Source organism: Fringilla coelebs, assembly GCF_963513975.1.
Source record: "Fringilla coelebs genome assembly, chromosome: 18".
NCBI classification, from domain to species: domain Eukaryota; kingdom Metazoa; phylum Chordata; class Aves; order Passeriformes; family Fringillidae; genus Fringilla; species Fringilla coelebs.
Genome location: NC_140044.1, coordinates 1,924,928 through 2,067,202, shown reverse-complemented (window position 1 = coordinate 2,067,202; position 142,275 = coordinate 1,924,928). Strand labels below are relative to the sequence as shown.

General features: G+C 47.3%; 4 protein-coding genes across 4 annotated transcripts in view; 2 read left to right on the top strand and 2 right to left on the bottom strand.

Moving 5' to 3' along the window:
- DOK5 (docking protein 5) overlaps positions 1 to 479 on the bottom strand; it is a gene marked incomplete at its 5' end in the record, with an annotated part of 20,878 nt that extends 20,399 nt beyond the window's left edge. The window contains one exon of the mRNA XM_084217864.1: positions 414 to 479. Within this exon, the coding sequence (XP_084073990.1) occupies positions 414 to 479 (66 nt within the window). The remainder of the gene's footprint in view (positions 1 to 413) is intronic.
- Positions 480 to 25,308: 24,829 nt separating this feature from the next.
- On the bottom strand, positions 25,309 to 27,814 carry PFDN4 (prefoldin subunit 4). The gene is made up of 4 exons (XM_084218021.1): positions 27,752 to 27,814; positions 26,552 to 26,659; positions 25,976 to 26,119; positions 25,309 to 25,727 (listed from the first exon to the last, which is right to left on the bottom strand). The coding sequence occupies exons 1-4, from the start codon at positions 27,773 to 27,775 to the stop codon at positions 25,596 to 25,598; spliced, it is 408 nt and encodes a 135-aa protein (XP_084074147.1). The 5' UTR covers positions 27,776 to 27,814; the 3' UTR covers positions 25,309 to 25,595.
- A 7,157-nt stretch (positions 27,815 to 34,971) lies between these two features.
- CYP24A1 (cytochrome P450 family 24 subfamily A member 1) lies at positions 34,972 to 65,379 on the top strand (the record flags this gene model as incomplete). The annotated part of the gene is made up of 13 exons (XM_084217810.1): positions 34,972 to 35,031; positions 35,155 to 35,345; positions 35,633 to 35,726; positions 36,380 to 36,476; positions 37,588 to 37,679; positions 38,732 to 38,843; positions 40,132 to 40,277; positions 41,362 to 41,528; positions 41,703 to 41,781; positions 42,831 to 43,025; positions 43,648 to 43,794; positions 64,950 to 64,991; positions 65,248 to 65,379. 13 exons carry the CDS (start codon positions 34,972 to 34,974, stop codon positions 65,377 to 65,379), a joined length of 1,554 nt encoding a protein of 517 aa, XP_084073936.1.
- A 147-nt stretch (positions 65,380 to 65,526) lies between these two features.
- Positions 65,527 to 97,866, top strand: BCAS1 (brain enriched myelin associated protein 1; the record flags this gene model as incomplete). The annotated part of the gene is made up of 15 exons (XM_084217809.1): positions 65,527 to 65,595; positions 65,688 to 65,769; positions 72,498 to 73,051; positions 73,650 to 73,723; positions 74,928 to 75,084; positions 77,924 to 77,969; positions 78,042 to 78,076; positions 78,573 to 78,617; positions 81,279 to 81,419; positions 83,651 to 83,686; positions 83,925 to 84,125; positions 87,639 to 87,806; positions 90,152 to 90,217; positions 93,619 to 93,867; positions 97,792 to 97,866. The coding sequence occupies 15 exons, from the start codon at positions 65,527 to 65,529 to the stop codon at positions 97,864 to 97,866; spliced, it is 1,998 nt and encodes a 665-aa protein (XP_084073935.1).
- Between the last annotated feature and the right edge of the window lie 44,409 nt (positions 97,867 to 142,275).

Sequence of the window (142,275 nt, the reverse complement as noted above, 5' to 3'; positions counted from 1 at the left end):
ACCGCAAAGCTCCACCTGTCCCACGCAGGAGCCCAAATCCGAGTGGCAGCAGGGACAGGAGCGGCTCCAGGGCGCTCAGCCCAGCCCTGCCCGAGCTCCCGCAGCCCAGCCCGGGGCACGGCCCCAGCCCCGGGTCCCTCCCGGAGCAGCGCTCGGAACCAAGGGCAGGGACGGCGGCGGAGGCAGCGCAGCATCCCCGGCTCCCGACGGGAGAGAGAGGAGAAAATAAATATATCCATCCACACCTATATAGAATACATCCTCAGGTGCCTTCATTGTTCTCACCTCATCTTTTTGTTTCCTGCGGAAAAACCCACCCAGCTCAGTTTGCAAAAAGAGGACAAAGGAGTGGCAGGGGAGAAGAAATAAACAGCAAAATGCCCAGCCCTGGGCAGGCTCCCCCGGGCACTCACCCCCAGCCGCCGGCTCCGGATGCGCACGTAGCCCTGCTTGACGATGTCGTTGAAATTGGAGGCCATCCTCGCCCGGGACAGGCGGCGGCGGCGCCGCTCAGCCCGCCCGCATGGCCGAGCAGCGCCGGCCGCACCCGGGAGAGCAGCACCGCCCCGGTAAGGACAGCACCGCCCCGGGAGGGACAGCAGCACCGCCCCGGGAGGGACCGCACCGCCCCGGGAGGGACAGCACCGCCCCGGGAGGGACCGCACCTCCCACCGCACCGCCCCTTCCAACAACCCGCACCGCCCCTGGATCGCCGCCTGAGCGATCCGCACCGCCCCGCACCGCCCTGTGGAACGATCCGCAGCACGCCTGGAGCGATCCGCACCGCCCCCGAGTGTCCCGCATCTCTCCTCCGCACGGCCCCTGGGTGACACGCATCTCTCTGCACCGCCCCTCTGAGCGCTCTGCACCGCCCCGGAGCGATCCGCACCGCCCCTCCGAACACCCCGCACAGCCCCGCACCGCCCCGGAGCGATCCGAACCGCCCCCTCTGAACACCCCGCACAGCTCCGCACGGCGCCGTGGAGCGACCCGCAGCACTCCTGGAGCGATCCGCACCGCCCCCGAGTGTCCCGCATCCCTCCGCAACGCCCCGCACCGCCCCGAGTGTCCCGCATCCCTCCGCACCGCTCCCGAGTGTCCCGCATCCCTCCGCACCGCCCCGCACCGCCCCGTGTCCCGCACCGCCCTCTGAACGAGCCCGGAGCGCTCTGCAGAGCCCCGCGCCGCCCCGGAGCGCTCCGCTCCGTCCCGCACCTTCCCGCAGCAGACGCAGAGCGCCCCGGGCCGGGGACAGAGCTGTCACAGCTGCCGTCCGCACTCCCTGTGCGACCCCCGCCGCTCCATCCCGCATCCTCGCCCCCATCCCGCACCGCCCCGCAGCTGCAGGCGGCCCGGCCGAGGCTGCCCTGAGCCGCCCCTCCGTGCTGAGCCACCCCTGGCTGTCCCAGAAAGTCTCTCGGGTGCCTGAAATTCAGGCGGGATTCTCCGGAATCCCCTCGCAAGGACGAGGGACGGGTAACCCGAGCTGCTGCCCCGTGCCTCACGCCGGGGAAATGTCCCCGGAGCCTGAGCTGCGTTCTCACGGGCAGCGTGTGGCTGCAGTAAGGACAGACCCTGCCTGGCACCGGGCCCTGGGGGTGCCTTCTGTGCCTCCGAGTTCTCCTTTTCCAAGAACGTGCCAACAGTGCCAAGCACTCCGGGGATGCAGGGGAGAGGGGCTCCGGTGGCTCCTCCGGGTTACCTGCCAGGCTATAAATACCAAGGGCTGGAACAGGGACCGCTCAGCTCTGCATAACTGCTTTTAATAGAGCCACAAACACAGCTCAAGGAGGTCAGCCAGACTCCGGGCTTTGACTTTGGGAATTATCCTGGAAATCACAAATGGGACAGCAAAGACGGCAGAGCGGGGACACAGCACACGGCACACCAGGGGGAGCAGCCCCAGCTGGGCTGAGCTCAGGGCTGCGGGGAAGTGCTGCCCGTATTTATTCAGGTCCCAGAATCAAAGAATCACTTCGTTTGGAAAAGATTATCGAGGGTAAATCCAGCTCTGATGGGAGCGGCCCCTGCCTGGTTTGGATGTGTGGCTCCTTCATTTGGGGCAGCCAGGAGCGATGTGGGGCAGCGTGGTGCTCACAGCCCTTGCTTGAAGAGCTGATTGTGCTTTGAGAGGCTTTGTGGAGTATTAATTGATGGAGTGGATTTCAGAGGGCTCTCCAGCTGAAGGACTGATTCACTGGGGATGGAGGAGGCAAGTCTGAACTCCTCACTTTAGGATTTTACACTTCCCGCTCCTTTTCACTGGGCTTTTTTTACAGAATGCATTAAATAAAACAGCTCCACCCAGAAACAGCAGCACCTTCCACCCCCATGCACCAAAACACACCAGAATGAGAGGAATATTCTGAGATAAATCTGGAATATGACCTTGAGGCCACCAGACTGATCAGAGGGATGGAGAATCTCTCCTGTAAGGAAAGGCTGGCACAGCTGGCATTGCTCACCTGCCCAGGAGAGGCTCTGGGGTGAGCTCAGCGTGGCCTTGCAGGGCCTGGAGGAGCTGCAGGAAGGATGGAGAGAGGATTTACAGGGGATGGAGGGACAGCACACAGGGAATGGCTTCAGACTGCCAGAGGGCAGGATGGATGGGATATTGGAGAGGAATATTCTTGGCCAGAGCAGCTGGATCCCTGGCAGTGCCCAAGGCCAGGCTGGAGCCCCCTGGGACAGTGGAAGGGATGGAACAGGACAAGCTTTAGGATCCCTCCAGCCTAAACCATCCCATGAAATCCCCACACATGGCAAAGCCCAGGCTGCAGAACGACCAAGAAATGCACTTTTGTTCAGTACTGACGCTGGAAGCACCAAGGGACTTCTAAGGCCAGGATTAAAAAATTACAATAATAAACAAGCCCAGAGAGGCTTGGCTGGGTTTCAAAGACATTTGGAGCAGGGAAGAAATGACAGAGCCACTTTAGGTGGCTTTTCAACAAGTTTAGACATTCCTTCTAATCCCTGGCAGGACCTGTAAACACTCACTGCTGGTTTCATCAGTCACTGGCAAATTCCTGCAGGTAAACACATTCCTGAGAGCTTGGCTAAGTCAAGGTGGATTTAAGCCTGTGCTTATTCTTTGATGAATGAGGATATTAGAGGCCACTTACATCTCCCTTTGAAGAGCATAAATCCCTTACACACGCCACGGTTCAAAGAGAAAATGCACTTTCATTCCCATGTGGGCAATGCATTCCTAGAATGTGCCAGAAAATCTCATTCTTCAGGTTTTCCACTATCTCCAGAAAAAAAAACAAACCTCGTTTCCCACTTTTCAATATGTAAGTGTGGGCCCTGGTTGGTTTGACAGGAATCCTTCCCTTTGCCTGGGCCCTTCTGACCATTAGCCCTCACCACAAGGAAATGCAGCACTGAATTTATCTTCATCCACATTCCAAACTGTCAAAAACCTCTTTAATGAGCTGTCACTGAAATTATTTTCCTTTTAATGCCAATATTTTTGCTATTATTTCTGGGGAAGATAAGACCCAAGGGTCACTTTGAAGCACCAGCCTGTTGTTAATGATTTAAGTGGATTATTGTTATATTTTAATCTCATCAAAGCTCTCAATGTGCTGCCCTACAAAAAGCTTGTTGCTTTTAGCCCCCTGCAAACACAAATCACAATTTTTAACTCAGTTTTCCCCAAGATGCCATCCTGACATTTGAAAAGGAAGTTACATTTATCTTATTTATCTGCAGCAAGAGACTCTTGGCTCTTCCTAAGAAATAATAGCAATAATATTGGCAATAAAAGGAAAATAATTTCAGGATATTATTTCATTACAGCTAAAATCTGCCAAACATCTCTGGGACTTCCCAAATAAAAGGATAAAAAACAACTTAATTTCAGGAAGCAATATTTACCATGGAAGTTATTTCCTAGGACTAGCCAAGCATCTCCTGATTTAAAAAAAAAAAAAGAGAGGGAAAAAAAAAAAAAAAAGTTTCTCACTTGATCACCCTGAAATGATTTTCTGGAAATCTATAACACACGTCAATATTTTTTTATGAAATGCTCCCCTACCATTTTGCCTCTATAAGGTGAAGATGCCAACATTTTTCTGCTTCTGTTTTGATTTTCCAGAGCAGTCTGGAGCTGATAACATCACAGTGAGGTGTGCTGACTTCTCCAAGGGCTCAGAGGTTTCTGGAACGCAATATTTCAACCACAGGATGCCCATGAAAAGCTTTTGGGCATTCCAGTGCCTCATTCTGGTGTGGTGTGGGGTACATTTCTGACATTTCCTCCTGGTTTTTGCAGTGGGAATTGTGAATTTGGATGAGTTCTAGCCATGAGGAGATCCAGCAGGTAATGAGTGAAATAAGAGACTCTAATCTTTATAAAAGTGGATGGGTTTTCTCATGCTACTGCAGACTTAGAAATCCCTTATTCTCCTTCTGCAAACTGCTGCCTTGAATCATTTCATTCTGGAGAAAGACAAAAAAAGAGGAGTTCATCCCAAATTTATTTCTTTCAGGATGCAGAGATCTGATTAATTTTGCCTCATGACTGTGGCTTGATCTCCTCTGGTGCAAACTCTGGATCCTCAGCACAAAACTGCTCAGAAATTCCTTCCCCACTTACGTGTCATGGTGCTAATTAATTTGGAGTGAATGAATTCTGCTGCAGTGAAGATTTCTCAGGTACCTTTCCCTGCTGTCCCACCTCCTCCCGTACATTTTTCTCTGCACCTCATCCACAATCTGTTCCTAACGCTCAGGCAGTGTCCAGCTCTGTCAGGCTGAGGAGTTGTGCTGGGTCACAGAATTTAGGAAACACCCACAAAATGGGGCATAAATCTGAGCATTCCCTGGGGGAGCGAGGGCAGGACCTTGGTTAAAACATCTTCATTCACTCTGGGGATTTTTAAATACACCAGGGAGAAAACTGCATTAGTGGGATGCACACAGAATTACTGTGCAGATATCAGGCAGTGCCAAAACATGAAAATTCATGAGACTGAGCATTTAACTGATTTAAAAAACCCATCCTAGCAGCAGCAAGGCACAGAGCTCGTTGTGCAGCAAGAGCCTGCCAGCAGGAACCACTGATAATCAATATTTAATGACAATAAATAATCAATTAACAGGGCTGCCATGTCGCTGTGCACAGAGCAGGATTCATCCCAAGAATCCTGCAAGGCAAATCCTTCTCCTGCCCCAGTGCAGCTCTTAGCATTTATTGCTACAGAAAATTTACACTTGGAATTTTGTTTTTTGATCTTTTTATCGCTCTTCAGTGAGTTTTGAAAGAGGAGATGTTCTAACTATAGTCCTTGCAGATGGCATTTGGAAAAGACACCCAGCAGTGCCACTTTACCAGACAGTTTGTTATTTTGTGCTGCCTTAGGAGCAGTAGATTTGGGGGCTGGATTTTGCCACTTCCTTGGGCAGGGTTAAATTTGCACGAGCATTTGGGCTAAATAGAATAAATAAATCAAAGGAATGGAGAGCAAAGAGCATTCCCCAGGACTGCAGGCAGGAAAAGCCAAAGCTGGGGCTTGGGAAGGTGGGGAGGGTGCATTTTGTCTTCCTCCCTTTGCTGGAAACAGAATTTTGCCAGAGTGGATTTCAATTCTGTGCCAGGTCTCCCAAGAGCAATGCACAAACTCAGGGGATGTCCATCCCTTGGAAATCCTCTCTCTCCATCCTCCCTGCAGCTCCTCCAGAGCTTCTCCTGGGCAGGTGAGCAATGCCAGCTGTGCCAGCAGAGCTGCTCCATCCCTCTGCCCATCCTGGAGCCTCCCCAGCAGCTCCAGCTCCTCCCAGGTGCCAGGGCTGGGTGCAGGATTCCAGCTGGGCTCCCACCACATGAAGTTCTCCTGCCCTGTCCATCTGTCCCTGCAGGAATTCACACACACAGGATGGAAAACGTTCCTGCCAAAGCTGGGGACACCAGTAATGACATCCAGGCTGTCAGGGCCACTCCTGGTCAGCAGTCCCCTGCACCTGGAGAGATGTCACCCACTCATCACTTTTCTGGCAGCTTGTTCCCTCTTTCCTGGGCATCCTGGAACAGCACAGGAGCCAACAGTGCCGTGATCCCTGGATGAAAACGGGGGGGACATCTCATGGCACACAGGGAGCTGAGTGTGGCCCCTGTCTGGGGACACTGGGGTCACCCATGGCACAGCCAGGCTGCTGGGAGAGGATCAAACAGCTCCTGGGGGAATGGGGAGAGGGAATGGGGAGGGGGAATGGGGAGGGGGAATGGGGAGAGGGAATTGGGAATGGGGAGGGGGAATGGGGAGGGGGAATGGGGAATGGGGAGGGGGAATGGGGAGGGGGAATTGGGAATGGGGAGGGGGAATGGGGAGGGGGAATTGGGAGAGTGAATGGGGAGGGGGAATTGGGAGGGAGAATGGGGAGGGGGAATTGGGAGGGAGAATGGGGAGGGGGAATTGGGAGCGGGAATGGGGATGGGGAATGGGGAGGGGGAATGGGGATGGGGAATGGGGAGGGGGAATTGGGAATGGGGAGGGGGAATTGGGAGGGGGAATGGGGAGGGTGAACTGGGAGGGTGAACTGGGAGGGTGAACTGGGAGGGTGAACTGGGAGGGGGAATTGGGAGGGTGAACTGGGAGGGTGAACTGGGAGGGTGAACTGGGAGGTTAACTGGGAGGGTGAACTGGGAGGGTGAACTGGGAGGGTGAACTGGGAGGTTAACTGGGAGGGTGAACTGGGAGGGTGAACTGGGAGGGTGAACTGGGAGGGTGAACTGGGAGGTTAACTGGGAGGGTGAACTGGGAGGGTGAACTGGGAGGGGGAATTGGGAGGGTGAACTGGGAGGGTGAACTGGGAGGGTGAACTGGGAGGTTAACTGGGAGGGTGAACTGGGAGGGTGAACTGGGAGGGTGAACTGGGAGGTGAACCCCACCTGCCTGTTGGGATGGCTGCCCCATGGGATGGATCAGATCAGATCAGATCAGATCAGATCAGATCAGATCAGCCAGGATCCCATTCCCAGCTGTGGCTCAGCTCAGGACAGCACAGAGATGCCTGGATGGAGCCATCAGTGGGTGAGGGTTTGTTTCCATGGCACTTGTCACCCTCCTCCCTCGCTGGGACACTTCATTTCCCTGACACCAAACCTGAACAAATGTTATTTCCTCTGATGAGAACCAGCCCTTTCTGTCAGCCCTCCTTTGGGCAGCTTGGCTAAAAAGCATTTCTGGGGAATATTTAATGTTGCCATCACATTTCCTGCTTTGTTTCAAACTGTTTGCCACTGAACAAAATGTATAATTGCAAATCTAATTACACAGATTGTCTTTATAAATGCACTTAGCAACTCGGTGTTTTAATGAGCAAAACACAGACCTATTATTGCTATTATTCAAGGTTTTGTGACATTTCTTACTTTAAAAGTGTAAACAATTGGTGATTTGGATGGGTAAAGTTCTTTAGTGGCTTTTCTGCTAGAGCTTTTTTCCCTGTATCCAACTTAAATTAAGGAATTTGACTCGACTGCATTGTGACAAACCCTTGAAACCACTGACAAGAAAGAATAAAATTTATATCCAGTGGAATCTCTAAGTGCATTTTAGATACATCCAGGTGTTGTTGCCACCTCTCAAAATTGGATTGAAAAGGTGAGAATCTGATTTTTTTAAAAACCCCAGCCCATTTAACATCACCAGTTGTATTTTATTCATTTTATAGATTACATTTCAAGGCATTTTAATTCCAGAATAACAACAGGACCCTGAAGAACAGCTTGGTTTGAAGCATCTCTTAACTACCAGAATCAGAATATGTGAGGGAGTTTTGATTTAGTCCTGCCCCTTCCTTAAAGGACATCTCAGCCCAGACCACCTCAGCAATCCCAGAAAACATTTTGGATTTGCTGCCATTTTTTGCTTGTACCTTCATTTCTAGAAGAAAGGCAGAAAATCTGGTTTTATATAATTCTATATATTTTTTTCCTATATAATTCTGTTGATTTTCTGACTCCTGTTGTGGTTAATGCTGGCAGCTGAGCAGGATGAAAACCTGATCTGGGCTCAGTCACTTCCCTCAACTTCAGCAGAAGCACCACAATAAACTCCTCTCACATGGGCACTTTTTGCTCTAAAATTCCCAGCCTAATCCAAAAGGAAGATTATCCTTCCACTCCACGAGTGGCAGTGCAGAAGATAAGCAATGGTGCCAGCAGATTAGAAAGGCTCCAAAATCTCCTTGTTAAATAAACTATTAAAGGCTTTGATGTGTCCTTATCTGGCAGGGAGAGATTTCCCAAACATTCCAGAACAGAAACAATTGCACTGGAAGGCAGAGCAATAAACTCTGGGTGCACTTTTGGAGTTGAGGCAGTTAAAAAAAAAACAGCTCAGTCTTTAAGGAAACACAAACCACACATTTTTAAAAAAAAATCAATATTAGATAAAATATACCTTGCATATATGGGAACTAAATAGCTCCTTGTAGCTTAATGCAAGGGATTCATTCATTGAGTTGGGAAATATTTTTACTGATAAATTTAAGAAAGGGGGGAAAAGACCTCCCAACAGCTCAATAATATAATATAACAGAAATAATTTAACATATATATGTTATATTTATATAAATAATGTAATTTATACAAAAAGTACAAATGAAATCAGCCTATGTGAACTTTGCAGTATTTTCAAGGATATTTGGGCAAAATGGTTGCTCAAAACTCATGAAGCAGAAGCCAAAATCCAGTGTGGTGAAGCCAAAAGGCAGGCCCTGAAAATATAAAAAAGATCAAAAGATTTATTTTAAAATCTGCTCAACTGAAAGTGAGTAACTGCAAACAGCCACTCTGGCAGAGCATTTCATCCAGAGAAGGTTTCAGATGGTTACTGGTAATTATAAAACATGTGACAAATTAATTCAAAGCAAGTGAAGATATACATGACAGATAAAAGCAAATATTACAGCTCTGCTGACGGCTCCTCAGTCTCTCAGTGACAAGAATTTTAGAACAGGTCAGAAAGTGCTTGAAAAAAGAAAAATAAGAAGACAAAAGCAGTCATTTGGAAGGTGAAACCACTGCAATGGGACCGTGCAGTTTGATGTCCCCAGGCACTGAGGGGCTGACCAATCTTCACAGCTTTGGGGAAAATTAAGAACTCTTAAAAAACCAACCCAACAGCCCTGTCAAAAAAACCTATTTAATTTGCTTGGTTTGTTTAATTTGCTTGGTTTGTTTAATTTGGTTGGTTGGTTTAATTTGGTTGCTTGGTTTGTTTAATTTGGTCGCTTGGTTTAATTTGGTTGGTTGGTTTAATTTGGTTGGTTTGTTTAATTTGCTTGGTTTGTTTAATTTGCTTGGTTTGTTTAATTTGGTTGGTTGGTTAGTTTAATTTGGTTGCTTGGTTTGTTTAATTTGGTTGCTTGGTTTAATTTGGTTGGTTGGTTTAATTTGGTTGATTGGTTTAATTTGGTTGCTTGGTTTAGTTTGGTTGGTTTGTTTAATTTGGTTGGTTGGTTGGTTTAATTTGGTTGGTTTAATTTGGTTGCTTGGTTTAGTTTGGTTGGTTTGTTTAATTTGGTTGATTGGTTTAATTTGGTTGCTTGGTTTGTTTAATTTGGTTGCTTGGTTTAATTTGGTTGGTTTGTTTAATTTGGTTGCTTGGTTTAATTTGGTTGGTTGGTTAGTTTAATTTGGTTGCTTGGTTTGTTTAATTTGGTTGGTTGGTTTAATTTGGTTGGTTTGTTTAATTTGGTTGGTTGGTTTAATTTGGTTGGTTTATTTTATTTGGTTGGTTAGTTTAATTTGATTGCTTGGTTTGTTTAATTTGGTTGCTTGGTTTAATTTGGTTGCTTGGTTTAATTTGCTTGGTTTGGTTTAATTTGCTTGGTTTGGTTTAATTTGGTTGTTTTTTTGGTCGTTTTGAATTTACAGGTACTGAAACACAGGCAAAATGTGAAACCACCTCCTCTTTTTGCAGCCCAATTTCCCTCTCCTGGCGCTGTCCCAGCTCTGCCAGCGATGCTGGCGAGCGGACAAGGAGCACTGGGAGCACGACACCCAGCCCTGGTGGAGGCTCTCACCTCTCCCAGCAGGGAACAGAAGGAAAAGCAGCTCTGCAAGAGGAAGGAAAACCATCCAAAACACACCAGGAGCTTTGCATCAAACCTGCAGCTCGTTGGAGAAAAGAGGAAAAAAACAAAGACAAAGATCTTCATTTGTCTGCTGGAAGGGAGGAAAAGAAGATCCCACCAAACAAGGAACCTCAGTCCTCACAGCCACACCAGAGCAGCCCTTTAATGTGACATCTGCATGGCCACAAGAGTCACCTGCTCCCACCAGGGCGCCTGGATGCTGTTTTGATGGGGAAATCAGTCCTGAGGATTGTTGTGATTCCTTCAGAATAATCAAAAGCATCCGTGACGTGGGGGTGGAAGAGGAATTCATTTAAAATGAACAATTATTGGTGTGGCAGGATGGCACGAGGTTAAAGAGATGTCTCAGTGCAGACAGCTCATGTTTGAAAAATTTCTCATTACATTTTGCCCTGGAGTAATGATTTATGCAATTAGGATGTTTCCTTCAGCTAACCTCTCTCCCTCTCTCCAGGTTTTCCAACCATCTTCATTATCCTGGAGCACCCTCAATGCAAAATTTATAGCAATGATCAGATCTCCAGGAAGCTCACGTTCAGGGTTTTTTTTCAAGTGCCTCAAACTGAGAACTGAAGACAAGAAAATCATTTCACTGCTCAGTCTTAAAAATGTTGGAAGGGCTAATCTGAAATCAATCCATGGATCCCTGTGGCCATCACAGAGACCACTGACAACCATGCAGGAATGCTGAATTTCTGTGATGCTGCAGCTCAGCCTGGGTTCCTCAAGGATCATTCATTTCTGTTTTCCAGGACATTTAAGGAAATTCTTCTCAAGCCAAATGTATTTGTTCTCCTCCCACTGTTTGATTCTCAGTCCAGTGCATGTCACACAGTAAATCACAGTCAATGTGAAGTGAATCACAACAATCTGAAGCCACAGCGTGCTGCCACCTCCTTTTGATGGATTTGTCCATGAATATGCACCAGAAGCCCAGAATTTGCCTTTTGGGCCCGAGCTGATCCTGCTGTGGCTGTCACACAGCAGCATCCCAGCCCAGGATCTCACTGAGGACGGGTCCAGCAGCACCTGCAGCACCTTCCCAGAGAGCAGAGAGGATGCAGAATGAAGGAGTCAGCACCCTGCAACCAGCCCGAGGCCATGGGGGAGCTAAAAATGACTGGAGAAACGCAGGGAGGGGCAGAAGGACTCGTTCTGCTCCTTCAAATAATGAATTGGCTTCAAAGAACCGAGTGGAGCTGTTGTCTTAGTAACCCAGTCCGAGAGAGGAAATCTTCTGGGGAGTTGGCAGGCAGAGCCTGGAACATCTGCACACCCAGGCAGGCTGGCACATCCAGCTTCTCTGGCAGCACCTGGCAGGAATTGTGTTGGAATTTAGCAAGTGCTGAATTCTTCAACAGAACAAAAGAATATGGTTTTGCTGTCCCTGTGGCACCCATTTCCCAAAAAACCCCAAAAAAAACCAAAAAACAAAAAAACCAGAAAAAATAAACAAATAAACCTGGCAGGTGAGCTCAGGACACACCTCGTTGGGATGGATTTGGGGTTTTCAATGAATGCAAACCCCAATGCCACTCAGTCAATAAATCTCACCAGTGACCACAGTTGTGGGGGTGGGGGGAGATTTTTTCCTGTCACCCTGTTTGAAAGGATTTTCAGTGCTGTGCATTTGGAGCTGCAAGAGAGAGTTATCAAAATAGGAGCTAAAATCAGAGAGTGTGTTCAGGCACTGAGCTGTGCATGAGCTCTGCCATGGAAATGCTGCAATCAGTTTGTTAAAAATACATCATTCCCCGGGGCTGAGCCATCTGCAGGGACTCACTCACCTTTGTGGACGAGCCAGGGTGCATCAACCTAAAAAACCAGAAAAATTGTGTCCAAAACAGTGTGGCCAGCAGGAGCAGGGCAGGGATTGTCCCTCTGTCCTTCTGTGGCACTGGGGAGGTGACAGTGTCCAGTTACAGGAGGGACACTGAGGGGCTGGAGTGTGTCCAGGGCAGGGAATGGAGCTGGGAAGGGAATGGAGAATCCCTGAGGAGCTGGGAAGGGAATGGAGAATCCCTGAGGAGCTGGGAAGAGGATGGAGAATGCCTGAGGAGCTGGGAAGGGGCTCAGCCTGGAGCAAAGGAGGATCCCCAGGGATCTTTTCCCTCTCTGGAATTTAGGGTGGGCACAGCAGGAATTTCCCCATGGAAAGGGCTCAGGGATTGGAACTGCCCTGGGAGGTTTGCAGTGCCAATCCCTGGAGGTGTCCCAGGAACTCCTGGAGGTGGCACTCAGAGCTCTGCACTGGGGACAGGGTGGGGATCAAGCAAAAGTCACAAGATTCTGTGATCTACCTCCAATCCAAAATTCGATCTTCAGAAACCAAACTGTTCTTTTCCAACCCCCACTGTTACTGCAAAATGACAATTCCTGTGGCAAATAGAAAGATTGGAGTGCCTGCAATGGGCAATATTTGGTAAACACATCTGTATTTCATGGGTTTGCCCTGCAAACAGCAGAGAACTCTGCAAGTCACACAACCATCAATCTTCTGCAGCATCACTTGGATTTTTGAGTGGTCTGAAGTGAGGGTCTAAGAGCCAATAAAGCATTGCAGATCATCTGGGATCTCTTGCTGGAATTTTAAGTGTGTTCCTCAAAGAGGAGAGTGGTGCTCGTGAGCCTGGAGTTCAATTGGCTTTAGTGGTATAAATGGAAAAGAAAGTTAATTAGTCTTGAAAAAAAATGCTCCATGGTAAACATGGCAGCCCAATTTATATTCAAATATGACTTTTCTGGTCTGAAATAGAAAGCAAAGCAATTAGCCTGCAAAGGCATTAACTGCTGGGGTTATTCAGTGGATAATGAGCAAATGCAGCCACTTCCCTCTGCAAGGCTGTTTGTCACTGCCTTTAGTGCATTCCCAACACCAGGGTTTGTGTGCCACGATGGTGATTAACAGCAGGATCAAATCCCACTCTCAGCTGCCTTACAAGACCAGGAAATCCATGGCAGGAGCAGCACTTGGCCCTCTGCAATCCCTGAATTTCCAGCAGAGAAGAGGTTTGAGCACGGAAAGCCTTCTCAAGTGTGCAGGAAGTGCTGTGAGCTTGACTTGGTGCCTTTTAAAATGTAAATAAGAAATTATCAGAGATCTCCAGCTCGAGGAATGAATGGAAATCAACAGTGTTTCACTGAGGGAAATGCAGAAGTGATGGAAGCAGCAGTGAATGACCCAGGAGAGGAGCACTGGGCAGGACAAGGACACCCAAATAAACCCTGAACCTCCTCCTGGAGGCACAAAGAGGCAGAGTTCCACTGCAGCTGCACATCCCACGTGCAGGATGACACCCTCAGGAGGCACCCCAGGGATTGAGAGGGAGGAGCCCCAAATCTGCAGTGATCTGACCTGATTTGAATTGCATTAATTCAGATTTTCTAATTTTCTTCTCCCTCTCGGAATATTAATTGGGATTTTTGACAGATCAGTTTGCTGCCAGTGAGATGAAAGATATGCCTGTCAGGCAATGTTTACGAGGCAGTCTTCAAGCTGAGAGAGAAAATTAAAACCATTACCATGCCACCAGTCTGAAGCCAAACTGACTTTCACACCAAATATTTCCCAGTTCAGCTGAATTAGAAGAAATGAAGGGAAGACTCCTTCACCTTGGCTGGAGTTGGAGTTTCTACCTCAGCACATTGTCCAGTCACACTTAAATCACAGATCTGAGGAGAGGGGAGAGGGAGCTCACCAAGACATTCTGAACTGTAAAACCATCTTTTCAGAGTGCTCTTATTCCAAACCCTCCAGGAAGCTCTGCTGGGATCAGCTGGGGATGGGGCAGGCAGTGCAGTCCTCATCCTCTGGGAGCTCTGGGCTGCTCCACTCAATAACCCCAGCAGTTAATTTTGCAGGTTAATTGCTTTGCTTTCTCTTTTAGATCCTATTTGAATCCAAACTGGGGTGTCAGAGCATCCTTGGGAAGTTCTGGATTGCTCTGGGCATGTGCTGCCAACAGGAATTGTTCTCTCTGCTGCTTTTGCCCAAATTCTCACCCAGTTCTGCCAGAAGCACAACTTGAGTCTTAAAAAGAATCTCCAGAGAGAAACAAGAGAGCCACAGACATCCCCCAGCTTCCTCCCCTCTGCCTCTTCCTCACCCAGGGGAGGCAGAGTGGGATCAGGGACAGCAGGAAGGGACCTGTTAAAAACACCCCACCAAAATTCCCCATGGCTGGAGCATCCCAGCAGTGAGATAAGGAGATAAATTCCTCTGAGCTGCCAGCTGAAAGGACACGTAATTAGATAAAAACAAATTGGGATTCTATTGAATTCTTTAATTGAAACACTCATTTCAGCAGCAGAGGTGCATTAAGGTGTCAGAAATGGAAATGGCTGGAAGCACAAGGGGGCATTTGGGGAAAATCACATTTTCCTGGTGCTACATTATCCTGGTGAAGTGCCAACAACTCCAAGAGGAAAATAGATCCCTTCACCAAATTTACATTGGAACTGTCAGAATGAAGGAGATCTCTGAAGGATAATGTACAACATCACCATTTTCTTAGTCAATATTTGACAAAAAGCCTTTTCCCAGCTGCTGAGTGCAGTCAGACTGCTTTCCCTGCCCTGCTGCTCCCCGAGGCACCCAGGATGTGACAGTGGGTGATAAATGCCCAGCCCTCCCTGCCTTCCCTGGGCTCTCACCTTGTGCAGACAGCTTTGATTATTGTCAGAAAACCAGGAAAGCAGGGCCAGCCCCACCTCACACAATAAATCTGTTTCCTCTCTGTTTCTGATCCCTCCACTCGGGATCTTGCTGCAGAAATGAATGTTTCCTTCAGCACTTGCAGGGCTGGGATTTCTCAGCAATGAGCAAAGTCTGACAGGAGCCACAGGAGCAATCCTGGGGCCCAGACAACCTGCCCTGCTGAAATTAAAAACTGCCTCTGCCTCCCAAGGATCACAAGCAGCAAGAAAGAGCCTGAAAGAAGAATTTAGCTGACAATCCAACTGCATGAGCCTTTTTTCTGCCCCCAACAGCTCCTCTTTGGATCCCAGCTGTGTTTACTGCCACGGCAGAAAGCATTCTTTGGCTTGTAAGCTGATTAAGTTTGATCCAGAAGTTAGAGAAAAATGAATGTAGCATTCTGATAATCCAATTTATTATTTTTTTTGCTAACCATCCAGCATCTCATCCACAGCAAGCTGGAGAAGTGGGGACAGTTTAATGAGATCTTACAGCTTGCATTTAGTCCCTGCTAAATGGAGAGGAATGCTCTCAGAGCTGCAGCTCCAGAGGCACAGAGGGACCAAACCCAGCCCAGGGCAGAGCTGCCTCCCAGGACTCACAGACAGCTCCAGAGGGAAAGAGACTGAGCTGAAAATTGACCTGTTTGGGGGTGGAAGGGCTGCTGATGCTCACTGAGAGGCCTTTCCCCCTCCTTTATTGGGGCATTTCATTCAGGGTTTATTCTGCCCTGCTGGTTTTTCATTTTCAGCAAAACTCAGGAGGGTTTGTGGGGCTGCAAAGGAGTTTTTCAAACCAAGGGGACACTCAGGCTGGAAATGGCATTTTTGACAGCAATGCCTTTAGTGACCCCTCTGGATCTGGAGGGGTGGAGAAGGCCAGGTGTCCTGTATTCATTAATAATCTGTTTAACCAACAACTGGATTTTCAATGCACAAGGAAATGGGAAGAAGGGAGTCTGTGGGAACAGCAGGCTCCAGGGTGTGACTTTTGGGAACACATCTGAGCCTCAAGGTCCTGCTGCAAAACCAAGTTCCCAACACCTAAACTCTGTCTTTTCATTGCTTCCTTCACCTAATTTTGGAGACCAAACTTCACAACATCCCATCCCCTGAGGCTGTGAGCACTCCAGCCTGAAGAAGCTGGAAGGAAAATCCCTTTTTTGAGGCTGGAATTGCTGCATGCCCTGAAGCCCTGAGGGATGTTGAAGGGTGTCCAACACCTATTCCAATCCCCACCTCTGATTTTGCATTTATTGATCAGCAGCTGGCTCAGGGAATTAAACCAGCTGTTCTTTGGGAAATGAGGGCTGCTGAAAAGTCATTTACCATGGCAGTAAATTCATCCAGACTGCAACTTGTCCTTCCTCTGCTGCTTCTCCTCAACTCAAAATATTCCATGTGTCAAGAGCCTTCCTAAAGGCTTTAAAAGTGAGGGATAGCCCAGATCCAAACTGTTAGCCAGCTGAGTAATTCCTGTGCTGGCTTTGCAGGGGTCTGGAAGTGATTTCCTTGTCAGACCAGCAGTGGGCAGGGAGGTTCATTAGTGTAATTATGGGGTTTGAGGATAAATGCAGGAAAATGGGAAATAGCAGGGCAGAATTTGGAATACAGCGATCCTCAGCATCACCTGTGATTTATGTTCAGCACTGAACATTATCCTCAGTCCCTCTGAGAACCCTTCAGGGCATTTCTCACATTTAAATCAGTGTCATTGTCCCGTGCATGTGCAGACTGTCACTGGCTCTTTGCCTCTCAGGGCTCTACCTGGAGAATTTTACCTGCTTCTGGTTTTAAATACTTCAATTGCACACCTGATTTTCAAGAGCCCAGCAGAGATATAAAGCTGGAAAATCACTTACAGGACCTGGTTCACTGCCTGTTTATTCCCTTTGGTTGAAATAGCTGAAATACTGTCAGGATAATTTAAAAATATCCCATATAAAAATACTTAAGATGATGATTAACTGTTAGAAATGAGATTGATACCACTTGATTGCTGTGTAACTTCAGATATTTAAAATTCCCCAGATTTGTGCATGCAAATGCTCAGCCCTGTAGCTCTATTAGGAGCAAACAGGATTTATTATGTGAGCTGTCAGCTCCTTTGATCTGTGCATTCACTCAAATGCTCTTTGCAGGCAAGTGCAATTACACATGTAAAGTGCAGAGGAAAATGGATGAAACAGGTTTGGAACCTCTCAGAAAAAATTACCCCATGTACATTTTAAGCCACCCTTTTCACAGCAGCTGAAATAAATTCTATTTATTTTAGAAGTGTAAAATTCTATTTATTTTAGAAGCGTATTAAAGTTGCCAAAATCCACTCCAAAATTATCAGGGGTAGGGATTATGATACATTGGTTTACACGTGATTTTGGGAACTGAGGCACCTCTGAGTTCAAGGACAACACAACCAGGATCAGCCTCTAGAAACTGTCACTTTATGAAAAATTAAAGGAGCAACTCCTTTATCAAAAATTTAATTTTTGTTGCTTATTTTTTTTATTTTGCAAGGCCCTACAAAGATGTCCTGTCCAGCTGAGCAAGGTGCATGGAACGTCAGGCTGGGGAATTGTAAAGACAAAATGCAGCAGCAGGAGGGGTGAAGGCAGGCAGGCAGAGAGGGCTCAGTCTCTGAGCCAGCCCTGAACCCTTCATGGGAAGGATTTCAGCATTCCCCAACACAAAGAGCCCCAAATTCAGCCGTGCCAGGGAGGGCACAGGTGGCTGTGCAGCTAATGACCTGGGGACAGGGCAATTAAAGCTTCACTCAGCATTTCACCGACTCTGATCCACTCCCCTGCTCTTCAGTGATGCTCTGCTCATTAAACCTGCACCATCGTTAGCTCATTAACAGCTCAGAATGCAAATGAGAGCAACCAGAGGCAAGTTAATGTCCCTGTGGTTGTTCAGAGCTGGGCTGATAATTTTTTACAACTGCTGTTGTTAGAGTGGTCCTGTCAATGAAAGCAAAAAAATGAAAATGAAAGCTAACAGGAATTAATATTGCCCTGTTAAATAGCCAGCAAATTGCTGTTCTGAAAGGTGCAACTCACCATGCTGGTGGATCTAATTTCCTGAACCAAAAGGTGCCTTTTTCCTGTTTTAATACAGAGAAAACCCCTGTGTCTCTTCACCAAGGCTGCACCACTCTGAAACACACGGACAGAGCTTGGGCAGGAAAACCTGGCATGATTTGTGCCCAATAATGAAAGAAAAATCAGTTACACAAATCAAATCAAAACAGCTACACACAAGGATGAGTGTCAGGGGCATTTGTGCCCAGCTCTGCAGCCTGCTTGGGCCAGAGGAGGAGCAGCAAAGAGGAATCCTGATGGTATCAATCTCATTTCTAACAGGTAACCATCATCTTAAGTATCTTTATATGGGATATTTTAAAATTATCCTGACAGTATTTCAGCTATTTCAACCAAAGGGAATAAACAGGCAGTGAACCAGGTCCTGTAAGTGATTTTCCAGCTTTATATCTCTGCTGGGCTCTTGGAAATCAGGTGTGCAATTGAAGTGAAGTATTTAAAATCCCAAGCAGGTAAAATTCTCCAGGCAAAGCCCCCACATCCCCCAGATCTGAGCAGTGCCCTTTCCTAGGCAGTTCAGCTACCTCTAAAAAATGACTCCACTTTTACGAGTACCAGAGCAAAGGAGTTAATTAACAGGGCACTTAATCACATTTCCTGGCACCAATACATCAGCTACAGGTGTCATTTCCATTAACATCCTCCAATATTTATATTTTTCAGGACTCTGTAAAAGTGCTGTTAATGGAGTTGAGAAGAAGAGATCATTTTCCTTGCTGCAGCGAGTCTGTGTGATTAAGTGCTCAGGCCCTGGTAACAAATGAATGCAACAACCTTTAAATCCTTTCCATAGAGACAAATTAATGCATTTCTCATAATAATATTGCTGGAAATCCAGACAGGCCAGTGCATCTTTGTGACTTTCTCTGCATGAGTCAGATTTACACCGCTGCACTGGGGGGGAGAATAAGAAAAGGGCTGGGATGACAAGTGGATAAACAAGTTAAAATAACACCATTTGCACTGTGCCATTTGCACGTTGGCAGCACACACATAATTCCAGAAATTACTGAGGATAAATCCACTCCAGGCTGCTGCTGGCTCCAGGGGTCCTGATGCTGCCTCCTCATTTTTTTTGGAATTTGCACAGCAGAACCACCCAGCCCTTCCCTGCTAAAGTCCCACTGCTGCTCCAGCCCTGCTGCCAGTTCAGTTTGATGGCAGGGTTACAGTCTCACCCTCATTTCCAAATCCCTCGTGCTAATAGTGCTTAAGCCTTAATTGCAGAGTTAATCATCAGAATTACAGCGTGGCTGGGGAAGCTGGATGGGGAAATGCAGTGGGCAAAGACAGCAGAGCAAATCCAACAGCACAGGGAGGGAAAAGAAGGCATTTTCTGGTTTGCAGAAAATGTTAAATGTGTTTTTCAGCCAATGGTGGAATGAGATCCCTGGAAATATCAACTTTGTGCTGCTGGATGCTCTGTGCTTACTGGAACTAATTATCTACAAATTTATCTGTTTGCCTACAATCTAAAGGGCACACAGCCATCAACTAAACTCAAGCACTAAAAATGAAAAAAAAATTGAGCTCTGGACTCAGATTTTTCTGTAGCTGGCAGAGTTCTTTTAAGGCTCTGCATAGCAAATCTTCACCCCACTCAAGAAATGTTCTGTGTTTGAGGGAAAAGACAGATTTTTAACTTGATAATTACAATACTTGACTGCAAACAGAAAATCCATCCTATCTACAGCTTCTCAGAACCCAGCACTTCAAGAGTCTCAAAGAACTTGCTAAATCACTTCAGTCACCAAGGAAATAAAGGTGACACAGTTGGGGAAATAATGAACTGAAACTGGGAGCTGGGATGTTGATGCTGAGATGTCAGAACTGCAATTCCTGTCTCAGTGCCTGATCTCCTGCAGCATAATTATTTTGAGAAAAGTCAAAATCAGATTTGAAAACAGTCCACAGACAATAGAATGATTCTTACTGCAGGTTTGTTACTGACACTTCCTCCTCCAGTCTTTTGGTGGCCGTGTAACTTCTGAAAAATGAAACTCTGACTTCATAACTGAGCTGCCAGCTCCAATCACTTTGTTAGAACTGGGTAAAAATACATCTCCCTTCTTCAGATAAAGTTGTCTTTTTCTCACTGGAAAGCAATTTGTTCAGCAAAACTTTCAAAGCTTTTTCTAAATAATCCAAAGGTATGAAGCTGGTCTGGAGGCTGCCCAAAAAGAGGATGAAGGACACAATCCAGCCCCGTGTCTGACAGTGGCAATGGGTTTGCTTTTGTATCCAGCTAAATTCTGCACTCCACCCCCAGAAAATCAATTCCTCCTCTGGTTTAACTGCCACCAAGCCCAAATTGATACTGCAGGGGAAAACTGGAGTGATAAATGAAGGTGGGTTTGACCTTTTCTCTGTGATCTGGCAGAGAAAGGAGCCCTCTGAATGCCCCACAAGGCTGGCTGTGCTGCATCTCCCAAACCCAGCTGGGAGCAGCATTCCTGCCTTTCCTGGAACCCTGGAACCCCTGTCCTGTGGGGTCTCAGAGCTTTGCTTTGCTGTCAGCCCAGCCCCAGTAGAAATTCCTGGTGGGAATTCCCAGCTCTGCTGACCCCAGCCTGCTTGAGGCTGTGCTTCTCCTTCCCCTTGAGGATTTTCCTGCCCCTGCCCTGCTGACATTTCCCTCTTCCAGTTCACCATCAGATTTGGAAATCTGGACTTGTCCTGTGCTGCACACACACCAGCCCAGAGAAGTGCTGGAATGATCCTTGTGGCTCCAGCTCCCTGGAATCCTGATGTGCCTCACAATGACTGGAAGGAAAACTTCTTCCCCTCCAATGCACTGGGTGTGAGCAGATGAAATCCCTCCTGAGCCCTATGAATTATCAGTAGCAAATCTGTGCCTTCTTGATAAATCAGATAAAGCATCTACTTTGCAACCTGTAATTTAATCTACAGACTGATACCATATTGCTCCAAGCTTTATATCTTTAAAAAAACCCCATGAAAGACGGACAGGCTGTGCTAATGATATTTGACAGCTCTTTGTCCAAGGAAGCAGCCTCCAATAATGCATTTCCCAAGAGCAGAGATTTCCCTGGCTAACATTTGCTGGGAGTTCAGATGACTAATGACAGGCTGGGCTCCAGAATGACAGGGATGGAGGTTTCCTATCCCAGGTTTATCATAGCCCCAGCCTCTCAAATCGAGCTCATGGGCAGCTTTGTGGTTTTTTGTGTGTCTATGTTCTTCTTTTGGTGGGGCACTTCTCAGCAAATCAATGGAACAGACTGACAGAGAGGAGGTTTAGGTGGGATTTTGGGAAGAAATTCCTCCCTCTCAGGGTGAGGAGGTTGCCCAGAGGAGCCTGTGGTGGTTTTTCTTCATTCACAAATATTTTATAGCTTTAACTGCTTGCTTGGCTCAGATTAGGGATGGAGCAGGTTTGCTCTGGGTGTGCCAGCTGCTCAGAGGTGCAGCAGAGCCCTGATCCAGCCCAGCCCTTTTCTCTCCCTCTATTGACATTTCCTCAATTGATCTGGGCTCAGCTGGGCTCTGACACTCAGAGCTGGAGATAAATCAGGCAGCCAGGGCTCCGTGTGCGTTCCTGTTCATGCAGCCCTGGTGTGAGAGAAAAGCCCAGATAAAAACACGGCCTGAGCTCCCACCCCTGGTGTGTCATCTTTGGGGCTTGCAGTCAGTAGATGGAAATGCAAATTTGCATTTAGATATTTAGAAATATATCTTCAACTGTAGATCTGTCAAATTAACAAATAAATTGAGGAGTAAAATTAATTCTGCAGTTGGTTTTCCTACCACTTGTCTAAAACCAAGTATTGTGACTGCAATAAAATGTGTCATTGGGACCAAAATGCTTCCACAGCAAAGTCCATTTTGTTCCTTCAGTAAAAATAGTGATTTTTAATATTTAGCTTTTAAAATAGTAATTTTAAATATTTATATTTAACTGCACATGTGTGGCAGCAGCATTTTCTGCAATAGAAAAGTCAGCTCTTACAAATGCCATCCTGAACATCTCCAGCTGACCCACGACTCCTCAGGAGCTGAAATGAGCACAATGATTTGGTCTAGGCAGCACACACACAACAAACACCTGAACACATCACAGACCCCTACAAACAGAGACAAGCTTTCTTTTTAAACCTTTCCCAGGGGCTGTTTGATCCCTGATAAGTTCAACATCCGTGCTGGCAGACATTTTCAGAAGCTAACCAAAGCTCTTCTGGCTGAACTTTTAACAGCAGGACTAAAAACTGGAGGGGAAAGTGCTCTCACAGCAGCAATGGAACTGAATGTTTTATCATTTTCCCCCCAAGTGTTAATAAAAAGCAGTGTTGGAGTTACCAGCAGCACTTGGCCACGTGTGTTGGGATTAATGATTTTTCTCTGAGTTGATTGTACCCAAAGGCAGCCAGTTTTATCTCACAAATAAATAAATAAATAAATATTTGTGTACTGCAGGTTGTTGGTCAAAGGCCAGGCCTTACACAGGAGCTTGGTTAAATTCAGACAAATCCCAGATACCCAAGAGACAGCAGATATTTAAACTCTAAACAGAATTTTCAAACCCCAAAGCTGTGTGTTGTGAGTCTGGTGTGCACAACCCTGTTTGTTACAGGAAAGGCAGGAGAAGCACCCAAATTTGATGATTTGATGGAAATCTGGACTGTTCTTGGCAGACTCTAAAACTCCACTGAACGAGGTTTTTCGTCCCTTTGCTGGGCTGTGTTGAGAAATCCCCCAGGAATTTTTCCTTAAGGAATGGCTGGGAGCAGTCCTGGCCCAGCCTGGGGTCCAACACTGAGCACATCTTGATGTTCTCATGTTTATAATTTTTTATTCCATTTTTTATTTCACCTTTTACCAGCTGGATGAAAATCCCCTTAATGCAAACCTGTTCCATCTCCTGGCTGGGGAATCCTCCCTGGCCTGTGTCTGGGGTTCTGTGCAGCCCCACCAGCAGCCAGACTTTAATTACAAAATAATTTGGTTTTCTGCGTGACTCACACAATCTAAATAAAGACAAAGTTGGTTGTAAATAATTTCTGTCAGGCCTTATTATGCCTATATATATTCATGTTTTTTTCTCTCTCATGAATCAGGCTATTAGAATAACATTAGAGAAATTATCTGAACCACTGACTCATGCAAACCAAACTGCTCAGTTCTGTTGTTCCTACAGAAATGTGGCTTCAGTATTCAGAATTCAGTCTCTTTTTGCCCTTGGATGTGATTTTATTACCACAAAATTATCAGTGCTTCAGATACACATCATTTCCTGTGATTACTGAATAATTATCCACCACATTTGTATGGTGGAGTGTAAAGGGAGCCCAGATCTGCTCTACAAAATGCAGATTAATAAAGGTTCCTCTGGAGATCATCCTGTGGGAAACATTTTTGTATCAGAGGTACAGAATCACAAACCAGCCTTGCAATTCCCTTCAGTGCAGGAATTGATCCCACGGTGCTTGACAGAGGTTTTATCCAGCTCTAAAAATCTGGGAGCTCCTTGACAGCAGGCACCAAAATGAGCTGAATTTCACCTGTATTTTACTGCTTTAATTGCTGCAGCCAAGTGAAAACCCAGCCATGAGTGACTCTGGGACTTCCAAACCAAAACCTGTACTGAAATTGTATTTTAAGATAAAATAAAGCTGAAAATGTGATTCCATGAGCAAGGGATCCTCAGCCCAGGCTCCAGAAGCCCTGAGATGAAAGAACAGCACTTTGTGACACATTTCATCCCCCAGGTGCCTACAAATGCCCCTCCCTTGCCAACACAGAGAAGGACAATAAACTCTTGGCATTCTGACCAGGACATTTACACACTTACACTGCCAAGAGCACCTGAATGATTCACGAGGTGTTTGGGGTGAGCAGAGCACCAGGGTTTGGTTCATGGCCTTCTCTTACAGCTCTCTTGTTCAGGCAAAGGAAACATTATTATTAGAGATAACAGATTCCAATCTGCCAAAAATAAAAAGTCCTTAGAACAAGGGGTGCTGAGCAGAGTAAGTGCCAACTCAGAAACAATTGCAAATCTTCATGACAGAAAGGTTATTAAAAGGCAAAACCAGGATGCTGTCAAATACTTCCAAGCAGCTGATGCACCATCTGCAAAGTCCCTTCCACAATGACAACTCCAGAATAAAAAAAGTGTTTCCTGCATGTTCTGCTTTACACATACAAAAATACCACACGATAGCTTGGCACAGGAGCTCTGCAAACAACAAAAATTCAGGGGCTGAGCTGAAAAGTGTTGAGATGCAATGATTTGCAAACACAACTGGCCAGAGCACACGAGGAAATTGTACATTCCAGGTGCAAAAATGCCCTCCCATTTCTGTAGCAAGGACTAAGCCAACAGGAAAAATACATCACAGCCATAAAACCCTAAAGGGAGAGAAAATAAGGGGAAAATCAGATCTGTGGCACTGAACAATCTTCCCTGAACACCAGCACTGTGTCTATGGCCAATCCCAATTTTAGGATCCAAGAGCAGCAAGCTCTCCACACCCTGCCATGGCAGGAGGGTTGGAAATAAAATATCATAAAATCATCTCTAAGGTCCCTTCCAACCCAAAGCATTCAAACCCCTTTTTTTTTCCCCACAACAAAGCCACATCCATGCTGTGGCCTAGCTGGAAGTGGCAATCATCTGAAATGCCTGCAGAGCTGTGAAATGCTCAGCACAGCAGCGCCTCTGGAACTGTCACCATCCAATTACAGCCCTGCAGCCAAAGCTTCTCCACTTCTCCAAGTGGCACTGCCAGCCTGCCACGGGCTGGCCCCAAACAGATTCCCAGATCTGTGATGCCATCTGCTGGGTGCTCCTCCTTATGGGTCAAACTCCAGCAGGTTTCACCTGGGAAAAATTCCTGTAGTTTAAACACCCACCCCTCTTCTGTGTTTGCTTTGGATATAAAGACAAATTAAGCCAATTAAGACATTTAAAAATTGAGTTCAGCTCCTCCTAGTGATGGGGGCACAGATTAGGGATGATGCTGGCACTGCAATAACACCCATGAACAACTGTGACATCAATTTGCTACATAAGTATGGATTTAGGAACTGTTCAGGAAAATTAGAAATTAGGACTCAGAACTGTGACTCGCAGCAGTTTTTGGGATTCCCAAATACAAAGCAGTAAATGGGTGAATATGGGGCCTCCAAAAGCTTTTCCTCACTACCAAAGTGAGCTTTAAAGAGCCCTTGTTTGTCCTCTGGAAAATTCCTGACACCTGAGCTGAGGGTCAAACACAGATGAATTTAGGAGCTCAAGGAAGGCTGTCAAAAACACCTGAACAGCATCCCTCCCTCATCATGTCCCCTGTATCACACAGCTTTTATCCAACAGCCACTCCAAAATTCCCTCCTTCCATTTGTTTAAAACCTTTTCATGAGTGAAACACAAAACCCAGGAAACTCCAATACATGCCTGGCTTTATTGCCTTAATAAACAATGCAGATATTCCAATCTTGATGCTTTACCAGCAATGTGAAGTCAGTGCTTTCCTGAATAAATAAATAACTGCAATAACCAAAATAAGAAAGTTCTTATTAAATATACAGAACTTTACAGAAAGTAAAAAAAAAAGAAACAAACCAACAAAAAGAAAGGGATGGATTTTCTGTTCTCAAATATAATTGCAGCAACGTTATCAAAACATTTAATAACCTAAGGGAAAGTTGTGTGCTGTGTTTAGAAAAGCTTTAACTGTCCTCAGCCTCCAGATTGATGTTATTTCCAAACTTTGCATAGAGCTGAACTTTGAGGTCAGACAACACGCTCTGGATGGACTCCACTCGGGATTCCAGCGCTTCAATTTCCTCCTGTAAACTCCTCTGAAAAAGAAAAAATAAACAAAAATCAGTTCTGTACCACAAACTGAGCCAGGTTGGTCAGCAGCACAGAACCAACAGAGAGGTGCCTCTTTTCCAACTTATCCCAGGTCTGGCTGCAGGATTGATTGCTGGAGTGCCTTTGGGGGCAGTCAGATCCTAAATCCAACATGGATTTCAGCCAGTGAAAGCTCCAGAGGATGCAGAGATCCCCCCCAGAGCCCAGCACAGCCCAGCAGCTCCACACAAACCTTGGCCTCCTCCAGCATCTCCTGAGTCTCCTCCAGGGAGTGGCTGATGAAGACATCCCCAATCTGGTAGGGAATCAGGTGGGAGTCAGCATCATCCAGCAGCATGATGTCATCACAGGCATCCTCCAGGTTCTGCAGCTGCTTCTGTTGGCCAGGACACAGACAGAGGCTCCTGGGTAAAGCTTTCAGTGGGCACACTGCCCCAGCTGGATGAGGAACCCAGAGAGGCTGGATTTTGGGAACAAATCCCACCCCCCACCAGGACAGCACTTTCAGAGCTGGAATTCAGCAACTCAGTCCAGCAGAAAATCCTAGTCAGCACTTATTATCTGTCATTAACAGAATAATTAACTGTCCAGGCAAGGGCAATACAGCAGATTTAAACGTCACTAATATCTGATATTAGTGACATTTATGAATTAATCTGATATTTTACCATTCTCTATTTCCAAAGTATCAGAAACCTCCTATCAGAACCCAAGCATTACTTCAACTCACAGTAACTCACTGCTGCTAATTTTTTATGTTCCAGCTGAAAACCCAATGAAAAGTTCATGAGATCTGAAGCAAATATACCTTTTTCACTTCTATTTCTTCTTTCAGCTCTGTGATCCTGCTGGTGTTTCTTGCAAACTTGTTAATTTTCTGTTGATCTTCAAAGGTGACATTGACATCTTCTGCAGCCTGCAAGGAGGAGGAGAAGTCAAAATGATGATTTCAGCTCTTACATTAACTTGAGTCTCCCTGCAAGGATACTCCTACAAAGTGACGGAAAATAATCTGACAGCCACCACACTGTTTATACACCTGGCTGCTCAAAGTGCTTCTTCAAGGACACCAGAAATACCCACATTTAACTGGGTACATCCAATTAAAACACTGGCGAGCCACAGCATCCTAAAGGCAAAGGTGATGGCTGAACTGGACACCCTGCTCTGAGGTTTCTCTGCAGAGACACCATGAACAGGAGCAGTGACATGCAAAACAGAACGGCTTCAGACTGACAGAGGAGGGTTGGATCTTGGGAATTGTTCCCTGGCAGGGTGGGCAGGCCCTGGCCCAGGGTGCCCAGAGCAGCTGTGGCTGCCCCTGGATCCCTGGAGGTGTCCAAGGCCAGGCTGGACAGGGCTGGGAGCACCTGGGACAGTGGGAGGTGTCCCTGCCAGGGGTGGGATGATGGAATGAGATGAATTTTAAGCTCCTTTCCAACCCAATCCATGATGATGACGGCTCCATAACTAACCACCCTCGCGGAGAATAAATTTCTCCTCACATCCACCCTGACCCTGCCCTTGTTGTTTACACCGAGCCGCGCCAGCCGCGGCTCCGCAACGCCACCGACCCCGGGGGACAACTCTGTGCTAGAGCCCGATCCCAGCGCCCCATCCCAGAGCCCGATCCCACAGCCCGGTCCCACAGCCCGGTCCCACAGCCCGATCCCACAGCCCGATCCCAGCGCCCCATCCCACAGCCCGGTCCCACAGCCCGGTCCCAGCGCCCCATCCCACAGCCCGGTCCCACAGCCCGATCCCAGCCCCATCCCAGCGCCCGGTCCCACAGCCCGGTCCCAGCGCCCTCAGCTCCAGAGCGGCGGCCGCGCCGTTCCCGGCAGGTTTTGACCCGGCCGCGTCCCGAGGCTGCGGGAGGCTCCGGGGCACAGCGGCCCGGGGGACAGCGGAGGAGATAAAACTTCCTCGGGAGGGATGGAACCCCGCCGGGAAGGGACCAAATGCTGTTGAAAAAGACCGAATGGCCCCGGGCCCGCTCCCCGCTCACCGCCTTCTTCATGGTGGCGGCCATGTTGGCGCTGAACCATCCATGCGGGGCTGAACCATCCGCCCTCCGCGCAGAGGAGGGGCAGCGGGCATGGAAAAAGAAGAAAGAGCAGGGAAAACTCCAGGAAGCGGCCGGAGCTCTGTGGAAATCGGGAATTATCTCTGCTCGCAGCGCTCGCAGCGCGGCGGCATGCCCCAAGCGGCCTCGGGGCATGGAAGGAATGTGAAGGCACCCCCGCGGCCCTTGGTACGGCCCGGTGGGAGGGGCGGGAGGCGGCTTCGGGGCGCTGGTCCGCCAGGGGGCGCCATGAGACGGGAATGGATGGGATCCGTGGGGTGGGATATCGGGATATCGGGATAATGGGATATCGGGATATCGGGACATCGGGATATCGGGACATTGGGATACAGGGACATTGGGATATCGGGATATCGGGATAATGGGATATCGGGATATCGGGACATTGGGATATCGGGACATTGGGATATTGGGATATCGGGATATCGGGATATCGGGATATCGGGACATCGGGATATCGGGACATCGGGCCATTGGGATATCGGGATATCAGGACATTGGGATATCGGGATATCGGGACATCGGGATATCGGGATATCGGGATAATGGGATATCGGGATAATGGGATACAGGGATATCGGGATATCGGGACATCGGGATATCGGGATATCGGGATATCGGGATAATGGGATATCGGGATAATGGGATACAGGGATATCGGGATATCGGGACATCGGGCCATTGGGATATCGGGATATCGGGATAATGGGATACAGGGATATCGGGATATCGGGATAATGGGATATCGGGATATCGGGATATCGGGACATTGGGATATTGGGATATTGGGACATTGGGATATCGGGATATCGGGACATTGGGATATCGGGACATTGAGATATTGGGATACTGGGATAATAGGACATTGGGATAGTGGGATATCGGGATAGTGGGATATTGGAATGGGATATTGGGATAATGGGATGGGATCCATGGGGTGGGATATTGGGATATTTATTGGGATATTGGGATATTGGAATGGGATAATGGGATACTGAAATAATGGAATAGTAATAATGGAATGGGATGGGATGGGATATTGGGATGGGATCCATAGGATGGGATTGATGGGATAATGGGATGTGATAACAGGATGGGATGGGACAAGGGGATGTAATAACAGGATGGGATAATGGGATGGGATAAAGGGATGGGATACTTATTTCTATAATATTGCCTGAAATAAAATTATTTTTGGGTTTTGGGTTTTTTTTTTTTTGTTTTTATTTTTTCAGTTCCCAATAGCTGCTCATTTCAAAACTCCCGTTCCAAACCAGTAGGAAAGACAGAATAATAAAAGATATTTTGGGTGGCCCTCAGGCTGATGTTACATTTTATTTTGGTGCATCATCATCATCATCACAGTGCCTTGTTTCCCGCTGAGGGAAGAAGTTCATCCCCACATTTCTCCCCAGAGAACCACGTTATTATTAACTTCTATAAAAACATAATCCCAGCTCTAAACCTCTCTTTTCCTCAGAAAACAGACTCTCATCCCTCTGGCCATGCTGCTGCCTTTCCCAAAGCATCCTGCTAGGAAAGGACACAGCCTGAGCCGTGGTTATTTCCCTGGCTGCATTACTGCACAGTACCCAGAGCCAGTGCAATTCCCCTCAAGAGGAAAGGAGTGGATTTCACAAGAATTCCATGACTCCAAGCCTTTGAAAAGCAATCTTTTTTTTCTCCCACATGCTCGGGCAAGCTCTGTGGGGTGAGCCTTGCCAAGAGTAACTCGCTGCGGAGCGCTCTTGTGTAAATAAAAGTGAAAACAGCTCAGGAGCGCGGCCAGCCAGCGTGGAGCGAGAGGAACCCGCTGAACCCAGTGCCCTCGCTCCTCTCCCGCTTGCATAAACGACTTGCTCCTTCTTGCTCTGCTCCTGGCTCTTGTTTGGCTTCCCCCTGCTGGGATCCCTCCACGCCCTGCCCTCATCTCACGGCTCCTCTGGGCCTCTTGGCGATTTTCTCTTTCCCTGCCGCAGCCTCCTGCAGCCCGGCGCAGTGGGGAAGAGCATTGCCATGCTTTGCTGCCAGGGTGACCTCTGGAGTTCCCAAACTCCCCATTCCCTGCAGCCCCACACACCTCTGGAGTTCCCAAACTCCCCATTCCCTAAAGCTCCACAGACCTCTGGAGTTCCCAAACCCTTCTCCCCTTTCCCTAAAGCTCCACAGACCTTTCTCTCACCTTGGTGATTGTGGAACCCCCCCACCAACACAGATTTGAATCCCAGGTGAACTGGGAATGGGGATGAAGTGGTGTTTTTCCAGGTTTAGCCCGGATGAAGGGGATCACTCTGAGCCAAAGCCACACGGATTTGTCCTGTTTCATTTGTGCCAGTGTGGTAAAGAAAGTGGCAGTGCTGTGCCATCCCAAATATTTGGGATTTATTGTGGGATGCAGTCCCTGTGTCTGTCCTTCTTGTACCAGCATTGCAGGGGGAATGGTGGTTGAAGAAAAAAAGATCCTTTCCTAAGGGTGTACGTCTTTTCCAAAAAAGACCTTAATGAGACAGCTCCTAATTATTCTCCAGTGAGGATTTTTTCATTATTTTGTAATCTGAGGGAAGGAAGGCAGACTTTCTCACCTCTTTACCCCCATTCTTTCAAAATACCTCGTGTTAGTCAAAAGCAACCTCACCATTCACCATTCATCATTCCAGCCTCCTCTCTATTCACACCTATTCAACATCAGTTATTAAATTTCATTAGGTTCAGAGACAATTTCCACTGGCCTGGAACACTTCCAGGGGTCCCTAAATGCTGCTGCTTTTAAAAATAAATAAATACAAAAACTTCCAGCCTCTTGTTCAAAGAGAAATATTCAGCCTGGGACAGGAACTATTGCACAAACCCTTCACCTCCCCTCCCTGCTCAGGCAGGGCAATGTTGCTAAAAGAGACAAGAAACTGTAACATCCCAGAGAGTGACTCTAATTTCCAGAAAAAAATGCAGAACCTGCCAAATCCTGAGTAATTCCAAGCTGACTGTCAGAGCATCTGTCCTGGACCTCAATTTCTTGCTCTGCTCTCACCATTTTCTCCCTGATTATCCCCTGCAAGCTCCTCTCTAGAGGATGCAGTGCATGAAGCATTGCTTGCTCATCTAAAGCAGATAACAAATGTTTCTTCACCAAAAACATGGTCCAGTTTTTATTTCTTTAAGCAATCTTTGCTTGATTTAAGTAAAGAAGCCTCTTCATTTTCTTGAAGTGCTGATTTAGAGGCTCCCTCAGCAGTGGAGTGTGGCAATGTTTATGGCTCAGGTGGATATCTCCACACAGGGCATGGCCAGCTGAGGAATTTGAGTTTTCATCCACTGCTACTGTCATCTTGGAGAGGAATAATCATCCAGAATGTGAGATAAGAAGAGGAGTTTGCTGTTAAAAACCAGTATTTGAGTGGAAACAGAATAAAGGTTCTTTTTGCTTTCATTTCACGTCGAGCGTGGATAACTTGGAGATCTCAGATTTCAAAGCCATTTCAGTTTCTCTTCTGAAGAATGGGAATTACTGTACTTTCCCATCAATATTTACAAAACTCAAGGATCCTTAGCTGGAAAGAGAATTAAAAGAATTACCACGTAATTGAAAGTGAATAAACAAACACAAACAAACCCTGCAATAACAACCAGAGTTTGTGAGCTGCAATCCATTTCCCTTCCCCACATTGTGAAATACCTTCCTGTGACACTCTCCCTGTTAATCTCCTCCTGTGGCACTTCAGCACTATGTATTAATTTAGAAAACTCAGAGATTTCACAAAAATTTTAAGGCCAAATTAGCAAAAAGCTTTTCCCAGCCAGGAGAAAGAGTAGAGGGACAGGGATTGTGTGATATGTCACAGAGCAAAGCTCCTGGAGTTACGGCATTAAGAGAGAAAATCTACTCCCAGCATAAAGCTGTTCCCACTGAGGAGTTATTTTGGTGATATTTGATGTGTTTGAAGTGAACTACATGAAAATCACTCGGGTCACTTTCCATGAGCTCCAAGGTTTTGATCTGGAAGTTCAGGAGTTGTTTTTAATGAGCTTCCCAAGCACACCTCAGCCCCTTAAATCCAGGGCAGGAGCTCTGAGTTTGATGGGATTTCCAACCTGTAGTCAAATATGTTACAATTATTTCCCAAAAAGCATGACTAGAAATTGAATCAGCTCAGAAAGCGCCTCTAAAACGTGGACTAATTAAATATTTAGTGGTGACAAAATCTGAGCCAGCTGTGTGCACCTGCACAGCAGATCTCCCACAGAAGCATCCCACTGGCACATGGTTTTTCAAAGAATATTCTCTCCTGAATCCAAGAGAGCAGAAATGAAACCAGGAGCAAGAGAGAAGCACAGAAAAATCAGCTCTTCAATTTTGATCTTCTGCTATTTCCTGGTCTTTGACCCAAAAACCCTCCTTGCCATAGTGGAGAAGTGAAGAGGGATTTTCATTTCCCACTCCCAGCCATCATTTGCTGTTATATTGGAAAATATTGGGAAGTCCTGTGGATGGACACCTGGGATCAGTTCTGCTCCATTTGCACCTTGCAGTTCATTGTCCCATCCCAGCTTCAGCCCCTGCAGTCCCACCCTGCTTGTTTTTCTCTCTCCAGCCCACAGGGTTTGTGCTCCTGGGCTGAGATTTGGCTCATTTGTCCTTGGTGCCCAGCTGGAGCAGGAATTGTTTTGTCTCCCTGCTCTGTGCACAGAGCTCAGCATCCCCTGACGTGAGCCCAGCCCCACACACTAAAGCAGCACAGAACCTGAAAAATACAAAATCCAAACCTGAGGCATCAAGGTATGTTGGCATCAAGGTATGTTGGTATGTTCTAAAGGTCACAACTAAAAATTTAAGCTTGAGTTTGAGATCTCTTAAAAAGGAGGGAAGAAGAGGAGGCTGCAAACACCCTTGGACTTGCACTTGAGCAGGAACTGAGGAATCATTTTCTGTCCCAGCTCCCAGCACACCAACTTCCCTGCCAGGGACTTACATCTCAGCCACGGGAGTGAAACACAACCCTTTCCATTCTGTCATTCAAAAACAGCTTCAGAGAGAGAGAGGATTTCACATTAACAGGGTGGTTTCCTCCCCGTAGCTGTGAAGAACACGGAAAAATTGACCTGTGCCCAGTTAAGTCTTGACTTGCCTGTTGCAGACTCTTCAAAGACATCGTTTCACAGGCACGAAGCTGTGACCCTTCAAATGAGTTCATTCTCATTCCTTAACCAGGCAGAGTGCACAAATTGTCTCTTCTTGTCTGGTTTCTCAGAACTCATCACTGAAGGGAGCCTGAGCTGCCTACAAGGACAGGGAGATGTGTTTCAGTAGCACTTCTTTAAAGCAAACAAATCACAGAATGTTATTGTGGTGTCCCCCCCCCAAAAAAAAATTACAAACCTTTGAACCAACTTTAACTTCAAAGCCTGCCTGGGAAGTGCTCTGACCTTGTGGCCCACAGAGGATGATCCCATTGCAGAAAATCACTTGGGAAGGATGTACAGAACTCCCAGAAAAATTCTGCAGAGCATTTTCTTTTCTTTCGGACATTTTCTCTCTGCTGATCACTGCTGTCTTGGTCTTTGCATTGTTATTAATTTGACTTTGAGACATGTTTATTTATGTGTGAAATCCATCTTCTGATCATGCTCTGTCCAACACACCCAGGGTGTCTGCCCACTCTGCTTCTGCCAAACCTCACATGAAGGGGATTAGAGCTGAGTCACAAAAGGCACTTGGGAAAGAAGGGAAAAGGTAGCGTGGGGTGCAAGAAAATCAAATCCCCATTGTAGCCAAGCTGTCTTTCCTGGAAATCCTCTGGATTACAGGTAGCTCTGTCTTGCAGCAGGATCCAACTTTTCTCTTCTCTTCTCTTCTCTTCTCTTCTCTTCTCTTCTCTTCTCTTCTCTTCTCTTCTCTTCTCTTCTCTTCTCTTCTCTTCTCTTCTCTTCTCTTCTCTTCTCTTCTCTTCTCTTCTCTTCTCTTCTCTTCTCTTCTCTTCTCTTCTTTCCTTTACCTGTTCTTGCTCCTCTCAGCCTCAACACTTCGAGCTTTTCTGTGCAGTTTCTGATTAAAAGACTGGGATTCATTCATTTTGTCAGGATTTAATAGCTAACAACACAGTGAAGGGAGTTTTGCCTTCCCCGATGATGCCCACATGACCTTTTCTGGTTACTCAACCAGAGAGGGTAAGGGCAGTTCACACCCCACAACTTCTCGTTCCTCAGCTCCCTGCGCTTTCTTATTTTGTCTTTTTAAACTGCAAATGCTGCGGGAAAACTGAGCTACTCTGCGCTCTGCAGGATGAACACCACAGCCCTCCCTTCTCACGCGGGTGCTCGGACAAAAATACAAATTTAAAAAAAAAAAAAAAAAAGGAAAGGAAAAAAAAAAAGAAAAAAACAGAGAGAGCGCTACGAGACCGCTCGCACGAACGCCAGGCAATGAGCGGAGCCGCTGCCTGCGGCGTGGCCACCGCTGCGTCCCCTCCTCCCGGGGACCGACCCGCGCATCTCCGCATCCCGGCGGGACCGACCCGCTCATCCCCGCATCCCGGCGGGTCCGCCCCGCGCATCCCCGCATCCCGGCGGGTCCGCCCCGTGCATTCCCGCATCCCGGCGGGTCCGCCCCGCGCATCCCCGCATCCCGGCCGGTCCGCCCCGCGCATCCCCGCATCTCGGCGGGTCCCATCTGCTCATCCCCGCATCCTGGCGGATCCCATCCGCGCATCCCCGCATCTCGGCGGGATCGCCCCGCGCATCCCCGCATCTCGGCGGGTCCCATCCGCGCATCCCCGCATCCCAGCGGGTCCCATCCGCGCATCCCCGCATCCCGGCGGGCGGAGGCGCTGGCGCGGTGCCTTCCCTGCCCCGCCTGAACCCTTTCATGACCCGCCTGCCCCGCGGGCTCCGCGGGCAGGGCCGGGGCAGCCGCCCCACCTCACCCCACCCAGGGCTCCCATTGGCGCGGATGAAAGTCCAGCACCTCGGGCTGCTATAAATGCACCTATGCGCGCCCGGGGGCCGGCACCGCGGCCATGGGCGGCTGTAGCATCCTCCTCCTCCTCGTCCGCCGGCGGCTCCCCTCCCGCACCTGCGGCCGCGCCGCGTCCTCGCTGAGCGCGCTGCGGCCGGCGGAGACGCTGCCCGGGCCGCCCAGCTGGCCGCTGATGGGCAGCCTGCCCGACGTGCTCTGGAAGGGGGGGCTCAAGAGGCAGCACGAGACCCTGGTGAGGCGGCGGGGATGGGAGGAAGATGAGGATGAGGATGGGGATGGGATGAGGATGGGGATGGGATGAGGATGCCGCGCCGGGGAGCGCCCCGCGCTCACGGCGGGGTTCCGCTCTCCGCAGGCTCAGTACCACCGCAGGTTCGGGAAGATTTTCCGCATGAAGCTGGGCGCCTTCGACTCGGTGCACATCGCGGCGCCCTGCCTGCTGGAGGCTCTGTACCGCCGCGAGAGCGCCTGCCCCCAGCGCCTCGAGATCAAGCCCTGGAAAGCATATCGCGACTATCGCGACGAGGCCTACGGGCTGCTCATCCTGTGAGTGGTGCCCGCGGCATCCCAGAGGTGCTCGGGGGGGTACGGGGGTTCCGGTGCCCGGGGGATGCTCGGGGCGCCGCCGCCCCCAGCGCGGCTCCGCGGGGACCGGGGGTCCCGGGGGTCCCGGGCTGAGCCCCGAGCGTGGCTGGGGCTCGTCCCCATCCCGAGGATCCCCCGGTTGTGCCGTCGGTGCGGTGGAGCATCAGCAGTGCGGGTTTGGGGTTTTTCTGTTTTCATTGTTCTCGGAGCTTTTCGCTCTCCAACCCCGCTGTGGTTGTTGCACGCAGGGAGGGAAAGGACTGGCAGAGGGTAAGAAGTGCCATTCAGAAGAAATTGATGAAGCCCCAGGAAGTTGTGAAACTGGACACGACGATCAATGAGGTACCGTGCCCTGAGAAATCCTTTCTCTCTCTGCTCCCCTGCCAGCCTGGGGAGTTGGAGCAGAGCCGGTTTATCTGGGCAGCTTTATTTGCTCCACGGTGATAAACCACGAGCTCAGACTCAGAACATTCAGGGAATAACGAGTACAAACTGACTGCCAGGGTCTGAGACCACACAGAAACCTGGAGCTGAGGTGTCTCCACAGAAAAAACAGGATTATTCCATAAGGATCCAGGCTCCTGCAAACAGCTTTTCCCTGCTTTTCCTGCACGCAGTAGTTCTTGCCTTTACCCCTTCGTTCTTCTGCTCCTCCCCTCAGGGCACACCTCTGTCCTTAACCTCTGTGCTCCCGAGGGAGGCTGAGGAGCATCTGTGACAAACACCTTAATCCCAGTTGCGAAACCCCAGAGTGAGGGATTGCATCCCTGGGAGGGCAGCGCGGTTCATGGAAGCACCAGAGCTGTGTCAAATCCCGACACTTGTTCACACAGGGGGAGGTTGAATCTTGTTCAAAGAACAGGGAACAAAAGGATTCCTCTCATGCAAGATTGTTATCTGCTCAAAAGGCAGTTGAAATGCTGAATTACACCGGATTTTTATTAGTTGATGTAATTTTATTCCTTTCTTTTCTCTCTCTTCTCCCCACCATTTAGGTCCTGGAGGACTTTATGTACAGAATAGATGAAATTTGTGACCACAATGGCCAGATGGAAGATGTCTATTCAGAATTCAACAAATGGTCTTTTGAAAGTGAGTTGGGTTTTGCCTGAGTGTGGTGCACCTGCCAGGGCATTGCAGTTAAAATATGATCAGGGATGAATGTGTTGGCTGATTTTTTCCAAACTCTCAGCTGTAACATCATGCAAAGGGAGTTGCAGAACAGCCAGGGACTGTCAGTGCAAAATTCATTAGCACAAGTATCAATTTCTGCCCAGCTTACCTGCATGGCTTACAAAAATTTAAACATTCCAATGATTTATAAATCAAAAAATTGGGGGAGTTACGGTTCATTTATCTAGAGTGGGATCAGATGACACACAGCCTTTTTTGTCCATCTGATATTTGTTAATTATCAGCAGGATCAATGAAATATTCCAATAACAGAATGCTGGCTGTGGGCAAAGACTGGAAAATCCCATTTCCAATGTTTGCACTGGGACTGAGAAGGGCTGGAATGAGTTACCAGGACAGAGCCTCATCCTCAGGAACCTTTCAGAGCTCACTGAGGAATGTGCCAGGGATGAGACAGGGCAGAAAGTGGCTCCCAAAAAAAGGGATGGTTGGGTGGAGTGACTGAACCAGCCCTGCCAGACCCAACTGCCCTGGGCTGGCTCATCTCAGCAGCCTCTGGGCTGAGCTCCTCTAAGAGTTTGGTTTTTTTTTTCCACTGTCAGAGGTGATGGCTGCTTTTGGAAAGGGAGCAATAGGGAGTGACAGTTTGAAAAGAAATGGGAAAAAAAACCAAGTGGGAAAGGTGCAGAGTGGGATGCTGCCAGTGCTTGCAGTGCTCTGGGGCTGTGGGAAGCACTGGGGAATGCTGTGGGAGATGCCTCCCCAAGCCCTGTTCTCCTGCCACTCCGTTTTCTTCAGCAAAGTCCCCAAATATGAGCCAAAATTGCAGTTCTGCTCTCAGAGGGGACCAGTGGCACCCCTCATTTGTGCAGAAATGTTGCTGTGAGGGCCCCAAGCTGGAAACCCTGGCTGGGTAGAGGAGCAGGAGGTGTTTCACAAGAGCTGCTCTGCCAGGTCTGCTTCAAGGAACACTTTCAGAAGGCTCACCCAAGCCATTCCTTGATGATAAATGATGGATCCCACACGGCCTTTTGTTTATAAATTTAATTAGAATATTGCCTAACAACAGGTATCTGTCTGGTGCTCTATGGAAAGAGGTTTGGCCTCCTGCAGCAGGACGTAGAAGAAGAAAGTCTGAACTTCATCAAGGCTGTAAAAACGGTATGGAAGGGTCTCTCCTGGGGCTGTGGAGGTTTTTTACCCCTGCTGTTAATGAGAGGCAGCAATTTAAAGGAGTCAGCTGGAAAAAACATCTCAGGCTTCTGTAGCCAACTGGTGCCCAGCTAATCCTGAACTTCTGCCTCCTTTGTGCAATGCCTCAGTCTGTTGTAATAAAGCAGACAGGACTCAGTTTCTCCATGCAGGAAAAGCCTCTTTTTATTCCCATTTTTATACAGTTTTCACAGACCTAATGTGCAATTTCAGTAGATTGGTAGCTTTCTTGCCAATTTCCCTATTGGTGAGTAAAAGGTATTTTACTTGTCCATCGAATCTCTCTCTTCTTGAATTGTTTATTTATTTTCTTCACTGATTCTCATGAGACAGATCCCTGGTTATTACAGGTGCACTTGTTTTTCTCCCCAGGAATAGTTAATTGTTGTGTTAATGAACCCTCCTTTCTCAAGCTGTTTTTTGCAAGCTGTTGTTAGCTGAACTAGCTCAGCTAATCCATGTTTAATAAGATTTTTTTTATAACACCTTTACCTGTCTGCACCATCAGAGTGACAGGGAAATGCTGAGTGGCCATCAGGGCAACCAGGCAGGAGATTTGCCAGCTTGGCTGGTGCCTCTGCTCCTCTGTGGGCACCCTGCAGGGTGGGAAGGTGCCTGGCTGTGCAGACCCTGGCTCTGGGGTCAGAGCTGCTGTGCCTCTGGGCTCTGGGCTCCAGACCTGCCTCACTTCAGTCAGCACACACAGGCAGCCAGCCCTGCCCGAGCTTTTAGCTCATCTCTTGTCAAGGGAGAGGGAGGCACTGCCAAAAAATGCCTTGTCCCACTCCCAACAGGTGCCTAAAATCAAGGATGCTCCTGGCTGCCCCTAATCTTTACCTTGATGTGCCCTCACCAGACTGAGACCCATCCTCCCTGTCCAGGAGGGAAAATCCACCAGAACTTTGCCTTCCTGAGAATCTCCCTCTGCTTCCCAGCCTCGTGGGGTTCAGGGGTTGCAGGAGAAGGATGAAAAGAGATTAAAGAGAGATTTGTCCCCACAGATGATGGCCACCTTCGGGATGATGATGGTGACCCCTGTGGAGCTGCACAAGGGGCTCAACACCAAAGTCTGGCAAGCTCACACCAAAGCATGGGATGATATATTTAAAACAGGTCATTATTTAACCCCAATTTATCTCCTTTCCCTTCATCTCTGTCTTCTCCTTGCTGGAACTGATTTTTTCATACTTGCTGCTGTTAATCCCCACCTTCAGCACAGATTAAAACACATTTGCTGCACCTAAACAGGGATTATTCCCATGTGGGAGCAGTTTTTAGTGACTAACACCCAAGCTGTGGGGCAATACCCAACTCCCAGGGAAATCCCAGGATTCTGGGAGCCAGCAGAGTCATGGCACCACGTTAATCTGTCCTAAAAGGAAATTAAAAGTGTATAATCTCTTTAAAGGCAAGGGGATAAATGAAAAGGGACTTCCCTCAAAGACTCGTTTTCTTGGGAAACAAGAATTGTGCATGCAGCAAAAACCTGTTTGCTAAAAAAAAAGGAGAAATTATAGCTTTTCTGAACAACCTGTAACAAATCTTAAACCAGAAGTCATTTAAATAATAAGGTGCAGTTTGGCTTTTTGACAACATTTTTTGACTATTTAAAATGAGTTGGCCTTCCGAGCTTAAAGATTACTCAAACTCCAGATATGAAGTTTGTATTTTTAATGTTTTAAAATTTAATTGATTTAAACAGTGAGAGGCACAGCTAAAAGTTGAGAAAGCTTTGAGAAGGTTCTAACACTGAGATATTTCCCTTGGGTCTTTGAGTCCCAAGGCTTTTTATCCTGCCAGCCACACACTCACTCATTTTATTGCTTCTTGCTTTATGGGCTTTAGGGGAGACACTTTAAACCAGTTTTGCTCAGAAAAACCAGTTTGACACCTTCACTTAAAGTGAATAATTCCTTACAGGAACTGTTTTTAACAGCTGGGATAGACATGAGCAAAACCTGTTTCTTTTTATTTAAAATCCCCCAGCGTGTCAAAATTTGGCATCTCTTTGTGCCTTCCCCTGGTAAATCCAAGGTTTACATTTCCCCTCGGGGGCTCTGGGTGCTAAATCCCTTTGATTTTTTAACACCTTGATCCCCTTTGAAAACCCCAGGTAATAAATTTTACACACTCGTGTTTCTGTTTGCTGAACATTTCCCCCAACGTGCCGCGGATTCCCTCCCCTAATTTAAGAGAGTGGAATTCCTAAGAGCTCCTCCTCTGCTGAATTTTGGGGCTGATTTTGTTTGAAAAGTGACACCACCATTCTTTATTCCCTCTGAACACCCTCATTATTCACCCACTGCTCGCACACAGAGCGCAGTTTGGCGCTGCTGGTGAGAAGCTGTGCCGGTGTTCCTATGGGACCCTGAGTGATTTTCCACCCCCCTGCCCTCCCCAGCCAAGCACTCCATCGACAGCCGGCTGCAGAGGCACTCTGCCGACCCGCAGGGGGATTTTCTGTGTGACATCCACTCGGGGGGACAGCTGTCCAGGAAGGAGCTGTACGCTGCCATCGCCGAGCTGCAGATCGCCGGCGTCGAGACGGTACCGGGATGGGCTCGGGCCCCCAGCGCCTCCTCAGGGCTCAGATTACCCCAATTCCCTCCTTAGCTGCAGGTCCTGGCATGGGGATGGGAACCAGGATGTGCTCAGGGTTCAAAACCCCCCAGTTCTCTCCTTAGCTGCAGGTCCCCAGGATGGGGATGGTAACCAGGATGTGCTCAGGGTCCAAACCCCCCCAGTTCCCTCCTTAGGGTTTAAATTTTCCCCAGTGTCTTCCTTAGCTGCAGGTCCCCAGCATGGAGATGGTAAAGCTGATTTTCCAAGGGTTCAGATCCCCCCAGTTCCCTCCTTAGGGTTCAGATCATCCCAGTTCTCTCCTTAGGGTTTAAATTCCCCCCAGTTCCCTCCTTAGGGTTCAAACCCCCCCAGTTCCCTCCTTAGGGTTTAAATCCCTCCAGTTCCCTCCTTAACTGCAGATGACTGAGGTGGAGATGGTAAAGCTGATTTTCCATGGGTTCAGATCCCCCCAGTTCCCTCCTTAGGGTTTAAATTCCCCCAGTTCCTTCCTCAGGGTTCAAAACCCCCCAATTCCCTCCTTAGCTGCAGGTCCCCAGCATGGAGATGGTAACCAGGATGTGCTCAGGGTTCAGATCCCCTCAGTTCCCTCCTTAGAGTTTAAATTCCCTCCAGTTCCCTCCTTAGGGTTTAAATTCCCCCAATTCCCTTCTTAACTGCAGATCACTGAGGTGGAGATGGTAAAGCTGATTTTCCAAGGGTTTAAATTCCCCCAGTTCCCTCTTTAGCTGGAGATCACCAAGGAGGAGATAGTAAAACTGCTTTTCCAAGAGTTTCAAACCATCCCAGTTCCCCCTTCCTTCCACAACCTGACCACCAGCACACTTCAGTTCATCCTGAAGTGGCCTCAGTGGCCCAAGTGCAAATGGATTTTGACCCGAAATCCCCAGATTTTTAATTCTGCAGGACAACTGTGACTGCTCATAATCCCTCATGCTGTCAAAATTCCATAAAGCTCTGCCCAGCCAGAAACGTTGCTTTGAATTTTGGGCAAATTCTTCCTTCTGTGCCTGCAAAAAGAGAGCTTCACCTTTCTTTCTGTTTGTTCCAGACAGCCAACAGTTTGCTGTGGGCTCTGTACAACCTCTCCCGCAATCCCCACGCCCAGCAGAAGCTTTTCCAGGAAATCCAGAGAGTTTTGGCTGCTCAGAAGAGCCCGAGTGCTGAGAGCCTGAGGAACATGCCCTACCTGAAAGCCTGTCTGAAAGAATCCATGAGGTAAAATCCCCAAATCCTTCAAAACAATCACCAAGGGTTGCAGCTTCCTTGTACAAGGGAGAAAAAATTTTCCAGCACACAGAATTTTGTTCTTCTTGCTGTTTGAGGGAGAATATGAGAGATGAAAGAAGGGGAATTGCTGGGAATTAAAGCCATTCTTCTGTTTCCCTGCAGATTAACCCCATCAGTGCCTTTCACCACCCGCACCATCGACACAGAAATGGTCCTGGGAAATTACGTGCTGCCCAAAGGGGTAAGGCAATTAATTCCGTTTATTGGGATGGTTTTTAATTCATTAATTGCCCTTTAAACCACAGAAGTTGCTCATATGTCACTTTCAAACTGGCTTTGCCAAAGTACCAGCCCCAGGACAAGGAATGAGGGATTCACCCCAAGGATTCCCATAAAGACAAACCCACACCTGCCTGCACTGCAGTTGGACTTAGACAGAAATATTTGCCTGAAATAATTTTGATGAGTTATTCCAACTTATTTTTTTCAAATTCTTCCATGATTCTCTGAGGAAACCACAACCTTTTCTATGTTCCAATTGATTTTGTGGGAATTCCTTGACTTCTCCTGAGGAAGCTGCTGTGCTGTGCAAAACACATTCACTTTCTTGGGAAAATTTAAAAAGTTTATTAAAGGACAATAGGGTGACAGGGACTATAGAGCAAAGGTTATTATGGTTGGGTGTATCTTGGTCCTTAGCTAAGAGCACACTTGTTATTTTGGAAACACTTTTTATCTACTATTTCTATTACATTCATTTGTTACATATTCATAAACAATCATGCATAGTAAACTTTAAACCAGTTTAAAGTTTTCTTTAAACTAGTTTACGTATTTTAAGAACTGTTTGGTATGGCTCTTGTTTGGTTTTACTCTTTTAGAGCACATGTATTCTTTGGCCGTGGTTTTTAGCCTATTTTTATTACTTTTACTTCATTCCTTTTAGTTTTTGGGCTTTGCTCTACACTTTTCAGATGTGAGAGTTGATAGCTGGTATATCTGTAGCAGGTGTCTTCTTCACATGCTCATTGGATGTTATTTTATTTAAGCAGGTACTTGGACCGAGCATACCTATTTCACCACTATGTCTAAGCTTCATTAACAACATAAATAAAAACTTCTGTATAAAAAAGTCACTTTAAGCTCCCACATATAGAATCCACTTCCATATTTCCCAAAAGCAAATAAGATATGTATCCATGACACGTGCCATGATTCTCCTCCCTGGTGCTGCTTCCCCGGTGAGCTGGGGGTGGCTCTGTGACCTGTCCTCTGTCCTCCTTGCTGCAGACGGTGCTGATGATCAACAGCCACGCCCTGGGCTGCAGCGAGGACTATTTCAGGGGCTGGGCAGAGTTCAGGCCCGAGCGCTGGCTGCACAGGGGCTCCATCCATCCCTTCTCCCACGTCCCCTTCGGCATCGGCCGCAGGATGTGCGTGGGGCGCCGCCTGGCCGAGCTGCAGCTGCACCTGGCCCTCTGCTGGGTAAGCACCCCAAAAAGGGAACTGGGGGGGTTTGTCCTCCAGCTGGGGACAGGCAGAGCCCAGCACGCTGACTGCTCTCTTCACAGAGAGCAGCAGGCACGACCTTCCCAAGGATTTTTCCTGGGGAAGGCAGTGAGAAAGCTCCGAGAAGAAGAGAAAACAATTCTTATCTCTATTCACCTGTTTGGCACATGTGGAATGTGTTATGGAGATTGTTTATTGAGATTGAGTTCTTAATTGGACACTGGTGGTGGTTGTTTGGATTGACTGGACAATTGGGTAAGAGCTGTGTGGTGAGTGAAATGCTCACAGGATTTGCTTTAGTGTGATACAGCACAGTTTTAGTATAGTGTAATGTTGTAGAGCTGAATGAAGCGATGGCTCAGCCCTCTGAACGATGCAGTCAGAGCAGGTTATTCCCACCTGGGGATGCCTGTCCTGACACTGACCTTGGTGGACGTGTCCCTGCCCTGACTGGTGGATGTGTCCCTGCCCTGACCCTGACCCTGGTGGATGTGTCCCTGCCCTGACTGGTGGATGTGTCCCTGCCCTGACTGGTGGACGTGTCCCTGCCCTGACTGGTGGATGTGTCCCTGCCCTGACTGGTGGATGTGTCCCTCAGCTGATCCGCAGGTACCACGTGGTGGCCACGGACCAGGCGCCGCTGCAGACGCTGCACTCCGGGATCCTCATCCCCGGCCGGGCACTGCCCATCGCCCTCCAGCCACGAGCAGGTCTGGAAAAACACACACCTGGGCTCAGATTGGGCGTAAACCACACACACCTGGGCTGTGCACACACCTGGGCTCTGCTTGGGCACACAAACACACACACACCCACACCTGGGCTCAGCTTGGGCACTCACACACACACTGTGTTCCTCTGTTCCTGCACACTGCAGGCTCTGCTGGCCCCTGGGCTGGGATTTCTGTGCCAGTGGGAGGGTAAAAAGCTGATGTCTGTCTGCTCTCCATCCTCACAGGGCCAGAGCCATCCTCAGTCTTTATTTTAACAAATTAATGCTGTCCCAGTTCAGTGTTTGATCAGGAAATGTCCTGTGTTTCTCACGGCTCGTGGCTCTGGAGTTAATTTTATATCCACGTTTTCTGTGTGTGATGCAGCTCAAAAAGGGGGAAATCAACATGCACCCAGTGCTGCAGAAAATACCAGCCAGGCTTTGTTAGAACTCCTCCACTGCAGCCCCAGAAGATATTTCCTGGAAAAGAGCATTTGATCCTGAGCATCAATTTGCAGATTAAATAGAAGATGGCTTATTGAAGGAACTGCTCACTGCAGAGTTTAGATAACAAAACTTCATTTGAGGCAGAAGGACAAAGAAAAATCTATTTGTAAATAGTTATGCAGTGTTGCAACTTAAATATTTTGAATGTAAAATTTTCTCTTTCACAAGCTTATACAAACGAGCTAACAAAATAACTTACTTGTGCAACAACCTAAATTGAGAAAACAAGTCTCTGATCTAGAATGAAATCCTTAAATTAGAAATCCAGCACATTTCAGTGCTGGGGAAGATATTTTTTTGCCAGCCAACACCACAGGAAAAAAAAAACTGCCCCTACAATCTGAATATTCACTCCGTTACCTGGAGTTTGTTCAGTGCTGTTTGCTTTGACATAATCACTCTAAAGATTCTTTTTTTTTTGCTCAATACAGGTTGCAAAAAATAAAGGACAGCCCTGCTGCTGCCTCCTCTTGAAAGAGAGACATCAGCTGTGGGAGCCAAAGCTCTGGAGGCTCCAGGGAAGAACTGCACCCCATCCCTTGAAGCACTGCTGAGCCAGGAACAGCACCAGGAGAAGCTCCCAGAATGTTTCATTGGGAAAAATGTGCTTAAGAGGAGAGGACAATGCCAAGTGCTGTCCCAGAGCTGTGGAAATCCAGGGGTTTAGTGCAGGACCAGGAGCCCTGGGGGTGTTGGACAGCCCAGTCTGGGGAGAGCTGCCTCCAAACTGGGAGCAGGCAGGGCTGGACTGGCCCTGGGAGCTCACAGCGGGACAGGAAACTGCCCAGTCCTTCTCAAATTGCCAGGGAAGGGAGCTGGGAGTCTGAAAAAGGCTAAAACAGGGCTGGGAAACCGAGATAATGGAAGAAATACATTTCCTTGGCGTTGTTCACTGCCGGGGTAGGAGGGGAACAGGGACAAACGCACCTGGCAGGATTTATTGCTTTGCTTTGAGCTCCTGCCTGACACACCCTCTGCTCTCCCCATGGATTTCCATCCCTCCAGCTCCTGCACTGCCCATTTCATCCCACTTTTATTGCAAAAGCCTCGTGGCCTTTCATTGCATGAAAAGAAATGGAACCACTGGAACCCTGTGGGTTCTGCCTCTGCAGAATGAGGACGATCCTGACAGGATGGTTACATGAGATGGAGACCAGAAAATTATGCTTCCAAGAACAATTCCACAGGAAATGAGGACCCTAAACATTTCCAGGGGGTCTCTTTCTCGTGGAGGCTGCAATACCTAAAGGTTCAAATTGTCACTGCCCTCCATGCAATACTGGAATTTGGCTGTCACAATTACTGCTGCTACACTTTTGCAGTTTCAAGTACAGCTTTATCTCTATATATGACCCTGAATTTATTTTTTTACATGTTGAAGTGCTGCAAGTTCTTAGTACTTGTTGGTCTGTCTCTTGCTTTTCATTTGTTTGTTCTCTGTTATGCTCAGACATGTAAATGTACCCCCATGACAATGTATAAAACAATTTGTGCATGATCTGAATATTTCTAGGCTGTTTTGTAAGAAAATAAAGAGTTCTATTTTTTCTCTAGAATTACTCTTTCATTATTTATTTTAAAATCTTTGCAGCTTTGCAAAAGAGGCTTCTGCCCCCTTGGCACAGTCTGAACATGTTTCTGCCTGGCATGAAATGGTCCTAGGGACAGGACTGGGACATTTCTCTGTCATGAACAAGACAAAATCCATAGAAAGTTCTGAGGAAAGGTGAAAATAGCTGGAACTTTTGCAGAATCAGAAGAAATTATGTATATTTTTTAAAATGCCATCCCTCAGCACCATTCCTGGCAGGGAGAGGGTGACCCTGGATGGGAAATCAATCCCCAGGGAGCTCATGCTGAGGTGCAGGTCCATGTGGGGCATCCACCCAAAACCCCGGGACAAAACCCCCACAAAGCCTCGTTTTACAGCATCACCAATTCATGTCACTGCATTAGAGCCGGGGGAGCTGTGCCAGGGTGGAAGAAGCGCTAAGGGAAGCAGTTTGTCCCGTCCCAGGCACCTCTCACTGCTCACAGACATTCTGATGGTTTAACCCTCGGAGGGAAGTGCTGCTGTCTCACCGAGCTGACCTTGACAGCCTCGTTAGCAGCTGTTTCGAAACCCTGATTGCTGCAGGGCAGGAAATCCCAGGTGGATATATTTTTTTTTTTTTACCGAACTGCTCGGGATTTTTGCCATTTCAATGCAGTGGACCCGAGATCCACGCGGGTGCTGCTGTGGGGGAGGTTGGGGTGGGTTCTGTGCCAGCCCAGGTACAAATCTGTGCTCTCTGCTGGGTGAGCAGCAAGCACTGACCTGGAAAACGCAGTTCCGGAATCTTTGGAGTTTTTCAGGTTCCTGAAGTTTGCAGAGAACTTCATTAATCTCCTACCTCCGAGTAAATGTCCAAAGCCATCGACTTAGGAAATAGGTAATTATCAAACTGCACAGACAATGAATGACCAAGCCAGGCTTCCACTTCAGGCACCAACAGAACTTTCCTCTCCCTCTATTTCCGGAGCAGGACCCCAGCAGCTGCCCTGGGATAAATATAAATATAAATATAAATATAAATATAAATATAAATATAAATATAAATATAAATATAAATATAAATATAAATATAAATATAAATATAAATATAAATCTCTGGGAAGCCTTTAGCCCAGCAGGATGAATCCAGTGCAGTCCTCTGCTGCCTTGGAACGAGACCCTCATCCAGAATTTCCATTTCAACACCACCTCCCCAGGATCATTTCCTGCAGCCTCCCCTCTGAGGAAGGCAGCAGGGTCACAGCTTTAATGGAATTAATTCACCTCCACATTCCCTGTCCCTAAGGGCAGGGAGTGAGGCTTACTTGTCCAAAAAAAGGAAGTGAATTCTCTTCAGGCTTTGGGAATTTTAAAGAACTTTACATTGTAGGCTTTGGATGGAGCTGAACACCTATGGAGCAATAATTCCTGACAGGAAAAGCAACAATGAGGCCTCGCCATAAAGCAAAATATTTTTCTCCGAGGGACAATGTCAAAACAAGTGTGGAATGGAATGCATTTAATAATCAGGAAAATGATCCTGTGCTTCCTTGGGCATGTTCCTCTCAACAAGTTCAGACTCTTTGCCTCTGGTTTTCTAAGGGTTGGGTGAACTCCAGGCAGTGGGAAGGGAAGGGAGGAGGGGAGGGAAGGCATTGCAGCCAGCTGCTGGCAGGGACAGGGCAACAAAGGACACAAAAATGACCCCAAACTGGAATCTGCACCACCATGGCACTTTACCCTGCACTATCAGCTCAGTCCTGAAAGGGGAATGGGAATCAGAGTCCCATCTGCTTCATGCTGTGGTGAGCTGTGCTGCACAGGAAAACAGGAGATGGGAGAGGAGCAGGGTGAGGGAAACATTTGCAGGGCAGTGAAATATCATTTTATCAGATTCATTAGCTCCAGAATGAGCAGTGCATCCCACCTGTCTGTTAAATACCTGTTTGTGTGCAGACTGAAAAGGATTTTTGGGGCCAGAAAGAGCCACAGAGTTACAAGAAGGATTCAAGCCCATAATGGTAAAGGTGTTTTATTTATTGATCTGTTTATAGACAATGCTTTCATTTAGACACCACAGGCAGCAGTCAATGGGAGTCACTGGAGTGACATTCTCCTGAAATGGAGAGAGCTGGTCCCTGCTGGGAGCTGCTCACACCCACCCCACAGCACAGGGGAGCTGGGGGAATTTTTCAGGTGTGGTATTGCCTGCAATAAAAGCCCTGTGGAGATTGCACCTCCACGGGGAAGGTGCTCCTCCACAAAAGGAACTTTGTGGTTCACACACTGATTATGAGCCCTTGTCCTTCACCCCCTTTCGTGAGCAGGGATCTGGGACTTTGATCCTGACAAAAAGCTTTTTGTGCAGCCTGGTTTTAGCAGGGTCACAGGGCTGCTCTGAGTCACCTCCTGGCTGCAGAATTGCTGGAGCCAACAGCAGGAATGTGGCACCAGCTTGTGTCTGGGGATGAGACCCTGGGGCTGGGAAGGGCAAGACCAGCCCCATGTGCAGCCAAAGGAACCAGGAAGATCCCCAAGGTGTCTCTTAAGAGAGCTTCAGGTGCTGAATCATTTATTTTTGGGATGCAATCCCTCAGGTTCTTAAATATCAAAGTGAAATTAAGCCACCTAAAACCAGCAGGACTTTAATCTTTTGTTCTAAACTCTAAAATTTCACTGTGGATACCTGAGAACCTCTTGGGGACTTCCCTTCTGCTTGGAAGGAGAAAAGGACGGATTGCAAAAGGCATTTTTGTTGCTGAACAGTGGCAAAACAACTTCCCAGGCTCTGAGGGAAGCCTGGCAAGGAAGAGAAGGGAAGGTGTGTCCCAAGACATGCCCCAGACAGGACAGAAGCTCCACATGCAGCTGATTCATAACCCTGCAAATCTCCTCTTGCCCAAAGGCAGAACTGAAAGGGAAACTCATTGCCTAAAGAATCACAGTCAGCTGTGAGGCAACAGATAACCACTGCACTGGGGGAAGTTTTCTTTGTCTGTGGATCCAGATGAATGGAAGGAAGGTTTAAAAATAGCACCTTGTGCTGCCTGCAGGAGGGGCTGGGCAGGGAGGGACGGGGCTGGTGCCAAATGTTTGATCTGTGCTTTGATCCAGCAGCAGGGCTCTGGCAGGTGCCCTCACAAACACAGAGCACCGAGGGATTTTTGCATATTCAACATCCCCTGCTTCCCCCCAGCCTCTCTGGGGTTGTGCTTGGCACCCAGAGCAGTGCCAGACTGGAAAACATTCATTTTTTGTCAAAAAGGATTTGGGACATGGAGAGAGAAGAGTGTGCTATTTATAGGAGTCAACAGCATCCAGGGGAAAAAAACTGGAATTTCTGGGGGAGTCAGAGCCCCTGGGCAAACAGAGATGTGGAAATAACATTTTGGGGGTCACACAGTGTCAGGGCTGTGCTCTGGAGCCACGTGCCCCACACTGGCTGTGCTGAAGGACAATGGGAACCAGGTTTGCTGTTTTTCTAGACAATCCTGAAATTTAAAGAGTTCTTCTGTGCTTGAAAACCTGATTGAAGCAAAGGTGTTTTTTCAGCAAAAGTTTGGGAGAGAGAAAACACATCAGCTGGATGCAAATCTTACAGGAAGGAATCTTTTGGAGTTGTTTTTAAGATTAGCAGGGCTGTTACAGGAATTTTGTCTGGGATAAAGATTTTTCTTCCAGTCAAGCTCCAAACCCATAGTTTTTAACATTGTTATGTCAACAACTCTCCATTTTCATTCTGAAAGGGCATTTCATGAAAACCACCTCAGTCTCATGGCATGTTTTGATTTTTAGAAAGCAGCTCCTCCCAAACACCTCCAGGCCCAGCACCAGCAGCCCCAAGCCAGCACCTCTAAATGGTGTGAAAACCTTGGACAATCCTGGTCTGAGCTGGAAAATTTACTTCTGACAAAAGTTGAACCTTTTTGGTACGTGGATAGCACTTAAATTTTCAGCAATATGCAGCCATTTTTACCTTGCTGCTCTTGTCTGTGCAGACAGAGAAAACCGATTTATTTTCAGTTGTTAATCCAGGGATAGAGCTTTGCTTATCTGGCTTGAGAGCCAGACTAATTAGGCAGTGCTGGTCCTGTGGGAAACCTCTCCTGAGCCACTTCCACCAGCCTGTGCAGGACTTCACCCTCTCCTCAGCTTGCACAGAAATCAAAATTACAACATTAATAGTCAAAGTTTTAAAAGCTCAGGTAACAGCACGTAACTCAAAGTTAATTCTGTCATCATCAAAAGCAGGTGGACTCCTCCTCCTCTTCCTCTGCTTCCTCTCAGAGTTCTCTGCTCTCATTTTGTGCTGCACTTCCCAGATTTACCTGGTACCACTGGTGAGGAGTTGAGGATCCATCGATTCTCACCCCCAGGGCTCCTCTCAGCCTGTCAGAACCCCCCTGCCCTCCTGCAATCCCCCACCCAATTCCCCATTCCCTGCTTGGACAGGAGCAGGCACTGCAGGTGACACCTTCAGCTCCTGCCCATCACTGATCACAGGTCATAAACCACAGAAACATCCTTGAGCCTCATTGCACCTCATCTGCTGAGGGGCAGGAAAAGAAAAGATATGTGTTAGTTTGGAAATATGGCCAAATTGTATTGTAAATATAATGTAAATATTAAAAATATTGTAAATATAATGTAAATATTAAAAATATAATGTAAATATTTTAAAATATTGTCAATATAATGTAAATATTAAAATATTAATAAGTATAAAGACACAATGGGGTTTTTAACACATTTATTCCACAGCTTGTGAGGAAGCCTCATTTCACTTTATTAGCTGAGAAGCAGGAAAAGAAAAGATATATGTTAATTTGGAAATACAGCCAAAAGAGGTATTGTAAATATAATGTAAATATTTAAAATATATTGTAATTATAATGTGAATATTAAAAAATATATATATAAAGAGATGATGGGTTTTTAACACATTTATTCCACAGCTTCTGAGGAATTCGGAGGTGAGTGTCAGGGATCAGTTAGTTAGTATAGTATGTGTTTTTTTTTTACTAAGAACAGTTGAAGTTTCATCAGGGTTGGACTTTTGTGAGTCTATTTTTGGCATGCCTCAGTAGGAGAATGCACTGGCTGAACCTGCACTCCCACCCTGAGCTCTGCTATTAATAGCAGGGGTTTAATGAGCAACCAGTGCCAGGGCAGGGGGTGAGGGGGGAACCTTCAGCCAGACACCACAAAATCCAGGCCAGGACCTGCCAGGATGGGGGCAGGAGGGACACGGCCTGGGCTGGCTGCTCCTGCATGGGAAATGTCAGAGCTGTGACACTGGGAACCCCCAGCTGGGAGGGAAGGTTGGGAAAATTGGGATTGTTCAGCCTGGAGAAGCTTTGGGGTGACATCACCGTGGCCTGGAGGAGCTGCAGGAAAGATGGAGAGAGAATTTATAGGGATGGAGGGACAGGACACAAGGAATGGGTCCAGATGACAGAGAGGAGCTTCAGGTGGGATACTGGGGAGGAATTCCTGGCTGGGAGGGTGGGACGGGGCTGGGCTGGGATTCCCAGAGCAGCTGTGGCTGCCCCTGGATCCCTGGCAGTGCCCAAGGCCAGGCTGGATGGGATGGGAGCACTGGGACAGTGGGAGGTGTGGGATGGGGTCAGCTTTAAGGTTCCTTCAACCCAAACCATTCTGGGCTGAGCCGTGGCCAAAGTGCCCCAGATTGCTCCCTGAGGCTCCAGGGAGGGAGGGAAGGGCAGCCCCCGGGACAGGGATGCAGGCTCAGCTGGGATGCAGCTCCCAGCTGCACATTGCCCCAAAATCCCCAAATATTACCATGTTAGGAACTGCTCTGAGTCTGAAAAGCAGGGCAGGATGATGGTGCCAGAAGAAATAAAGGATCCAGGTAATTTTAAGACGCTTTATAGAGATAATGAGGGTCAGGATGTGACCCAGAAATGCAGCAGGAGGGAGTCAGTGTCAGCTGTGGGCAAGCAGCACCTCGGGATGGAGCAGGAAAAGAGCAGGAGCAGCAGAGCAGGGGAGCTGCAGAGCAGGGTGAGACACCCCATGAGCAATGGGACCTTTCCTTGGAGGTTAAGTAAGAAACAGAACAGAGTGGCCGTGGCTCTGTTCCAAGGACAATATTGGAACTAATGCAGCAGCTTTGATCGTCCCACTCCACATGATGCTCACTGGTGAGAAATGCCAGCATTTCTCTAAGCTCATGTGGATTTCCCCTCCTTTTCATCCCCCAGCACCCTCAGCTTTCCTGTAAGGTTTGAAGGATTAATCCATATTTATGATAACTTGAGAAATAAAGTGTTCTTTGTTTTTACATTTACCAGACTGGACAGGATTGAGACAAATAATAAAACAGAATGACTGGTTGCTCTTTCCTGCTCTCACAAGTCAAATATTCTTTGTCACAGGCACACTCAGAGCAAGATTTCCACCAGCTCTGAGCAGTTCAGAGCACAATAATATTTCCTGGTTTGTCAGTGATGATTAAAATGGTAGAACAATGGCTGGCTGTGCTGGAAATGACCGTTTCCATTTTCCAGAGAGATCATTAAAGCTCCATTAGCCTTTACCTCGAGGAGTTTGTTCTAGCAGAGAAGCTGCCATTAATGTTGTGTGTTAATTGCTGTTTTCTTCAGCCAGAACTGTCAATAAGGAAAATTGTGGACATTTTGTTCAGCAGGGCTTGAGTCAAGACCACTTTGTTTGCACAGAGGATACTAAAAATATTCAGAGATGTAAAAATCCTCGTAGCCACTGTTTTTCCTTTGCCATGAACATGTTTAGAGAATTTACTTCCCAAAGCCATTTCTTCTCTGCAATTTCACTGAGAATTTTCAGGTGGAACTTCTTCTGTGTTGAATTTCTTTCTCTTTTACTCTCCCTCCCTGTCTCACCCAAAGCAGAAGCACCCTAAATCCCACACCCTAAACCCTGAGTTTGCTTTTGCATTTTCAGTTATTCCCCCACCCACCCATCCCATCTCCACATTGCACAAACTTTCAAGCCCTGGTTTGCTGCTGCCAGCAAAAACATTGGGTAGTCAGTGGTGTGAAAAAGTCTCCCTGAATTTTCTTCAATATTCTTGGGCAACCTGGTAGGAAAAAGCCAGTTGCAAAGGAGGATTGGCTGGGAGGAACATATTGCAAAAGGTTGTTCCTCCTTCTTACCAGCAATGAACTGCATGATCTGGGCTGGAATAAATTCCTCTTGGAGGATGGATGAGTGAGTTTGTGGGATTATCAGGCTTGCCCATGAGTAAGAGCACTGCCCTGGCTTTCAGCAATTGCTGATCTGCAGGAAAATATTCCCACCTTTTATCTTTTATTGGACATTATTAAAGGTGGGAAAAAACCCTCACTGGAATCTGAGGTCTCTGAATCTCTGAGCTACTTCCTTGGTAGAGTTACAACCCATTTTAGCAGCTGAGTGATCCACCAGAGCTGCAGAAAGCTCACGAGGAAGTATAAATATATATATTTTATCACGGTGTGGCTTCTCTAAACACCACTTTCAGCAGAATTGCCTTGTGAAGGCTGAGCCAGAACAGAGGCTGGATGGAGCTAAAGAATAAAGCAGGGATTTATCCAAAGGATCTCCTCCATGGATGCACCTGGGGCAGCACCAGAGCCCAGCCAGGGCTGCACCCAAGATGAACCAAAATGGTCCCAAAATGAACCAAGATGAACCAAAATGGTCCCAAAATGAACCAAGATGAACCAAAATGGTCCTAAAATGAACCAAGATGAACCAAAATGAACCCAAGATGAACCAAAATGGTCCCAAAATGCCCGGCCGGGCACGGGGTCTCTCCCTGGGATCAGCTCTGCTCCATTTGCACCTTGCAGTTCATTGTCCCATCCCAGCTTCAGCCCCTGCAGTCCCACCCTGCTTGTTTTTCTCTCTCCAGCCCACGGGGTTTGTGCTCCTGGCCTGAGATTTGGGTCATTTGTCCTCGGTGCCCAGCTGGAGCAGGAATTGTTTTGTCTCCCTGCTCTGTGCACAGGGCTCAGCATCCCCTGATGTGAAGCTCAGGACTGCACACTAAAGCAGCACAGAACCTGAAAAAAGAAAAGCCAAACCTGAGGCATCTTTGGGAGCAGGCCCAGCCCCAGGGATGCCCACCTGGAGCAGCAGGGCAGCCTTGGGAGCAGGTTGGGAGTGCACAGGGAGCCAGGCAGACAGGCTGGACCCTGCGGCAGCAGGAGCAGCCCAGGCCTGGCTGTGCCTCCTCCAGCTTCTCCCACTGCTGAAGGATTTGCTGAGTGATTGAAGTGCCCTTTGGGGGAAACACGGATTACAGCTGTGCTGTGTGTGCCCAGCAAACCCAGCTGAGCCGAGCAGGCAGAGCAAACCTCCAGCAGGAATCCCTCTGTGATAAGGGAGAGGCCAACGAGGGCAGCCCATCCCAGCTCTGGCAGTACCTGACCCTCTCTGCCCTGCCAGAAAATCCCTGGGCTTCAAACAGCCCTGCTCTCCTCCTGTCAGCTCCAGCACCAGCCAGCAGCCACAGGAAAACTCCATTTTCCATGGTTTTCCTTTAATTGGATATTTGGAGAAGAATATATATAGTAGTGGGTTTTTTCTCCTCTGAGAGTGGCCTCAAACTGTGTAAACTTTCAGGTTAAGTGCTCAATTAAAAGGTCAAATTATCCAAATAGAAAACTGAAGTGTCAGGCAATAATTGTCCACTGGACTCCGTTACCTGAGGAGTTCATTGCACACTGACCCCCATTAAATATTAGCCAGACTAGAGGGACGTGTAGTGCTTCCTGCAGTTATTTATAACTCCTCAAATCCGGGGTCAGGGAAGTGCCAGGATTGCCCTTCGGAAGTGTTTGCATGTGGAATTTGCAGGATACACAAATACAATCGAGATGCTTTGAGAATTCCCCACCAATTTTTTCCTGGGGGAAAAATAATAGTCCCTATCTCTCAGCAGCATTACAAAAAGGGACATTTATGTAACAGAATACTTCAGCTGGTACTAATCCTTGCTGAAGAAGTCTCATTTTATGGAATGCACCCACAATTTTCCTATGGGATTTCTGCTCTGACTCAACCCTTCAAGCTCATTCTTTATTTTTGACCGTAAATAACTCAGCTTCTCTTGGCACTGTGTCTGCCCCTAGCAGGGGACTGTGACACAGGGAAATCTTTCCCTCTGTGATCCCTGCTCACACATTGGGCAGGAATTCCTCCCTGGGAGGGTGGGCAGGGGCTGGGCTGGCATTGCAGAGCAGCTGGGGCTGCCCCTGGGTCCCGGGCAGTGCCCAGGGCCAGGCTGGGCAGGCTGGGCAGTGCAAGGTGCCCAGGGCTGGAGGGATGGGCTGCAGTGTCCAGAATCACACAGCTCCAGCCCTGTGATTGTGCACAGCACTCTCACTGATCTCTGTGCACACTGAAGGTGGTTTCCAGAGCTGGCTGAAATGGGTGGGTTCCCTTCCCCAGGTTTGGACTGCTCAGATGGGACCTGGGATGGTTCTGCCTCCCGCACTCAGCCACCCCAGCGGTGCCACTTGTGCAGAGCTCCCCTCTCCTGTCCCTCGGGTGTCCCCTCTGCAGTCACATGCAGGCTGCAAAAACATTAACCACGGTGTCCTCTGCAAACCCAGCCCTGCAGCACCTGCTGCCTCCAGGGGCATGTCCCTGATAAGGGCTATCTAATCCCCTCACAAACAGATAGTGCAACACAAAAAAAACCCTGCTAAAATATCTGTTATTGCTCTTTCTTTTAGAATTCCGTGAGCATACATCATCTCAACACAGTGATAAAAAACCTTCCTGAGTCACTGCTGGGTTTGTTGTGAGTGAGGCCTGAGTGAGTGAGCCCTGACATATGAGTCACCTTAAATCATTAACCACACCTGAAAACACCAGCACGGACTCCCTGACCCCAGGGAACAAATTTAACAGCACAAAAACTTGATCTGAGACAAAACCCAATAAAGATAAGTTTAGAATGAGCCTGGTTCAGAGCAAACAGTGGCAGTTGTTTGAGACACAGCCTGAGTCATGTGCTGGCATCTACCCCCCCTCCACCTCTGTCTGCACAAGAAGGTTTTCACACCTAAATTGGGTTTTTTGTTCAGAATAGGAACAAAGGGATGAAGCTGGAGTAGGAGTCAATCATAACAGCTGGTTCATTAATGCTAGAGGGAGAAATCTGATCATTAAAGAAGTGTTTAAGTTACTCTGAATTACCCAAATATCAATGTTCAAAACAACTTCTCTTGGTTGTATTTCTTTATTTAAAAGACAATCACCATGATAACCTAATTTTTGAAGGATGCATGAGTATGTCCTTGACCTGTTGACACCACATGTTATTTTCACAGCTGGGACTGAGGACTTTACTCAAGATGCTAAAAACAAACCTGCCCATGAGTCTGTCACCACAAGAACAGCTCTGGTGCAGCCAAACTCTCCCCTCAGTCACCACAGTCTATTTTAACAGCACAAGGACACCAGTTGGTGGTTAGCAGCATGGAGGGAACCCAGAGGGCTTGGAAAGATTATTTTTTTCCAGAGCAGGCATCTCACTTCCAGTTTGAGCTGCACAAACGTGCACACACAGGTGCAGGTCATCAACCAGGACTGTCCTTGGCCAAAGGCAGAAGAGAACTGACAGAAAATTCCTTTGAGGAAGGGAGAAGTGGCTGGAAGTACCTGGAAAGTGTTGGAAGGCACCTTGAGAGCACCTCAGTTTGAGTCCCAAATGCTCAGAAACTGAAAATGGAGATTGGTTATCTGGTGGCACCCTCTACCAGGGAGGGAGGGAGGGAGGGAGGGAGGGAGGGAGGGAGGGAGGGAGGGAGGGAGGAAGGAAGGAAGGAAGGAAGGAAGGAAGGAAGGAAGGAAGGAAGGAAGGAAGGAAGGAAGGAAGGAAGGAAGGAAGGAAGGAAGGAAGGAAGGAAGGAAGGAAGGAAGGAAGGAAGTTCGTTTTGGGGTGAAACGCCGGGCTCAGCTGAGCGCACCGAGCATCTCCTGGCTGAGCGCGGCTTAACGCCGCCACCTGCTGACGGGCTGCCGGGCATCCCGGAACTTCCATGGGTATCCCTGAGCTTCCTGGAACATCCCAGAGCTTCCTGGAACATTCCTGAGTTTCCCGGAACTTCTGTGAGCATCCCTGAACATCCCGAAGCATCCCAGAGCATCCCTGAATTTCCCTGAGCACCCCTCAGCATCCCTGGCCATCTCTGCCAGCTGATGCTGAGAGTGTGGTCAGGTTTCAAGCTCTAATTGCTTTTTACCAGTGGGTAAAATAAAGGGGAAAATGAAGGGTTACGTGGGAAGTGTAACTGCCAAGCCCTGGCCGTGAGGGACAGGTCAGGTCCTGCTCAGGAGTGTCGCTGCTGCAGTGTCCCTGCTCACCGGGGAGCTGTGCTGCAGGACAGGGCTGCTCAGGGAGCCCTGGAATTCTCCTGGAATAAAGCTCTGGCTCTCAGCTGTGCTGAGTAATCCGGTGGGGTCACACGAGTTCAGAAAGGGAAAGGGAAAGGGACAGTCCAGGGGCTGGCACAGCTCCTGCCTGATATCCCAGTGGCAGCCATAAAATGATATCAAATTCTTATTCCTCACTAAGGTTAATGTTTCCTCCCGTAGCTTTAAAGCTTTTTTCCCTCCAGTGGATGGCATCAGGGATATCCATCCTTGTGTTTCCACTCAGCAGAAGTTTAGCAAATCATATTTTTCCAGGGAGAAAAATTGGCTGCAGCTGCCCTAATCCTGCAGTGACCTGAGGAGGCTCTCCTGTGCTGAAGAGGGCTCTAACCCCCTGCTCCAGGGCAGCTGCAGGAATTCACAGCTGGAATTGCAGGGAGAGCTCTCCCAGGTGATCTGGTGAGCAGGAAGTACCAGGACAAGGTGCCTGAGGCCATTGATGCCTTTTCTTGGGAGAAGTCCAAAGAAAACAGAAGAAAATTTGGACTTTTCCCTCAGCCCAAAGCCACCAGGGTAGGGGAACAAAGGTTTCCCAGCAGCACCTGACAGAAGGGCAGGAGTGTGGCCATGGCCTCACCTGTGTCCAGGGGACAGCAGGAATTGGCCAGGACACACCTGGCTGTGGGCACTCTGCTGTTCCCAGCTCTGCACATCCCACCAGAGCAGGCTCAGCCTCATCAGCACGGGAGAACATCCTAGACCCGACCCACAGGGGCCAAACTCCCCCCAAAATCCAGCACTTCTCTGCCCCTGCTGCAGGCCCCTGCTCATGTGCCTGCTACTTCCTCACTCAAGGCAAGAATTAAATACAGAATTTACAAGAAGACTTTTTTTACTTCTTTTTAGTAGCTGCAGCTCCTCAAATTTTCCATATTTCAGGCTTGGGAAGGGGAAGCACTGACAGGGGAGAGCAGAGCTGGGGGTTCAAAGCAGAGCTGCTGGGGACAGTGGTGACCCAGGCTGTGCAGAAGGAAGTGAATATTTGACATAGTATTGTTATCATCACTGCATATTTGATAGAGACTTAAAGTGCTCCTACAGGAGAGTAATTGTGGTTCAAATGCCTGTTCCACCCACTGTGGCACCACGTCTACAACAACTCTCTGTCTCAGTCCTGACACAGGAACCTTTCATCTGTTCTAGAAGCTCCCACGTGGAGAAATAGCTGGTGTAGAGTCTGTAATCCTCCCTCTTTAAAACCAGAAGAATAGTGGCAGCAGGAACCTGGGGGATTTTTGTGATGGGGGAAGAAGAGACAATCAGATCAGCAGCTCCCTTCCTACATCAACACTGTGACTCACAGTCTGCAGGAGCTCCAGGTTGAAATATCATTTCAAATCGCTGCTCAGGCAACTCTGGGAAGCAGAATGGGGGAATGTTTCCCATTGAGCTCCAGCTGGAGTGTGTGAGTGAGCCAGAGGCTGCTCCCAGCCCCGTGGGGATCTGCAGGGATTCCTCTGGGCTTGCTGGAGCTGCTGCAGAGCCAGACCACAGAAGGGGCTGCAGCCTCACCCAGGGCCTGCTGAGGGGCACGGGAGGCATGGCAGGGTTTAGGAATGGTGCTGCTTCCCAGAGCTCCTGCACTGGAGCAGTCACTGTCTCCTTTTCACTCCCCACTCCGACCACAGTGCTGAAACACGAGACAGACCCCAGCATCAATGGGAGCTCAGTGAGAGACAGCAGGGGAACCTGCCTGGCTGAAAACATCACAGGAACCACCAGCTGTACAGCAGCCAGGTCCCATCCAGCTCAGCACTCCAGCAGAACTTCAGCAGAAACAGTTTTCCCTGGAGCTCCGAGCCAGGCTTTGCAGGTCTGCAGGAACACGAGGAGTTCAGTGTGCTTTCCTTTTGCAGTTCAAAGCAGCACCTGCTCCCCCAGAGAGGAGGATGTTTGTGTGATGACATTCCAGCTCGTGTCTGTCCCAAGGATTATGGATTTTCTAATGGATATCAGGAATTTCAGAGTGCCAGCACCTTCTTTTGGGGTCTGTCAGGCGTGGGAGCCCCAGCTGTGTGACAGCATCAGTCACTGCACTGCCTCAGGGTTTTGGGAACCTCCTCTAAGTAGGTTGAACTGACAGTGGGACCCTCAGAGGGTCTCTCAGGGTGTCTTAGGAATGCAGGCTCCAGGTGAACAAACCCTGTGGATCTCAGAGGCCCAGGGGCTGGGCTGGATCTGGGATTCAGGAGGCTCCCACAGCTCTCCCTGCCCAGGATCCAGGATCCATCAATCCGTGCAAATGCTGGGCTCTGTCACCTGAAAGAATCCAGGATTCACTCCATCCATCCTCTTCTGAGAGAAACATCAAAGCTGACTCAAAACCTCATTTATATTTCATTCCAAACCATCAGAACTCCACTGGAGCTATGCCTCATTTTGCTTTTTGCTCAGCTGTTCTCCTGCAGGCTCCCTCTGCCCTCCCTGCCAGGGGGGTTTTGCTGCTGATCCCTCGTGCTCTGCCAAACAAACCTTGGCAGCAGCAGCCAGGTGGAAACCCTCACCTCCAAGCCAGCCTTCTCCTGAGCACGTGGGGCAGAGGAGGATGCAAACACAGACCAGGAGGCATCTGCTCCTCCACTGTCAATATTTGAGCGCTCTTGGCTCTCGCTCTGGACAGTCATAAAGAAGCTGGTTAATCATTGATAATTGTTGGGAGCTCTGTGCCATTGATGAACAGGAAGTTTTATGCAGCTGTCAGATGCACGAGCTGAGCATTTCCTGCAGGGGAGGAAGATTTATTTGGTGACAGCTTCATTGGAGATTTTTAGAAAGAAAAAATAGCATTTTGAGGGCTGAAAAATCATGAAAGCAGCACAGTTTCCTGTGCTTTGCAGATTTTCTGTGGCTGCCACCCAGCTAAATAATTCCCAGTTTGGCAAAATAAAATTCAGCGTGTGTCCCTCTGGTCTGTCCTTGATTGAAACATGGGGTGGCTTTGAAATTACTGGGAAAGAATATTAAACAGTTAAAAAACACCTCAAAGAATGGATGGTTCATTGTCCACACAGCTGGGAAAAATGAATCAGGATAAAGCTCACTGTGAAGGCTCAGTTCAAGGAAAAGCCTTTTTTAGAGGAAAAGGAGCACTGCAGTTCTTACATTCACAGGTAAAGGACATGATAATCCAAATTACTTCCTTCATGATGAATATTAAGGTTTTAAGGCTGAATTTGAAAACATTTTAGGAGCAAATAGATCCATGGAAGGCAAAACATGGTGCAAATTTGTAGTGAATGTAATGACCTCTTACAGAAATGAAGCATTTCTGGAATTAAATATTTACATCTTGCATTTCAAAACCACTTTGCAATAATATTTTAACCAGGGGAGAAAGACCAAAACCAAAAAATAAAAGAGACAATTAGTCCAGCATTGTTGCATGGGAGAGTGGCTCCACAGCCAGGCTGGGATTCTGTGCCTCAGCCCAGGGATGAATTCTGTTCCAGGGACCATTCCTAGATCATATCCTGTCTGTGGAGGGAACTTTGGGACTGGACTGGTGGGATATCACCTGAGCTTGCAGCAGACAGGGATTTGCACCAAGGAGAAAAAGAGAAAGATGCTTGACTTAGTGCTGGAAGAAATGAGGATATCCCCTCCCTTCCCACGCCCTGCTGAGGTGCTGGCTGCAGATTCCTGCTCTGGTTCCACCCTTGCAGGTTCCTCATCACCCCTGAAACACCTGACACTCTCCCCAGCCAGCACAACCCTCCTGACAAATTTGTTTTCCTCTCTTTGTCATGATTACTAACAGCATTATAGCCAAACCCATAATGAACTCTGAAATAAAAATGCCAGCTGGATGATTCAAGCAAATCAACGGTGTTCCTTTCAAATCCTAAAAATGGGATTTTTTTCTTGCTATTTTGCTTGCCTGTGGAAACCTCACTTTGCCAAGCCAGGTTTTATTGTCTGAGGTGCTGTGAAAACTGAGAACAAAAAGCTCTCCCTGCTGCAGACACCCCCAGTGTGAGTGTGAGCTCTGTGACTCACCTGAGGGAGCAGCAAATGGTGACAATGGCTTTAAAATAGCAGCACTTAGTCAGGCTGCACACACTGAGGGGATCAGGAACCACACTGACAACAGCAACAGTCCCGCCAGGAAAAGAACTTTGGGTTTTCTCTGCATTTTGGGGAAAGCCCCTGGTGGGAAGGGGTTTGTGAGCGTCCAGCACAGTGTCACCATTCCCACAGCAGGGTGGTGAGGGGCTGCCCCAGGCTCAGGCACCCACAAGTGCCTTGGAGCAGTTGGGGTGACCAGAGAACAGAAAACACCTGGGGAGGGCTGGGAGGGGCACGGGGCTGCTCCACCCTGGCTGTGTTTGCACCCAGGGCTTGTGAGCCCTCCCTGCATGGCTGTGGGCACAGCAGGGACAGGGGCACAGCAGCACATCCATCACCTGGACCAGCTCCAGCTCCCAGAGGCTGTCCTGGCCCCTCTTCCCTAGGTATCTCCTTCATCTCCTCCCTATCCTTCCTTCCCTCTGTGCAGCTCTGCTCTGCTGGTTTGGCTTTTCCTGGGTTTTACTCTCACAAAAGCATTTTTTGCTCCCGCAGTCCTGCCTGTGCTCTCCTGCCCAAGGATCTTGGGAGCTCCTGCAAGTCTCATTTTCTGTAATTTGGTTTGAAAGCACCAGCTCTGCCTTTCCCCAGCAGTGCCCTGGCTTTTTCTGCAGAATGGAAGCACAGCTTTGTGGCAGAGCTTTCCCCAGCCACCCTGGGACTGCTTGCTCACCTGGTGGCATTGCGGAGCTGTCCCCTCCCTGAGAGCCCAGGGCGTGAATGTTTGAACTATTCTGCTTTTCCTACTTGGCTCCGGCGTGGAGTGGCTGAAAGAATTGTACTGCAGTGTCCCAAGAGCATTAAGGACTGTAAATCAGCATGTCCTGCATGCCCAGCCCCTGCCAGGCTGGCTCCCAGGTGCTCCTGGGTGTTCCTTGTTTGCTGCAGGTGACTCATCCCAGCTGTCCCAGCTCCTGCTGTCCCTGTGTGCCCACTGCTGCTGCCCCGCTCTGCCCGGGCTCAGAGCCACCTGCCCTGCTCCCCCCTCCCCAGTGCAGGACCAGGCAGAGCTGCTCTCAAGGTAAGCAGAATTTCAGAACTCTGGGCTGTTATCAGCCCTCTCTTCGCTCCACTGTCAATCAGAGCTGAAAATTCTGCTGTTCCACCGGGACGTGGCCGTGTCTGCAGGCTCACCTGGGCTCCAAGGGCAGGGAAATTGATTGTTTTCTGTGATGTATAAATGCAGCACATGGTAAGTTTTAGTGGGGAGTTAATTGTGGGCTTTTGGCATTTGCAGACATGGGTGATTGCAATATTCCAGGCTGGGTCAATGCATCAGGAAGGGAAGGCTTGGCTGCCTTTAGCAGATCATAGATTTTGCAGTAATTTTCTCTCATATTTTCAAAGCTTTTACCATTCTTACCATTCTGCCAGGACCAAACCAATGATTTTTGAGAGAGAGGGAGTGAAAAAAGAGGATTTTCCCAAGCCTTGAGCTTGGCACGCTATGGTGCACGTAACATTAAAACCAATTAACAATGCATTTATTTTCCTTTTGAATTATTTTCTGCATTACAATGGAAGCAGTGAGGCATAATTTGGGAAAGGGATTGTTTCAGAGCTGTAGAAGCTGGTAGTTCATGTTCCTTTTGGAACCAGTCAGGCTGGATTCCAGCTGGCCTGAAGGAGCCCCCACAAGGAAAATACCCTTGGAACTTGGTGAAAAACCTGTACCCAGAAAGGAAACCTCAGGACAGGAATTGCTGCAGCCCCTCCTGACTTTTAGGGGCTTTCCTCTCATTTTGAAGAATGTTCTTGTATCAGAATAATCTCTTTTCCCCTCTCAGTCCTCCAAATCCATTTCTCCCATAAAAGTTGTCACATTTTCTCTCACAAAGTGAGGAAGTTCTTCCTGCAGGGCCCTGGCACAGCTGCAGGGAGGGTGTGGGTCTCCCTCTCTGCAGACCCCCCAAACCCACCTGGCTGAGTTCCTGTGTCACCTGCCCCAGGTGGCCCTGCCTGGGCAGGGGTTGGGCCGGGTGATCTCCAAGGGCCCTTCCAAGCAAATTCTGCTGCAATTCCCTGATGATCTAATCCAAAAACACATCGGGAGATCTCCTTTATTTGCCTTTATTTGCCTTCATGTTGAACAAGTCCAGCTTTAAGCCACGGTGTGTCAAATGAGAGAAAATGGATCTGAGCCCTCTGGGACAAGCAAAACCATTCCATGGGAACGCCAGGGCTGGGGCTGCTGTTTGTCAGCTCTGGAGCCACACGGGGACAGTCAGCTGCAGGAGCTGGCACCAGGGCACAGCTGTGACATCAGCTGCCACTTCCATTCATGCGCTGAGCTTGGCTCATCGCTGCTGCTGCTCACATTTGTCTATAGGTGGCAGTGACCCGTCATTTTTCTTTAAAATAAGGCAGAAGTAGCACACCTGGATGTTTTCTAAATCATCCAAGGGGTTTGTGGTGGAAGGGACCTTAAAGCTCATCCTGTCCCAGGCTGCTCCAGCCTGGCTCGGGCAGTGCCCGGGATGGGGCAGCCACGGCTCCGTGCTCTCCATGTGCACAGCAGAGAACAGTTCGGTGCTTTGGGATCACATTTGGGATGGTGTAGCAAGTTTTCCCATTTTTAGCAAAAAAACCTCTCCTGTTCATCTCCACCTTTCTTTGAGAGAGTTCCTGTGAGTGAAAATGTTTTGAAATTCCACAGGGCCGCTGTGTGTGTTTTATTTCAGTGAGAATTGTAAACTGGATTTTAGGAAATGGCTGAGCTCCCCTGAGATCAGAGCCTCTGGTCCCTGCTCTGCATCAGCTCCAGACAGCTCACCTGGAGTGAGGAAATCTGCATCAACAGGAAGCTGCAGGGGCTGAGAATCAGCTACAAATCGTTGAAATTAAAAAAAAAAAAAAAAATAAGAGGAATTTGCTTCTCTCTCTCACACAGAATTTACAGCATGTGTGAGAAAGGAAGCAAACCTGCAAATATTCCATCCTGTTCCTGAGCTGTGTCCTGGCACAAACCAGGCCTTGGGAGTGCAGGACAAAACAAATCCTCCAGATTCAAGCAGACACTGAATTTACCATCGAGCCTGGGTTCAGATCTTGTTTTCTTCTCCTGCCATGGGATAACCCTGGAAGCTGCCAGGAAACAGTCACAGAGCAAGGGCAGGAGCTCTTTGTGCATCCACGGGGAGGCTCTGGCTGTTTCCCACTCCAAATCTGGACTTCTGATTTATCCTGGGAATATCAGCTGAGGAACAGAGCCCTGTGAAACCCTCAGCAATCAGAGCAGACCCGGGGCTGGGGCCTGACCCTGCTCTCCCATTCCAATCCTAGGCAAGCTCATTTCCTAAAACTACTGATTTCCTTTTTTGACCTGATTTCTAAAGTGGTTTAATTAAAATTTAATCGGATTTATTTAAAGGAGGTGTTCTCCTCCATTCTTTGCAGCTTCACTGATTCCCCCAGGCAGGAAGCAGAGCAATAATAACTTTGTTAGCTGTGGTGGCAGTGCAGGGCATCCCAAAGGGTGAGCACAGCTCCAGCCTCCTCTCCTTGGGCACCTCCCTCTCTCCAGGTGTGGCCCAGGAGGCTTTCTGCTCATTTTTTATTTGGGAACTTTAACAGCAAACACACATTTATATCCTAAGTCCACAGGAGCTCCCTTCTTCACTCAGGTCTGCTTTGCTCTTCCGCCACTTTTCAGGGAGTGTTTGGCCCCAAAGAATTTACAGAGCAAGATCAGAAGGTACATAAATGTATTCTAAATTCAGGGCAAAAGAAAAAAAAAAGGACAAGAAAAGAAAGGCCCCTAAATGTATTTGAAATTAAGAGGAAAAGAAAAGGAAAATAAACCTCCAGAAGGTTTATGTGAATTAGTACCCAGGCTGCAGTTCAGAGTTTCCATTTGTGATGCCTCTCCATGCTGCCTCTTTTCCTTCCCTCTGCTCTTTATTAAATAAAACCCAAACAAAACCACACAAGCTGTTGTAATTTCTGCCCAGGTTTTGGCCTTGTTCTGCTGCTCCCTCCTGAGCCCCGAGCAGCGCTGCAGGTGGGGCTGCAGCCAGTTTGTCTCCACCAACAAGAAGAGAGTGTTGGCTCGTGCCATTTTGGGGAGCAGCCGTGAGCCCTGAGCCCCATGGGCTGGGGGCAGCTCCCTTGGGTGGGATTTGGGGGATTTTAACACCTGCCCCCTTTGGCTGTCTCCTCACTGGTGAATTCATATCAGTGACAGAGAAAGGGTTATTTGGGCTTTGTCTCTCCTCCACCTCACAGGAGCTATGGGGAATAACCTGAGTGTGCCAGAGGAGGCTGAGGATGACAACACCTGCACAGTGAAGAGTTACCAGGTGAGCCACCCCCCTCCCAGCTCCCCTGGCTGCTGCCAGTGCAATTTTCAGCCCTTTGATGTCCTAAACTCTCTGGTTTTTTGTTATTTCAGCCTCTCTCCGAGTCTCCTGATGGTGTTACAAATGGATCTGCGGTGTTTGTCCAGAGCCCTCCCCTGGCAGTGAATGGTGAAGGTATGGGCTGGGAAGGGGGTTGGAAATGCCCTGGGGGAGGTTGGGACTGAAGGAACAATAAATATTCATGCCTGGCTTTGAATTAGGGGACGTTCCAGCTCTGGCATGGAAATGTGGCCCTGCAGAGGCTGCAAAGTTTAAATACAACAAAAAGAAAACTAAGGAATTCTTGCCAAAGTTCTCTGGATGCTGGTTAGTAGCTCTAGGGGTTTGGTTCTGCCCTGAAAAAAGTGCATTTACAGGGGAGGGCTTTGTGTGGGGCATCACCAGGCAGGGGGGCTCTGGTGCTGGTGCCTGCCACGTTTGGGACAGACTCTGCCCAGGCTCTGGGGGAATTCCGGGTGGAATTCGTGTCTCCAACACGCCCTGGGGGAATTGTTGCTGCAAGGAGCCCAAACGTAGGCTCTTGGAAAGGACAACATGCAGCAGTGTAGGGGGATCAGGGACTCTTGGAGAGGTTTGGGGTTTCTGGGGCACACCAGGAAATGTTTTACAATAAGAGAACATTTCTTGTGTTGGAAAAGGATAAAAAAATCCATGTCCTGGCTATGTGTTCTGATCCACAGGATGATAAAGTCTTAGAAAGCAGCTCTGCATTTTTAAATATGAACCCATATTTCTGATCTTTTCAGCAGCGATTTCCAACAACTGAAATTGTAGAAATGCCTTATTTATGATAGAATCCTTATCCATCTGAACATTTCCATCTTATTCTCTCTTTTCTGTGTTCTTGAGCAGGGGCATTGCTTTGACTCGATCCATACTGAGCAGTTATTTATTAATAATTACATATAATAGGGAATTTTTCTGTCTTGTTTTTAATTTTCAAACAGTGATTGGCTGGGAAAAGCACCAGAAAGGGGCAGGCATTAGAGCTGCAGTGGAGTTATTAAATCAGAATTACATTTGGCCCCTTCTGCTCCTGAGCTGGGCCTTAGTGAGTATTAAAGCACAGAAACCATCCCTGCTCTCATTTTGGAGGTTGCAGCCCTTCCTCAAGAGAGCAGGGTCCATCTGAAATCTCCAGTGAAAACTTCATAACAAAATCTAGCTGTTTAACAAAATGTAACAAAATGCAGCTCCTGAGCTTGAATTCTAGAGAATGTAGAATAAAGCTCAGTAATTTATTCTTTCCCTGCACACTAATTAAATAAACTCTGTCCCTTTTATGGATGAACTGGGGGTGTAGAGCAGTTGATGGGGTGGGAGCAAAGCATTGTTCAGTGAGTTAATCCCATTCCAGCCCAGTTTGGAGGGGTCAGAGGGGATGGCTTTGCAGGTGAGTGTGTCCAGGTGTGCAGCTGGACACCCTGAGCCTCACTTCCACCTCAAAATCCTCTGAGATCCAGCCACGCTCGTTGGCACTGCAGTTTCTTTTCTTTTCAGAATAAATAACACCCAACAATTCCTCTTCAATCTTATCAGCAAAGAAAATACTTGATAATTCCATGCTGAGAAAAGTACTTTATGATTTGTTGTTAACCCTCTCAGTCTGTCACAGGCAGTTGAAAAATCTAAATTTCGGTAAAAATAATCAAAGGCTGGTGTGGGGATATGCAGATGGATCTGATAACAGCCCGGAATCTCTGTTCCACAGCCCAAATTTCCCAGTGCCATCCCACCATAAGTCACTTTAGGCAGTTGCCTACCAGCAAAGCCTCTCTGTGTGTTTTTTTCTGGTGTAAACCAGCAGAGTTCTGAGGAGGAAATAAAAGCCAGATGATTTTCACTGCCTGAAGTCCTAGAAAATACATGTACATTTTATTCCTCATACATAAAATGAAGCATATGGGACTGCTTTACTTAAATGGATTACCTAATTAATGTAACTGCTAAATCAGTTTAAGTAGCAAGTTGAAAAATTAGACGTTCCTGTGTTGATATTTCTTGTATTTTAACTTTTTTCCTGTTTGAAAAGGAGTTTAAAATCATGGAGATACCATTGAAATCTCCATGTCTGTGCAATGTTATCAAGGTTTTGGAGAAATACAAGTGATAGAAGTTATTACGATGAAAACATAGTTGGTAGTATTTCTAAAATGAAATACTGCAATAAATAGCATTTTTGGGGCATAGAGCGAGGATTTTGGGGGAAAAAAAAGGAACCTTGTTGTACTTTCGATAATAAAAGCCCTTGGTGAGCAGCAGGTGAAGGGGAAGGCTGGGACTGGAGGTTTCTGTCTCTGATTTGCACTACACAGAGCAGAAATGCAGCAGGAGGATAAAACAGCAACAATTCCTGTGGGTCTGGGTGGTAATTCCAGGCAGATTGAAACAACGACCTGCTCCTAAAAAGAATTACAAAGGAGTGAAAAAGATTACAGAGGAGAAAGGTTGAGTGAAGATGCAGCTCCTTTGTCCCAGAGGATAAATCCCATTCAGCAAATCCTGCTAGGAGCCAGAACCCAGCAGAAATCCTGATTGCAGCAGCTCCTGTGAGGCCTGAAATGTGAAGTATTTCAGAGGTGATTTTAGAGAATAATCGTTCCCGTTCTTGCTGCTGGCTCCTCTGCCCCTATCTCCGTTAATTTCTGGAAATCTGCAGGTAAATAACAATGCAAGTTAAATTAGTGAAACAATCTGATTCCAGGAACAAAACTTTATTTGCATGGAAGAGTGGAATAAGATGGCAAAAGGATGTTAGTGTGTTCATTTTTTTTTAAGGAAGGAGGAGTGTTTTATTTTGGATTTGTATTTGCTGCAGAAATTCATTCAGGGCTGTTGTAGCCTGTGCTGCCCTGCACTGCTGGAATTCCTGGTGCCAAATGTTGCCTTGTAGCCCTTAATGGGTTCTTCATGGCCATTAAAATATTTTCTCCACGATTATCTGAACACCAGGGGAGAGTAAAGTGCTGTGTGGCTCTAATTCCATGGCTAAGCAGAATATTTGTTTGTGGCTGGCATGTAGTCAAAAGAGAGGAATGAGATGAGCTTTAAGGTCCCTTCCAACCCAAACCATTCCATGATTCTGTGATATTGCATTAACCATTGTGCTTCTCTATTTTTTTACTAAATCAAGGAAAAAATGTTGGTCTAATATGCCAAATTCCAGGGGGAAAAAATGTTCTTACAGAAGAGGGACTTTGTGTAGCCACAAAATTTCCTTTTTAACACACCCTGATGAAGGGAAGGGGAAAGAGAGACAGATCTTCTGGAGTGTGACTGCCTTTTGTTAAAGAGTTGAAAGGCAAATGCTGGAGCAGGAGTAGTCTGAAATGCAGCCTGTAAATTGTGTATTGATTTTCATCTCAGAGCAGCTTTTAATCTCAGTCACAACGAGCAGCTTTGATCTGCTCAAAGACCTGGCCTAGAATTTGGGGGGGGGTTTCGCTTATCTTTGCAATTCTGCCTCTGGATTGAGGAATAAATCTGGAAAAAATGGCACTTGCGTGTCTTTAAAAACAAAAATAACGCATATTTTTCGCCCAAATACTGGAATTTCAAGGCTTTTCTCCCTCAGTTTGCTGTGCCTGTTCAGTGCAGCCCAGCCCAGCCCTGGGATCTGCCCTGCCTCTGGCTGAGCAGAATTTCCTTGGAGCAGCTGGAGCTCTCCTGACACAACACACACACAGCAGAGCCCATGGCAGTGACATTTTCCAGGGCTTCCATTCCTTCCATGATCATTTGAGATAAAAGGAGCTCCATGGGCTCCTGAGCTGCTGCTTGTTTAGCTGGTTTTTCTAGTGCTTGAGCCAAAGCCAGTTTCCCTGTGGTTCATTTGTTATCTGTTACATAAAGCAGAAGTTCAGCATCTCTTACAATTATTTTCCTGTGGATGTTGCTTCTCCTCTCTTTAGCTGGGGAAGGGTTTTTGCTTTTTGCTTCCTTCCCAAGTTTCCAACTATAATTAGAAGTTCTTTTTCAAACTCTGCTGCAGGAGGCTCAGGAAACTACAGCTGGTCCTTAGTGGCCCCAGCTGAGTATCCCAATAGGTGCTGGAGTAGCTGTAATTTGCAGTTTCGCTGTGTCTGTCAGGACATTGAAATTGAAACTGGTGCTCATGGAATATCACCGGAGGATATTGCTGCCCAAGGACTTCTGCCAGTGGAGCTGCTTCCTTCAGGAACAGCAGAGAAGAATGCAGGGGGGAAAAAATATCATATGCCCAGAAACTGGAAATGTCTTTGCCTGCCAGAACAGGCTGTGCTGAGGAGCTCTGGCCACTCTGCCCAAAGCACCCAAGAAAGAGGGAGGAAAAGGCACATTAAGAGTGATCCAAGGGGAGGAGTTGGGAGCCAGGTCCTGGCAGCTGAGTGGTGCTGGGGGCAGCTGTGGCTGCTGCCACCACAGCCCTGACGGTGTCACCTGTGCCTCTGCTGCTGGCAGATGTCTGGGTGAAGTCCCTTGAGGTGATGCTGGCACGTTCCAGCACTGCCCCACTGCACCCCCAGCATGGGCAGGAGCTGCTGGGGAGGCTCCAGGCTGGGCAGAGGGACGGAGCAGCTCTGCTGGCACAGCTGGCATTGCTCACCTGCACAGGAGAAGCTCTGGGGTGAGCCCAGAGGAGGCTCCAGGGTGGGCAGAGGGATGGAGCAGCTCTGCTGGCACAGCTGGCATTGCTCACCTGCCCAGGAGAAGCTCTGGAGGAGCTGCAGGGAAGATGGAGAGAGAGGATTTCCAAGGGATGGAGGGACAGCACACAGGGAATGGCTTCAGACTGACAGAGGACAGGTTTAGGTTGGATATTAGGGAAAAATCCTTCCCTGTGATGGTGGGCAGGCCCTGGATCCCTGGCAGTGCCCAAGGCCAGGCTGGACATTGGGCTTGCAGCCCCCTGGGGCATTGGGAGGTGTCCCTGCCATGGCAGGGTGGGGTGAGATGGTCCCAAAGCATTCCATGATCCCGGGGTTCATGGAAAACCCCATTCTGCTCACCAGGAGCAGCCTGGGCTGTGCTGCAGGGTCCCGTGGGGACACTCAGCCATGGGATTAGGGCTTGGGAAAAGGAACCTCCAGGCTGGGCCCTGCTGGGAGCTCCCAGGGTGTGCCCAGGGTCCCTGGTGCTGCCAGGCAGGACAGGGGCTGATGGACACACACACATCAGCCGGGGACCTGCTGATGTTTGGTGGGACTATCCAGAATCCCTGGGGAGGTGGGAAGCTTGGGGGAATTTTGCTGTGAAAAGCCAAGGGTAGCTTGGAAAGCTGGGATCTAAAATTGTTCTGTTTTCCTAATCCCAAAGAATTTCACACTGAAAATCTGTGCTGTGTGGAAGATGTGTTTCAGTCAGGTGTTTTTTTTTTTTTTTTTTGGTATCTGGGGTTTTCTTTCTCTTAAAGGAAAATGTGAAAGGCATAATATTGACTAGACTATTACGATTATAATTTGAAATAATTTCAATTTTACATTGAAACTGACAATTTTCCTGTTCTAATTCAGCAAGTCGGTTTGAGCCTGACAGTTTTCCACAGTTATAATTAAATACATCTAAATTCATCCTTGAAATGTGGTGATGACTGACAGGGAAATCAGATCCATATTCCAGCCCAAGTAGGGAAGAGAAGCTGAAGCTCAGGGGGAGCTGTAAGATTTACCTCTCAACAAGACCCGTTTTTATTGGGGTTTCACACCACATCATCTGCACTTCTGCCTCCCAGCCACAAAACCGATCCAAGCAAGATTGTTTTTCTTTTGTCTCTTGTTTCTTTTGTCTTGTGTAAAGCAGGAGCTGCCTTTTCCTGCCTGTGAATCCCATACCAGGGATTTTCACCTCAGCTGTGTTATCAAAGCACCATTGTTTTATAAAATCATAAAATACACTCTTAAATCAAAAGAGGTTTTTGCATCTAAGGTGTGATGGCCACATGTGGAATGATTTGTGTGAGTTTTGGGGGAGGAAACATGATTCTGAGACGTAGTTCGTGAGAGAAGGAATGTAAAATGTAAAGAGAAATGTAAGGATAAGAAATCTGGCTGGGATGTGATTTATCAGTATTCAAATCAGGCTCAAAGATGGGCAAAGGAGAGGTGCAGGTAGGAGGGCGAGGAAAAATGAGTGAAATCAGTTGTGACTGCACAGAACTCCCTGCTGGGAGTTTGGCCAGCCAGGAGATGGGATCAGTCCTGGTGCTTCCCATGCCTTTTGTTTCCTTGGCTTTGACAGAGGAGCAGGTGACACATTGATATAGAACTGTCTCCAGTTTTACTGGTTTGGGGTTTTTTGCCTATCAGTGATTTGAATTTGCTGTTGGCTGGGCTGAATAGTGCCAAACAGGGCTGGTATCTGACTTTGACGCTGCAAGGGGTAAATCCACACTGATTTCAGTGAGGCGTGGCAAAAATCAGATCTGGGGATGAGTAGAGGGCAAGGGGTGCACTGATTTCAGTGAGGCATGGCAGGGGAGCAAAAATCAGATCTGGGGGATGAACAGAGGGTAAAATCTGCCCTCATTTCAGTGAGGGGTGGCAGAAATCAGCTCTGGGAATGAACATTCACATTGATGTTAGTGAGGGGTGGCAGAAATCCTCTCTGGGGATGAACAGAGGGTAAAATTCACACTGATGTTAGTGAGGGGTGGCAGAAATCAGCTCTGGGGGATGAGCAGCAGCACGGGATCCCCAGTGTGCCCTCAGACCCAGCTCACCCCAGCCTGGCTGCCCGTGGCTGTGGTGCCCGTGGCTGTGGTGCCCGTGGCTGTGGTGCCCATGGCTAATCCCCTCTCTCCTGTGTTGAAGAGGGTGCCAGGATGCCCATGCCCGTGGTTAATCCCCTCTCCCTCTGTGTTGCAGCGGATGCAGCTGCAGGCCGGGCCAGCGCGGCCGTTTCCGCGGCGGAGCCGGGCCCCGGTGCCCGGGCGGGCGGGCAGAGCGGCGGGAGCGCTGCCAGGGGGGCCCCGCCAGCTGCCAGGCCCCGCTCCCTGCTGGCCTTCCCCTGGGCCGTGCCAGCGCCTGCCCGGGAGCCAGCACCTGCCCGGGAGCCAGAGCCTGCCCGGGAGCCAGAGCCTGCCCGGGAGCCGGCGGCAGCTCCAGCCCCCGGAGAGGCCGCCCTCGGTGCCCGCCGAGGCCCGGGCGAGGGCACGGAGGGGCCCGGGGCAGCCCCCCAGCAGGGAAGCCGCACCAAGCCGGGCCGGGCCCCGCTGCAGGACGTGGAGCTCGCGGGGACGCCCGAGGGACGCGATGTGGCCGCCCCAAGGGGCAAAGCGGTGACGCTCCTGGACAGGATCTTCGGGCTGGAGAAGGGCGCGGCGAGGACACGAGGCGGCCCTGAGGAGGGAAGGCAGGGGCTGGACGTGCCCAACGGGAGCGTCGCGGCCGGCGCGCCCCACGGGGAACCGCTGGGCAAGGCAAGTGCTCCCTAAAATAACCTGTAATTCTGTTTTTGCTGGTGGAACCTCTTGGGAAGGTCGGCGGGGTGGGATAGCTCCATGTGGGGGTGGGAATGAGCCGGTGTTGCCCTTAAAATGACCACAGGTAACTGCCCAGGACAGAGGTGCGGAAGACGAACCTGTGGCCAAGGAGGGAGGCTCTGTCTCGTGACCAAATCCTGACCTCCAGTTTAATTCAGCTTCTAATTCCCCAAAAGGTTTGGGCAACACGGCTCCAGCTGCCAGGAGGAGCAGCTGCCAGCTGCAAATGAAAGCAAAAATACCTGAAAATAAACCATTTCTTTGTGCTGTAGGACCTTGGAGTTTGATGCTGGATGGGTTTCTAAAAGTTCTTTGGTGTCTTTGTGCCGTTTTTAAAATAGCTCTACTTCTCCAGCAATAGTTTCTGGATACCCTATTCAGCAAAATAAGGAATATTATGCAGTGATGATTTTTGTACTCCAGCTAATTGTGGTGTTTTAGTCAAGGAAAAGTGGTTCATTAGAAATGATTTTACAGGATGAGAATGTGATATGAGAAACTATGGGTCTTAACTGAACGTGCACTCTGGTCAAAGGAGCTGGAAGTTAATATGAGTTTAGACTTTGCACTTCCTGTCAGATCTGATGTCAGCAAAGGTATAATTTTCAGGTAATTAACTACAGAAGAAGCCCATCCTCTGAAAGGGAATAATGGTGTAACTCTGAGTTCTGCTGGAGAGGTGAAATACAGGAATTGGTGATCAAATTGAAACCCTGTCTAAAGGAGGGAAAAACCAATGTGTAAATACCATTTTAATAATTGCTTTTATTGGCCAATTCAGGCTTACAAATAAGATGGTGATCACTGATGCTCTGGGTAGTGTTGAACTTAACTCATGGGATACTCACTGCTTACTCTGCCAGCATGGCAAGTTGCCCCAAAATTCTATTATTTTTAATCTTTGTCTTCTCTACTTTAGACTTTCTCAGATTGGAAGAGCGCATTTCTTGTATAAATTGACACATTGTAATATTTTCCTGAGGGTTCATTTTTAAGAAGGAACAGTTGCATTTTTCACCTCTGCCCTTCAGGAGTGCTCCCATCACGGGTGTTTCAGACAGCTCGGGATGCACGTTTAATGAACCCATAAAGGCATTCAGCACCTAAGCAGAACAGGGCAGATAATTTGAAATGAATCCTCTGTTCAGGGCACACTGGCACTTCTGTGTTCATCCTCTTAGAATGGAGCTTTTCAACACCCCAAATTCCTGCAGATATTGACTGCCACACACAACGATTCCTCCCCGTGGCTTGCAGGAATTGTCTCTTTTCTCACCAAATGCCAAATTCTCATTTCCTACTTTGCTGTCACTGCAGTGACACTGCTTTCATTTACAGAGTGGGGAAGGTCACAGCTGGTGCTGCTGAAGGAATGCTGTGAAAGTCCAAGGAAAGAACGCTTTGGAGCAGTTTTAACTAAAATTCAGAGTTAAACACTGCTGAGAGCAAACAGTCCTGTTGAAAGCTCAGGTGAGGCAGGGCATGGTCAGAGACAGAAGGGAAATGAAATCATTCTCCCAGTTCAAGCAGGGAAGCACTGCTCAACCAGATCAAGCTTTATTACATCAATAACACCTGGATTTCTTATTCCTACTGACTGGCAGTTCTGCTGCAGTCCCCTGGTACCCATCCCCATCCTGGAGGGCCTGATGGGAATAACCTGGAAATCCCAGCACTGCTGAGCCCTGGGTGCTGCTGGGGCTGGCTGGGAGTGTCTGCAGGATCCCAGCAGCTTTTTGGAATCCAGGAACATTCCTGAGGACAGGTCTGGTTATCAAAAATGCCTCTACACCTCCCAGGTGTGTGCTTTAAGCTGCATCATGGACATCTTTGAGGAATCACCAAATTTCGGTTCACTGGGTAAAGAAATGACAGATCTGGATCGCAGGGAGAGGAATTTTAAACTTATGCTTGAATTTTTGGTCTATAATTTTGTCTTTGGTTCTTCCAGATATGAAAAGGAATATATGGTGGGGGCAGAGAGGAGTTAAGCACATTTTTTGGGGAAAATACATCAGCTAAACACTGCAATGTGTTGCCAAATTTAACTCAATCCCTAAAACAAAGGCTGTGGCTCTGCCTTGCAGCACAGTTGCCTTCTGTTCCCTCTGAAGTTCCAATTCTCCTGCTGGATGGGAGAATGACCAAGCCTAATTTAATTACTGTTACTGTAGTAACTACAAACTGTTACCAAATAATCATACTAAAAATCAAGATATCGCTGCCAACAGCTCCTCTTTTTTTCTCTCTCTTTTTTTTTTATTTGTGGATTATGACTTGTAGTATCTGTAAATGCTAAAAGCAAAGTTTCCCTGCACTGAGTGCCAAGACAAAACAAACAGCGTTGCTGGTGAGTAAGAGAGAGGCTCCACAGTTGTAGCTTAAGAGCTGCACAAACATTCTGTGTTTGCTGAGCCACTCTTTATTTTTGTGGTCTACAAAACTACATTCAGAGCGCAGCATAATTAAAACAAGGGCAGAATTCATGAATTCATGAAGCATTTACTATGTAAGCCAAAGAAAAGATAAATTATATGCCTGAAATGTTTCACTGAGCCATGATTCATGCAAACAAAAGTGCTGGCAGGAATACATTCTTTTGATATGTTTGGGGTTTTTTTTTCCTGATGACTGAACTGAAACTACAGTATATTTAAGGTGTTTATTACCCCCAAATTTAGCTTCTCAAAGACATGAATTGAACATTTACATAGCATCTATTAACTCCTAATACTGATCTTCTGTTATTCCTGGGGTTTCTTTCATTATTTACCCCCAGGGCTTTGAGCAGGGAGCTGCCACAGAGGCTTTTGTGGTGATTTTGTGGCTCTGCAAACGTGATCGTGCCGGGCTGTGTGTTCTCTGTGCCTGATTTCTGTGCTGATGGCCCCAGCCCGGGCTCTTCCTGCAGGAACATTCCCATGGGAGCACAGGATGGATCACAGCCCCTCTCCAAGGCCAGGCTGGAGTGATTCTCTGTAGCCAAGGGCAGCCTCGGCTTGGGCAGGGTCATTTTTAGTGGGAAAAATCAGAATAAAAGTGTTCTCAAGAACCTTTCCCCGTGCTGGGTGATTAAAATACCACAGTAATTGTAGAATATGGATTTCTTTATGTCACCAGTGGAAGGAATAGACTTTAAATGGTTTAAAACTTCAGAGGCATCAGGACAGCTGGGTGTGGGGTGGGCAGTGCCAGCAGAATGCAGGGAGTTGAAATGGGCATATCAGATGGGGCACATCTGAGCTGTGAGTGGAGTTCAGGGATTTTGGGATGGCCCCAATCCTCAGGATCTGCAGTGGCTTTCTCTTCAGTGTGACTTTGTCAGGGAGATGTCCTGGATCAGCCAGAGGTGCTGGAAACAGCTGTGTGCATCTCTCTCCTAAAATGCATCCCAAAGGATGCATTGGGCTTGTCTGTAATTCCAAAAAGTTATTCAATCTGTTTCTTTTTCTTGATAGCACCCAGCTCTAAAGAGTGTGATGGCACCAAGCACTTGGGCTGTGCAGCTGGTTTTGTTTAACAGCACATCAGCCTCCTCCTCCTCCTGCCTCAGTTGTCCCTTGAACACCTGGAGCAGAGCCAGCATTTTCCATGGCTCCAGAGCTCTGTGTGTGCCACCCCGGGCTGGCGTGGCCACGCGTGTCCTGCATGGGACAGATTGTTCCTGGGGCTGGCAGCTGCACAGAGTGCTGTGTGAGACCCTTCAGTGGCCTGCTGAGCATTCCAGCACTGCTCTGCTGCTTCTGGGCCAGCCTGCAGAGCTGGGTGGGTGGGGAATGACACCAAAGTCCCTTCTGGCATTTCGATGTACACTGTAACTCCCTGCATTCTGCTGGCACTGCCCACCCCACAGCCAGCTGTCCTGACCCCTCTGAAGTCTTACAGCATTTAAAGTCTATTCCTTCCACTGGTGACATAAAGAAACCCATATTATACAATTATTGTGCTATTTTAATCACCCAGCACGGGGAAAGGTTATTTAGAACACTTTTATTCTTATTTTTCCCACTAAATAAAGCACTGAGCTATAATGGGCTGGTTAGGGAAAAATACCTTTGATGTCACTGAGGCATTCTTTGATGTCACTCTCTCCCGCACAACACTTTTGTTGAGCTTTCCTGTGTAGGTTCAAGGCAAAGGTGGTCAAAATGGAAGGTAAATTCAGTGTCAAAGGTGCCAAACTCTCCAAAACTGGTTCAAGAAATGGTTTTTTAGAAGCAGACCCTTGTCCAGGTGTCTGAACAGAAAACAAGTACCTTAATATTGCCTGCTTTTGTGAGTGCTTGAGCCCTGGAAAATGTTTTGGGGCTCTGTGAACTGTAATTCCATGAAGGGAAGAGGCAGCTCCATCTGGCTAAGAGGAATTACTTTGATTCATTGCCTTTTTCCTTCTTTTAATGTGTGTCACGTTGGTGTTTGATAGATAAAAAATGATTCCTGGCGTAGCAAAATAGAGAATCAGGAGCCATCTTTGTACGGTGCACTCAGACACGGAGCTGGCAGGGCCAAAATCTCAGCTTTTGCTCCCATTTTTCACAAGTTCAGCCTTGAAAAGACAAAAGTGGAGTTTGGGGCTCGCCCTGTGCTTGTTGTGGCTGAGAACAGCGTTCCCCCAAGCAGCAGCAGTGCTGAATGTCTGAGCAGAGAGGGGAAGGAGAGGATAAACGCTGGATTGTTCTGCCCGTGGGCTGGGCAGGAATGGTTGGAATTGCTGTTGTGACTCCCAGCAAGTCACAAAAGCCACTTTAGCATTCCAGGGGAATCGGGCAAGCTGGCACTGAGCAATCTGTGCCCCCTTTTATTTTTTAGGAGATAGATGAGTGCAGCCAAAGGCAGCTTGGGCAGGACTCTGCAGGTGAACAAGACCTGGCTGCTGCAGCACCTGGCAGGGCACAGGCAGAGCAGGACAGTCCCCAGGCAGCTGCAGGACAGGGCTCAGTCATGAGCTTCCTCAAAACACTGGTAAGTTCTGCCTTTCCATCTCTTTGGGTTTCAATTGCTTCCAAAAAATCCCCTGTGGGCTTGGAAAATTTGTATAAATAATGTAAAAATGTATAAATCAATGTATAATGTTCTCTGTCCTGGGGGGATGAGGAGGGGTGTGGGGGGGACACTGAAATGATCAAGTGAGTGCCACCTGCTCTGCAAACTTCCACTTGTACACAGGTACAGATCTTGAACTGTATCAAAGAATTTCTGCTTGATATTCCTTTTGTACCACCTCCAAAAATTCATTTTTTATTAATTGATTAGAAGCTTGAATAGTAAATATTCGATCCAGGCATTTTTTAGCCACTATGTACTCTCAAGGAATATTTGCATTATCAATTTTCCCACTTGAGGCAAGCAATATTTGTATTTTCCTTTTGTGCAAATAAAACCTGCTGATTACAAACTTATCTTCTTGATCTTTTGAAAGGCTGGGTTGAGTGACTGTTTTTTCTCAAATTCTTTTAAGGTCTCCCCAAGCAAAGCTGAAGCCAAAAGTGATTCTGAAGACAAGGTAGGCAGTTCCTTGTTCACTGGTCATTAGGTGTTTTTCACACAGGGATTTCCTCTTCATTTTGTTGGGGTTTTTTTCCCAGCTGATGTCATCACTTGAAGTAATTTAAATTTTTTTTCCCCTGGATAAATTGAAAAGGAAGAGACTGAACAGTGCCATTCTTAATATCATCTGTTACAATCAAAATCTGTTGTGTTTTCTGTGAGTTTGGTGATGATTGCTGATGCTTTTGGTTGTTTCTCTGACTTGTCTTTGATCTAAATTCTCCATGAAAGTTTTGAGTCCACAAAAAAAATTCCGTTTGCTCATAGAACAGTTTTCCTTGTGCCGTGAAAAAACTTTATTAAGAAACAAGGAATAAAACCCTAAAGATTGAAGTGTTTTTTCCATGCAGATATTAGCCAAAATAATATTGTTGGGTGGTTTTTTATTCTTTTGTCCTCTTCAATGTTCAGTCTTTGCAGCAAGCTTGGTGAGTACATGGGGGATTTAATTCTGAATAACTCTGAAAATTATTCTCAATAATTCTGAATAACTCTGAAAATCATCAAATAGGGTGAAGCTTTTCCAAGCTATGCAGAAAATGCAGTTATTAAAGTGCTCTAGGGAGACTTGCAGCTCTTCCCAAAGGTGGTGAACAATCTGGTTTGGATGGAAACAACCCCATTTCCTTCCCTGACTCTGTCACCTGTGCCAGGTGACTGCTGGTGCTGCTGCCAGGAATATTTGGACAGGAATATTCTGGGTGGGTTTGGTTTGCTGGCACACCTGGCAGGGCAAACAAACCCGGGTGACTTGCAGGATGTGCAAACTCCTCACAGGAGATTAAGTGGGAGTTCTCTTTTATTGGGAATTCCTTTATCTGATATGGCATTTCTACTTCAATAAAGGGGAAATATGTTGAGGAGGTTAATTTATCAGCTCCCAGGTAGAAAAGCTGCAGATTTTTTGGCTGATAGGAAATAATGGTCCTTTTTTTTCCCCCCAAAAAAACAACTGAAGTGTGTTAAAGGTAAAGCTTTGCTAAGTGAAGTTTTCCCAAGCCATGGGGCTGTTGGGTGGCTGCTGTGCCTTCAAATGACAGAATCATGGAATATCCTGGATCTGGAAGGGATCCAAAGGTTCATCCAGCCCTGACCCTGCACAGACCCCCAGCAATCCCACCCAGAGCGTTGTCCAAGCTCTCCTGGAGCTCTGAAAGCTTTGGAGCAGGGAACGCTCTCTGGGGAGCCTGGGCAGTGCCCCAGCACCCTCTGGGGGAGAAGAACTTTCTGTTTCTGTAGGGTCAGACTCTTATCAGTGCTGGCTGCAGCTCTAATCAGCTGCTGGGCCTCGTGTGCTGCCAGCAGCCGGGCACACCCTCGGTGCTGGCTGTCCCTGTGATGCCTTGTGCAGGCTGAGTCAGAACAGAGACTGGACTGAGCTAAAGAATAAAGCAGGGATTTATTAGGAGGCCTCCATGGATCCACCTTGGGCAGCACCAGAGCCCAGCCAGGGCTGCACCCAAGATGAACCAAAATGGCCCCAAAATGCCCGGCCGGGCACGGGGTCTCTCCCTGGGATCAGCTCTGCTCCATTTGCACCTTGCAGTTCATTGTCCCATCCCAGCTTCAGCCCCTGCAGTCCCACCCTGCTTGTTTTTCTCTCTCCAGCCCACGGGGTTTGTGCTCCTGGCCTGAGATTTGGCTCATTTGTCCTTGGTGCCCAGCTGGAGCAGGAATTGTTTTGTGTCCCTGCTCTGTGCAGAGAGCTCAGCATCCCCTGATGTGAGCCCAGACCCACACACTAAAGCAGCACAGAACCTGAAACATAGAAAAGCCAAAACCTGAGGCATCACCTCTGTGCCCATCCCTCGGTGCCCGTCCCTTCCTCTGTGCCCACACCGGTTCAGAGCCCGGTCACACCAGCTCAGGCAGCTCCTACAAACCAAGAGGTTGTTTGGACAAGGTCTGCCCCAGTCACTGACCTCACCCTCCTGTGGCAGGCCCTGAGCTGATCCTGTGTCACTCTGTGTTCAGGAAGCGTAAGAATTTAGAATTTTGCAGGAATAAGGGTCAGTTTAGCTGTGAGAATTAGTAAGGAATAATTCTTCTTTCTCCTCCAGGCCAGGTAATCAAAGACATCTTCCTGCTTTAAAGCCTGAGACCTCAAACAGTTAATTAATTAATTAATTTCAAGGACATTAATGCAAGCTTGAAATATCTTAGGCAGTGTATATAATGAATATTCACACTGCCCTTTTCCTAAATAATGCATTATATAAAACATTTTAAAGTCCCCATTATGCTTCAGTAAAAAGACTGAATGTTCCTCCAAAGATTTATATATTTGCCTGTTTTAAAATTATAAATCTGAAATTGCTTCTTTGTGACTTGGAATGGCAGATGTTTGTGGGATTTAGGTTTCAGTTTAGTGGAGGTTTTAGAGGGAAAGTTGTTGTTTAATTTGGAATCAGGAGGATTGCCTTGGCTTTTATTTTGCTGCTCGTGTGAAAGAAACTCTGAGGAGAGCTGAGAAGTCACTCAGGGAAAAATCCACAATTTATCCAGAGCTAAGAGGGAATATTTTCCTTTAATCCCACGTGTGTGATGATGGAATACTGTCTTTGATAAAGCAAATATCTGCAGCAAACACTCACCTGCACCTGCTGTTGTGCACAAGGGCTCCAAGGTGGAGAAGGGCCCTGGGGGACAGCCTGGCCCGAAGGCAGCAGCAGGATCCCCCTCCAAAGGAGCCAAGAAAAAGAAGGCAGAGAGCCCCAAGCTGGGCCACGGCACCTTTAGCAAACTCTTTAGGCACAAGGTGGGTATGGAGCTCCAGGAGCAGCAGAACCCTGAGAAATCACAGCTGGCCCCTGGCACAGAGAGAGAGGAGTTCTTTCCCAACATCTGGCCAGATGTGCAGAGCTCTGGAGGTCCCTGGGGGAACATTTCTGTGCTGGGGGGATGGGAACCATCCTGAGCTGCACCTTCCTCTCGTTGGGCCCTCTGTGAGCTCGGGGTTCTGGAGCAATCCCTGGAGAAATAATTCCTGCCACTTACTAACACGGACTAAACGCCCCTGGCCACTAAAAACCAAAATCAGAGGGGCTGACAAACAATGAATTGTGTAGAGGTGACCAAAGGCTGAAACCAGAGAGGTTTGGGAGCTCAGCCCAGCTACAGGTCAGGGTTTATGTCATTAATGTACACCAGAACTTGGCTGGAATTGGCATTTTGGGGCATCTGATACAGCACGGAAGAGGCTGGAACGTGGACTTTCCTGCAGAAATAGGGATTTCTGCCTGCAACCAAGAAAATTAATTAATGTTAGTTCTGATTTAGTTTGAAGCAGAAAAAAATCTGGGTTTGATGAGTACTTTAAAGGGCTTAAAATGCACAGTCAAGCAAATGGCTGTTTAAGAGGACATGAGCTTTTACGTTAAAAACCAGAAATTGCCAAAAACTTTTGGTCTCAAGCTCTGTGTTTGAAGATTTCTGAACTCTGTGAAGATGATCATGGCAGGCAAGCAGAGAATTGCAGCTTTTTAGCCCAGAGAATGCAGAAGCAGAGACCCTTCCAGTGGGGGAGGAACATAATTAATATTTAATTCTCCCTCCAGACACCCACGTGGAATTTCTGGTGAGTAGGGGGCTTTATAATCAAGGGCATAGGGCATTCTTTAATACATTTTAAAAACAAAAATGTTCATTCCACTATCTCATTTTTGAGGAAAAAAAAAGTCATCTGCATATTACTGAAGGAATAATAGTATTCCAAATGAATTCATGTGTGCAGTTCTTCCCCAAACCTTAAATTTGATATCTCAGCTTCATTTTTTAATAAAATTGAAGTCTTAATTACTTGTTCATAATGAATTAAGATTTCCTGGTAAAAACCAAACCTGACTGGCATTTTTGGATATTCCATTCCAATCATTATTCTTGCAATGAATTTTAGTGAGAAGAGTCCCTGGAATATTTAATCGAAGTTTAAAGAGTGTGTGAGTTAACAGAAACATTGTTTTTCAGGCTCCTGTGTTACAAAATCCTAACTCTAAAGCAGCTTGTGATGCTCTTCCCATCCATGCATATCTGTCCTTCATTCCTTGCTAATTTTGCATTTAACTGTGCTGATTTATGGAAGTTTCCCTTGGAAGAGAAGGGTGAATCCCTCACTTACAGCACTAATGCTGAAGCCCATGGCATCCTCACCCTTGTTCTCACCTCCCCTTCTGGATGTTGTTTGTCAGAGCTGACCACAAAAAAAAAAGTCCTTGGCTCCTGCAAAATACCTGCCCTGCAAAATGTCTCACCTATTCTGTGGAGAATTTCCCAAAGTCTGCCCAGGCTGCTGGAGCCTGGCCCCAGGCTGTGGCTGGATGGGTTTTTGTACAGCTCGGCTCATTCTTCAGTGTGAGGGTTAAGAGATGCAGCTAACATCCCTGGCCAAGGAGGAATTGAACTGGCTCCTCCAGAGGCTGGGTGGAAGCAGCCTGCAGAGCTGCTCTGTGCTGAGCTCCTGGCCGAGCTGCAGAGCCAGGGCTGCTCCGTGCCCCGCGTGTCCAGCATTTCGTGCGCTGCCTGTGTTTTGGATCGCAGGCATCCGAGCCTCCTGCTGGAAGGTGACGGGAGCACATCCCTGATGATGGTGTGGGATTCCCACGGAAAACACCCAGCTCTGTGTCCCTGAGCACTGCACACACAGAAAAATCTGTTCATACCTTTAAATTCTCTGTAGTGATTTACGTGAGCTCAATGGGATGGTGAATATGGGATCACATATACACACATACATATTTTTTAAAGAACAAGTGTAAGACTACAAGCACAAAGAGGGCAGCACCAAGCTGCAGGTACAAGGATGGGACCTGGCATTCCCTCCAGCAGCCTCCACTCTTCCTGGGATCAGTTTCCATGGCTGCAGGAGCCAGGACTTGCACACACATTCACTAAAAATAAAATAATCGGTGACACAGACAATTGCTGGCCTGTGGAACTGCAGTGCTGCCGTTGCCTCAGACAGACTCATCTTTGTGTTTTGTTTCCCTGCAGGCTGCGAAAGAAACCCAGCAGACAACCAACACCAAAGTGAGTAGGAGGGGTTGAATTATCTGTGCAAGGCAGGAGAAGGGGAATTCTTACTGGCATGTTCAGTGTTTAAGTGTTTTAATTTCTTTATCTGAGTTCTGGCTTTGCTGTGTCTTTGCTGTGTCAAGCAGGGATGGAAGGGCAGGGGAGAGCAGGGAGAGGCAGTGCTCCCCTGCCCAGGTGATGGCTGAGCGTGCTGGATTTGTTGCCCACAATCTGCATGTCCTTTCGTTGCCAGAGCCCTGAGCAGCCTCCTGTGAGCTGTGTAAAAGCAGACAGAAATGTCCCTCCCTGCCAAGAGCCGCTGCCCAAGCAGAACCCGAAAGCGCCGGAGGCCGCGGCCCCTCCGCAGAGCGTGAGCGCAGAGCCCCCCCGGGAGGGCACCAAGGACAAGGGCTCAGCCACCCCTCTGCCCCTCAGCAAGCTCTTCTGGAAAAAGGTACTGGGGCTGCGGCTCATTCCTGCCAAACACACCTGTCCAACAGCAGGGACATGAATTTAGCTGTGGTAGTTCTCTTGTTTTTATGGAATCAGGAACGTTATCCTCGCTCAATTCAATGCTTCTGTTGAATGTCCCCCAGAGATCACAGAGTTCTTTACTAAAATGTCTCTAAAACCTCGTTTCATTTCTTTGCTTTAAATGTCTGAAAAGCTGGGATCAGGGGGGTCTATTCTTACTCAGCAGAAAATGTTCTGGGACAGAGCAGATCAGGCTTCAATTTGGGGCCTCAATTGCTTAGGAGGACATTGTTCCTCAGGTTGAATAATGATTTTAACTAAATTTTGGGCTAACTCTAAAAACACAGTTCCTGTTTCCATGATCCTTATGGTTTATAAGCTGAAGTTTATTCATTCTTGATATCGTTTCATAGAAGGACTGTATGAAACTTTACTGAGTCACTGGATGTTAAATAACTGCTTTTCTGGGCTTCTGCTCAAGCCCAAGTCCCAGAAATTTGCTGCTTCCAAACACCCAGATGCCCCTGAGTGGCTGCTGCTCCTGCAGCTTCTTTAGCTGAGTTTTCCCACTGGGATATTTTATTTATGTTAAAGAAAACAATGGTGTTTAGATATTTACGGAGTAAACATGCTTGAAAATAATCAAAGCTTCAAACATTTGCCACTTGGGACTGAATTTCCTGGGGAACTGAGGGAATCGGGTGCTTGGAATGAGAAGAAAGTTGGGAAGAGGGAGAGGGAGGTTTTTCTGTAGTTGTTATTGCTACAGAAACCTCCTCCTCTGAGTAGTCTGGCTTATTTGAAAACAGAGCTGGGAAGCAGGATGTGTGCTGAACATCAGGATGAAATAAGGGAAAGAAGAGACCTTCTGGCAGGCTGCTGTGTGTAGTTTCAGTGTAAAACAGCAATAAATCCAGTCTGAATTCAGACATTTCTTAATGAAGTATCAAGGATTTAAAGAAAAAAAATAGAAAGAGGAGATGTACAAAAAAAAACAAAAGACAACAGGTTAGCCTCAAACTCAGCTTGGTTTGAAGACTCTGTGGGGTGTTCTGCAGTGAATTTATCTTTTTCTGGCACATTGAATGCACTGTCCTTTTGCTAGGACAGAGAATCTAAGCTCAAATAGGTGAAGAATTCAGTCAGGAGTAGCTTTGCTTTTGAAGTCACAAACAGCAACCACAACACTCAATAGATGCAGGATTCAGCTCCAGCTTCTCTTCCCAGGCAGTCTCTTAAATATCCATCTTCTGATGAGCTTTCACTTCAAAGTGCAGCTAATGAAGTGCCTGTCAACACGTGGCAGTTAATACTGCTGCTCTGCCTGCAGATGAATAAATATGGAAAGGGAAAATGAAAAATTCCTTATTCAGCTTCTCAGCTGTGAGCCACTTTGTATTTGCCCCATTTCCTGATCGGTCTTCACGAGAATTTTCAGAACTGTTACTCAAATATTTGCTGTGCCAGCATTTCTCTCTCTTTTTTTTTTTTTTTTTCAGAAGGAATACTAATAGGGAATTACAGTGGGCAATTTCCAATATTTGTGTTGGAAAGCTGCTTCCAAGGCCTCGTAGATATCTGATCAGGGCACAGAAACATGATGCTTCACATTTATCTGATCAAAGCAGGCCAGGCCAGGGTGGAAGGTGATCAAGGCAGCATTATTTACACTGCTCTGGGATCTGTCTTTAAAAGCAGATGTGTTTGTTTTAAAAACTTGAATTTTAAGCAGCTCTTGCCATGCAACTGCAGGAAAATCATGCTCTTTTTACTGATGTGCAAACAGCAAACTGGTTAATTACTGGGTGAAGCAGAACATGGAATCCCAGAATGGTTTGTGTTGGAGGAACCTTAAAGCCCACCCAGTGCCACCCCTGCCATGGCAGGGACACCTCCCACTGTCCCAGGGGCTCCCAGCCCTGTCCAGCCTGGCCTTGGGCACTGCCAGGGATCCAGGGGCAGCCAGAGCTGCTCTGGGCACCTGTGCCAGGGCTCAGCACCCTCACAGGGAGGAATTACCTCTGTATATCCAACCTAAATTTTCCTTCTTTCAGTGTGAAGCCATTCCCCCTTGTCCTGCAGAAAAATTTCCTGAAGAAATGTGCAAGAATCCCTGATACTTGGAACAACTCAATCCCTGAATAGCTGCCTAACCCAAATTTAACTGGGCAGTGCTTTTTGGAGCTTGGCATTTGGTCCCAGGGTGCTTTTGTTGGTTGTGCCACCAATTCCAGTGCAGAGCCAGAGCTGCAGAGACAAAACTCCTTTGGGGTACAGCAGAGGGATCCCAACCTGCCCCCTCGGAGTGGGGAGATCCCAGGAGCTGAGCTCTGCCTTGCTGAGCCACTGCTTCCACTCTGCTCTGAATCATTTCCTTCCAGCAAATAGATGGGGAATTGATGATATGGATGTGTGAATAGGCAGAGATCCAGAGTGAAATTATTATAGATTGATTATCTCCAAGCTGTTCATAAATATAAATTAAATCTACAATTCCATGGGGAGGTGGGATGTGCTGCAGCCATCTCAGGCAGCAGGGGATAAGGAATATTTATTCCCTCATCATTCTTCTCCCTGTTGCCCCACCCACAAAGTGTTGTTTCTTCCACAAAAGAGCAGTCAGGAATAAAGCAAAATCTCTCCTGCTGCTGTAGGAGTCCATGGTGAGTCCCTTCCTGAATGTGGAGTTCCCTGCAACTTAAAAATGTGACAGAACTAAAAGGTGTGATGGAATACTGAGTAAATGTATTGGATGGCTTCTGTATGAAGGGCTAAATAAACTGGGATTTTATTTGCTCAGAAAGGGAGATGGCAACAGCACACAGAAAAACTGCTGTAAAGGGGAACAGGAAATATCCTTGTTCACAATAAAAGTGGCAGAGTCCAAATAAAAGAATGTGGTGACAAAGAAGAATAAATGAGTGACAGGACAGGGGGAATGGCTTCCAACTAGCACAGAGGAGGTTTAGATGGGACATTGGGAAGGAATTGTTCCCTTGGAGGGAGGTGAGGTCCTGACACAGATTCCCAGAGGAGCTGTGGCTGCCCCATCCCTGGAAGTGTCCAAGGCCAGGTTTCAGCAATTTATAGTGTCCATAGTGTGTTTCAAATAATCTTAATTCTGCCTTTGAGTGCAAATTCCTGAGTATGGTTTTTCTCATATTTACTGGATTTACTTGAGCCTCATCTCCTCAGGACAGCATTGCTGTGTGTAATTTCATTTTCATTCTTCCATTGTAATCAAAGCTAGGCTCTTGTGATTGGGAACCAGCAACTCAGGAAAGGTTATTTCTATCATTTATATAAACTGGTGGGATTTTAACACTTATTTACTTCCTTTCATTTGGCATTAATCAAATTCCTGAAGCAACACAAAGAGAACAGTGAAACTGAGGATGCTTTCATGCCCTGTTTGATTGTAAAATTTTAAGAAATCAACCAGCTCCTCACTGATTGAGTTAGGATGTTTCTTCCACTTTACTCCTGACCCCAGAACTCCTCGGAAGAAGCAGAGGCCGTGAGCAATGAGAAGGCAGAGGTGGCTCTCGAGGCTGTGGCTCCCGACAGGGATGAGAGCAAGGGCACAGAAAGCACCGAGGTGAAACCGCGAGGGGCGGAGAGCAAAACGCCCAAGGCAAACCTGAGGAAGTTCTTTAAGCTGGTAAGAGCGGCTTTGCCCTCCGGGAGCTCAGAGGGGTGGGGAGAGGCTTGGAAAACACTTTGCCTTTGTCTGGGAGGGCGCAGGGATGGGTGGTGCTCAGGGATGCTCAGGGATGAGGGACACTCGGGGACGCTCAGGGATGCGCGGCTGGGACTTCTCCCCGCATCCCCCCGCGCATTCCCCGTCCTGCATCTCCCTCTCGCGGCTCCTCCCGGAACGTCCCGAGGGCTCCGCTGGCCTTTTCCCCGACGGGTGGCCCAGGGAGCTCCAGGGGTCGCGACTCCGAGAATGCTCTGCTTCACAAACCGCAGCATCCTCCTGGAGGAGCCCATCTCCACCCCCGCCTCCAAATCCATCTCCCGCTGGCCACGGCACTGCCAGTCCTTCTGTGCCGTGTCCTGTCCTGCCCTGCCGTTGGGGAGCTGCATTTTTAGTGGCATGACTTTTTTTGGCAGTTTATGCAGGTTAGGTGAACTGGCACGTGACAGGAAAGGAGGCAGTCGCTCCTGCAAAGGTCCATCAGGGTTTGGGAAAGGGGAAAGGCAGAAAGTAGAATCTACTCCTGCTTCCCAGAGGAAAATTGTTCCCAAACCATCTGCAGTCCCTGTGCTGCCCTGCTTCCCCACATAATCAAACTTTTAGACAATAAATAGCTTTTAGAATTGAGCATACCTATGTTGTCACAACTATTAATGAAAATGTAGCAGGGTATTGGCTGTCCCCACCCTCCTCCGTTTAAAAACATCCCAACCCACCCTGCTCACTGCTGAAAACTTTGTGGGCAGCCTTGGCCAGCAGCAAGCCCAAGTGACTGGAGGCAAGGATAGGAGGTCAGCAGTGCTCTGGAGAGAAATCCTTGGGATTGTTTCGTCCTCATCTCACTGGCAGCCAGAGGGAGCTTTGTCTAGACCTCAAGGTCTTTACTCTCTTTTTGGTTAAAAATAATAATAGCAACAAAAATACGAGTGGATTAGAGAGGTTGGCTAAAGCAGGGCTATTTTTATCTGGGTTTGAGGTGTTTATAGGGGAAAAGGTAACACTGATAGCTGTTAGAGCAGGTGGAGTTTTTTTCCCTGAAGGCACTTGAGGACTTGCTAAAACACAAATACAGAGCAGATCCTATCACAGCCCATCCTCGTGCACTCTGGAGCGGGTTTGTCCCAGCACAGAGCGCACTGTGCATCCTCCCCTGCGCCTCTGCAGCCTCCTGCACAGATAAAGCTCCCCGAGCACAAACCCCTGCCAGGCTCAGCAGCGGCACCTTCCCGGGACAGGGTTTTCCCCACAAAAGCCATGAATTGTCACGGAGTGGTTTCATTTTCTCTCCTGCTGCTGCCAGGCATTGATTTCTGTGGTTTTGTAGGAAAGGCAGGTTGCAGTGAGCCCATCTGTGGGACCAGGCTGCTGCTGCTGCGCTCCGCGTTACAAACGGAGAGCTGCAGCAAACCACAGTTCCGCCTGAGATAAATTTAGAACAAAAGTCACATCCTTTCATTGTTTTCATTGAACTTCTGCAATGAAAAATGACATTTAAATTTGGGCACTCTGAAATCCTGCAGTTTATTTTACGCTTTGCTGCTGAGCTCTGTGGATTCTGTGGCACCCAGGAGAACACGCTGAACCCTCCAACGCATTTTTAAACACAAATGCTCATTCCTGTTGTCCCTTTTGTAGCCCTAATTGTAACTTAAGCTTAACCTAATTTTCACAAAGCTTGTCCTATTTACTCAGTTTGGTCAAACAGGGGTTTCTTGCTTTTAAATCTTGATGGAAATGTACCTTAAAAAGATATTTCAGAGTCAAGGTTAGTTCTGAGTGACCTTCCAGTGCTGCAGCCTCAGGCTCTGCCTGGATTGTCCTGGCTGGGAAGTGTGGGAACCAAGGAGGATTATTATTTAGAGGTTTAAGGACTGCAGGAATAAACTGGAAAGCAAAAATCAGGATTAAATGGATGCTGATGACAAAATATGGAAACATCCCTCTAAAGCTGAGAGGGTTTTAATTATTCACAGCATATGCACTTAGCAGGGTGGATAAATAGAGAGCAAGTCCCACTAGGTCTTGTAGGACAGATTTGGCTCTAGAAAGCAAAGAAAAGCTCTTTCCTAGAAAATTCCAGCAGCAGGGCTGACAGCAGGTTCTTGTTTAGTGGCTGAAATGATCCCTGCTCAGGCCTTGATGAGAAACCCGACTGGCAAGAGACAATCCCCCAGAACAGAACCAGCCAAACCCACCCTGGAGATGGGGACATTTCCAAAGGGGAGTTGCTGAAGTGCCTTCAAGCCTTGGTTCCTGGGAGTTTCCATCCTGAATTCAGGCTCAAACAGGACCCTTTGTTGTTTTAGTCAGGCAAGGGTGACGGAGGGACCCCCCGTTCAGAAGAGGGAGATGGTCCCAGCCCCAGACACCACGTGAGTGACTTTGTGCTTTTGGCCTGGACTTCTTCATCCCCTGGTGATGGGTTCTGGTCACCTCCTTCCACACAGCTCTGCCTCTTGAAATGTAAAAGTCACTGAAAGGAAAGTGCTGCACTCACTGAGCTTCTTATATTTACACTTCTCTGTTTCTTTTATCTGTTCATAATATTAAACAAGATTTTTAAAGAGTCAACTTAATTTTTTTTTTAAGAAGCTTTTTCCGGGTGTGTTCCTTTTCTTAAAATAATCAGTGGGTTTGTGTTCAGTCGTCTTCTTCTGTCTTGCTGCTTTTTGACTTTCTGCAAGAACCTTGGCTCAGGCAATGGAACTAAATACACACAGAATTATTTTTACTTTGTTGATTTACTTGTCTTCTGAGGAAAGAATCATTTAGGTGGAAATTCTACAAAAGAGAACTGAGAATGAAAACTGTTCACTGCAATGTGACAAAAGCCATGAAAATATTTGTTTCTTGTTCTGTTTTTGTTTCTTTTGTTCTGTGTTCATAAAATCTAAACCCAGCCTCTGGGTGTGGTGTTTTCATTCTATTCTTCATGGCTTTCAAAATGCTTCAGAAAAATCGTATTTTCATTAGAAATACAAATTCTGTTAATTTGAGAGTCAAACCCTCATCTGCTGCTAGTGAAGATATCCAGAAGAATTCATCTCTGCGTAATGAGAACTGAAACAAGGTTCTGTCTATAGACAGTTTCCTTTAAGAGGAAAACTGAAGTTGTATTCAAAACTGTCATTTCAGAATTTCCTTTTTTAAATAGCTGTAAAATTATATCTCTCTCTTCCTATTTTCACAATGTCTGATGACACCAAGGTTAATTTTCATGAATTATGTCTCTAAAAGCATCCTAAATATAGAAGGGCCTTGTCTTGTGACACTTAATCCTTATTTCATACAAGAGCTTTGTGAAGTGATCTGGTTAAGACACCAAAAGTTTCAGCCCTGGATCTATTTTATTATTTTAATGAGCAGCCACTTCCTTCCATTTTTGTAAATCAGTTTATTGTTCTTCCTCCTTCTCTCCCTTGCCCTGGTGTAAAGTAGAACAGTTTTATTCCTCAGAGGAGCCCAAGGAAAACTGGATCTGCTGCTGACTTTTTCCTTTTTTGGGGATTTCTTTGAAAGGATTTCCTTAAATTATGCTGTAGTGTCTCTGGAATGCTGTGATTCTTCTCCCCTTCCCACCCCTGCCACTCTGCACCCTCCAGAAATTTCAGCACTGCTCCAAAACCACAGAAATCCTGGGCTTAAAAATCAGCCTTGGCCCAAGGTCTCCTGTAAGATAACAGGAAAAATGCTGTCCATTTTTCTATTTTTTATTCATTTCAGTGGCACTGCTAATGTTGAGGGAGGCAAAGCAGACTGGCAGGAGCAGCTCCCCTTTGGAATAAGGAGCATTAACATCTTTCATTATTCATTGGCCTCACTCCGCATTTCCTGAGCTGCTCCCATCAATATCAAATCTGCCAATTTCCTGCCTTTCAAGGTTAATATGAAACACCTCAAAGAGATTATCTGATAGGGTTTGAGTTGGATATTTTTTGCCTGGGAAATGTATTATGAATATTTTTTAGAAAGTGTTTAGTCTGCCTGACATCAAAGGCCCCACCTGCTCTCAGCCGTGGGGACAGTTCTGCTTTGGCTGCAGCGCTGTCTCAGGCACGTGTGGGGAGGAAAACTCTAATTTTACACCACAGAGCAAAGCCACAGATTTCACAGAGTGTTTCTGAGGCTTCCAGGCTCCTCTGGCTGACAGACCCAGAGTTGTGTTGTTGCTGCAGTGAAGGTGAACATCTGCAATTTCACCTGAGAATCATTTTCTCACTTCCAGCGAGAAGGGTCTTGGGAAGCAACTGCTGGGGCAGCAGCTCAGAGCTCCCAGAGTTAACTGAGCCAGAGACAACTTTCAGTTTGCTTTGTGTCCCTCCTTGTACTGGGAGAGCTCCTGCATCCCCTGGGCACTGCAGTGTCACTTCCCAGGTGAGGTGGCACAGGTTGGGGCTGTGGTGTCTGTGAGCCCAGACCACAGCTCTGCTCTCCTCTGACCCCACTGAACCTGCTTTAAACATTTAAAAACCCCCTTCACCTTCTCCTGCACAAAGACAAGCTGCTGACTGGATTTTTTAAGTCTAAGAGCAGAGCTGGTCAAGCCTGACTGTATTAAATGGGTTCTGTGATTTAAACATGGAACTTTCTAAAGACTGGGTGGCGAGAAGAGCTGAATTGAGTGAAAAAGGCAAAGCAGCAGGATTGTTGTCCCCTCTCATTCTTGTTTCCCCAAAATTACACAGGCTTGAATGTTTTTTATTTTTAAATACAAGAGGTGCATTTGCATTCTGTTTCTCTAAAGTTTCTGCTTTCAGGGTTTTCTCTGAAATCATGATATCTAAAAATGTTATTGTTTTGAATGAAAGCTAAGCCTGGCGTGTGAGCACACAACCCCAGGCCTTCAGAAGAACACCAAATATTTCAAGACTAATGGTAAAATTCCCAAAGCTGGAAAAATACACAGCATTAAGCTTGGGCCATGGCCTGAGGGCAGATGTGAGATTTCCAGCTTTTCAACATGGCAAATTTGTGCTGTTTTAATGATGGCAATAAATAAAGCCATATGGGTTTGGAGCTCTTTTTTACATTAAAAAAAAAAAATCCTATTTGCAAACAGATTTCCTGGCAAAAACACCCTCATTTACTACTTTCCAAAGAGTGACAATTTCATGGTCTGATCCTTTGTTTGCCAGTTATGATTTTTCTTGTGTGAACTCCAGATATATCCTGAACTTCTCTGAGTTCCAGAATCTTCCCCGTTACTCTACACAGGTGCTTTGTGATTGTGGTTTTTTGGAAGATTTCCTGTCTCTTCTTTCGCACTTGTACATGAAATTTTCTATGATATTCTGATTTTCCACAGCCAGAACCTGTGTTGATAATTTTTGGGTGGAGTGTTGGTCATTCACAGGGAATTTCTTTCCATCCTTTGCTTTACGGGGTCCTTTGATTTTTCTCCCCTCTCAGATCTTTTCCTTGCACTTTTTGGGGTGCAGACTCTGGGTGTATTTCAGTGACTCTCAGTGGTGTTCCCTGTCACCTCGAGCAGCCCCAGCAGACACATCCATGCAGTTGTTCCAGGCAGGGATGGTTTGACCCCGCAGTCTTTGCTCATGGAATTCCATCAGCTCCCTGGGAGCCCTTCCCTGAGCCAACCCTGCGGGAGTTCATCCCAGCCTCTGGAAATGCAAACCTGCTGGGCAGCAGGACTCCTCCTGCCAGGTGGCCTTTCATTTTTTTAATTATTTTTTCTTCCCTAACATATTTATGGCTCTCCTTCTGAACTCTCTCTGTTCCCCACTAAAAATAACCCCTTTGGAAACCGCTGCAGACTTTAAACGCCACGGAGAAGCCTCTTGCCCCATCTGAGAGCGACCCTGGGGGCCCAAGGAGCAAAGAGAGCTCCAAAGACAAGAAATCCACGCTGGAGCTGGGCAAGCAGAAGGGCAGGGAGCAGCCAGAGCCCCGGGAGCAGCCAGCAGCTGAGCCTGACTCCATCCACAACGGCGGCGACGCCAAGGAGCACTCCTACAAGAAGGCAGAGAAGAGGCAGTCCCTGGGAGGGTTTTTTAAAGGCCTTGTACGTTCATTTCTCTTCCTTTTTTTGCTGTTTTCCAGCTGGTTTAGGCACAATCCATGTGGGATTTGTGCTTCAGTTTCACCAGCAGAACTTGGGCCAAAGAAGAGCAAGGTTTTGGGAAAGGAAGGAAAATTCAGGGCTGGGAAAGGAAGGAAAATTCGGGGTGCTGACTGAGTCAGGGGTGGTTGGGTGGTTTGCCCTGGGGTGCTGGTTGAGGCAGGGACGGTGGGTTGGTGGTTTGCCCTGGGGTGCTGGTTGAGGCAGGGGTGGTTGGGTGGTTTGCCCTGGGGTGCTGACTGAGGCAGGGGTGGTTTGGTTTGCCCTGGGGGTGGTGATTGAGGCAGGGATGGTTGGGTGGTTTGCCCTGGGGGTGCTGGTTGAGGCAGGGATGGTTTGGTTTGCCCTGGGGTGCTGGTTGAGGCAGGGGTGGTTTGGTTTGCCCTGGGGTGCTGGTTGAGGCAGGGATGGTTTGGTGGTTTGCCCTGGGCTGCTGGTTGAGGCAGGGGTGGTTGGGTGGTTTGCCCTGGGGTGCTGGTTGAGGCAGGGGTGGTTTGGTTTGCTCTGGGGTGCTGGTTGAGGCAGGGATGGTTTGGTTTGCCCTGGGGTGCTGGTTGAGGCAGGGGTGGTTGGGTGGTTTGCCCTGGGGGTGGTGATTGAGGCAGGGATGGTTTGGTGGTTTGCCCTGGGGTGCTGGTTGAGGCAGGGGTGGTTTGGTTTGCCCTGGAGTGCTGGTTGAGGCAGGGGTGGTTTGGTTTGCCCTGGAGTGCTGGTTGAGGCAGGGATGGTTTGGTTTGCCCTGGAGTGCTGGTTGAGGCAGGGATGGTTTGGTTTGCCCTGGGGTGTTGGTTGAGGCAGGGATGGTTTCCCCAGGAGGAGCTGGAATTGCTGGCACAGCGCTGGGTTTGGGGTTCATGCCTTGGCCATGGGGATGACTCAATGTTCCTGCAAATTACAGGGTGTTCATTAAGGGAAAGTGGAGGTGGGGCTGGTTTACCAGAGGAAGCTGCCTGCCCCTCTGGTGGTCCAGCTGGGACATCCCTGCAAAACAAAACTCCTGCAAGTTCAAAATCAAGGGAGGTGATCAAAATCAAAACTCCTTCGTGGAGTTTAACAAGAGACACACATTTAGGATTCTTCCAGAAAGGGAGATCTGAAGGAGTGAGGAAGCACCTTCAAAATTCATGAAAGAGAGAGGCAGGAAAGGTGGCTCAGATTGAAAGGGCAAGAAAAGCTTTAAGATCAAGGGAGGAGATTGTGAGAGTAAAAAGACCATTTGAGGAATAAAACAGAATCAAGGTAGAGGAAGTAGAGATGTTCTGCAGGATTTATTTTTTCAGTTTGGCTGTGCAGTCCCTTATCTTCTGCTGCAATTATAGAGAGGGCTCCTGCAGCTTCCCTCTCCCATTAACTCTAAAAAAAAAAAAAAAAAAGAAAAGAAAATTATTACCTCTCTTTGAATATCCTCAGGATTACCAAGAGCTAAGAAATTCACTCTGCAATGCTAAAAAAAAATAATCTCCTCATCTCCTAGGTGATCAGAAGGTGTAACCATTGATCTAAAGTATTAGATCACACACACCAAGCAGTTCCCATCCCAAGATAACAGCTCGATTGTCTGGGAGCAACTCAGCAGAGAAATTCAGCTTTTTGTTGATAAAATGGGAGCAGGAGATGTTGAAGAGGGGATCCAGCAGCTCCTGTTCTGGATTTTAACACCACCCTCTCCTGGATCTGAGGAATGGCACAGAGCAGGAGGATGTCACAGGGCAGGAATGCAGATTAAACACTGCAGCTCCAGCCTCTGCTCCCAGCTGGGCTGAAAATGCTGGAATTTTGGCTACAAATGCTGAAATTTTGGCTACAACTGGAGCCATTTATGCAAGCAAACAGCATCAGTGCTCGGCTGCAGGGTTTGAGCACAGATAAGGTTGTTCCTATGGTAAAAGAGATTAATTTATAAGCTGTAGCAAATGTATTTAGGGAGTCTTTGAAAGATTAGATTAGAAAGAAAAAGAAAGGGGGAAAAAAGATTAATAACATTGTTTCCTGAGCTGGAATAACTCATAGTCCAGTTGTCAGGAGCTGGGAGTGCTCAGCACGTGGAAAGTATTCAGATTTTTTCTGATCAGAGTATGTGCTGCACTAACCCAGGCTTCTCCCGAGCAAAATCTGGGGGAAAAAATACTCCAGCACCACGATTTGGCTGTGTGTGCCCTTTAAAATGCTCTGCCCAAATGTTCCAAGCTCACTGTGACAAAGCCATGAGCTGGTGGTACCTGAGCTCCTGAATCCCAGGGCAGAGCTGGAATTTGTCCCTTTAAAAAGGCAGAACAAAGTTCTTTGTTTCAGGAGAAAGTAGGGCTTGGAAATTCCAGTTCAACAGGAATCTTCAGCCAGTCTGATCTTCCTGCTTTAATCAGCACCCACCTTGAAAATGGGTGCAGCAGGAGACTGCAGTGAGCAAGCAAGTGACCTCTGCAAAATGGCTGCTAAATGAGGCAAAATGGGATTATCTCCAAGGAGAATCCTCCTCTCCTGCCTCCTGCCTCCACCCTTTCATAGGAAGAAAGGCAAATTGGATCCTCTCATTCCCTGATTAGTTGGAAGTGACTTCCTGATGCTCAGACAGGAGCTGGAGCTGGCAGACCCCATTACTCCTGTCCTGTGGGAAATCCTCACCTGATGTGGAGGTTTTTAGGGTGTCTGGGTAAATTTGGAACGAGTAGCTCACATAGTGTTGGTTGATGGATTTGCTGCTCCCTGTAAATGGCCAAACGCTTTCATTCTGCTCTGGAGCATCCTCCAAACTCAACACCAGGGGAAGCAGAAGCAAAGGCACTGCAGCCAGCTCAGCTGCACAGGGTTGCAATCAGCTTTAGGTAGGATTTTTCAGTCCATTGTGATTTTTGGCTGCTCTTTTTCATACTTAGATCCTCCAAGGTGAAACATTGAAAGAAGATCAGTGAGGTGGAGCCTTATCAGCATAAAAACATTGCTGGTTTTACTTCCCTGAAGGGGATGAGGAAGTGGAGACCTTTCACTCCCCATGTGTAACACAGAATCCTCCTGAAGTGGTGACTCAAATTTCCAGGAAGGGACAATTCACACATTATTCTGCCTGGTTCCCATCCTAGGGAAAGCACAGAGGCACCTCTACTTTGTCATGCTGGATTTTCTGCTTAGCAAGGCATGATTTGGGTTACAGACAGCACTGACACCCCACAGCAGTAACAGTGACCTCAAACACTGGTTTGGGGCCTGTTTTGCTCAAGTTTTGGCAGCTTCAAGGCCAGCAAAATTAGATCAAGCACCTTAACCCAGAGCCAAGTTTTTATCAGTTAGTGAAAAATGGAGTTGGTATAGTTAGAGCTATACATTTCCTTCATCTAAGCTGGATTAGTGTCTTGGAGTGGTTCCAAACCCAGAATTATGTTTGCAGTGTAAAAAAAGCTTTATCACTTGAACATTGTCGAATACCTGTCATGCATAAAAGTATTTAATGTTCCTTTAACCTGGAGCAGAGCAGGGCTGGCTATAATACACCATTCATCATGCCTGAAGGACTCTTAGCAGGGCTGCACCGAAGCGTTCAGGGCAGGGAAATGTTGGAGAAATTGTGCCAAAACTCCAATACTACAGACACACAGCAGCCTGGCTCTGGTGTGTGAGCCCAGCTCCTGACAACAATTGTTTCCATGCCAATTGAGACAATTCTGGTAAAATAACCCCCACGTTCAGGCAGGAACTTTGTGTGGTTCTCGTGATGCACGTGGTGCTCATATACTTGTGCATATGAAATGAAGAAAAGCAGGGAGATTAAATCAGTGGGAAACATCTGGCAGCAGAAGTGCAGGACACGATTCCAGACTTGACCATTCAGAAATACTTGGAAATGTTTCTAAAGGTGCCTCTCTTGTTCCACAGGGCTCCAAAAGGATGTCAGATGCAGAAGTGCAGACAGATCCCGTGTCCATCCTCCCTGCTGGGAAATCCAAGTAGTGCCCAGCCCTGGCTGCTGGAGGGAGGCTCAGCAGCTCTCTGGGAGCTCCAGGAAAGGCTCCTTTCTGGCAGCAGGAATGGCTCCTTTCTGGCAGCAGGAATGCTCCTTTCTGGCAGCAGGAATGACTCCTTTTCCTTCCCACGGCTGTCACAAACGCCCGGGGCTGAAGCAAACACGGGGTACCATTGCAGGTTGTCACTGGCAGGGTTTGTTCCTCACCTGTAGAAAGCAGCTCTACAGATCCCCATGAAATGTGTTTAAGGTAAGGTGCTGTGGATGGTTTGAGGTGTGCAGAGGGGAGGGTAAGGCAGGTAGGAGGGTGGCAGAGAATTCAATAAATGGCAGAAAAAGCAAGCAGGTGACAGAGGAGGGCAGCGAGGCGCGGGCAGAGAATCCTCCGCTTCAGAGAGCTTGAAAACAGCCAGGAAAACACAAATCCCCTGGAGAAACGTCCTGCTTCAGTGTAACAACAGCCGAGTCACTTCTGGGGGGCTTTGGACAGAGCTGGAATTAGAGCTGAGCCCTTCAGCCTGGCACAGCCCGTGGTGATCGAGTCCTGCTTCCTCTTGGTTATTAATGTAAATTAAAACGCTAAAATGCAAAGGCTTGACGTGATTGGGGCAGCTCCTGTCTCGGCCGGGCGGGGTGGGATAACAAATTAAAAGCTATTTAAGGTTCTAATAGGACACAAGAGGGCAGCCACGTCCCCTAACGCCGGGCTGTGCCTGCCAGCCCGGAATTAATGTTCCTTAGAGCATAGGAAACTTAGTTGTTCATCCTGATGTTTGTTTATATCCCTACTTGTAATTAATCCTAATAAAAACCAAAATCAAAGCTGCCCAGGCAGCTCTCTGCTTCACAAGACTCCTGTAATAACTGTAGTTAATAAATTTTACAGAAAATTAAGATTTCTGTTCGTTCAATCCTAGCCTGTGCAGGGAACCAGGGGCCTGACCTTTTAATCCACACTGATCTTAATGATGCAATACTGTATATTTTGACATCCTTATCTTTAAATAAACTAATACTTGTCCTTTGAAACAAAAAATCAGCTGCTGTTTCAATTTTCAAACCAAGTTTGTTATTTACATCCCTGTGGTCTGATGATTGATGTGACATTAAGGCATAAATCAAATCAGCACAGACAAACCTTGCCTGTGGAGGGAATAGTTGTTATTCTCTCTTTATTTGAGCGAAGATTACACCTGGAAAGCAGCGGAGAATTCTGTAAATTCTCCCCTCTGGGAACCCCAGGAACTGGGGCTGCTGTGCCCTGACTCATCCCTTGGCAAAGGGGCTGATTTGAGGAGTCAGGAAACACTCCTGGCAGAGAAACAGGCACCAAGGCTGGCAGTGGGTGCCCTCCATGGAAATAGGAGGAAATAAAACCACTCTGAGAGCTGGCACTGGCTCCTGGCAGGAACTGCCTGGTTCTGTTTGACTCCTCCTCTGGTTCTGTTGGATTCCTCCTCTGGTTCTGTTGGATTCCTCCTCTGGTTCTGATTGATTCCTCCTCTGGTTCTATTGGATTCCTCCTCTGGTTCTGTTTGACTCCTCCTGTGGTTCTGTTGGATTCCTGCTGCCAGCAGCAGCTTTGCAGAAGCCACACGTGGAAGGAGAGGAAGAAAGGTCTTAGGAGAAGCATCCCCAGCTCAGGGAGTTTCCACATTCCACACGGATAGAAGGAACATTAAATGCAGCTTTCATGTCGAGGAAAGCTTAGCGAGTCATTTGGAAATCAAAGCTTTGGAAGGGCTGCAGCCCAGGACAAAGGAAAAGAGCAGCCAAGGCAGTATATTGCATTTGGAGCCCAAACAGGCTCTGGTTTGATGCTTTGGAGCACAACTGGAGCAGATCACACTGATCAAGGCTCTCAGGGTGTGTTTCGTGGGGCATTTTGGAAGGGTTTTAAGCATCTGATAAATATAAAAGGGAATGGATCAAACCTGCAGGTTTTTGAGCAAGAAATGCTGGCTTACAGCACACAGGGGTTTGTTTATTTGCCCCTCGGGAGGAGCAGGTTCCCAGTGGGGTTCTCGGTGTCCAGCCCAGGAGCTGAGCTCAGCTGCCCCTCTGCATTCCCAGGAGGGCTGCAGGGCCATGAACTCCTTCAGCTCCCTCCCTGCTGACCATGCCAGACCCAGCCACCCTCGGAGCAGGGAATCTGACCGGGATCTCACCCTTGGAAGTTTAAGGTCCTTCACTTTAGGAACCAAATCTGCTCACACTGAGCCAGGACCTGGCTTGCAGGGTTGTGTTTCACAGCTCTGCACCCACAACAAGAGCCCCTGGATACCTTTTGGGATGTAAATGTTGACAGCTGGCTTTAAAGCTACTCATGCAACAGCAGCCATGGTTTCCTGTGTGGCAGGATGGTGTGACAGGAGATAAACACAGACGGGTCTGGCTGTGGGACTGAGCCCAAGGCAGGCTGGAATGGCTCTGAATTCTGGGCAGTCACAGAATCTCTGAGAGTATCAGTGAGAAATCTGGATTTGTTATAGACTCCACCTCTTCTGGATAACACACCCTGGGCCTTACTGGCAATTTCAGCAGCTCAGCAGTTCTGAGAACACAAAAACAGGAAATTCGGCAGCAGCTCTGACGAGGCTGAAGATGCTTACGAATTCCTTAAAGAAGTGTCATTTTCTGGAAACAAATTATCAAAACCCTCGAAGAAGAATAAACCTCTTATCAGCACTCTTTGCTTTGACTTCAGCATTTCCTATTAAATCTGTCACCTGCTGAAGGCCAGAGGAAAGAACCTCCTGCACAGGAAGCACCAGAGATTGGACTTTAGACTGGAAAGGGACAAAGTCCAAATTCCTCCTTTATCACATCCCAGAGTGGGTGAGCAGGTGATGCAGAGCCAGCAGTGCCCCTTCACCTGCCTTGGCACACTGCAAGGGCCTTCAATCTGATCACAGACCTTCAATCTGATCACAGACCTTCATTCTGATCACAGACCTTCAATCTGATCATGGTCCTTCCTTCAATCTGATCACAGACCTTCAATCTGATCACACTCCTTCATTCTGATCATGGTCCTTCCTTCATTCTGATCACACTCCTTCATTCTGATTATGGTCCTTCCTTCATTCTGATCATAGACCTTCAATATGATCACACTCCTTCATTCTGACCACACTCCTTCATTCTGGTCACACTCCTTCCTTCATTCTGGTCACAGGGATGATAAGGACAGACCCTCACCCATGGCATCTAGACCACAATCAGAATTTTGCAGACTCATCTTGGTGCCCCAGTTTCAGGGATGCTTGTGATGACTTCATTGGAGTTGTTTGGAAAACAGAAGGGAAGTGGAGATTAAGCTGCAGAGGTTTCACTTTTTTTTTTGCTGTCAGCAGTTTCGTGTCCATTGGAGAAATGGATTCTGAGCTGGTACAGGCTGAAATTTTATTACTTTGGTAAATGAATCTGAAGTAGCACAGAATGTTGGGACTCCATCATCACAGGAAGATTTTCTCTCTGCAGCTTTTGAGCCCTAACAGTGGCTGCCATGAGTGAAGGAAAAGAATTGCTTGTGAAAAATTTGCTTGTAAAATTGGGATGAAGCAATCTTTTTTTCCTGTTTTTAAATTTATTTTTTTTTTTAACCACCGCTTCACATACTGAAAAGCCACGTAATTATCAAATGCCCTGTTCAGGAACCCTTCATCAAATTCAGGAATCAGGGCTAGATAACTTTATTGCTCCCTGTTTATTGCCACAAAATGCTCTATCAACATTCACAACCCCAGCCATGGAGCAGAACCAGTCTTAGACATTCTAGAAAAATTCTCTTTACCCCAAGAGCCCAGAATTGGGCCCCACCTGAAGGATTTTGGTGCTTCCAGCAGTGAGTGGAGCAGCCCTGCCAGAGACACAACCACACTAATTTCTTTCCAGTGAGACTAAATCCATGCAAAGGCTTTTGTACATTGTGACTACGCTCAAAAATATTTTTTTTGCTCTCTTCTCCCACTTTATTGCTTCCACACAAAACCGCTGAGTAAAAATCAGATTTTGCTGAGGGGTTCTGCAGGTGCCACGGGGCACAGAAAGAGTTAAGGGCTGCACTGGGGTCAGCCCAGTTGGGTTCACTTGGGAGGTGATGAGAAGGTTTAATCCCCTGAAAGGGATGGGCAAGGGAGGCAGAGCTGCAGGAGGAAGGGCTGGCATTTCCCAGGAGCAGGTAAGGCTGTGCCCAGCCAGTCCGGGGTGCCTTTGTGGGTTTTTCTGCTTTTCCAGTCTTTTTGTGGCTTCCCAAGGAGACAGCAGTGCTTGATAAGGTTTTATGGCTCCAGCTTTTTGTGGAGTTTGTGGGGTGGTTCCCCCATGGTTGGGGCTGATTCCCCTTGGAGTTTGTGGGGTTGTTGTCCCGTGATTTGGGGTGGTTCCCTTGGGCTGGTTCCCCCATGGTTTGTGGGGTGATTCCCTGGATTGTTTGGGGTGGTTCCCCCATGGTTTGGGGTGGTTTCCCCCTGGATCTTGTGGGCTGGTTCCCCTGGATTTCGTGGGCTGGTTCCCCTGGCAGTGCTGTGCAGCTCCTTGGCTCCAGCCCCACCAAACCCCACTGTTTGGGAATTGCTGCCCTCCTGTAGCCCAGCACATCCCTCTGCTCTCTCACCTTTTTGCTGGAAGCCAAAATGTGGCCTTGGCCACCTCATTCAACCCTGAGAGCATAAATAACTCTGACCTCCTTAAATATCTATTTAAAGGTGGATGGCAATGCTAAAACGTGAATTTAGTGGAGCCTGGAAGTACAGAGGAGCGTTTATCACAGAAATAACAAGTTTTTAAAGTTGCTTTTTCCTGTGAAATGTGCTGGGAAGGAGGGGATGTGACACTAAAGCCTCTGAGAGACCCAAACAGGGCTGGTATTGAGAGTTTTGATGTGAAAAAATGATGGATTTTGGTGCATCAGAAAAGCTTTCTTGGTGAAGGAAATTGTGAATTGCTCTTCCCTGGGTTAATCTTGGTGGGGGATTTTTTCTGTTTTATTAATTCTCAACAAACAAATTCTTGGCATCACTCAAGTTTGTAACTTGATTAGTGCAGGGAGATTAAGAAATGGTGCAAAAGGAGCCTGAATTCCAGCATCAGAAAAGCTTTCTTGGTGAAAGAAATTGTGAAATACTCTTTCTTGGGTTAATCTTGGTGGGAAATCGTGTCTGTTGTATTTGTTCTCAACAAAAAAAAATTCTCAGCATCTCTTAAGTTTGCAACTGCCTTGATTAGTGCAGGGAGATTAAGAAATGGTGTAAAAGGAACCTGAATTCTGCCTTCAGAGCACTCGGGGGCTGTGGCAAGGTGAGGGTTAAGGGAAAACTCCTTTTTTCCCCTGGTCCTGTGTGTCAGTCACAGAGCTGACCTGCAGTGATGTAACATAATATGGACACGAGGCTTTTACCAAATGTCACTTTGAAACAAAGCATGTGCTTTTAGGGAAAGTTGTTTGTTTTAACTGAGCCCAAAATGAAGCATTCATCATCTTGTCTCCTGTACAGCACATTGTTCCAGCTTGGAAAAAACTGAAACTAAACCATATGCTGAAAGGGGAAGAACTCAGAAAAATTTCCTCACTTTCCATCCAGTCTGTGTCTCGGTTTTTGAGCGTCAAGGGGAGCAAAAATGTGATTGCTGCAGACAGGGTAAAGATGGTAGTTGCTATTCCCAGTCCTTTACACAGAGTAGGTGCTTTCAAGAACTTGGAAACAAACATTGCACTAAAATTACTGCTGGTTCCTGGCAGAATCGCTTGTAAATGTCTGTATTGGAGGCTGGAAATAGAATTTGGGGCTTTGCAGAACGTGTTCCTCAGGCTTGTTGTTCACAGATGTAGCTTTGTTCTCACGGGCACACGGCTGCCAAGAATTCCCTAAGCAACTACTGATTATGCAGACTTCAAATTTGGGGGGTTCTGCTGGTAATTTCTCCAAGAACTGAAGATTTTATAAATGCTGATTCCTTGGCAGTGAGGTGTTGTGGAGGTCACCCCAAATTGATGCTGTCAGCTCGTTTGCAGCTTCTCCTTTACCTTGAATTTACTCCTGATTGACTCTTCATAAGATTGGACTGTTAGTTCCTATAAAAGGTGAAAAATATGATGTTAATTTGGAAGTGGATTTGGAAGTTTGGGGACAAATCACTGTTTTTGTGGAATATTGTCTATTTTTGATTTATTGTCAGGCTCCACATATCAACCACATTTATCCGAGTGCTTCTTTATATCTGACTTCTAAACACATTTAGTTGATCTCTGCCCTGCCAGCAGAGAACACAAAGTACTCCTGAAAGATCTCAATTTGCAATCTGAGATAGTTTAATGTAGCAGCCTAGCTGTTATCACCAACAGCCATCTCAGATATTTAAAGTGAGATTTTTATTCCAGTTGTTGGCCTGAATTTAGATTTTGCTGTTAACTGTCTGTAGAAAAAAAAAAAAAAAACATTAAAATTAACCAGTTTTTGCAAGTAAATGCAGTGTTGACTTCAAATCAGCCACCTCCAGGAGGAGAATGCTGTATTCTCCCTACATTTGTTTACACTCCTTGGGTGTCTTTGGGGTTTTTCACATTCAAGGCAGAGATGCAGAGCACACACAGAGCTCCATCCCCTGTTTCATTTCCCTTTTCCCCGTGTTTGTTACACCTGAGCTGTTTCTGCACAAGGTTTGTGACCAGAGATTGCCCCGTGGCCGTTCAGGTCAGAGATGGCCACACTCCACAGCCTTTTCTCTTCTGCTTTTCCTTTGTTTTTTCCTGCTGCACATCCAACTCCCATCGCCAGGAGCAGTCCTGGGCTGTTTCTGATTTACACCCCAGCCCAGGTGATGAGCAGGGGAAGGCTGAAGGTGCTGCCAGGCTCAGCTCAGGTGCAGAGGTGCCAGAGGGGAGGTTTGGATGCTCACAAGCTGCTGCAGAACCATCTGCAGGAACTGTTGAAATATTCAAGGTTGAGCAGAGCAAGCAATCCTGGCTGTTGAAAATCAGATTACTGCTGTCGTGTGTGTGCACTGGCAGGGCAGCCCTGCCACAGATGGACACTATTAAAGGCAGAAATCAAACACCAGCCTGTGCTCCAGGCACAGAGAGAGCCTGAGCTCTCTGCTGGCCAGGGCAGCTCCTGCATTTATCTCTATGTCAGAAAGGTGAGCAAGATTTGAAGCTTTTTTGGGCTGTTTTAGTGCTGGTTACCTGAAATCCTGTGTGATTCCCACAAATCCCAATCTAAAAAAAGCAAAATATTTACCTGGAATTCTGTGTGATTCTCACAAATCCCAATCTGACAAATGCAAAAGTTTTACCTGGAATTCTCTGACTGTCACAAATGTAAAATATTTACCTGGAATTCTGTGTGACTCTCACAAATCCCAATATAGCAAATGCAAAATATTTACCTGGAATTCTCTGGACTCTCATAAATCACAATCTAAAAAAAGCATAAGATTTACCTGGAATTCTGTGTGACTCTCACAAATGTAAAATATTTACCTGGAATTCTGTGATTCTCACAATTTCCAGTCTCACAAATGCAAAATACGGTTGTTTGTTTTTTTGGGTTTTTTTTCTCATGAAAAAGTCTAATGCATGAGCCTGGGCTCCCACAGTCTTGTCGCCCTTTCAGGTTTCAATGTGTAGCAGGATAATTTAGATGTCAAAAAGTGCCTTGCTTTTACTGCCATTAAATGGGTGTACCTGAGAATTCCTGAGCTGGATTCAGCAGAATCCCAGAGTGCAGAGCAGAAGCAGTGCTGCAAATGCTGATAAATACTGCAGATGCTCCCTGAATTACCTGGGGTGTGACAATTCTGGGCACAAACTCTCAAAAAACATCACTGCTGTTATTCCACAGTTGGGAAATGACTCCCCTAGAATTACAGACATTTTTAACCACCAGTTTGTCAAAGTTTGCTGCTTTATTTATTTTTTTTAATTTTTATTTTTTATTTTAAATTTTTTCTTGGCATAGCCCTGCTGTTGGCACTGCAGTTAATCTATAGTAGTGTTAGTTTGGTCTAAGTTTTATGAAGGCAGTTGAGAGCATCCTGTGGATTACTCAGTAAAATCTCAGTGCCCTACAATCCTGTTTGAGTTTGCAGGATGGGGAAGTTCTGTGTCAATGTCAGCAATAAAACCATAGATGCTGCTTTTCTAAGAGGGCAGGAATGAGTTGTTGTGTGCAGAAATGCCTGCCTGAAACAGATTTTCCATGAAGTGTTGTGTCAGTGCGTGCACACACTCACCACCCCAGCATTCCTGGGACCTCAGGGATTAAGTTCCCATAAGCATGGATGATATAATTCCTTCCAGGACCTGACTGGTGCTAATGTCATCGTTACACAACTCAGCTTTCAAACAACGACATGAAGTGCTAAATAATTGGAAAGCTTTCCTCTTCCTTGCCTCCACTACTAATTTTCCCAATGAGAAACTGAAAATGGGATTTTTTTTTTAAATATAAGAAAATAGTGTGATATTCTGTCCTAACACAGAACATGACATCAAAAAGAGTTTTGTTATCTCCCTTCCCTGCCCCTGAACCAGAAGCAATTTCCTCACCCTGCCTGGCCCTGCTCTCACAGAGAAAAATGTCCTTTGGCATGTTTTGCTCTTTAATATGTGACATTCTTTAATGTGTTCTTTGGCATGTTCTTTCACATGTTCTCTGGCATGTCCCGAGCCTGGCAGCAGCAGCCCAGCCCCTCACAGCCCCGCTGGGTTTTCAGCCATCCCCTCCTTCCTGCCCCAGTTCCCTCTGGATATCTGTGCCCCCCATCCCTTCCCTCCTCTGGGCACCCTCCTCCCTCCAGCCCCATCTTTCTCTCCAATGCCAGTAGAGGGCACTTGGATTTAATTTCTTGCACGGTTCAGGCTCTAAAACTCTTCAGCAGGAGCTCTCACAGGTTTTTTTGGGTTTTCTTCCCCTGAGAAACCCCAAACCTGCCCATCATCCCAGTGTAGGATCCTGGATCCCAAACCTGCCCATCATCCCAGTGTAGGATCCTGGATCCCAAACCAGCCCATCATCCCAGTGTAGGATCCTGGATCCCAAACCAGCCCATCATCCCAGTTTAGGATCCCAAACCCCAAACCAGCCCATCATCCCAGTTTAGGATCCCAACCCTCAAACCAGCCCATCATCCCAGTTTAGGATCCCAAACCCCAAACCAGCCCAAAATCCCAGTGTAGGATCCTGGATCCCAAACCAGCCCATCATCCCAGTTTAGGATCCCAAACCCCAAACCAGCCCATCATCCCAGTTTAGGATCCCAAACCCCAAACCAGCCCATCATCCCAGTTTAGGATCCCAAACCCCAAACCAGCCCAAAATCCCAGTGTAGGATCCTGGATCCCAAACCAGCCCATCATCCCAGTTTAGGATCCCAAACCCCAAACCAGCCCAAAATCCCAGTGTAGGATCCTGGATCCCAAACCTGCCCATCATCCCAGTGTAGGATCCCAAACCCCAAACCAGCCCATAATCCCAGTTTAGGATCCCAAACCAGCCCATCATCCCAGTGTAGGATCCTGGATCCCGAACCAGCCCATAATCCCAGTGTAGGATCCTGGATCCCAAACCAGCCCATCATCCCAGTGTAGGATCCTGGATCCCAAACCAGCCCATCATCCCAGTTTAGGATCCCAAACCCCAAACCAGCCCATCATCCCAGTTTAGGATCCCAAACCCCAAACCAGCCCAAAATCCCAGTGTAGGATCCTGGATCCCAAACCAGCCCATCATCCCAGTTTAGGATCCCAAACCCCAAACCAGCCCAAAATCCCAGTGTAGGATCCTGGATCCCAAACCAGCCCATCATCCCAGTTTAGGATCCCAAACCCCAAACCAGCCCAAAATCCCAGTGTAGGATCCTGGATCCCAAACCTGCCCATCATCCCAGTGTAGGATCCCAAACCCCAAACCAGCCCATAATCCCAGTTTAGGATCCCAAATCCCAAACCAGCCCATCATCCCAGTGTAGGATCCTGGATCCCGAACCAGCCCATAATCCCAGTGTAGGATCTCAAACCAGCCATAATCCCAGTGTAGGATCCTGGATCCCAAACCCCAAACCAGCCCATAATCCCAGTGTAGGATCCTGGATCCCAAACCCCAAACCAGCCCATAATCCCAGTGTAGGATCCTGGATCCCAAACCCCAAACCAGCCCATAATCCCAGTGTAGGATCCCAGATCCCATCAGGACCCCCAGGAGGAGCTGGGGGGCACTGAGGGGTCCCCCTGTGCTGGATCCCAGCTCTCTGCTCCCGAGGAGGATTTTCCTGCTCCTGGGGGAGGACAGTGAGCATCTCCTCCGAGCTGCTTTCAGAGCAATTTCTGCCCAGCTCTGGGTAAATAAACTCCTGCATCCTCAGCAAAACCAGGGCTGATCCCAGCCAAGCTCAGCGCCCCTGACCTCCCTGCTCATCTCTCTTTGCCCTTTTGGGGTGTTTTGGTGGTGTCCAGGATTTGCAGCTCAGGCTGGAGGTTGTGTCTGGTGATCTGTGCTCGGGTTTCTGCTCTCCTCCCCTGCCTGGTGCAGAACAGAGCAGTGCCCCTGCAAACTTTAACCCCTTCCTGGCCCAGAGAGCTCCTGGCTGGCACTGCTGGGCCCCCTGGGCTTCCCTTTGGTGCCTTTGTTGGGATCCCACCGGTTCAAAGCTGATGTGGGGCAAACAAAAGCCAGAGAGTGCTGGGAAAGGGATGATAAAGGGGAAATGAGAGACTGATCCTTGCAGAAACTGGTGTGCTTAGGGCAGAAAAAAATAATGCAACTAAAACTAAAAATGTAACTGCACAGTGTGATGAGAATGCTAAGCAAGCACCACAGAAGTGCCTTTCAATTAAAAAGAGAGAGGATAAATAAGTGCCTGATGTATATGAAAAGATATATTCCCTGCTCCATTCTCCCTTTGTCTTTCAAATGCAGAAGAAACAGAAAGGTCAGGAGAGATTTGGTCATGCCACAACACGGAAGTCACTTTTTGTGCTGCTGTGAATGTGGTATTGTTCTTCTCTTAGTGTCCCCTTCAGAGTCAGAATGAAATTAAAACAATGCTGCTGAGGAAGGGACAAAGGCTGTGCTGGAGAGGAAACGAGCTCACCTGAGAGCCTCAGCACAGAGCTCTGGGGGAGAGCTGCAGCTGGAGCTCACCTGAGAGCCTCAGCACAGAGATTTGAAGGAAAGATGCAGCTGGAGCTCACCTGAGAGCCAGCACAGAGTGCTTTCTAAATCAGAGGGAGTTACAGAGAGAGAAATTGCAGATTTTGGTTCCACACAGGAGATGTTTGGAGATGGGTGTACTCAAAAAGGAAAACAAACAAACAAAGTATCAAAAAACCAAAAGAAAACACCCAAAAAGCAACCAACAAAACAAAAAAAGAAAACAAACAAACAAAAAAACCCCTTCACAGTATCAGAGTAGGGAAGTGACATTTTTAAGGTTGTTGAGAGTCAGGTTTGGGTTTGGAATGAGCAGACTAGGCTGAGTAAAATAAGTCACCCAAATCTGAACTGCAAGAGGCTCAAAACTTTGTTCTTCACTTAAGGTCTCAGTGTGTCTCACTTAAGAATTTAATACTTGAAGAAGTTTAACTTCGGCACTGGGTTGTTTAGATGAAAAATATTATTTTGTGCAGTCTGACAAGATAAAGCACTTAGAACTGACTACAGCCATACAGAATAATCTATCCCTTTTTTTTCATTTAGAATCACCTGATCCAGGTTGATTTTTTCACAATGATTTGTCAGATAATTGGCGCAGTCCAGCCCTGCCCTGTGATTTTTCCGTAGATGCTCCAGGAGCAGCCTCACATTGTTCAGTGCTTTGTCACATGACTGGCCACAAGTCACAGTCTGTTATTTCTGTTTCCTGTTTGATGACAGAAATAAGAGATTTGCAGGTCTTGCATATTATCTGATCTATTATAGAAATAAACCCCAGCTTCTGAGAACTGACCCAGGAGCACTTTCCCTGCCTCTCTTCCACCCCAAACCAGTTTGACTTCAGGATCTCCTGCTGGAGCTGCTTTTCCTCAGTGCTGGAGAACAGCAATGCCCAGATCCTCCTTCTTTGTATTTATGGAGTATTTATGTACCTTTGGTCTTTTGCATTTATACAAAGTATTCATATACCCATATATTTGTATTTATACACCCTTGGTTTGGAGCCCCATCTGAGCAGTGGATTATTTGATTTATTATTTATTATTTATTTGGGCCAGTTCCTTTTGTCTCCCTGAGCAGAAGCAGTTTGAGGAGTCCATGGAAAGCAGCTCCATGAACATTTGGGGGTGTTTTGCCACTGAAGTCACACACCAGAGAGGAACCATGGGATGGATTGGGAGAGACCCTGAGGATCTTCTCATCCCCCCTGCCCTGGGATGGCAGGGACACCCCCACCATCCCAGGCTGCTCCAATTCCTGCCCAGCCTGGCCTTGGGCACTGCCAGGGATCCACAGCTGCTCTGGGAATTGCAGCCCAGCCAAGGTTCCAGCAGAGGTTGGGTGCAGGGTTCCAGGTGGGGCAATCCCAGCTGCACAGGGAGCTGCTGGTGCCCAGCCCCAGGAGCATCTCCTGCCCACTGGCACCTTTCACTCACACTGCTGGGGCCAGGCCGTGCTTGTCCATCAGTAATTGAGCTAAAATGGGACAAAAGCAGCACAAATGGGAGGTGGCCGAGGGACAGACTCATCCCCTGGAGCTCACAGAACCCTGCTTTTAATGAGCTCAGCCACAGCATTTAGCACCGCCTCAAACTGAAGAGAAAGAGCAGAGATCACACTGAAAAGGAAGGGCACTGAACTGACTGGCTGCCAGCTCATAAAAGACATTTTTATAAAGGGTGTTCAGCAAAAGCCACTGTTCAAGCAGGGTCTGACATCTGACCAAACCATTGCCCCTGCTGATTTTGCCATTGGGCTTGCTGATCATTGCCCACTCTCAGGTGCCTCTGGAAATTCAGGGCATGGGGGAGACACAAAGCAAAACCCACCATGGAGAGCAGATGTCAGCAAAGAGAATAACCCAAAGCAGCCATCAGCAGGGAATGAGGCCAGGCAGGGCCCTCTGTGCCCCCCCAGCAGCAAGGGCAGCTCCTGGAACCCCCAGGCTGGGCAATTCCCCCCAGGAAAGCAGGAGCTGATCATCTGCAGGGAAATGCTTTATGGAATGACACCACTGTCACCAGAGTTCTGCTCAGGACAGACCCACAAAGGTTTGGCCAGGTTATATTAAAGCGAATTTTAGCAGTAAAACCCCCATGTCTAATTTTTTATTGTAGCTTAGACTACGGTGCTATCAATTCTAAAAAGAAAAATAGTGTTTTCAGGTCTAGGTATGTGAGACTTTTTGAACATTTGGAGTAGATCCAGCAAATCAGTATCTTAATCCAAAGTCAAACTTTCTGCAGAACTGCAGTTTTATTCTTGTGGTTTAGGTCTATCTGGGAGAACAAACTGAATTTTGTTGTATTTCAGTTAGAACAAAATAGAACCCCTCAAAATTGCAGTGCCTAAAATAAATATATCTGACTAGGCTGGATTTATGCAACATAAATATAACAGAACAGTGCCAGCAACCTTTGATTTTGTGACATAAACACAGACTTGGTGTCAATCAGTACATGCCTCAGTTCATGTTCATTCAATACCCTGATTTTAAGAAGCATTTTTAAATAGACTGTGGGTACAGTTTTAAAATTTTGTTTGTAAATTTTAAATGAGATAAATTAGGAAAATGGTGCCATTGGTCCCCTGTCATTTCAGGATTCTTCTGTGCTCTGAACTGTGACATTATTTATACATAAAAATCAACTCCTAGAAAAGATTCATTGAATAATTCTGCTGCAGTAAGTCCCCTTTTGGGGTGAGGAGTTCTGCTCTGAGGTCAGAGCGTGCAGAGGCAGAGCTGCAGAGGATTTCCCAGAGCCTGGGATCATTTCTGCATCCGAGGATCAAAGCTGGGATCAGATCAGTGTCTGTGGAGAAGCTGCCTCTGGGATGTGCTGGGTGCTGTTTGCTGTGCTCCCTCCCTCTCTGGAGTGCCTTGGGTGCACTTTGAGAGCTCAAGGAGCTGCCAGCATCTCCCTCACCTCCTGCTGGAGGGATTCAGGGAACCTTGTGCTGTTTCCCATCCTTATTTCATTTTGTGCCAGTCTCTAAAGCTGACACACATCAAGTATTTTAGGTTGTTGTCATATCCTCCCTTAGTCATAATTTGGTCAAATCACACTCATTCAACCTTTATCTTGTTGTCTTCTTTTTTAATCTATTAATTTACTTAATTTACTTTCTATTCCTTGAATTAGCAATAGAACTCTATAAACAAATGGGCATTAAGGGGAGGGAAAGGGGAATTTTAAAAATCAAACTGAGTTCATCTAGAAATATTAGAAGTATTTTAAATTGAAAGCATGAAGAATGGGGGTTTAAATTCTGTCTAAAGATTGTGCAAATTAATCCTGGAGGGGTTTTTTGTGTGATTTTGTTTGTTAAAAAAACCACAAAACAAACAATCCTCTCCCTGCAACTTCGGAGCTCCTGAAAGGTTCTAAAATTACTCAGTGACTTGTATTAATTTTTTTCCTGGGCTCTCTGATGGTGATTTACTTTGAGATTATTTAATTTGAGCACACCTGTGATTTATGTGAGACAATAACAACAGCCTGGCTTCGGGAGAGGAGCTGGGGCTGGCAGAGGAGGGGGCAGATGATGCTGGAGACTGACACGCAGAGGTGAAAACACACCAGCTGTAAGCACAAGGACCTCGAATTAAATTGAAGATTTTTCCTAAATTTCCTGGAATTTTCCCTGGTGCTGGGATGGTTTTTGGGCAGGCAGGGAGGCTGCCCCGCGTTTCCTCCCAGCGTCGGGGGCAGTGATGGGGTTTCCTGTCGCTGGGAATTGTTTAGCAGCTGATCGCTCCAGAAATAGCCGGGAATAGGAAATTCCTGCCGCAGGGAGAGGCAAAAGGCTCGGAGGCCTCCGAGAGAGGGAGATGGAGCTGCCTCTGTCCCCCCGCGGGGCTGGGGGCGCTGGGAGGGACACGGCCCCGCTCCCCATCACATGTCCCGCAACACAAAAACCCAAAAAGCCCCCAAAAAACCCTTAAAATCTGCCTTTCCTTCCTGCCTCTGTTTCCATCATCCGATTGTCAATTACAGACGGCAGGTTTCTCCCCGTGCTTGGGGAAATGCTGTTTTCCAGGGGGATGCGAGAGGCAAACTTCGCAGGCTGGGGGAAGGGAGCAGCAACAAAGCATTTATTCTTCCCTTCCCCTCCCCCAGGAGAGGGGGGAGGCCGAGGAGCGGTGGCAGGAGTAGGAAGAAGAAAGGAATTAAAAAGTAAAGACAACTCGAAAGCGGAGTAAGGAAAGGAATTTAAAGGGGAGCCGTGCAGTTTTAGCGAGAGGGCTGAATTCCAGGAGGCAGAGGCAGCTCTGCCTGCAGCCAGCCAGTTCCTTTAATCGGAATTGACTTTAATTGAATGAGCCTTGTCCCGCTGGCAGCAGCTCGCTCTCCATCGATCCCAGCAAGGCGTGGCCGCAGGTTCGGGATGGAGCGGGGCTGGTTTGTGTAACATCCCCTGCCGCTCGCCCAGGCGGGGTTTCGCCCAGCTTTCATAACCTTTAAGCTGGGTGTGTGCTGACTGCCGGGCAGAGCAGAGCCAGCCTGCCTTTGTGCGCCGTGCCGAGGATTAGCCCAACCACCTGTTACTAAAACGTGAAACTCGGCAGCAAAACATCCCCAGCCTCTCCTGGGGCACCTCGGGGCGAGGATGGAGGAGCAGCTTTGTCCGGGAACAGAACTTGTCTTTTTCAGACTCTCCTACGCTGTCCCCAGGTGCCAGCTCTGCGTTCCTGTGATTTTTGCACACGTGTGAGGACACATGGGCACACACACCCCGGCTGCTCCTGCATCCTCTGTCTGAGCACATTTGTGCTGCTCACTTGTGCTCCCTGCATCCTCTGTCTGAGCACATTTGGGCTGTGGATAAGCAAAGTTTGTGTTCCACCTTTGCAGTCACGGGCTGTTCCAGTTGTGGATGTAAATGCAGCTCAGGAAAAATATATATTGTATTGACCAGCGTGCTGACCTGGGGCAGAATCTCCCCTGATTTTCCTCTTAAATCCCGGCCTTAAACACAGAGCTCTTGTTTCACTTGGTTGTAATTACTCCTGAGTGCAGCTGCCTTGAAAAGCAGGGTTTGCAATTCACAAGGTTTCCTTTTCCTTTTTTTGTTTGCTTGCTCACTTCCAGCTTGCTTTGGGGAAGATGAAGTTTTTTAATTTGGCTGCAGAGCAGCTCCACAGCCCTCCAGGAATATTGACAAGGACAGCAGGGAAGAGGCAGGAGCTGGAGTGGCCCAGCAGCTGCCCCAGCCCTGGGCTGGACCTGCCCAGCCTCGGTGCCTGCTCGTCAAACCCAGGATGTTTTAAATAACATTTCCCAGGCTCGGCCAATTGTGACTGCCCAACAAAACCTGGCTTTGTCAGAAACTCTCTGCCCAGCTTTAGTTTTGAGTAACGTGCTCCATCTGACCCAAGAGAGTCAAATCCTCTCTTGGGGCAGGGAGTGTGTGAGTAACTGATAATGCACGCCCAGAGTTCTCCCACTGGGATCAGCAGCACCCCATAAACCTTGCCCTGAATTGGATCTGGAGCCACCATTCAGTTTTGAATAGAACCAAACACACTGGTGTTTGTGCCTGGATTTCTGCTCTGGTTGCTCTGCAGGCAGGGGCTGGGTGAGAGCAGGGCTGAAACTCGCACCAGGAGCGTTTGCCATCCCTGGCTCCTCCCTGCAGGGCACAACTCCTCCTTTTTGACAGTGTACCAGCACACCAGCCTGTTTACTAGCTGTTGGAAACCGGTTGTAGAGCCTTTGTACTTGGACTTAGCAGCTGTAACAGGAGCTAGGGGTGTGTGGAAGCTCAGCCTCCTCTTCCTCATTCCCTGGCAAAGCTGTGCCAGGACACACTTGGCAGCCCTGGGTTGTCACTGCCTGTGCAGCCTCATTTCCTTAACAGCCAGGTTTGGGGTTAAAAGAGGAAATAAAAATGTGCAGCTATTCCTATCTGAAAGCCAGACCTTAGCTCCTGGTGGTTCTTTTCCTTTCAAAACACGAGCAAGATTAAAAATAAAGAAGTGTCAGTGTGCTAATGTTTCAGTTTCTAATCAGTTCACAAATGGCAGGAAATTAACTGGCTTTTCATGAACATCTGTTCCACTTCTGGCTTGAAAGGTTGGAGGCAAATGCTATCTGTCAAATCTCATCGTGAGAATCAGCAATAAATACACTTTTCATTTTCCACCCCCATTTCTCCATTAGCCATTCAAAATAGTGCATTGTAGCCAAATGCACTGGTTGCTTTTCCTCTTGTATTTGTGGGCAATGGAGAGGATGATGAGCTGCCTCAGAATAAGGATCAGGAAGAAGGTGGTGATTGCAGCCCTGCACTGCTGTACACCTGCTGGATGTGTGCAACACTGATCCCGAGTCCTTCTCAGGTGAAATGTGCTTTTTGTGAACGTTTCACAAGGGCTTGCAGAGCAGAATCTCCTTTTCCTGGCATTATTTATCTTTAAGTGACTCGAGGAACTAAAGGTCTTGTTGCTGCAGCAACAGTCTCTATGGGGATGTCACACAAAGTGACTTTATTTAATCACCTTTCCATGCCTTGTGTGCCCAGGTTCTCCAGGCTCCACAGGACAGGTGTAGCTCACGTTGTGCTGACTTTTCCTCAGCTTCTGGGGAATTAATGAATGTCCAGCCACCCTGGGAGTGGCTCTGTCCCCCAGGGGAGACTTTGCTGCCTCCCTGCCTCACGCTGGGGATGCTGGCACGTTGTGCTCTGCTCTGTGCTGTGCACTGGGTGCTGTCTCCTGCTTTTAAACATGGACAAACATCCCAGTTTTCCTGTTCACTGCCACGAGGCTGACAGGGAACTCACAAGCCCAGATTACCTGGAGTTTGTAACAGCTGTGCTTTTCTTGGTTCCCTGCACATACAGGGCTTGAAATCCTTGGCTGAAGAGACACTGGGATATCTCTATTAAACTCCTGCAACAGCTGATCATTCCTGAAATTGGTTTCAGTAGCAATTCAAAGAAAAGCTGCTCTGGAGAGCAGAGAAGCTCAGCAAAACCTTAAGCAATGCACAGACCACTGGGTTTTGAGCAATCCAGAGCTGAAATAGAGAATGACAGCCCAGATAATGCAACAAATGGCCTAAAAAGCACCAAAAGCTTCCCAGATTCCCTCGTGGGGTCCAGAGAGGAGGACATTAATCAGGCCAGACAGAGGAATCTGCAACCAACCAGGTTTGGCCCTTACACAAGAATAGCAGGCAAACATGAAACTGGAGGAAAAGATCTTTATCAGCCCCTCGCATGCAAAACCATAGAGGGGAAACTCAGAGTGTTCTGGGCACTGCTCAGCTGCACAGGGAGGTGGCACCTTGTTTTCTGCCCTTCCTGGCAGCAAATCCTGCTCCCACAAGGGACACTCAGCAGAAGCTCCCCTGTTTTCCTGCCCAGCCTCAGTTCTGCTCTTCCCACCATTCTGGTTGCTTGAACTGGAAAAGGGCTGGGGCAGACAGGCTCAAAGGGCTTCAGAGCTGTAAATTTGTCTTGAGCAGAAGGACAAGGTGTCAGGACACGAGGTTTTAGAGACATTGGTGCACACAGTCTTTAATCACAGGATGAAGTCCCTGCTGCTCTGCAGAGCTCAGCCCAGGGCCAGGCTGGGTTGGTGCTTCAGCTGGACTCCCTCTGTAGCTGATGCTGTGCCTGTTTCCACAGGAGCACCTCCCTGATTTGCCCTTTCCCTTTTTTTGGACTCTCCTTAGTCCAGAGCTGGCCTCACCCAGCAGGAGTGTGGCTGCAGAGGGCTGAGACATTGCCCTGGTGCTTCCCTCCACCCAAACCCAGGCAGGAGCTGCTGCTCCAGCTGGAAAGGCTCCTCAGAGCAGTCCTTGCTGATGTTTATTTAGCAGGAGGAGTAGCAGTCTCAAAAAAGTGGTGGGAATGGGTGCCACTGGCAGAAGACACCCCAAAATGATGGTCATTGTCACAGCCCTTCCCCTCCTGCACCCACAAACCCTCTGGGACTGCAGAGGGTCCCTCTGGCCTTATCACGGTGTCTTATCACTGCTCCCTGCTGCCTGGCAGGGGTTTAAAAGGAGTATTAGTCATTTATTAGTGCTCAGCTCCAAACTCTCAGAGCTCCCTGCAAGGCTGGGGAATAATTGTCCTTGCCTGGCTGGTGGGAAAGTGAAGTGGAGCAGATGTGCTGAGAGATAGAGATTTGCTCTCACCACCAGGGTCAGGTTTCCTCAATTTACTGAAGAGTGCCAGGCTCACATTGTTCTTTCCTTACCAGTTAAATAATAATATACACTTTGTGCTGCATGGCTGCTGATTTATATATTCTTATTCAAACAGATGCACAGATCTGGTTTAATGAAAGGACAAGAAATATTGTCTGTTAATGAACTCTGAATAATTATGTCATGCTCTAAGCATTGAGTACAACAGTGCTCACAAGGGGAGGAAGAATCATTGGGCAAGGAAAATAATTGTCTCACCAGCAATTACCATTAAAGTATTAAAGAAACTGATGTACTTCTCATTAAATAATCTCTCTGGAAGCCTTTGTTCCCTAATAAAGTGCTCATCTCATGAAGTGCCATCAGGAGCACAGTAATTTGATTTGATGATGAGCCTTTACCTGCTTACAGGAGAATTGCTTGTAAATATTAATAATGGATTCTCACCAGGGCAAAAGAAGGTACAAGAGACATTCTGAAATTAGGAAAATAAATCGTTAGGTGCCCTCCTCATCCTCTGTTCTTGATGTCTTCATGACATTAAAATCACAGCTGTTACAACACAGTTTTTCCTTACTGCACAGTTCATCCCTCTGCTTTTTGATTTGCTTTTTCTGATCAAGATGGACTGTCTGCAGCTTTGTGCCTGCACTGAGTTTTTCCACCCACCCATTCCTTGGAGTTTTTCACCTGCAGGTGGAGAATCTCCCCCTGTGCCACCCAGAGCCTCCCAGACACACTGGGTGGATGGGAAAAAGAGGTTTGCTCTGGCCAAAAATGCATCACAACTCTGCCATTTCCACCATTTCAGAAACCCTGAGGCACCTTGAGCCAGAGAACAAACACATTGATGCAAAACCAAAATGCCAGGAGGTTTCTGCAGCCGCTCTCCAAATGCCAAGGCACTTTCTGAAGGCACCACAGCCCCTGTGAACACAGCCTGAGAAACTCAGGGCTCCACAGGTTTGGTCTCGAATGTCTCTTGTGTCCCAGAAGAAGCTGTGAGTTCTTGAAAAACAGCCCCAAAAATAGCGTGAATCTTGTAGTTTCATTTTTCAGTGTTGTAGATCTGCCTTAACAGGAAGCCCCAGAAGGAGAATTAAAGGGTTCTTTTTTTGAATATTAAGTGGTTTTAATATATTAAGAACTTTGTCTAGAAGGCAGATGACACATCCCTGTCCCTGCACACCCTGGCTGAGCTCTCTTTGGACTCTGCTTTCTTTGGACTCTATCTAACACTCAGGTGTTGATATGATCAGCTCCACCAGCAGCCTTTCATCCCTCCCATTTATCTTTATTTTACTGCAGTCGGTGGCAATAAATGTGGGATAAGATGCTGCATTTGTCCCTAAATGATATCAATTTATGATTTCATGCTGTGGGGGTCAAAGTTTCCTGCCTGGCTCTGTGCTGAGTGTGGCTTTGTGGGGCCCTGAATGGCCCCTTTGTGCTGCACTGGGAAAACCTCACCTGGGACCTGATGGAACAGCAATCAAAGAGACACCCTTGGGTGCTGCTGCTGATTATTCTCATTTCAGCCATTTGAACAGAGAAAAAAAAAGCTCATTGAAAAATAGGCAAAAAAAAATAACAGGAATGTTTGTCTGGTTTTGTGTGGGTGAGGATTTCTAATGAAAGTTCCAGGAATTTCTTTTGGTGTCTTTTCTGTCCATTTTATTTCCCCATCACTCACAGGTGTTTTTTGCCTATTAACACTAACCTTTGTGTCACCCACATCCTGGTATGCATCACCACATTTTGAATCTCTATTATTATCAGAAACACACAGGACAATCACTTCTATTTCCACTTCATTTATTTCCACTGAAAAAAGGAGGGGTGGGAGACCTGTCCTGGAAAGTCCAACACAAAACTTCTCTGGACAAGAACTGTCTGTGGCACATGGGATGTTCCTCAGGGCACAGTGTGGGAGGACTCTGCTGATCAAATTCTTCTCTCAAATCTGCCTCTCTCAGCAGGGTCGGTGCTCTCTGCCCTCACCTCGGCTGGGAGAGTTTGGGAATACTGGGAATTATGGTTTGAGTTGGGAAGGACCTTAAAGCCCACCCAGTGCCACCCCTGCACCTCCCACTGTCCCAGTGCTCCCAGTCCTGCCCAGCCTGGCCTTGGCTGCTCTGGGAATGCCAGCCCAGCCCCTCCCCACCCTCCCAGCCAGGAATTCCTCCCCAAAATCCCACCCAAAGCTCCCTTCTTTTCATCTGGATCCATTCCCCCTTTCCCTGCCACCACAACCCCCTGGAAATAGGAACAGTTCATTTCTTTAGGTTTCTTCGTTGACCTCTGGGCTTTGTCCTGTTTGGGATCACTTTGGGCACAGATAATCAGGATTTTAACTATAAAACTATAAAAGAGTGAGGGAAGAACACTATTATGGGATGTAGCAGCTGCTGCTGGGTTTAGTTCAGGTAACACAGGTAAAATGATATTAATGTGAAGAGTCAGCAGGAAAAAACCCTCAGTGTTCAGGATATTCCAAGGCATTGCTCCCTCTCCCTTACAGCTCTTCCTCCACCTGTGTCCTTGGAGTTCTGCTTGCAGAGCCAGGTGAGGATGGGCTGAGCTCAGGGAGGCTCTCCTGAGCACTCCAGCACACGGCTGGGATGCAGTGGGAAGATAAATGTCCAGGTGCCTTGCAGGGTCTGTGCTGAATTTTCCAGCTGTAAAATGAAGGCTGTGGCACTTATTTAGCACTAACCCTTCTGCAGAAGAGATATGAAATCACTTCATGGAATTCCACTTCTGTAATTACAGCTACTCTGTAAAAAGCATTTAAAAAAAATTTAAATATGTAAAAACCCGAAGTTACTAAACATGAGCGTTCTGCAGAATGTTACAACCCACCGTGGAATTTCAGAAATTTCATTTTATCCAGAAGACAAACAGAGCAGGGAGTGGAGCAGAAAGCACACAATTTTTATCTCCTCGTTTCTGCAAGGGGGAGGTGTGCAGCCTAAACCCAGCCAGGCCCTTCACCCCCACAGCTGAGAGCCCCAAACTCTCATTTGTGGAGCTCTGAAGGTGTTGGGAAGGGTCCCAGCAGTGTTTCCATGCTGAATCCTGCACAAAGCAGAGCACACAAAGAGCACCCGGGATATTTGGTGAAGTCACTCTGGCTGGGGCTGGAGAAGTCCCTGGGCTGCTGCAGCTCTGGGAACCCCAAAGCTTTTTGTCAGTAATTCAGCACATACCTGACCAAAAGAAAAAAAAAAAAAAGCAAGAAAAGAAAAGTTGCCTGACTGGTTTTGTTGTTTCAGCTGTGCTGTGTGCTGGAGGGGGAAGCAAACAAAGCCTCAGCGTTTCAATTAGCTTTCTACTCTGATGATACTTTCAAGTAAATATTTCTCAGTGTTGATGCTCAGCTTCAGCATTTTGTATCGAACAAATTCTTTGCTGCTATCAGAGATAAGGGTTTCTCCAAGGAGGAAATATGTCCCTCCATCCTTCCCAGCTCTGGGTTTCTGGTCTCCTCTGCTGGAATCTGTCCAGCAGGGGAGGTCTCACATCTCTTTTCTAGCACTTGGCCAGGGGAATGAGTGGGGATGTCAGAGCTCCCCCATCTCAGCACAACCTGCAGAAAATGTAGGTTATTTTTTCTGCTCTCAGGAAGTGGCTGCCAGGCCCTGAGCTCCTTTCTGCTCCAGTGGTAGCAACAAACACCAAAGGATGTCAAACTCTCCTCTCTCCCTGTCTATGTAGTTTTTATTAGCCAAGTGTTTTTTTTTTTAAAGAATAAAATTCTGCTTTGCTGTTTCCAGCTGATTTTAGCAGGAATCTATCCCAGTGCATCTCGGTGTTTTCAGTATTTTCAAAAGGCCTCCCAATTAAGTGGTAACAATCCCAAATGCAACACTCAGAGCTGTGGGGTTTATTGGGACTTGGTAACTTCAAAGCAGCAGCAGCAGCCCCGAGATTATCCAATTGCAGCTCCTGGCAGCAGCTGTTAAATCTTAAATTGCTGAAACATTATCTCCCGTGCAGGGTGATGGAGCCAGGCAAAATCGTCTGCAAATGTACAGGGACAAATCTGAAACTTGCATCCTTTCAAACTCCAGGAAAACGAAAAGTTAACTCAAGGGGGGAAAGGCCTTAGGAAAGTGATCAGCAGACAGCGTGGAGACAGCTTATCTCTTTGATCAGAAGATACTGGTTTTAAATCACAGGTAAACAGGCTTTTGAAGTATTGCAGACTATTTAATCTCTAACCACCAACATAAATTATTTTTTGTGCCCGTTTTAATCAGGAAAAGTGACTATTTCAGCTCGGAGGGAAAGTGTCTTTAGCGAGCTGACCCGGGTGTGCTGCAGGGTGAGTGTTTTACCCCACTGGGAAATAACTCCAAAAACACTGGCTCTAGAGAAGAGCTCTCATAGATGTGCCTCCAGAAGCTAGGAGTGCCTTTATTGGGATTTGTTCAGCCCAGCTATTCAGCTGCTATGATTAAAACACATGCTCATATTTCTATATTTCCCTACACCAGTTTAAAATCTGCATTTCTGGTGGTGAAAGAGCAGCCTTGCACAATTAGAGGTCAGTGTGTGATCTTTCCTAGCTCTTGGAGTAAATTTGCCTCCTGATATCCCTCCCCTGCGTTCTTATCTAGAGTGTGATTGTTAAAATCAGGGAGCAATGGCTGGAGGAAAGAAAAGCTAAATGAGATTAAAGTTTGAACTGCCCTTTGATTTGCATGCAGATAGCACCATTGAAACCTCTCTTTCTTACAGATTTTTTTTTTTTTTTTGTTTCCTGCTCTAAATCTGTGTCTGTCGAAGTTCTAACAGCTCAGGGGAGGTGAAGGTGATTTATTGGAGGTTTAGGGCTGTTACAAATGCAGTTCTCTCATTCAGCCACTCAGGCTTGAGGTCAGATTGGATGGGCTGCAGTTACAATTTGTCTGTAGTGATGAACTTTCATTATCTTAATATCCCAAGCAAGGTGCCTGCGAGCAACAAAACCACTTCCTTTGTATCACTGGGTAAAAAAAACCAACCCCTGTGTACTATTATCTGCCAGAGCTCAAAATCTGCACTTCCTGAAGAAAAAGTAGCAGAAAATGAGCTCGGGGCTCAGCTGGGCAAGGGGTTGAATGTTTGACAGCCTAATCTCACATTCTATTTGGTAAAACTCTCAAAACTTAAATAATTTCCTTCCTTTTGTGTGGCTTTAGTGGGCAAAACTTCAGCAGGTGGAGGGAAAGAGCAAAACAGAGAATACAAGAAATTGTCAGGCAGCAGCTTGAGCTGAAGATTGCTCTGATGTGAGAAGTTCTTTGGGGAAGAGGTTCAGGTCTGTGTGATCATTGCAAAACTTCTTTTTCTCACAGTGAATTGAAATAATTTGATCCAAACCTTCTAAAATCAAAAGGTATTTTCGCCCAGGACATTTTTGCATCCCTGAAAACGCTCTTTGATTCGTTTAAGGACGTTTTATGGCTTAGATGCTGAGGTGAGAGGAGGAACAACAGCCATTCTTTTGGCTCTGCGTTAAGATCTTTGTGGTTCTGTTTTGACTACAGCAATTAAATACAGCGGTGCTCAGACTGAAAATGTTATTTAGGATAAGGACTGGGGAGAAAGTGAGACATTTTTCAAGGTTAACCATAAAAGCTCTATCTAAAGGCATAGCACGGCACAATTCTTCTGCCCAGCCTGTCTGGAATATCTGATTCCCTGCTCAGTTCTGCAAGGATGGAGCAGCAGGAGGCGAATTTGGGGGTGACAAACAAGAGCTGAGCAGGTGAGGTGTGTGTGAGAGCAGAAGCAGGCTCAGAGCTGCGGGTGCAGCCGGGCTTTGTCTGCCCACACGTGTGCTGGGCGCTGTCAACTCGGCTGTCAAGCAATTAAAAGCTTTTTGTTGTAGCTCAGAGCGAGGAAGTTCCCCATGTATTTTTAATGTGGGAATGGATCCATTACACCCCCGACCTGGACGGGCACTAGCATCCACTGCTCTCTCTGTATTGATTAAATATCAAAGCGGTTTTTATTGGTGGCTGATCTCACTCGAGGAGCGCAGAACGTTTTGGTGAGACAGCTCTCCAGAGCGGCGTTTAATGGATAAAAACGCCGGTACAAGGTGTGTGCCACGAGATGTTGTAGCACACACATCTCCCGAGGATTTCAATCCGAATTATAAACAGCACCCCCCTCCAGCTGCGCTGTTCCTTCATTTCTGAGCTGTGCAAATACGGAAGGAGAAGAACAGCTTGGGAAACACGTGCCTGCACTTCTGCAAACGCAGCTCGGGGAGTGTGGAAATGTGCAAGGGCTGTTTATTTATTACTTTTATTGAATGTATGCACGCGTGGATCTCAAGGAGCGGCAGGATTTCAATGTGCTGCGTTGGGGGAAAAGAGGGGAAATCCTCAAAGGGGGTGATGGGTGGCTCTGGAAGGAGAGTCAGAGTCGTGCGAGGTTCCATTGTGCAGTCACTCATCCCTTTCACGGGATGTTTTGGATTATTTTGACTGGACCAGCTCGCACAATGCCGTGAAAAGCACCTAGCCAAGGGTTGTTCTCCTGCTGTGCCCTCCTGTTCCCCGGCCCCGTGTGTCCCAGCCAGGGGAAGAAGCGAGGGGGCATGGCAGAGCTTCATCGGCTGCTGCAATTAAACCCTTGCAACACCTAGAGAGAAGGAAAAAAAAAATTTAAAAATGTGTATGTGCACATATATGCATGTATATATATATGTATATGTGTATATATATATATATATGTATATATATATATATGTATATATATATGTATATATATATGTGTATATATATGTATATATATATGTATATATATATATGTATATATACATATGTATAAATGTGTATATGTGTATGCCTATAAATATACATAAATATAAAAATTAAAATAAATATATAAATATGCATAAATTTCACTTATACTTAATTGTATTTATATTTATATATAAATATGTGTAAAATTTATTTAACATATAGTTATATGTTATCTATTTTATCTATATTTTTATAATTAATTAATTAATTAAAACAGGATCCTTATTTCTGGGCCCATTCCACAAAATATGCATAAATTTCATTTATACTTAATTAATTGTATTTATATTTATATCTAAATACGTGTAAAATTTATTTAACATATAGTTATATATTATCTATTTTATCTATATTTTTATAATTAATTAATTAATTAAAACAGGATCCTTATTTCTGGGCCCATTCCACACTGGAGGTTTCACTTTATCCTTCCAGGAGATGCTCAGCATCTCTCCTTGTCGTACTTAAGCGTTTCAAGGGTATGGAAAAATAGGGAATTTCTAAATACCCCACTCAGGGCCCGTCTGCATCTCGAAGTGCAGGTTGTGAAGATTGCATTCAGCGCCCCACAGCCCCCAGGGAGGTGAGAGCAGGGAGGGAAATGGATCTCAGGTGGATCCCAGAACGGTTTGGGGTGGAGGGAGCTCATCCCAGCCCAGCCCCTGCAGGAACACAGGGACACCTTTCCCTATCCCTGGGTCAGAGAGAGAAGTGCCAAACTCCTCTGGCACACAGTGACAGTCCAGATGTTCCTTGTTGGGTTTGTTTTTTTTATTATAAACTCTCCTTGCTAATAACAAGAAGATTTTATAAAGAGCTGTCCCTGAAGTCACTCAGAACTGACTCGCTAGCTGAGTAATTTCAAATCAAATCATTGTTTTTCTCATGAAACAAGGCTTTCACTCGGGTCTAAATGTCAAACTTTTAAATCTAAAACCAGAACTGGAGAGGAGGGGCAAAGTTTCTCTTCCTTGCTCGCACCAGCTCGTTCTCAAATGCTCAGGAAAAGGAGAATAAAGCAGCTGGCCCAACTCACCTGTCCACTGAAGGGGGAATTGCTTAAGTGCAGGCAGGTCCTTGGGTCTCTCTTGTAGAAAAACAAGAAAGGAACCCAAAATTGAGCTGTGAGCAGTTTTGCACGTGGAGAAATTGATAAACCCTGAGTGCTGGCATGGGTACAGGTGGATGTTTGTCCCTGCACACGCTCCAGGTGGGCACCTGCAGGGACCCTGCCCATCCTCACCTGTGCTCCCAGGAGGGTGGAAGGTGCTGCTGCCTTTGGGCTGCCTTAGAGCCTCCCTGTGCCCTGGGTTTTAATCTGTAAAAACAGGAAAAACACAACTTTGTAGTCATGAACCACTGACTGAAGATGGCGCTTCCTGGTTAATTCAGAATTACAAATAGATTTTGAGTAATTATTCTGATTTTTTTTGTGATGAACTGGAGCGGGTAGGGAGATAAACCCTGTGCCTGGAATTGGTCAGTTCTGATAATTGCCATTGTATCTATAAAATATAAATGTTATCCTGTGTGATTGAGGCATAATTCATTTTAAGCAATCAATCAACTGTAACTAAAACAAAAAGCAGCAGAACAAACCCCAAATCCCCCAAATCCTGGCCCATTTTTGTTATAATTCTAGTTGGTTGCTGTTGTTGATAATGGAATATTACCCATTTCATTGAAGAAAACCAAATTCTTTTTAATGAAACAGAGCACAGAAGACCCAAAAAGGAGCAATTTCAGCTCTGATCTCTAATCCTGCTCTTTGCTGCTTTGTCTTCTATCACTAGAATTCGAACTAAAACCATGAAAAGCCGAATTCAATATGTTTTGTAGGTTATCTGAGCGATCCATTTGTTCAGTGTCTGTGTTTGCAGAGTGTTTGGGCCCTGCCCATCTCCCTCTCCCTGCAGGGTCAGACACTTTTTATCTGCTCTGCTGTCTCTGAGTTTCAAAGCTCCAGCTCAACGATAATTTTACAACTCTGGCACTTTCAGACTTGCTCAAGCAAAGAGCACAATCTTTAATTCCAGCTGAATTCAACACTTGTATTTATTAACAAAGTGGCACCCGGCCAGAATTCCCAGCACAGAACCTGTTTGGCCATAATGCTGCCTTTGTGAGGATATCTGAATTTCTGGAATTCAGACCCACCAATTTGCTCAATGAACCAGAAAGCATTTCTATTTTGTGGCAGGAGGAATTAGGAAAAATTACCAGCCTTGCATTTTTTTTCCCCCTGAGTTCTGTAATAAAATTGTTTTTGAACTTTATTCTTCTGGGTATTGGGGTGTTCCTGTGCATTCCAGTCATCTCAGGATGACCACATGAGGAGAAGGAGGAAACAAAAAAAAAAAAACCAAACCAGTACTGAAACAACAGCAAATATTGTAATTTCCTAGTTTCTTTTTCCTAGAAATAACCTCAGAAATGCTTCCTAAGTAAAGATGTTGGGTAATGCAGGAGATTTATACAGAATAACTGAAAATACTCTGGAAAGATCAGCAAAGGCTGCCATTTTATAATTAGAAAGAATCATTTTTTAAAAGTGGCAAAAGGAGGGTGGTTGAGCTTCAGTTTGTGTCTCTTTTGAGAAACAGGCACTTCTAAAAAGCATTTTGCCTTTAATTGTTCCTCTTTTGTGTTTTTGTTTTGATTTTCTTTTGAACAGCAACAGGAATTTCATCCTCTCTGAAGAAGTGTGAAAACTTTTCCTGTCATTTCTTGCATCACTCGAAGAGGCAGGAAAGTTTGGACGGTGCCAGAATGTCCCACCATTAACGTGTGAGTTGATGACGCATTTTATTTTAATGTTTAACAGAAAAAGCACCGTTTGTTGTTTGTTGCTTAGGGGAAAATCCCCTCATGACTTCAACTTTTGGTTATTGTGACACCGTTATTTCACTAGGGCTGGCTCGATCAGTGTTTGTGTTTGGGAGTTGCATTTGTAACTAAAATTAGAGGGCCCCTTGGTGTAAATATAAATATTTATATGAATGTAGCTTTTTGATAAAAAGCTCGTGTATCTTGCATGTATCCATGCAAATTCAAGAATAGTAACTTTTGTATTTCAACTGTCATCATCCTCATTGATGAGTTCTTGAGGTTTGGTTTAGAGGTGCTCAGAAAAGATCAGGGATCTGGTAACCCCAATAACCCAGGCTGAGCTGGGGAGGTGTTTTGCTGATGGACTGAGAAGAATTCCCCAAACATTTGGAACCTGAATTTTCTCTCCAAGTCCTTTTTGTGAACTGTTGGGGAAGTCTTAGACTGTTCAAGTTCAGGGTTCCAGGGGCCATCACAGCCAGAGCTGTGGGTGAAGCTGGGAGTTCCTAAGCACAGGCTGGGCTGCTGGTGATGCCCCAGCCTTTTCCAGGCGGTGCTCCCAGGAATTCCTGGGTCCTGCTGTCTCCTCCCAGAGGAGATGTGGATGGCCTCCACTGAAACTGCACCATTTCCATCTGAATGTCTCAGCAAACGCTGGCAGAGACCAATGCTGCATCTTATTTTTATTTTTTTGAGCCTTTCACTTCCTCTTTTGGTTTCCTCCTTGGGCTCACTTGCTCTAATAGAGTTTTGGTCCTGTGTATTTCACATCCCTCTAATGTGAGTGGAAAGCCAAGGATGGCAGGTGAGGAGCTGGCTCTGCAGCAGTGCAGAGGGGCTGGAAGATCAGCCCTTTCAGTCCTCTGCTCAAATCCATGGTCACAAACCAGCAAAACCCTGCTGGAGGTGCTGCCCCAAGCCAGCAGTCCCTGTCCCCCTGTCCCCCTGTCCTGGCCATCCTCTCCCCTTCTGCCTGTCAGTCTGAGTGCTGCAGACACTGTGATGAGCACACAGACCCAGACCAGATTCACTTCAGATCTGAGCAGCAGACAGAGAACCTTCAGGGGGTTTTGTTTTGTTTTTGTTTTGTTTTGTTTTTGCTTTCCTTGTCTCTGTTTCTGTGCCCCTTCTGCAGGGCTGGCTCTGCCTTGTTTGGGCATCGCTCTCCAGTGCTGACCCAGCTCTCCCCACGGTGCACAGGGAGGGACCTTTGTCACCCAGGGGTGACACCCAGGTGTTGTGGCCTCTCTGAGCAGCTCAGGCAGGGCTGGCAGTGTCCCCTCCCCTCAGCAGGGACTGGAGCTCTGGTAAGGTGGAATTGTCCCCACATCCCCTGCATTTACAGCTCCATGTGCAGTGACAGCCAGGGCTGCTGTCCTGGCTCTTTGGAACCATTATTTGATGGCTCCTCAGACAGGTGGCATCAAGCTGGTCTGACACTGCTGTTATTTCCATTTTAATACCAAAGTGAGGGGAGGGCTGCCCTAAAGACCTGCACCTGGCTGTGGAGCAGCTCAGAGCAGAAATGTGCCATGAGGGATGCCAAAGGGAGAGTGAGGAGCAGGGAGACCTGTCCTGTTTGGCTGCCAAGAGGGATCTGTAGGAAATCACTGCTTTTTCCTTCCCCCCAGACTCACCCTGACACTGGTCATTTCATGGAGCCTGAGTGTCACAGAAGAGGGTTTGGCTTTGGCTGGTCCAGCTCCCTGCCCAGACCCCCCTGCTGGAGGTGCTGGCACGGGGAGGGGGTGGCAGCAGAGGGGTGATCCCCTGCCCTGCTGCACCTCCAACTGCAGTGTTTGGTAATTTTTGTAGTTTCATATGAGAGGCCATCCCTGGAAAACTAAATTTGTGTTGTTGGGTTGTTTGGCACGGTTCCAGCTGTGCTGATTGTCTTTTCTTGGGCATCACAGATTTGAGCTGTACTTGATTAGAGCATCAGTTTGATTTCTTTGCCTGGTGCTCCCAGCTCTCACATGTTTTTCTCTGCCAGCTCAGCCAGCAGCAGCAGGACACAGAGTGGCTGCATTAGTTCTTCCTGAGCAGCAATTTTCAAAGCAAAAACCATCTTTGAAGCAACCTTCTCTGGCCTAGCCTCATTTCTTGACTTTATCCTGCTAAAGGATAAACCCAAATCTGTATCTCAGCGTGGAAGGGGGAGGCAAAGTAAATAAACAGAGCGGGACTCACAGCCTTGGGTTTGAATCCAGCCAGGCATGAAGGGGCTAAGGGAGAGCCCTGTCCTGCCCTGTCATGGCCAGGGATCCCTGGGAGGCCTTCAGGGGTCTGTTCTTAGAGATTCCATGGTCAAGAATATGATTTAAAGCAACATTTACCCATCTAAAGACTTATTAATGCAACACTACAAGGAGCAGTTGTTGTCTCCCACCATGGCCATAGAGCAGAGGTCAGAAGTAGGAGAGAGTCAAGTTTCTGGTTTTGATTTCATCTGAAAATGTTTTATTATGGCTTCATTTCATGTCCAGGGATCCACAGTTGAATCACACATCATTCAGCCTCTTAATTTCCTGTAATAAAAATATAAGTGCTCAGATAAAGAAGTTCAAAGACCTTCACTTGAAAATCATGGGTTTGAGCGAGAGAAAAATCTTCTCTGTGCTTCTTCCAGCTCCTAAGCAGGTCTGCACTGTCAGCCACAGTCTGCACTGTGATTGCTGGGTGTCCTTTGTCACCTCCTTCCCATCAGGGCTGTTGAAGGTTGTGCTTTAATACAGACACTGATCTGGCAGGTTCCATGGGCTGGGCTGGCTCTGAGGGGAGCTCCCTGCTCCAGGGGATTGGCACTGGGAACTGCCCCTGCCAGCCCTACTGCAGGTCTGCATCCTGCTGGGACAGCTGCCAGCCCTTCCTGGGGCAGCACTGGGCACTGGGAGAGCCATCCCAAAAGGGAGAGCCATCCCAAACGGGACAGCCATCCCAAATGGGAGAGCCATCCCAAATGGGAGAGCCATCCCAAACGGGAGAGCCATCCCAAATGGGAGAGCCATCCCAAATGGGAGAGCCATCCCAAATGGGAGAGCCATCCCAAATGGGAGAGCCATCCCAAAAGGGGGAGCCATCCCAAAAGGGGGAGCCATCCCAAACAGGAGAGCCACCCCAAACAGGAGAGCCACCCCAAACAGGAGAGCCACCCCAAATGGGAGAGCCATCCCAAATGGGAGAGCCATCCCAAATGGGAGAGCCATCCCAAATGGGAGAGCCATCCCAAATGGTAGAGCCATCCCAAAATGCATTTATCCCAAATGGGAGAGTCACCCCTAAGTGGATTTATCCCAAATGGGAGAGTCATCCCAAGGTGGATTCATCCCAAATGGGAAATTCATCCCAAACTGGATTTATCCCAAATGGGATAATCATCCCAAACTGGATATATCCCAAACTGGGTTTATCCCAAATGGGAGGTTCATCCCAAACTGGGTTTATCCCACATGGGAGATTCATCCCAAAGTGCATTTATCCCAAATGGGAGAATCATCCCAAACTGGATATATTCCAAACTGGGTTTATCCCAAATGGGAAGTTCATCCCAAGGTGGATTTATCCCAAATGGGAAAGTCATCCCAAACTGGATTCATCCCAAATGGGAGGTTCATCCCAAAGTTCATTTATCCCAAATGGGAGGTTCATCCCAAGCTGGATTTATCCCAAATGGGAAAGTCATCCCAAACTGGATTCATCCCAAATGCGAAAGTCATCCCAAACTGGATTCATCCCAAATGGGAAGTCCATCCCAAACTGGATTCATCCCAAATGGGAGGTTCATCCCAAAGTTCATTTATCCCAAATGGGAGGTTCATCCCAAACTGGATTCATCCCAAATGGGAGGTTCATCCCAGACTGGATTTATCCCAAATGGGAGGTTCATCCCAAACTGGGTTTATCCCAAATGGGAGGTTCATCCCAACTGCATCCCTGGCACCGAGGGATGCTCTGGGCAGGCCTCGCTCTGTACCTGTTCCCCTTCAGTTCCTCCCCCCAGACTGCCTGACTCTCCCCCAGCAGCCTGTCCTTACTGAGCTCTGCTGGATCCAGACCCCAGCAGGATTTTGGGAGGCTCAGGCAGAGCTTTTTGCCCCTCAGGGCTGCCTTGATGACCCTGGGGCAGGAATTTGTGGCTGGGAGCCTCTCAGCAGATCAGTGCCGGGTTTGTGATGCAGAAATGACAAACAAATCACCCAGTGGGTTTGTGATGCAGAAATGACAAACAAATCACCCAGCCTGTGCTGCTGCAGCCTTTTCTGCCCCTGTTACCTCCAGGAGGCCCCAGGAGCACCAGCCCAGCAGCCAGGGAGAGGCAGGAGGGATAAAGGCACTGGGAAAGCTGGGCTGCACAACCCCGCTTGATGGGCGGTCTCCTCTGATATCACAAACTTTTCCTATTAGGAAAAAGAAGCCAGAAGCCTTTGCCTACCAAAAGAGAATCTTTGATCTCAGGCTTTTATGTTGCTCTCCCCCTGGCCCCCCTGACTCGGAGGAGCCATGCCAGCATTATAGAAATAGCATCTGCAAAACAATTTGCAAAGCTGGCGTTGAATACATCTTGCTTTTCAAAAAGCAAATCTTTCACATCATGTCATGTGGTGATTTTTGTGATGTTGCATTTTTTTTTTTTTCGTGGCCTATGTGTAGAAGATGGATGTCAAAGACATCAACCCAACAAACAACTGTAAATATTTGCCTTGAGAAAGCATGTGGTATATCCTGTAATTCTTGGCTCGGCCTCTTAATCTGGAGGCAGCTTAATTAGTTGTTAGTGGACTAAAGCAAAGAAAATCTTTTTAAAATAAATTAAATAAACAACATGGGGCCTGATTTTTATAAAGTGCTATAGTCCACAGTGGCTTTTGTAGAAGCTAAGTGTGCTCATCACTCTGAGAACTGGGCCCTGAACTCGTGCTTTGAAAGTTTAAATTTCAGCTGTGTTCTTGGCACTACATAAAATCACCCAATTAGGGGATTTCAGAAACCACTGGCACTGCACAGTCCCTTAATTCTATATTTACTTTCCTGAATTTGTGGCCATAGCTTCAGAAATACTGGATTTCCTTCAGCTGCTGTTGTTTTTTGGTCCTGAGGAGGGGGTCATGATTTGGAAGACAAAGGCACTACAGAAATCATTTCCCTTTGTGAAAAACTCTGATTTTTGTTTTCCTGCTCACAACATCTTTAAGCATACTAGTGATAGCAAGCATGGTAACAATTCCACTGACCTGGGGTTCCACAGAAAAGGTCTCTCTATTTTCTTCCAGTGAGTTCTTAAGTGTGGAAAAACACACGAGCATTATTGAGGGCAGTTTAACGGGCTCTGTGTTCAGCAGTCAGGATTTCAATTTCTTCTTTAAAATGTTAGCCTTCAATTTATTCTTTTAAATATGAGCATAAGGGCTGTGCTAGAAAATAAAATATAAAATGCTGATGCTGTGATGTCAGCTGGAATAGCGGGTTCAGTCCCATTTCAGCGAGAAATACTCCATAAATAAGGGCGGCTGAGCGATGAGTGGCGTGTGTAAAACGGATAAAAGGAATTTGTTTTTGTAGTGCAGCACAAATATTCCACGGGACTCATTATCACAAGATGTTCTGGAAGCCAAAGAGAAAAAGTTAGATGTGTATCAGAAATAGCCATGGGGCAAGAGAAGGAATTACAGCTTCCCAAGAGCCAGGAGCAGATGTGGGTTAGGAAACAGCTCTGCTGTAGATGGGATCTTTCTGTCCAGGATCCTCCAGGTCCCGGGCTGGGAAGGGGCCAGCATCGGGGAGATGTTTGTCTGCTGAGCTTCACTCGGGATGCTGACTGCCGGCCCTCCGCGAAACAGCAATTCCTTCAATAATACAGCAAATTTAGCGCATTTTGAGCGATCTGCTCGCGTTTCGCTGCCTCCTTTCCCTCTGGAAGCCCGGGAGGAGTGCAAGGGGCAGCTCTGGATAAGTTTTTCACCCCGGGAGTTCGTTCTGTGCCCAGCCAACAGGGGTTCAGCTCTTCCCCGGTGATTTACGGTGATATTTACACAGAGGCAGCCGCTCCTGAGCACATGGGGCTTGTGGTGGCTTTTTGTTTCTCTTCTGCAAACACGGACCATCGCATTAAACCCTAATTTGAGAATTTTCACCGGCGGTTTTGCCTGTGCTGTTAACAAACTGTAGATGCAAATATTGTTCCCGTTGCCTGACTCCTGAGGAGAGCGTTCCATTGATATGGAAATATCTCCTTTTCTCTCCTTTCCATCACCCAAGATCTAAACAGCCACAGTATTCCATACAGTACTGGCAGGAAACAAAAGTCATGGATCACTCCCAGGTCGAAAATGAACTTTTTCCATAAATATTCTCTGGAGGCACAGTTGGGCTAAGAAATATTTTCACGTGTGGGAGTTTTTGGGCAATCATAACTATTTCATGCAAAAAAATGTAAAATTTACAGCTGGCTATTTCTCTATTTCCATTCTTACCAATACTGAAGTAAAATAGATATAATATAAATCAGGGCATAAATGTTAATTTTTGCTAGAAGTCCCATTAGTTTGAAGTGTTAATATGTGGGGAGGAAAATAATTAGTCAGAAAATAGGGTGGTTACGACTGCAGAGAATTTGGGTGTTATAATAAAGAAATAGGGTGGATATATAGAAAAAGAGGCGGATCTGAACAGGAATGTGGATTTTAGGAAAATGTGCCCTGAGTGTGACAAAATATTCAGCTGGAATTTGGGAGAACACCCTATTCAGAATATAAAACCCGCACTTGGAGCACACCAAATAAATATAATTAAAAATAAACTGCTCCACAGAGTTTGTAATCAGAGTCAGGCAGTCTTTATCTCACTCTGAGACACTGAATTAAGCCGTGAGGTCGAGAACATCGAGTTTTCTGTGCTGTTTGCAGGGCAGTGGTGCCTCCCAGGACACCAGTGCTTCCCAAGCAAGGAGCACAGCGCCTTCAGGGGAGCGATGTAGAATAAAAACGCTGAAATTCAGCAGAGCTCTGGCCAAACAAAACTCCCACTCTTCAGGCTCGCAGCTGAACGAATTGAACATCGGCGGGGATGACGAAATTCCCCTTCCCTGGGAAGATGCAGGGGATGATAACACGCTGCAGATTTTCCCAGCGAAAATACCCCAAAATACTTCAGCTAGTAGCAAGTATGTCTCAGCCAGAAACCTTGCCCAGACTCTCCTCACAAATTCTAATGCGCCCATTCTGCAGTCGTTGACACATGCCGCAAACATTTTTACTGTAAGCGGTGGCTCCGGGGGCTTTGTGTGCCAGCTCCAGATGAGTCATTGGGATGCTGATGGAGGGGGGTGGAATTAAGAGAAAAAAACAAAACCAAGAAGTTTTGAATGTCTAAAAGGTTTCGGACAATGCCGGCTGAGATCTGCGTGAATCAAAGGCAGGAGCGCTCACCTGTTTGGGGCTCCACAGGTGGAGACTTTGGCATGAAAGAATTTCAAAGTGTGCGGAGCCGGGGGTTCTGTGTCACATGCTGCTCCTGCAAACCCCGGGGAGACGCTCCTGCCTTAGATGTGGTTCTGCCTGGGCGAGGGATCTCACCATAATTTATCAATTTCCACAGTTTGCTCAGCCTGAGCCTCACGCGGTGGCTGCGTGAGCACTTCTGCGCTTCCGAGAGCAGATAAAGGCGCTTCTGTAAAGCGGGGAATCAGAGAAAAGTGTATTTTAACTCGGATAGAGCTGCTGGGGCAGCCCTGCAGGAGCGAGGGTATTGGGGGATTTCACCCCGGGGTTGTGGGGGTTCTGCACTGGGGTGGCCCCGAGTCACAGCTGGGCCAGCAGGCTCTGACAGACAGATGTAGCTCCAGGGATTTTTATCAATAGTGAAAATATTATTAAAAATTGGGGGATTTCACCCCGGGATTGTGGGGGTTGTGCCCTGGGGTGGCCCCGAGTCACAGCTGGGCCAGCAGGCTCTGACAGGGATTTCTATCATTAGTGAAAATAGTATTTAAAAATTGGGGGATTTCACCCCGGGATTGTGGGGGTTCTGCACTGGGGTGGCCCCGAGGCACAGCTGGGCCAGCAGGCTCAGACAGACAGATGTAGCTCCAGGGATTTCTATCAATAGTGAAAATAGTATTTAAAAATTGGGGGATTTCACCCCGGGATTGTGGGGGTTCTGCACTGGGGCAGCCCCGAGTCACAGCTGCCCCAGCAGGCTCTGACAGACAGATGTAGCTCCAGGGATTTTTATCAATAGTGAAAATAGTATTTAAAAATTTATTAAATAGTAAAAAAAAAAAGCCCAGGATAAGTTTGAGGATGCTGGGGTGGTGTGTTGTGTATGCAAGTGGAACTTCCCAGAATTTCAGCGGGAGAGTTTGCATGGATCCTCCCGGTGGCAGATCTATCTGTGCTGGGATTTCTTTGGTCTCATCAAACGTGGCTCGGGACACACTCCTGGGCACCCCGAGCCTTTATTGCACATCTCAATTATTCCCAGTTTCGTTCCTGATATCCCAGCTCCGAAGTTGCGTATCCCAAAACACAAGGGATCCTTCTGAAAATTAAGAATATCGTTCTCAAGATCACTTTATTCATGGAGTGGGCCTTTCCTCTAGGGAAAGCATTCCTGAAAATAAGTGTTTGCCCTTTCCAAACTCGTGACAAAATAGTATCCCAACAAATCCGGGAACCTGGGAGCAGGAGTTTGTGTGAGTGCCCCGGAGCTGCAGCAGCTCTGAAATCCACCCTGTCCTGCACATCCTTTGGAGGCACCGCTGGAAAATGATCGGGATTTCCTTGGATCTGCAGCCCCGAGCAGGGAAGCCCTCCCAGCAGGAGCCAGGACCCACACAAGGAGGGAATATTAATGCCTTCCTCCCCACCTCCTTTTGTCTCACTTTTGCCTTTTACATCTCGCCTTCTTTCTCAGTGCTTACAAATAAGAGCCGAGCCCGAGTCCTTGCTGCTCTTTCGAAAATTCCCCATCCCTTTACATTTAAAACGCTGGTGTAAAATAACTGGATTTGTGCATAAATTGCCAGAGGTTTGAGGGTTTGGTTTACATTTATCTTCCTGAGGAATGGCGTTTATCAACTCCTTGTGAGCTGTCATCACCTTACCGGATCTGCTAAATACACCGCGCTCAGGCAGAGCCGGGAGCCTCGGCCCCTGCAATTAATATTCCTGGGATATTAACATGTCCTGGGAAACGCTGAAACATCGACACAGCCGCACTGGAAACCTGCAACTCTGTCCTGCTGCCCAGGAGGGGCTGGCTGGGATGAGTGCCATAGGGAAAATAATAATAATAATAATAATAATAATAATAATAATAATAATAATAATAATAATAATAATTATTATTATTATTATTATTATTATTATTTTATTATTATCATCATCATCATCATCATCATCAGTAGTAGTAGTAGTAATATTAGTATTATTATCACTAGTAGTAGTATTGTTGTTATTATTGTTATTATTTTTATTTTATTTATTTTCAAAGGACAACAATCCGCTCTACTGGCTTCAAGGAAATTAGAAGCGGTTTCTTTAACTCTGCTTGTTTGTTTATTTATTTATTGCATACCATTCTTTCCTTGAGGAGAAGAAGCTGCTAGGAAGGAGTTTTTATTCAAATCTCCCAATCAAACCTGGGCACTTTATCATCCGCCCTTGGCTGGATCTGAAGTGAGAGGAAGAGCCCTCAGGACAAAGGGACAGAACAAAAAAAGGCATTTGGAGAATCATTAAACCACAATCGAGCCTAATTGCTTCCTATTGGTTGGAAAAAATCCAACTTATTTAACTTTACCAGAGAGCTGATATGTGGAACTGGCAAAAGGTCTTCAAGAGGGTTGGGGTTTATTTCATTTATTTTATATTACCTATTATTTAATTTTTTTTATTATTCTATTATTTCATTTATTATTATTTAATTTCTTTTATTTTATTATTTATTTTTTAATTCCATTATTTAAATTATTTTATTCCATTATTTTATTCAATTTATTATTATACTCCATTTATTATTTCATTTAATTTTTACCACACCTGAGAAGGAATATTTGAAAACTTCTGGAGCACATTTCTACTTTGAGCAACAGCACAACAAATCTGTAGTGAGTGCATCACAAACTCCTCTAGTTTGGGGTTGTGGCTTTCCAATTCTGTTTGGGGACTTTGTGTTCAGCTCACAAATAGCAGATTTGCCTTAAATTTGTATTTCACCTTGAGCAAAGCTGGGGAGGAGGGAACCTTGGAGATGTTTGCAGAGAGGCTGGAAGGAGGGAACCCTGGAGGAGATGTTTCCAGAGGAACCAAAGTGCTCTGAAAGAGCAGAATGAAAATGGGCCCTGGCAGGGAGGAAATGCCCATTTATATATTTTATATTTTAATTTCCTTCCCCTTTTCTGGAAAAAGGTGCTTGTGAAATGGATTTTGATGAAAGGAGATTTTCATAGAGATTTCATCATTCCTCGTGTCAACCCGTGAGCAGCTCTCCCCCATCCCACCAGGGCTGTGCCTTTGCTTCCCACTGAAACTAAACTTATTTCCATGAATTTGGCTGTCTGGGCCCAAGGTACCACTCCAGAATCCCTGAAATGCTATTACTGAATAATAATAACAGAATTATTGAGGTGGAATTGCAACGGATGAGGCTTTTTCCTGGTTCACCCCTGGTGCTCTGGGTTGGCACAGCACAGGTGGGCTGAGAGAAAGAGAGAAGTTTACTTTTAATTCTGTATTCTGATAGTAAAAAACCAATTATCAGAGAGCTGTTGAAAGCAGGGATTCTGTTCCCCTGTCCTCCAAGCAGAAGGGATCCCAGCTGGGAGGTTTTCCTGCTGCCACAGCCACCATTTCACAGCAGCCCCGTGCAGAAACCAAATGGTGGCACAAAGGGCTCTGCTCATCATTCATCCCCCAGCTGTCTTTTTGCCTCTGCCACCCTCCCTGTTCTCCTCCACCAATGAAACCTTTCACTTGGAGAAATTCAGGGGAAAAAAGAGAATAAAAAACAGTCCCTAATCCCCCTGTCCCTGCAGCATCAGCCCCACAGGTTAAGGCACACTCCAATAGTTCAAATCAAAGAAACGGGGCCTTCTGACAATGGGGCCTTTTAAAAAACCTCCATGCATCTATTTATACACCACCTAATCTCAAAAATCCTTATTACCTATCGTGTTACTTCGAGTCATGGACATGAAGGGAAGGGAGGCTCGGCATTCAATTCTGCTGCTTGCTTTAACAAGGTGTGTATAATAAATGAGCAGTTCTTAATTGACTTCGATGCAATTTGACACTGCTGGAGCAGGAGGAAGAGGGAGCCAGAAAGGAAGAAGAGGTGCAGCTTAAAGATGTTAGACAACACAGTTATTTAGAGCATGAATTTTATGACGTTAAATTAATTAAGCAGTGTTTAAATTAACAATATTTAGTGTAAAAATGATGGCGGGCAATGCCGTGCCAGTAATTGTGTTTTATGTGGCTTTGTGTTGTCAGAGATAATGGATCGTTGGCTAAAAGGTAAAATTCTCCAGGTTTTAACAGTCCTTGCTAAAGGAGTGTGCTTAAAAATGTAATTTCCTATTTTATGGGTTGCTTTCTTCAAATTAGGCCTTATAAAAACAAATAGTGCAATAATAAAATCCCCGCTCATAAATATTTGATCTGGGCAGTGAATGATGCAGAGCACAATCTCCAGATTTAGATGAATTTAGTTCATTTACCTTTGGTGTTTGCAAGGTCTGGGGCAGGGCTTCAGAAGGGACGTGTGTCAGTGCAGGTGGTGACGTTTTTGGGTGGCATTGCCACGGCACAGGCGAGGCTCTGGGCTGTGGTTTGGCCTGGCACAAAGCTGAGTTCACCCTCAAATCCCTGCTGGCCCCTGTGCCAGGAGGGGGTGCCCCATTCCAGCCCCGGGTCTCCCCTGGGAGCAGGGATCCCTCCAGGTGAGCCCAGGTGCTGCCACCCCAATCAGGGATTGGCAGAGCTGAACTCCACAGCCAGGGCTGAGGACCTGCCTGGGAAACTCCTGGGAGCCTCAGCAGCTCTGGACAGACCCTGCCAGGGCTGCAGGCAGGATGGACCCAGGGAAATGCCCCACGCCCACCCCTCCCGAGCCCTGTCCCCACAGGGGCACACAGCTGGGACTGGGGCACTCAGCTGGAACTGGGGTGCACAGCTGGGACTGGGGTGCACAGCTGGGACTGGGGAACACAGCTGGAACTGGGGAACACAGCTGGGACTGGGGAACACAGCTGGGACTGGGGCGCACAGCTGGGACTGGGGAACACAGCTGGAACTGGGGAACACAGCTGGGACTGGAGTGCACAGCTGGAACTGGGGAACACAGCTGGGACTGGGGCACACAGCTGGGACTGGGGCACACATCTGGGACTGGGGTGCACAGCTGGGACTGGGGAACACAGCTGGGACTGGGGAACACAGCTGGGACTGGGGCACACAGCTGGATCAGTGGCACACAGCTGGGACTGGGGCACTCAGCTGGGACTGGGGTACACAGCTGGGACTGGGGAACACAGCTGGGACAGTGGCACACAGCTGGATCAGTGACACACAGCTGGGACTGGGGCACACAGCTGGGACTGGGGAACACAGCTGGGACTGGGGAACGCAGCTGGATCAGTGGCACACAGCTGGGACTGGGGAACACAGCTGGGACTGGGGAACACAGCTGGATCAGTGGCACACAGCTGGATCAGTGGCACACAGCTGGATCAGTGGCACACAGCTGGGACTGGGGCACACAGCTGGATCAGTGGCACACAGCTGGGACTGGGGCACACAGCTGGATCAGTGGCACACAGCTGGATCAGTGGCACACAGCTGGGACCGTGGCACACAGCTGGATCAGTGGCACACAGCTGGATCAGTGGCACACAGCTGGGACCGTGGCACACAGCTGGATCAGTGGCACACAGCTGGATCAGTGCACACAGCTGGATCAGTGGCACACAGCTGGATCAGTGGCACACAGCTGGGACCGTGGCACACAGCTGGATCAGTGGCACACAGCTGGGACCGCAGCCCTGCTGCAGCTCCCTGAGAGCCCCAGGGGTTTCCCTGGAAAAGCAGCTCCCTCCTCAGTCTGCCAGGCAGGGTGTGCTGCTGTGTGCTCACTCTTTTGGCAGAGCAAGCCCTGAGCCAAACCCCTCCTGGGGGAGGCCCTTGGCCTGCATTGATCTCTTTTCAAGCTGAGTTTGGTACCTGGTGTTACCACAGATATTTTTGGCACCAGTTTCAGGTTAGAGCAGGCAGCTCCGCTGATCTTCTACCACTGCAACTCCAAATGTGCCTTTCAGCCCCTGGCAGGGCTGGGACAGGAGCCAGGCTGCAGTAATTGTTATCAGAGGATCACTCCCCAGCTTTAACCACAGCAATAAGGTGTCACAGATTCTTAGATCTGATGAGGAATGTACTTCCAGCCCCGAGCCTGAGCAAAGCCAGGCTTGTGAGAAGCGAAATGCCACGAGAGCAGAGGATTCATGGCAGGCTCTGTCAGCTCTTTCAATCACTTGGGTATGATTTGCACCACCATTTCCAGCTGCTGACCATGTCCAGTGGCGCAGCCCGTGGGTCTGCCATCAGCTGCTGCAGGCACAGGTGTTTGCCATGGTGGGGCTGCAGGAGGGAGGGAGGCAGGGATGGATGGAATCCAACAGCCCTCTGATGGGAAAACTGCTCCCTCAAGGAAGCAGCACAGTGCTGGGGAGGGAAAGCAATTTAGCTAAGTTGCCTAACAACCTCTAATTTTGTTACTGACTTCTCTTTGGGCTGGCAGGAGAGGAGGACTCTCCAGGGCTGTGGACAGATGTGCTGCTCTGGCTGGGGCTGGGCTGGTGGATTCCTTGCCAGGGGCTGCTATTCCCTCTCTTCTGGCCACTAAAAGCTCCTGTGGCCACTCCAGACCCGATTCTTTCCTTGGCTGGGGGCAGTTTGGGACACTGGGCAGGGAATTCAGGGAATTTGAGACCCCCCCCCAAAATGCCCTGCTGAGCTCACACATCACACCAGGGACGCCCAGGATGGGCTGTGAGGTCTCCCTCCTGCTTTGGAAGGACAGTCAGGGGGACAGCACAGCTTGGGCTGGGTCAGTGGCTTCTCCTTGGACTGCTCCTCTGTTGAAGGTTGGATTCCATGGTCTTGGAGTCTTTCCCAGCTGGAATGATCCTGTGATCCTCGTTCCCTCAGTTTTGTGTATTCCTCCCCCCTCCCCACTCCTGTCCCTCAGGAATATTCCACACAGGCTGCAGGGGAGAAAATAACCTGGGACAGGCTGCAGCTTCCCAATTAATAATGTTCCTAATGATGGAATTATTAATATTAATTAATCCATGCATCACGGATCAGGAGTTTTGAGTTAGACACTGCAGAATGCTGAAAGGAAAGGAGGAGTCCTTTCCCCAAGAAGCTGTTTGCCAACCCCATGGCAAACAGGATGGCAAACCACTTGGATTTGCCTACACAGGCAATTTTTCTGCTTTACTGAATTCTATTACACAACAGTCCTGAGCTGACTGTTTTCCAAAGTGAGGAGTCATCAATGACTCCTCAATATTGATGTAACTGGAGTGGCTTGAAGTCACCACTTGCTCTGTACCAAGAATGTCACAACCACACAAATTAAATGTTATGATTTGCTTTCAGAACAGCAAACAAAAATGGTATAAGGGCAGGGTTAACATTCTGGAGGAAATTTATGTCGTAAAAATCCAGTTTGCTTGTTACAGAGCCAGGAGTCTTTGGTGTAGACAAAGATTGTATTGTAGCTGGTTTGAGTTTAAAAACTTTTCCGAAGCATTCAGTCCATTTGTGTGTCAGGTCTGTGGTAACACTGCAATCTGTCTTATCAACTCTGCCCTCCAAAGACGTGCACTCAGCCAGCCCTGCTTCCTTGAGCACTTGAAACACGTGCTTAACTTTAAGCACATGGTTCACTGGCTTGTATGAAATAAAATAATAAAAGAAAGAATAATTGGCACAGCCTCCCCACTCAGTTCCCATGCAAGCCCTGATGACAGTCTAATGACAATCCAGAGCGTGCTCTCAGCCCTGGCCTGGGCTCTCTGTGGGGAGTGGAAATTTATATCCTTGAGACTTCTTCCTGCTGCCAAATTTTCAGGGGCCCAAGCAATGACAGCCCAGAAATCAGGAACAATTTCAGCAACAAATTCACTGAAAAGCTGTGATCCCATTTGGGTTGCGTGCTTTCAAAGCAGGTCTAAGTTAAAATCGTTTCAAAGTTATTTTGCTCTGTTCACTTTTTTGTGCCGTTAAATGAACTTTTAAATTCTCTTCTGACAGCCAGGAGTGAACCCCATAGGAAGAACATTTTCCTTCATTATTTAGCAGGAGCTGCAGGGTGTCAGTGCCTGTCCCAGGATGTGCTGGGAAGGCTGGGCCCCACCTTGACTGGGGAGGGGGCTGAAAATGACC

What these genes read in the sequence shown, in the direction of transcription:
- PFDN4 (XM_084218021.1), bottom strand. Translation starts at nt 27,775, where the DNA reads ATGGCCGCCACCATGAAGAAGGCG. An exon ending in CCGCCACCATGAAGAAGGCG is followed by an intron (nt 26,660 to 27,751) that starts GTGAGCGGGGAG and finishes TCCTCCTTGCAG; the next exon opens with GCTGCAGAAGATGTCAATGT. An exon ending in AAGAAATAGAAGTGAAAAAG is followed by an intron (nt 26,120 to 26,551) that starts GTATATTTGCTT and finishes CCTGGCCAACAG; the next exon opens with AAGCAGCTGCAGAACCTGGA.